At 41.8% G+C, this 144,179-nt stretch overlaps 1 protein-coding gene across 1 annotated transcript; it reads left to right on the forward strand.

Moving 5' to 3' along the window:
• Positions 1-2,211: 2,211 nt before the first annotated feature.
• Positions 2,212-81,050, forward strand: PRIM2 (DNA primase subunit 2). The gene is made up of 13 exons (XM_056856682.1): positions 2,212-2,368; positions 2,905-3,008; positions 3,417-3,496; positions 8,042-8,162; positions 16,690-16,785; positions 18,168-18,305; positions 50,391-50,458; positions 52,902-52,974; positions 54,047-54,232; positions 63,802-63,928; positions 66,338-66,420; positions 73,070-73,138; positions 80,838-81,050. Exons 1-13 carry the CDS (start codon positions 2,212-2,214, stop codon positions 81,048-81,050), a joined length of 1,515 nt encoding a protein of 504 aa, XP_056712660.1.
• Positions 81,051-144,179: the final 63,129 nt, after the last annotated feature.

Here is a 144,179-nt window from a genome sequence, read left to right on the forward strand (position 1 = left end):
TAAGCAACAGAAATGAATGCTGCGTGTGATTCTTCTTCTATCTCTATGGCGATAACTACCAAATAAGAGAACCTCGTCAAGCTCGTTCTCTTCTTCCTCCCGTCGCTTTCACCTCATTCTCCTGCTCCTTTGAAATACTATTTTAGGCCATTTATGCATGGGAGGTTTGACTTAGATTTGCTGCTCTAACTATGGATGTATATGAGGATGGCCAAATTAATGGAATTCCTATATGGAAAAGATACGGAAGAATTTAAAAACACTTGGGCAAAGGCCATCACCTATTGGGATAAACGGGCAAAAATGGATTTTACTATTTTAATTAGTGAGTTATAGAAACTAGTTTTAATACTTTTATTTTACTGTCACTAGATATCTTTAAAACTGTTTAGACACTTCTTCGGAAGTTGGGAGATGGGTCGCTTTTTAAGGTGGGTGGAGGGTCGAAGGGGTATCTTTTGAACTTTATAATTTTGTAACCGCGAATGTATTAATAAGTATATATAGATACTCTTTTGTATTTTTCTTTTTAAAATTTTCTTTATATTATTGTATTTGTTTGTTTTGTTGTATGTTATAAAAACCAATAAAAAATTATATATAAAAAAAGATTTGCTGCTCTTTGGATGCACGTTTTCCCCATCCAAAATTCTCAAAACCCAACGATAAGCCCCCATGCAGAGTTTTGAGAATTGGGATGGGGAAAACGTGCATCCAGAGAGCAGCAAACCCAAGGCCTAAATGGCCGCAGCTCGTTCCTTCTTCTTGGCAGCGGCTCCTCTTCCTCCCGCCCATAGATTAAAAACAAAACCAAAACGATCCTCGTGATTCGGAGGAGGGAAGCGAGGCATTCCCATGGCAACCGCGGAAGCCGGCAACGGAAGTCGGGAGTGAAGCCGCCGCGGAGAGTCAAGGCAAGGTTCGAAGGAGGGCAGAAGCGGAAATGACGAGATCCCGGTGGGAGGAGCGCGCGCTGTTTTTGCGCGCGAAACCGGGTTCGGAGGTGCAAGAGCTGTGCGGTGAGAGCTGCAATCCCCAGGTAGGAGAGCGCCTTTCACCTTTGGCAGAGGGGCCATCTTAACCGGGAAGGGGGGGGGAGTAGACCGTGCCAGTCACGCCTAGCATAAGGGATGGCATTTTTATCTGCTCGCTTTATGTTTAAAAAAATTAAATAAAAATCCGCCATAACCTTCCTCGCAACACAGCAGGGGTTGGCCCCGAGTTGCTAATTTTCCCTTTACACGGTGTTTTTGTTAAATATTTAAGGTGATAACGTGTGATTTTTACTAGTCTTGTTCTCATATTACAGTGAGTGCACGTACATCCTGTATGTATAGGCATGCGTTTTATTGAGTTGTTGATAGTCCACCTTTCTCACTTGGAGCCAAGGGGGATTGCATAGAGAGAGTCAAAGCAGTCAACGTGATGGGGCGTTCAGTAAAGAATGCAATTAAGATTGGTTCGACAACCCTAATCAGATATCTAAAAGTAGAGCTGAAGCAAAACCTAAGTGTTAACGTGACACATTAAATGTTGCAAAAATTACATAGCGGGATCCTACTTACAGCAATCTGTACATAGTAGTATACACTACAGGCCTTAATCGTACATAGTAGTATACACTACAGGCCTTAATCGTTTATCCACTGGGCAATGAATGGTCTTTCTGGTAGCTCACTTGGGGAAGGGCTTGACCCCTTCTGTAGTACTTGTTGCTGAATGTCACTCTAGACTCTTCACACTCACCAACAATGTTCCTAATGGGATGTGAATCTGAAACAGAGTATATGGGCCCTGAGCAAGACTTCTGCCTTCAGCAGGTGTAGGAAAAGAGGCTCAGCAGTATGTTGTGAAAGGAGAAGTAATGGATCTGAGCAGAATAAATGATTTTATAGTAGCAAGGCATGACAATTTTTGGGCCAAGCTTGACAGCAATACACGGCCAAATATGCTGGGAATAGTTGCAAGACATGGAATGGCTAGCCCCATACAGTGTTTTACTTGGGTGTGTGTTTGCAATGTTGGTAAAAACTCTTAAAATTGTAACCTAAAATCTGTATAACATTATTAGGAGATCTCAGCACTTAGAAAGAGACCCACATTTTGTTTTGCATCTGCCCTTGAATTTTAATGTAGAATCTGAATCATTAATATGTGCTAATCCTGTGCTGTGACCATCTAATGTATCTCTTATAGGCTTACTTGGGAAAAATGCAGTTTACTGGAAAAACTAGACGGAAGTTGTCAAGGCTGGCAGGTGATGGACGAGGAGATCTGTATCCTCACAGCCTTCAGTTCTACCTGCAGCCTCCTTCTGAAAATATCTCTCTAGCGGAATTTGAAAATTTTGCTGTTGATAGACTGAAATGTGAGTAACATGGCAGAGTGGAAATGAACACTACTTTGTGCTCTGACATTGAATAGTCTAGCTTATATTTTGGTGCAGCCCTGTTTTATGAAAAAAATTGATCTTCAGTTGTAAATCTTCAGTTGTATGCGGTAGCCATACTGAAGAGAATTTTAGATATATTGAACACATGAACTCATGAAGCTGCCTTCTACTGAATCAGACCCTTGGTCCATCAAAGTCACTATTGTCTACTCAGACTGGCAGTGGCTCTCCAGGGTCTCAGGTAAAGGTATTTCACATCACCTGCTTGTCCCTTTAACAGGAGATGCCAGGGATTGAACCTTGGACTTTCTGCGTGCCAAGCAGATGCTCTACAAACTGAGCCACAGCCCCTCCCCTAAATATTGACTCTATCATTTTTCATAAAAGTATCACTGTAACATGTTTTCTGGTATCTGGTTTCCATCCATTAAGTATAATTTCATATATGAGCTTGATAATTCACTAGCACATTTCAACATGGATGCCAACTTGTTTTTGTTCTTGTTTTGCAGTGCTTAAATCAGTTGAAAATCTGGGTGTGAGTTATGTAAAAAATTCTTCAGAGTACAAGACAAAGCTGGACGCAGAACTTCGAAGACTTAAATTTCCGTACAAAGTAAGTGCAACTAAAAAATGTTAACCCTCTGAATACAGATTTTGTGTTTTACAAGTAGCTGAAATACCAACTGGGTAAAAATGCTGTTCTGCTGAAGTCTGTGACACTCACAGAATTTTGCAGATAGAAAGCTGATTTTTTGAGGATAAACAGCCCCCCACACAATTCTGTGAACTTTAGCGTGGGTTGTAGATCAAGAAATGGGTGCTTGTTGATACCTGTTGTATGCTTCTCATGCTAGGCTGTAACAGTTGTGTTCAGAGACCTTGGTTTGTATTTTTGGTAATGCTGTTAGACCATACTGTGGCATGGTGGCTACCAAATCTCCTGTGGCTCCCCCCTTCTCCCCCCTTCTCCCCCCCCCCCATGTATTGGTACATCAGTAAATGTATGTATTTTTGTAATTAGATGTTGGTTGAAGATGATTATGATGCGAGAAGAAAAGATCACATTTCTCATTTCATACTGCGTCTTGCCTACTGCCAATCGTATGTATCCTTTCGATTTAGTGTGTAATGTGGCATGCATATTCAACGTTATGTGGGTTTTGATGTTTGTAAATGCATATATTTGGAACCATTTACTAGGTGGCAATCTGCAGCCTTTTAAGATAATCTTGCATGCTAGCAATTCTGGAGTGACAAGTTCAGTGGTTCTGTTCAGACATCCTTTCAAATCAAGATTAAGGAAGCTTGAATTATAATAAACCGAAGTTACTGCGGTCACTCTTCCTCCAGAAGCTGTTGTGTTATGTAGACAAGAGTCGCTTTTATGAACATGAGGGTTGCAAGAACAAGAGACAAGCTGACAAATAGCTGTAAATCATGGCTTTACCCATTGTACGTTAGGAAGCTCAAATCACTGTTTGGGTTCTAAAAGCTTTTTTTGTTATACTATTTAAACTATGTTGTTGTTGTGTCTATAGATACAGATCTCAACCTCAAAACGTTATTTATTTATTTACTAAAACATTCATATCCCACCTTTCTGCTTGGTTCAAGGTGGTTTACAATAATAAGCGCTAAAGCTCCAAACAGCTTCACTCAGTGGCCTCATATATATATATTAAGGAGCATGGCCCCCACAATTATTTCACCTAATTGGTTCTGTACCTTCAGTGGAGTCTCTTTGTGTCCGATCAGACAGAAAAGAGTGAAAGCACCGAAGGGGCTCACCCTTAACACCAACTCCATATTCAAGCCAGTAGATAAGAATGGAGGGGTCCACTGCATCAAAGGCTGCTGAGAGATCCATCAGTATCAACAGGGCAACCAAACTGAAATGGGTCAAGGACAAATTTGTCATTCAGAAAACTCTGGAGCTGCTCTGCCACCGCACACTCGAGCACCTTCTCTAGAAAAGGTAAATTGGAGACTGGCCTGTAATAGGCCACCTTATCCCTAGCCAATGAAGATTTTTTGAGCAGGGGGTCTAGTAACTGCCTCCTTCAAAGGCTTAGGGAGGGACCCCTTAATCAGGGAGGAGTTGATGATTTTCCCTAACAGGCCCAATACCTTTCCCCAACCAGATTTTAAAAGCCATGATGGGCCTGTAAATGAGCTTTATGACAAGTTCTATCTGTTTCATCCTGAAGCTTCCACCAATGTTGCTCTAATCAGCTTCCAGTACACTTCATGTTTCCTAGCTCCCTGATAAACCAAGGAGCTGGGAGCCTCACAGAACATGGAAGAGGGCTCCATGCAGCTACAGGGGCCTCCATGGTGTTACTAGGGAGGCTCCCCAAATCCCTTGAGCCACCTGGAAACCAGCAGGATCCATTAAACTCTGAGAGTGGAGTATCTGTATCTGTCAACTGCCCCGTAGAGAGGAGGCAGCAAGCTCAGCCATGCCTTCAGAAGACAGTGATCTGACCATGAAAAGGGTTAAACCTCCAGCCCCCTAATGGGAACACTGGCAAGCTGCTCAGTGCAGAAAAGAAGGTCCAGAGTATGTCCTTTTTCATGCATTGTTCTTATTATAATCTGAGACTCCATGGTTGTTGTGGCGGCCATGAAGTCCTGAGCATGTATGTTGAAATCCCCAAGGGCAGTCATCCTACTTACTTATAAAAAAACTTCATGTAATTAAGCCCCCCCAACCCGCACATTTGAGTGGAACCACAGTTGGAAACAATTAAATGTTATCATAAGAAGGTGGCAGTGGTGGCCAGGGGTGCCTTTTACCAGCTTTGGCTGGCGAGTCAGCTGCCACACTTTCTGGGCAGAAAAGGTCTTGTCACTGTGTTGCATGGCCTGGTAACATGTAGGTTAGACTACTGGAATGCACTGCATGTGTGGTTACCCTTGAAGAGTGTCCAGAAGCTACAGTTGGTACAGAATGCTGCCGCCAGAACGATGACTGGAGTGAATTGTAGGGACCCTGTCACTCCAGACTTGCTCCATCTACTAGCTTCTGGGCCCAATTCAAGGTGCTAATGATAACCTTTAAAGCCCCGTATGGCTTGGGGACAGCGTACCTCAAGTACCGCCTACTCCTGTTTGAACTAACCCGTTCACTCCTGTCATTCTGGGACCCTGAGCTGGGTGGAAAAGCAGCGTACAAATGCTTTAAATAACAAATCACTCTTAGGAAGGCTGGCCTTCCTGAAAACCACCGGTGCGCTTTTTAAAAAAAGAAATAGTTCTGACATCTGTGTTTTCTGATGGGGTGAGTTTGTAATATTTTAATTGATACTAGCTGACTATCATTGGGGATTTATTCCTAGGGACTATACAAATGTAGATATTTTAATTTAAAAAAAATAAATAGCTATAAATGTCCTGCTGTCTGCTTGAGGTAGCTTTCAAGTCTGAGACTGTGTCAGGAATAATTCTTGAGCTAATGTGGCAGTGTTAAATAAAATTAAAAACGGTTCCTCTATTTAGTGGTTCAATAGTGCCACCAAGAGGAAAAAGCTTGCATTGCTCTTACAAAAAATTTTGATTCAGGATTATTTTTACTGCAGCCAAACATCACCAGTTCACTGTGAAAAGACAGACTATTTTTCCAAGTATGAGTGATTAACCTGTTTATCTCATATTTACTGTGTATGCGTCTAGTTACCTTAAAACTATAGCTCCAATTCTGTTAATGTTCCCATTTGTTGTATTATACTTGCACAACTGAGGAAAATATTAAAAGCCTTCTTTAAAAGGATTGGCTGTGTTTGATACGTTCTGTAGGGGTGCTTTTAATAAGTAGAATTGGTGCACTTTGTGGGTTGGAACCTAAGAAACCTCAGAGTGAGTTAATGGAAGGGACATTCGGATTAGATCTAAAACATAATATAGGAGTAAATTATCAGGTGCTTCAATATGGGAAACTGGTGTTAATTATTTGAGTGAGCAGGATAAGTTATAAAAACTACTTCTGGTGCATATCATACATTGACTTTTGCATTGGCATCTCAGTGCAGCAAAACTTGTTTTGGTGTCATGATCTATTATCAGGAGTATTGAACTAAGGGAGACAGAATAGCTTCTACAGAGCAATCCCAAAGAAAGGGGCGAAAGGGGTTTGAAGCCAGTGTGATCCCTGCTCTGATGTTAGTGCTCCTTGCACCAGCTAAAATGGCACTAATGCCGGTGCGGGGCCACTTATGTCAGTGTTGGAGAGCTGTGCGGCAGCGCCATACATGGATGCCGGTGCAGCCACCACAGCGGCATTTCCCTGGTGCAAGGGCTCATGCTGGCACCAAAGGGGGCATTCCTGGGGGCGGGGCTAACTTTAGTCAGCTCCCTGAGCCCTTTGGCTCCGGGAATTCCTCCTTTTGCATGTGTGAACTTGTGCCTTCAAAAAGGGAGATGTAGCCCCATGAAACTAAGCGGAGCAGTTTCATGGGGCTTGGGTCTCTCCCCCCCCCCATTTTCAGCTTTCTGCGCCGAGGCAGCAGGCCTGTCAGGAGGTGGTGTGGCTGCGCTGTCCATGGGCCCACCCAAGCTACCCCCCCTTAGGATTGCCTTGCTAGTATCTCCATTTTGACAGAGAAGCTTGCTCAGCAGTCACATTTCTCTTCTGAACTTCAGTGCTTGTAGAGTTCTTGCTAAACTCTTCCTTGTTTTGTAAATTGTGTGGGTCTTTGGCTTCTTCAGTCAATCGTATGCCCATATATTGCGTGTTTGCTGCTTTAGTTCATTAGAGGCTTTTCAGTGTGCCCAGTTTTTGTTCTGACAAGCCTTAAATGGAATTTATTAGGTCCGCATTCTGAAGCAATTGGATCAGGGTTCCCCAACGCCTACCAGTACTTACTCTGGAGCTCACTGAGCTCTTCAGAAAGTGGGCAGGGCATTTGCAAGGCATGGCTTGTTATTGGCTGCTTGTGTTCCAATGGAAGGGTTTACCATGGATACAATGGCTGCCACAGGAAGTTCAGGAAGACTAGTAAGCATCCAGGTTTGTGGTTCCATTCCACTTTCAGGGTTATCTTCTTTTAATTCCCCCTTATCTCTCCCCAAACTTGGTCTTTCCTTTGTTTCTTTTTATTCCCTTCTGCAATTCTTTTGCAAAGCGAGGAAGATGGCATTGTGCTTGACTATACCTCCTGCGGCTGCTATACCTCCTGGTTCTCACCACCCCCTCAAAATTTGAAAGGTACCCGCGGGTTCTAAAAGTTTGGGAACCCCTGCCTTAGATAATCTCAGTAGCTGTAACAATCATTAATGTTGGAGTGTAGGAGACTCCTATTGTTCAACCGCATGAAGCATCAGAGAGGCAAATGCCTTGAGAAAGGAATACTGAAAATAACTGGTTTTAAAGCAGCAACAAATTGTGTAACATTGTTCCAAGAATAGAAACATGACATTAGGCTGTTAATTTACATTTAGCCTTTCAAAGGAATGATATCTAGATAACTATGCCGTAGGTTAGATCCGGAAGGGGCCCTTCTGTTGACTGAGGAATGAACGCAAGGACTCATTCAATGTACAGAAGACTCCTTTGTGAACTGAGGGTACTTTCTGGATCCAACCCCATGCATTTTAAATCACAATTGCTGAGTTAAATGTGTTTCAGTATGTGTTAATGTTCTACTCTAGGGAGGATCTCAGACGGTGGTTTATCCAACAAGAAATGGACCTCTTCCGCTACAGATTCAATCAATTAAGTGGCCAGTTGGTTGAAAAATTCCTTGAATATGTTAATTTGTCATATGATGCAGTAAGTACCTTGCATTTGAATGTTTCCATGCAATATTTTAAAAAGTAGGTCCTTTAATGAAAATATATGGCAACATGGAAATTCTCAGAATGAGGCTGCATAGTTGAATGAGGCTTGCTAATGTGCCCCCCATAACATAATTTCTGCTTCCTAATAAGTGGTTAAGCTACAGTGCAAAATACAAATCTATTTTGGTCTCCAGCAATACTGCTTAATGGATTTTAAATGTCTTCAAACTGGCTGTCCCTGGTACCAAAAACAGCCAAGATACAGATAATCCACATAGAGACAAATAAGTACATTGATATTAAAAAATGTGTTCCAACATGTAACCAAATCAAGCACCTGGCTTAGGTTCCCCAAAGAGTGTTCTCTCCGTGAGGGTTTTAGTTTTATGTTGCCTTGAGCAGGTCTCTAGAGAGGCGGAGAATAAATTTTCTAAATAAATGTGGCCTCTGGAGACCTGAATGCCAAATTGGATCAAAACGGGTGGAGCACTTCTTCTTTGAATTGAGTTCTTGCTGGCATGCTTTATACCTAAGGTTGTACCTTAGTTCAGGTTATAAAATACATGCTAACAACTCTTTGATTTGGTTGAAGATTTATGATTGATTAGATACCTTACCTCACATGTAAATTGGGGTTTAATATACTTGCTGAAACTTCAGCATTGAAATGAGTAGCTTCTGGTGTACAATGTGACTCACAGTCCTCTTGGTTTTACTAGTTTTCCACATTTGGTGGGCAGCTAACATTTAGAGAAGCTATTAGACTTTTCTAGAGGTAGTTAAGATGCATATCTTTAGGGCTTCTTTCAGCATTACCAGTTCATATATGGATGAATTAAAAACCTTTGTTTATGATAGTAAACATTTTTAACTTTGTTGCATTTTGTGCGAGCTGTGTGGGAACAGGTAATTCTGAATGGTATTATTTGGTTCTGCATCTGTTTCCTTGATTCAGGATAAATAGCTTCTGTTTGGACACTTCTCTAGCTATTCGCTTACATTTAGCTTTATGTACAAAACCTTGATCTACCTAGTTTTCTTGAATTTGGATACTAGACGTGGTTGAGAGTAAAGCTTACTTGGGGGTCTTGTGCAGTTTCTGATTTGAAAAAATACATTGGAAGTTTAGAGAATACTTACAGTGGCCATTTTGGCAATGGGAGACTGAACAAGAGAGCGTTAAGAGTACAGTGCTGATAGCCCTTGTGAGCTGCTTTAAGAAGAAGGAGCGTGACTAAATTTTCTGCTTTTGTATTGGTTCTGAAGGAAGAAATATATGAAGTGGCTGGGTTAAAATGAAGTTTGAAGGTCAGTGTGGCTGACAAAGTAGCCTGACCACTTATTTGGAAGGACAGTGTGGCTGACAAAGTTGTTATAGTATGATACGAGCGAATGGCAAAGGTTAACAAGATTTGTACGAAGGCTTCTCTTCAGTTACACTTTTGTTTCCAAAGAAAAAGGTCAAAGCTCCAATAGCGGATAACCTGATAAACAATACGTGAGAGGCTCCAGTTCAAAGCCGTTAACGATGGCATAATACAATTTCTATCATCCCAAAGGAATGGGGGAAAAAGCATTTCGGCTTTTCCCCTTGAACTTCACTATCTCTTTGTGTGAAGCTGGGAGACTCATCTTAACTATATCACGTAGAGTAGTAAAGTATGTTCTCATCCATACAGACCTTTAAAAAAACTTGCTATGGTGTCTCTCTTAGGCCATTTATGCAGGGCTGTTTCCCCGTGGTCACCACCCTGACTGCTTTGGGGCTTCCTTTTGATTATGCATGCCTTTCCTGACTGTCAGAGGTCGCCTCATGCTCCCTGCACATTTCCACGTGTTTTGCCCATGTTTTCTGGCTAAAACAGCATCTGGAAAATGTGTGGGGAGAGCGAGGTGACCTCTGACGGTCTGGAAAGGCATGCATAATCAAAAGGTAGCCCCGAAGCAATCGCTGGGGTGACCGCGAGGGAAACAGCCCTGCATAAATGGCCTTAATGTGCAGGGTTGGGGTAATGCTGCCACCTTCCCTTTTGCATTGCTTACCCTCCTCTACTCTTAATTTATTGATCATCCTGTTTCCAAATTTCAACTGAGAAAAACAAGACAAGGGAGCCAGCTGCTCTATTTAGATTTGAGGTTTGTAAAGTCCTGATGGTTACATTTTGTTAGTGGTTGTCATAAATCAGGCTTGGAACTACCACCAGAGTTCTGTGTAGAAGTTTTCATTAGATGCATGGACAAATTCTGCTTTGGCTATTTCTGTGGAAGAGAAGCTTCCATCCAGGCTCGTCTGCAGGATCAAGCATTTAAAATGCTTCTCTGTCTTAAAAAAATTACAAAAGCCGCCCGCAGAGATTGTTTCAAGCTCAGATATTACTTAGGAACCACTAAGGGAATAAATGCTGTGGGGGTGCAAAGGGCCGTTTAAACACAGGGGGTGCAATTTGATATACTTTTAGGATTAAAGCACTACAATCCTAGCAGAGGTAGGAATTGGTTCTGACTTTAGTGTCTCAAATTCTGACTGAAGAAAATGTAGTTATTTTAGTGACATACCTTTTTGAGCATAACAGATTTTTGAGTCTCAAATTTAGCATCTCAAAGATCTGAGATTCCTGTATTTTCTGTGAAAGTAAGATAAGGGTATCTGAGTTTTGCCAAACGTTACCCAAGTTAAAAGTTAAAAAAAACCCGGGATATTAAGCACAACTAATAAAATGGAGATTTTTCCTACACCTTCAGTAGTGTAACTGGAATGACTTTGATTTGGAAAATTTTGGTTTCAAAATACCAAAAAGTTTGCAAATTATCACTTTTCACGGCTGCCAGTATTCACCCATTTTAAATGTGGGAGCATGGACTAGAGAGCCTTTTTCTGATCATACCGTCTTAGTAGTCTGAAGCTTGTATCTATGAGGCACAGGCTTGAATTTTACTTTTTGTTACCTTTTACCAATGAAATAGCTACCTGTTGTAATATAAACCATCATGAAATGCAAAGTGTATACTTAATTTGCTGTAAGTAAGCTAGAGCTTTGTAGTTGATAACTCCTGGAAACATTGCCACCCTTTGAGGAAGGGAATTTATTGAATTGGGCAGGAAAACTTGTAAATTAATGTGCACATTGTTACAGTTTTAGATGAAAGAGTGCTTTTGAACATGTGAGCATTGCTTTGGTCTTCCCACTTCAGAAGCCCTCTCCATATATTAATTGTTAAGGGGGGGGCGTCTTCAGAGTGAAAAGGGCATGATTTCTGAGCAGGCTTGAACCTTAGTGCCTGATTTTAGAAAGGAAGCACTACTCTTACAATGAAATCCTAAGCGGAGTTTACCCCCTCCTGGGTCCGCTGAAGTCGATCTAGGCTGCGTTGGAAGAATGCCTTTTTTGCAACTGCATTAACACTTGCTTCTTCAGCAATAATGTTGGGTCCAGTATAACCCCGAGGCTCTTAACTGAGTCGGCAAGGGTCAGTTGAACCCCATAGAAAAGGAGGAGCATAATGTCCTTCAAGACCTCCGCTGCCTCCAGCCAGCATTACTTCTATCATTCCAGGATTTAGTTTCAATTTGGTCGCCATTTAAACACAGCAGCCAGACAGTGATTTAGCACCTCTGCCACAACACTAGGAGATTTAGATAAGGGTATATATAGCTTTGTATCATCTGCATGTTGATGACAGCCAACCCCAAAACTACAAATGATATGGCCCTACATGAAGATGGAAGAGCATGGCGATAGGATTGTGCCCTGTGGAATGCCTCATGATAGGTCCCACATTGATGATAACTGGTCTCCAATGGCAATTCTTTGGGTCTGGTCAGTGAGGAATGATTTGAACCAGTCCAGTGCGCAAGCCCTGATGCCAGCTTCTGCCTCCCGGCACCTAAAAAAATAAATTAAAAAATGGCATGGTCAACTGTGTCAAAGGCAACAGATAAATCCAGTATGAACAGCAAGCGGAGCCATCTCCATCCCATAGGCCAGTCTGAAACCAGATTGAAAGGGGTCCAGGGTGGATGCTATCCAAGTTTGTTTTCTTATCTGTGGCTTAGAAGCTTTCTGTGGGAGCAAGATCATGAGACTACCAAGGCTGGTAGTGTATCTGCTTTGCAAACCCATACCTCTTATGTGAAACTGGTTTTCTGATCATCTGTTTTGTCTGAGAGTTCTGCCTATCTTATTCACAGAACACTTTTGTGAAGTTTGTTTCAAGAGCTCCATGTTTGTGTGTAGTTTTGGGCACATATGGTGTGTTTGGTGTTGGTTTCCCCAAGTTTGTAAAAACAAAGTAATAAAAGTGATTGAAGAATAACTAGTTATCACTTCCATAAACATAATGGAAAGCAATTTGAGAGAGGATACACAATGCTAATGAAGGGTTTTAATTTGTTAATTGTCTCAGTTTCATTAGAGCCAGATGCTGATTATTAACGGAAGACTTAATGAACCCTTCCAAGATAGTTTTTGGTACTTAAAATAAACTCATCAAAACTAGATCAAGATTGCAGTGCAGCTTGTATGGCCAAGATTCAAGGACTTAAATTTTCTAATGAAATATACTCATGATTCAGAGCAGCATGCCCCAGCGTCTAAAAATGGTGAGAAGACTCCAGTACAAATCTCACAGGGGTTCTGTTAGTGACTTTACCCCCTATATTTGTTGTTTTGTTTTCTTTCCAAAATAATTATTCTAAAAGGGAAAGGGGGATGTTAAATAAAACCAAACCATGCATATTGCATCGTACCTGCACATCATATGCTTTTTTAAAGTTAGAGATTCATTTTTAAAATGGGAGGCAGCAGTGGATAGTTTTCTTCTTGGGTGGCCCAGATATCTACACTGTGATGCCTGCTGAGTAGCCATAGGTGATTATCCTGACTTGGTGGTCACTCCAGCATCATATGGTCATTGTAATGATAAAACCAGAAAAGTGTCATCCAGGGGTCCCCAAATTTTTAAGCCTGCAGGCACCTTTAGAATTTTGACACAGGGTGGTGGGCACAACTGTAAAATGGCTGCTGTAGGCAGAAACTCTGTTCAACAAGATGCCCTTTAAAATGCATTGTTTAAAAATATTTTCTTGCATGCCGACAGCTTACCTTCAGTCACACAGTAAAGATCCTTGTGCTGTGGTGGCAGCTATTGCCAAAGCCGCTTCCCTATGATCAGTGGGTGCCATCCTAAAATTTTACTGTACTCTAGGGGGGTTTCTGATAGATCCAGCAATAAAGCTATTCCAGAGCAAGGTGATTGCGCAACTTTTATATGGTGTCGAGGTTTGGGGATGGAATGATGCTCTCGTAGCTAATCTGGAGAAAATCCAAAATCTCTTTTTGAAAAAGATTTTAGCTCTACCCCCAGAACACCCCAGCTGCCTTGTTAATAGAGGAATTAGGTCTTCCTTCTTTGTGGGCACGTGTTCACAAAGCCCTGTTTAACTATTGGCATAAACTGAAGAGAGCCCCAGCAAGCCATATTTCAAGCGTTTATTACACTATAAGCCTAAAAGATCCTGCATGGTCAACCAGATATATTTAAATCCATCAATTATACAATCTACCAGATGCTGTTCGTGAGACTTCCCAGGCTGACTTCAACTGTAGGGCCCAGATATAGAGACATGATGCAAAACTTGATAGGCAAGTCATATTAGTCTCTACATTTTCATTTTGGTTCAAATTAATTAAAGTAGATCATTCTAGAGCACAATACTTGTCTAAGTTCACATTTTTAAATTTACGAACAGCCTTCGCATCTATTACTTTTCAAACCATGCAAATGGCTATGCTTGAAGGGCGCTATACTAAATACCAGTTGCTCAGCGTCTATGTATTTGCGGAGTATCAGAGGAGCATGCCTATTATTTTGGGTGCAGTGGAACATGGGCAGGATGGTGCTGCTGCAGTCGTCTTGTTTGTGGCTTCCTACAGGCACCTGGTTGGCCACTGTGTGAACAGACTGCTGGACTTGATGGGCCTTGGTCTGATCCAGCAGGGCCGTTCTTATGGAGGTTCACAGTCAGAAGATATTTGCCATTATTTGTTGGCTTGCCCACTATACTTTGCACCAAGGCAAAAGTTTTTAGAGACAATTCTGGCCAATCTGGTCCAATGTACTGTGATGGAGAAAGTCTTATTTCTCCTTACAGATATGGAGCCAGTTGTCTCTTACAAAGTTGCTCTCTTCGCTTTAGCCACAAAGAAAATCCGGGCCAAATTGGGCCAGAGTACTAAAACATAATACAACTGAACTGTAAATTCTATTCACAAGTGGTTGATGTGAAGTGGGATCTTCTATCCACAAATGTGAATCTTATGTAGGCAGTCGCTTAAAACTTGAGACCAAAATTGTAACAGGCTTGAGATTTCAGTATTAGGGTTTCTTTTATTTCACAGCTATGATACCAAGTTCTGAGTGGTTATAATTTTCATTTTATGTTATTTAAATTCTAGTTTCTTGAATGTCAATCTTTTAACAATGTTCTTTGTTCAGTTTTAAAATAAATTCCGATGGGTTAGAGCAGTGGTTTTCAAGCTTTTCAGCCCTCCCCGGTTCCTCAAACTCAACCCCAACCCTATCCAACAACATAGTTGAAGGGGCCCACCTCTAGCACCCTCCTACTGCCCCCTTGCCTCTTAGTGCCCCCCGAGGTAATCCCCCCCAGGGGGTGGTACTGTCCACTTTGGGAACCACTGGGTTAGAGTAACAAATCCTGTGAGTTTTAATTTGTTATTAAAGTCTAACTTTTATCAATGATTTATATATATATCTCAATAAAATGTTTCACTCTTGTTGATCCTGAACCCAAAACAATTTAAAAAAAAATCTGCATGGCCAATCAAATCTCCAATGGAAGTCAGTAGCCCTGCTAGACAAAAGCCTCACCTGGCCCTGCTCACATTCTAGGCACGCACCAGAAAAGTTGTTGGCAGATGCCCTGGTTCCCACGGGCATCATTTTGAGGTCCCCAATATAATATTTTTGGCAGTTTGGGGATAAATGGGGTGATATCTACCGCCTCTTTATGGTATCACTCAGCCTCAATACTTTCAATATCATTCTTAGCCAATGGACATCAGGGGTCCTGCACTTTGGGTGGCCCGTCAACCCATGGCCCCACTACCTTAAAGGAGGAGGAAGAAAAAAAAGAACAACAAGTTTCTGCTGCCGTGTTCATCTATCCCATTAGGGGCTTGGGCAGCTAGTTTCCGGTGGCAGTGGTGGCTCCCACCCATTTTGCACGTGGTGAGGGCAACCCCTTGCTTGGCCCCAGCAGGGGGATGGTAATGTGGTGGCAGTGATTCTCATGTGCCAATCTGGTTTTTGCCCAGGGTTCCAGTATTGCTAAGGCCAGCCCTGAATAACTTCCTGTTGAATTTTCTGAATCACATGCAGGCTTCGTTCAATTATACACCAAAAGCATAGTACATGTCCAGTTCTATTGCTGTGGGAAAGTTCTTGGCCTGCATGTGAAAGATCGCTGTATTCTAAGGAGTAGAGTAAAACTCAGGTTATTATGCTGTTACTGTAGAAAGCCTATTCCTTCACCTCTCCCAACCTAGTCCTTGCATTGATTGCTTGGAGGCAGCATGCTAATCTGTCTATTTGTACTTAATTCAATATCGGTGGGGTTTTTTCATGTATATGTATCAATTCTGTGAAGCTTTATACTTCCTAGTCTAAAGTTAGTTTACTGGATGCCTACAAATCAAACTACTACAAAACAGAAAAGGGTGCTAGAATAATGTTGTTTAGATTTTTTTTAAACAGGAAGAGCTGCTATTATTAGGGAGTAGAGCAGTGAAAGAACCATGATTTGAACAGCTAGATTACTTGAAAAGTAATTTGTATTTTTTAAAATTGTCCACTAGGAGGTGGTTGTGGGAAATGTACGGGGAATATGGAAAAGACTGATTTCTGTGTTGTTATACTTAAAAAATGTCCTTTCCTGTGACAAACACTACTGTTACAATTCAATCTTAAAAGTCTTTTGGCTGTTCATTCTGAAGGCTTGAGGAAAAACCTGTAAGAATAACCTCTTAAGCCCAAAGATGCTGGTCTCTTTTCCCAGTTCAGCTTTGTCACTCCGACGCTGCTTACCCTATGCATAAAGCTCTTTTAAAATGTTAATATTGCATTAAAATTAATGTGGAAGGTGGATTCAGCTTCTTGAGTACCCGAGAATCTGTGATCAGTGGGTCAGTGAAAAGAAAGCATCACTTCTAATGATGTTTCCATTATGGACATTCCTTCTTTCATTTGTAATTTTTAATTCTCATGTAATTTTACTTTGATAGCATGACTGTCTTCTGTCAGAGTTAGCTTGGATGTCTTGCTTATTTTCATATGGTCATCTTAAACACAGAAAATATTAGAAAAGAGCAAGAGTCCAGTAGCATCTTAAAAACTAACAAAAATATTTTCTGGCAGGGTATGAGCTTTCGTGAGCCACAGCTCACTTCTTCAGATACAGAAAATATTGCCAGTGATGAAAAATACAACTGCTTTTATTTCAGATTGATGCAGCTGACAAGGCCAGCATTGAAGACAAGTTAGTCAATTCGACTCCTGGCTTCAGTATTAAAAAAGTACAGGAAATGGCATTCTATAAGGTGAGTGAGCAGGTAAAGGTGAGCCAGGGTGGTACAGTTGTCAGCATGTTGGACTGAGACCAGGGAGTCCTGAGTTCAAATCCCTGCTTGCCATAAAACTTAACTGGGTGGCCCTGAGTCATTTATTTTCTCTTTCAGACTGACCTACCTCACATGGTTGTTGTGAGACTAAAATGGAGGAGGAGAGAATCACGTACTCTGCCATGAGGAAAAATCAGGGTTGAATAAAATAATTAAATTATCAATCTCTATAATTTGAAACTGCTAATATATGTACAGATGAAATACTTTCTGTACATGAAAGTAGATCATTCATGTCTTTAAAAAAGCTTATAGGAAAGTAGCTTGTGTGGAACAATTGTTCTCTGTAGGGAAAATAATCTCTCATCCCCCCCAACCTGTTCCTCAATCTTACCGGTACTATGATTTCACTTTAGACGTCTCAAAAATTAATGACTGTATTCAACAGTGTTCTGTAGCAGAAAATAGACCACATAGCTTTGAGCTTGGATTGGGCTTGATAAAACTTTGATTAAATAGTGGCTTTATGCAAAAATATCCAGTAGCATGTGAACATATTTCCCCACAAAAGAGTATCTGCTTCAGTCTTGTTCCTTGTGCATAAAGTGAAGGAGGTACTTAAGTTCTTTGTGATGCCACAGAGCTAAATGCCCTTGTTAAGACTCGTGTTTATTAGGTACATAGAATGGATCCGTAGAACAGCCAATAGAGCAAGTACATGGGAAGGATTTCTGCTGCTTCCCTCTTCCCACTATACCTCACCACCCAAAGCCATTCTTGAGGGCTGGTTGACTCTTGGGAACAGTAGTCAATATGGCATGGGATGGGATGCAACCAGAAGGGGGAACTGGCAGAAGTCTTCCCCCCCCCTATTTGTGCAGCCTTTTCTACAACTTGTGCAAGGAGCGGTGAAGTGTGATTTCTCCAGGTATCTCCATCTAATGCAACCCCTCCCCCATATCTCACATTGTTTCCAAGGTTCTCCCAACCTTCAAAAATGATTTTTGGAGGTCAAAGCTCAAGAGGGTTACAGTGGAAAGAGGGGACTTCAAAAATTGATTATGTCAGTTTGCTCTATTAACGATTCTGTAGGATCTGACCCATTTTCTTTATATGAGAATCCACAAATTGAAATGGTATCAAAACAATTCTGGTAGTCTGACCAATTACTCTTGATTCATTAAAAAATGAAAATTTCATGTTAATCTCCTTAAGTTAAAAACTTGTTCCTCCATTAGGTCTCCTAAAATGATTTTAATGTGTTCCACTGGTTTATTGGACTTGTTTACTTGGGTATAGTATAATTTATCATTCTGGCTTGGTCTTTATAGTTTAAATCAGTTTCTTTTTTTCAAATTCAGGTTTCTTTTTGTGATGCTGTGGATTTAGTTCGTGTAAGAAGAGTTTACTTCCATGATGGCTATGCTTATGTACCTCATCAAGATATTGATACTATAGTCCTGAACAATTACAGAACGAATCTGTCAAAAGCTCTGGCAGTAAGTCTCCCTGTCCCTTCTAATTTGTTATATGCTTTTATGGTCTTTTATTTTCAGTTTATAAATGGTAACCTTGCATCCAACCTGCCAAAACTGATCCGAGTTAGGGTATAGGTTCATAGGTTACAACAACGGAGAAGTATTTCAATACTTCTATGGGATCTGACCCGTTTTCTTTATATGAGAATCCACAAATTGAAATGGTATCAAAACAATTCTGGTAGTCTGAACAATTACTCTTGATTCATTAAAAAAAATGAAAATTTCATGTTAATCTCCTTAGCTGAGGGTGGAGAATTCAAAGAACAGTACTTAAATGTACATGTAGCAAAACCTTGGGGTGATTGTGCTTTTGGGGTGATTGTGCCTTCGCAGTCCTTGGGGAGAACATGGGAACACATTCGTTGCTTGTTGAATAGCTGAAACAGGGCCTGCCCGTTTATATTTGTGTAAATATAAGGGCTCAAGGCTTGTGTTTAAAATATTCTCAAAATGGCAGATGATGGCCACAGCTGCCCCTTGCTCTGCAGTGGCTGGGGTCCTGTGATGATCGCTAGTATATATTCAACTGTTTATGGAGTTTGTGCAGGTTTTCCTTGTTTCCCAGAGTGACTTTTTATTCAAAGCATTCATTTGCTAATCCAGATGCATTAAATTATCTGAACTTCTCTAGTGTTTCGTCTCCTGCTGCATTAGAATAACCATGAATTATTTTCACTCTACTAAATTTCATATCAGTAGAGGGACCGGGCAGAGATGCTCACTATTGTCTACTTCATTCAGAAGGGGGGCGAAGCTAGGCTTTACTCACAAATTCTCAGATGGTCTCCTGACACAGGAGGAATGGGAGTCCCAGACTTTCAACTCTACTACACAGTGTCCTGCCTTAAAAACATACTTTCATATGGTGAAGAAAACTCAACGTTATGGTGAATATATAGAAGAAGCATATCCAAATCAGTATAGCTTAGAAGTAGTTTGGATACAAAATAAGCACTATCCTAGAGGAAATGTTAAATAATCCCTTCCGAACTTCATCTTCTAAAATACAGAAAGCTAGTTCCTTGTGTTTCCACAGTGCAAATCTTTTGAGACAGGATTCTGTCCCTGTCCTCTCACCCCTGATAAAGCTAAGGGATCCTTTCCAGATTGGAAGATAAACAGTCTGAGAGGTCTGTGTGGTGTGACTAAAAATGGAACTATATTGTGAAGACAAATGATAAAACTGAAAGCCTCAAGTCAAATATAATTTCAGTATTGCCAGAGACCACATTTATTACCATTTCTGAAATTTAAGAAACAAATTACTGCAAAGTTTATTCAATTTCAGAAAATTATAGTAGATCACCCTTGGTGCTCGAATAGAAATCATTTCTCTTCTGTATGAATTCTAAGTTCATAATCTTGGAACACAGATCCTAACTATGAACATAACTGGGAAAGAGGTTTTCACTTGCCTTTTGTTTGGACCAATTTGCCTTTCACTTCTACCAATGGTATAAGAGAGTTATCCTTAAAACTTTTCACACGATGAAATTTAACTCCTGACAGACTGTGGCGCATCTATAAGTAATACTCAGCTTTATGTTGTAGGAAATGTGCAAGGATGAGTTCTGTTGTGCAAGTATCAAGACTCAAAGCCTTGGACTTTAATCAGATACTGTGTTCAAAAGTTAATAGGTTATTCCATTTCACTTTTGAGCCAGAACAATGTTGTTGGTATTTTTAGGTGATAAACCAGTACCTCCAATTAGGAGGTATAATAACTTTATTAATTGCAGCAAAATGACTTCAGATTTTTAAGTAATTAATATTACTTAAAAGTGGCAGAAACTTTTTTTTCTGCCATCTCAGCTTGGTACAATACAATTTGAGAAATAACAGTAATGGATAAAATATCTCAGCTGAAGGAAATGTAAAAAAAAACTTCTTCCAAGTTTCTGAAGAAACAAGTCCCTTTCCTATTGTGCATTGAAGCTAGTAACATCCTTTGAACAATATTAACATCCTTTTTTGCATTCTGAATAAAGACAGAGAATATTTACCATCTTGTGAGCCCATTCCTGAAGGGGGCGCCCACGCAGGGGCAAACACACCGGCCCCAAGTGGTGCTGGCCCCCTGCCACCAATGCAGCCACGCCAGCAGGACTTTCCTGGAAGGGCATTCCTGGGGGCAGAGCTGCTGTTAGGCTGCTTTTCAACCCTGGGAACGTCCCCTTGTGCTGCAGCCGTGCTACATCACCATTTTTGGTGCTGTAGCCCTGTTGGAGGCAATGGGGGATTTCCCCCCTTTAAAAGTGTTTTTCTGAACATTTTTTTTGCCTCTGTGGTGTCTGAGAAGCCTCTGAAGAAGTGGTGCAGCTGTGCCGCTCCTGGCCACTGCGGATATGCCCCCCCCCCCCGGTCAGGATGGGGCTGCCTGTCTCTAGTTTATTGAAAAAAAATATTTAACATTGTTACGCTGTGTTTACTGTGTCCAGTTGCTTTTCCCCATTTATTTCCAAAATGTCTCTTCAAACCATGCAGAATTGGCCTGTTCTCCTTGTAAGGTTTTTGGGCCCTGTACTGTGTATAACTATGTAAAATTAGAAATAGGTTTTTTTTAAAAAAAAGTCTTATTTTTCAGAAAAAGAATTTGAACATTTTCAAGTCTGGCATGTTATCCCAAAATAGCATCCATCATTGACTTCACTGTCAGTCTTTTTCTTTACAGTCTACAAGGAAAGATGTTACAAAGCCTCCCTAGAGCCTTACCTCTAATTTTACTGCTTTTAAATAGGAATTTTCAGTACGTGGGTTTTATAATGAAATGTGAGTTCTCTTAGAGAGCCATCTTCCATTGTATTTTAACAAATACCCTAACGTTGCATTTCATTCAGTATCTCATTAGCGTTCATGAACATCAAAGCGCTGCACTTATTAATTAAAATAATGACTTCAGATTTTTAAACTCAGTTCTACATTTACTTAAAATACTTTCATGATGTCATTTATAGATGGAAATTCTTTACTACACAGCACTTCTTTCCTCGACTCATGATTGGCCTGACACGCAACAGATTTTATACTAATGGCTGCCTTGTGATGAGACGACATCAGCACATTCTAGTTGCTAGGAAACCATGGAACACTTAAATAGCATTTTTGGCGCTTGCAAACTCGGGTGGTTTTATAAAGCAAAACAGTACTTGGGAGACTACAGAGATTCTTACAGATTTTGATTTTAGAATTCTGCATAGTGTATCCTGAAAATGGTGAGATGTTTAGGTGCGGTGGGCTGTGTGGAGGAACGCGTTATCTAACAAGAACAAATACTGTTTGTTATTTAACAATACGTTATTATTATCTTTGTTTATATACGAAGGCTCTGTAGCAGGAGGGTTTCAAAGGGTTGCAATGTATTTTCACTTTGGTGAAACAAGTGACTGTTGCTAAGGGAAGGTTAAAAGTTCACAGAAGAAGGGTTTTTAAGCTCACAACAGGTTTTTTGTTAGGAACGATACTTTGAGCCAGCTCCTAAAGTCCAGAATTCCAGAACCACTCTGAACATGGTGTGACAAAGTGCCAGCAGTTGATTGGATGGAACCTTCCTAAGAGAGTAGATAAGGAGCAAGGGGGAGAGGCAGCTGAGAAACAGCTGGAAAGTGGTTGGAAGGAGAAGATCTTGGTTGGAAGAATGAAGAAGTGAATAAAGCTACCAGCCAAGGCCTTCCAAGAGTGGGATGAGTGAGAGGCTGAAGGCAAGGAGGAGTCTCCACCAAACAGAAGGAAGGAGAAACAGCACAGATAGCCTAGGCAGAAGCTAGAAGGTTTGCGGCTGTCTGAAGGGATGGGAAGACTACAGAAGCAGTCTTTTGTGGTCTTCCACCAGCATCAACAGGAAGCTGCTGTGCCATCAGTAGGCCTATGACCATTCCATTCGTGGGCACTATAGCTAACATGAATGTGTAGTTAGAGATATTAAAACTTTCTTATTTTGTGCTATATGCTTTCACGAATATTTCCTTCCTGTAACGAGCACAATGGATTTAGGCCTGAGACCCCAAGAAGCTTACAAGATACGTCAATTAAGGGCTAATAAATTTAAATAAATTATTTAAATTTGTTAGCCTTTAATTGACGTATCTTGTAAGTATCTTGGGGTCTCAGGCCTAAATCCATAGTGCCCTTTTGGGGTTTTTGATAAACCATCTATCATTTGTATTTTTTGCGAAAGTAGCCCTCCCTTGACAGAATCTCCACTCTGCAAGGTCGGTGTCTTTCTGTTTGGTCTTTTTGGAAACTAGCTGGGGAAGAGGTGCTCTCAGCTCCTCCCTGGAAAGCTAGCCTTTTGGAATTGAGAGCTGGTGGCAGTCTACCTGTACTGCGCTCTAGGAGGAGTTCTGGAGTCCAGTAGGTGATTTAAGTTTTCTGAGGAAAACATTTGGCAACTCTTGGACCAAAGAGGAACTGGCCTGACGGTGGTCAGACTGGGTCTCCTCTACAGAAGGAACCTGAAAAAATGACCTATCAATTTATTGGCTTTAATTCCTGAGCTTCTTCTAGCATATGTACATTCTCTGGTGGCAAAACCAAGGGCTTTCTTTTTCTAATCTACATATTCTGTTAAACAAATTGGTAACAAAGGGTATACCTTTTAAGTGCAGTTTTGTTGGTATGTATTTCTGAAACTAGTTTTCTGTTGGTACTGTGGGTATGATGTTCAGTTTGGATATGCAATAGCAGAATTCAAGTCTCCATTCAGCTGGAATGGGTTGGCCTAGGATAAGATTGTTTTTTCTAGGCTACTTTATGTGTTAGATGGAATTGCTGCTCTAAGTTGCTTGGTGCCGGGTCCAAGCGTAAATAATAAGGCTGGAATAATATAAAAAAAGTGTATTGTGGTCTGGTAGCTAAGATGTGCATCATTCAATATGTGAGTATCTTGAAATTGGAAAGATTTCTGGTTGATGACACCACATCCTACAAGAATTGTAAATTGTGTACCAGGATAAAATAATGCATTATTTGTGTCTGCATTACAACTGAAATATAAGATCAATAGTTTCTTTTTGAGGTCCATTGTAAGCAACATACAATAGAAAGTGAACAACTAGTCAGGTTTCTTAAAATGTATTTTAATGTATATCATTGGGGTGTGGGTTTTAATTTTGTACATTTTTATCTCAGCATGTCTTAGGTCTGCAGTTATTTTAATTAAGCCTACTTTCACACAGGCCCTTTGATTTTAATTCACCATAGGTACATATGGAATAAATATTTTCTGTTTTTGTTGTCTTTAGCTCAACCTCTTAGACTTTTCAGTTGATTTTTGTTTGAGTTTGTCCTCCTTTTCATTTGTTGGAATCAATCCAGTAGAACTTCTGCCCCCCCCCCCCAAAAAAAACATGGACTGTCCACTTCAGACTGCAAAAGGCAGGGGGCTGTGTTATTTCATGACTTTTGACCCCTATATAGGTAATCTGTACCTCAGCTGGTAACTGTGTAACCCAACTGCTTTCAAGACACTCTACTGAATTTTAAGAAGTTTGTAACCCTTAGGTTTGTGGAAGCATTTTGCAAAAGTTTGGAAACAAAGCTTTAAATGGGGTGCCTCACTTTCCAGCTTCTCTTAACCTGTTGAGGTGAGAGAGATTCTGCTGTTTGTCTTGAGTTTTTGGGTGCATGAAGGGCGTAGTCTTGTCTCCACTGGGCTTCTCGATCTTTCTGTTTCTTCTTTTCTCCAGAAGCCAAAATCGAAGAAAGTGAAAGGCCATGCAAGTGGTAGTGAATTTGAGGTAGAGTGGATGAGGAGGAGATACCCTTTCCTCCAGTTCTTTTCAAGTTGTAGAGAACTCCAGCAGGGAAGAGGATTTTTTTGGTGCTGGCTCACTAGGATAAGAAAGGTGGAGGGAAGCTACCACTGGCTTGTGGACCTACAGAGAGCTAATAAGCCTGATGATAATGACTTGGATCCAGTCCTTGCTGCTGTCTCCTAGCAGATCATTCGGGAACATCACAAAATGTGGCATGAAGGGGGGCTACAGAAGGAAGGGGGAATTGGAAGAAAATTGGCTTCCTTTGTGTGAGTGGAAGTACTTTTCTTCTTGTGAAATGCCAGGTTTGGATCCAAGATTAATATTAATTTATAAAGTGCCTCCAAAGCTAGTCCTGGAACAATTGTTTTACTAAAAAGAACAAACCCTTCCTGCAGGCTTACAATTGAAAAAAAAAGACAAGACCATAAAGAAGGAGGAAGCAACATCAAAGGAAGATGGTTGATGTGTTTTATGCAGACTAACGTTACTGTGTTGTACGTACATGTGGGACATTGGTTCCAAATCTCAGAGTAGACATGGACTTGTATGGTCTCAGTTCAAATTTGTAACATGGAAGTGAAACTTGCTGCCTCAGAGCATGGTTGTTTAGGTGAGGAAGCCTTATGAAGCACATATTTTCTATGTACATCTTAAAGCAAAGCAGCAATTAAAGTCTTTAGTTGGTATTCATGATTAAAAGGGAAAATACTTTCCCCTCTCTTTTTATCAAGGTTTCACCCTTCCCCAGGTCTCAGATCTGTAAACACCATTTATCACTGTAGTCCTGCCAGTAAATTCTATTTGCAGTTGGAAGTGGGGGGGGGGATGCAATTTTGTGCAGGTGGTGTTCAATAATATTCGATCACCTAAAGTTTCAAACTGTGAACAAGGAGGCTTTGTGTTGTGGCATTAATGTATGAAAATTATGATTAATGAGGGTCTTGTCACTTGAGATTCGTTTCAGGTATTGAGTTCTGAGTGTTAACCCAAAGTAATTCACTGTAACATAAATGGATGATTTTTATAATATGCATATACAAGGTTAGTAAGGTAATAACTTTGACAGTGCAGTATAAAACACGATTAAAATGACTTTGTCCTCTAGATGCTTCATGCTGAAGTGCAGCAAGAAAGTGCTTTCATTTTAGTATAATTTCATTTAATGTCTTCCTATTATTTCTGTGCCATTTATTATGTTTTCAATTTCTGATATTGTGGAGCAGTTGCAATATGTTCGGCATTGCTTGTGAGTTCAAGGTACTCAAGAGTATTTTTATAAAATATTTTTAACAATTTCGGTCACTGTGCAATGGAGTGCATAAATATTATTATTTTTTTGCTAGGCCAGTGTCAGGTACATCTTTACAAGTGCTTATATCAATATAAAGTCAAACTAGGTGTTAAGGAGATGGAAGTACATGGTAATGTTTGCATAGAGAAGTCAGTCAAAATGGGCTGAAACAACACAGGTGTACTGCCAATCATTTCAGCTTCACCGAAGGCATCTATTTCTCCTGAATTCTTCAGGTATTCTTCCTCCTTTAGAGTAAGCAGAGAACCTAGAGGTTATAAGCAATTAAAGTTTCATGGGCAGGGACTGGATAGGAAGGCAGATCTAGGTTTCTTCCTCAATGGATTGTTAATATTGATATTTAGGTTCAGGTGTCAAACTTATTTCTTATTAGGCTGGATCTGGAAGTGTGAGTTGATCAGGCCCTGGTATCATAAATTATCAAAATGAAAAAGTGACCTTTATTAATACAAATCAAGATTATGAATATTATTTAACAAGTTTCCCCCACCCCCCAAAAATGATTTGCAAATCCCCCCGCCCCCCAGTCAGATAAATTCTGCAAAAGGGAATGGGGAAAATATTTGGGGAAATCATTGTTTGAAACCTCTGTAGTTACTGGCTTTGAGAGTTCTAGCTTCATGCCACCATAGGAGCTTTCTTTTTTTAAGTAACAACCATGTGTAGACATCTCCAGTCAGACACTGTTTGTTGTTTTTCATTGCTTGAATACATCCAGTGAGACAGGAGTAAGACAGAAGGTGACTGGAGAGGAGGGCTTTATGCAGCATCCAGGGATAATAAAAAGGAAGGGAATATGTGCTTTGGTGATTGGTGGAGATGTATCTTACACTTAGACTACTGAGGCTGTGAGGTGAAAGTGGGAAGGAACATGTCAGAAGAACGAAGCCAGTGGTGCCGCTCATCTCATCTCTGGACCCCCTCGTCTCTCTGAATGTGACTAAACTGGTAGTCAGCTGATTAGTCCTGTCTGTGGGCACTTTTCTCTTTCAAAATTGAGAGGTGATATGATAACCATCTTCAAGTGCTTGAAGGGCTGTCATATGGAGGATGGTGCCGAGCTATTTTCTGTTGCCCCAGAAGGTCGGACCAGAACCAATGGGTTGAAATTAAATCCAAAGAGTTTCCATCAATCATTAGGAAGAATTTTCTAACAGTTAGAGCAGTTTCTCAATGGAACAGGCTTCCTTGGGAGGTGGTAAACTCTCCTTCCCTGGAGGTTTTTAAGAAGAGCTTAGATGGCCATCTGTCACCAATGCTGATTCTATGACCTTAAGCAGATGATGAGAGGGAGGGCATCTTGGCCATCTTCTGGGCATGGAGTAGGGGCCATTGGGGGTGTGGGGGGGAGGTAGTTGTGAATTTCCTGCATTGTGCAGGGGGTTGGACTAGATGACCCTGGTGGTTTCTTCCAACTCTATGGTTCTGTGATAGGTTATGGTAACTTGATATGCAGAGTATGGTGGCTTGGCTTCCTAACTTTAAACATTCCCAGTGGGCTGTTAATAAACTTCTTTGGAATGAGGTTCACACTTTATTCTCACTTGACCAGCTGTACGTGGAATGCCAGCTCATATATTCTGCTCTTAACGGATGCAGATTAGTGAGTTTTCCCAGTGTCCTGAGAAACTCCGTTATCCCTCTGACACTACAGTGTAGGATGTGTCACTCTGTTGTTCAAGGTGTGGCAGGCAGTTCCAGTTCCCCAGAGATAGGATGCTAAAGAATATCCATTTGCTTAATGCTTGTTTTCAAGCCCTCAACAGACGAAACAGAACTCTGACCTTGAGTCAGAAGAGAGGGATGATAAGCTTCCGTACACTTCAGAATTTGCTCTTCACCCTTGTCCCAAGATGCTTTGGAAAAGAAAACCCATTGTTAATGCTGCATCTTTCTTCATTGTTGCGTTTTTCCTTATTACCCTCTCATATTTCACACTTAATTGTAAAATGAATCATAATGAAGCAGCATTTCTCCTTAGTTTTGTTACTAGATTTTTGCTGACTACAAAAATGAAGCCCATTTTAAAACTTGTGTCCCGCTATGCTATGGGAGGTTAGGCAGCATGGTATAGCCCAATATTGTCAGATCTCAGAAGCTAAGCAGGATCAGCCTGGTTAGTATTTGAATGGGAGACCACCAAGGAATACCAGGGTTGCTATGCAGAGGAAGGCCATGGCAAAACCACCTGTCTGTTGCCATGAAAACCCCATAAGGGGTTAGCTGCAACTTAATGGCACTTTAAACAAGCCATAGGTTAGCTGCAACTTGATGGCACGTTAAACAAACCCACATGCTATGCTATACAAATACCTTACATGGAACACTTCAGATGCACTCAGTTAGTGCTTGAGTAACTCTTTATGACATCCCAAAGGCTGCAGTGGCATCTTCTAGATTCTCATTGGCTTTGGTGGGTCCAGTCTTCAACTGATCCTTTTTTTCTGCAGTTAAGAGCAGAAATAATAGGGCATTTCAGACACCCCTTAGAAAACTTAAAAGAAGCTGTTATCAAATATATTCTCCTCTGAGGCTCAGGCGTCTTGAGCTGTGGGTTATTTCCTTGCATCATCAGGGTAGGCAGGACCAATTTTTGAGCTTCCTGTCTCCCCTTGGCGGGAAATAGCCTGCAAAGCCTCAGTTCCGTCCTGCCTCGGAAAGGGGAAGCAGGTCGCAGGAACAGCTCCATGCTTTTTCTGCCTAAGGCATTAGCTAACTAGCCCTTGTGATTGTCTTTTTGTTTTAGTTTATAGTCAGTAGTCTACTTACCTCTGTCGTTTAGTCCTCCATTCCTTTTGTACTTCTTTGTGTCTTCCCCCCCCGGGGGGGGTTGTTTTTCAGAGGAGCTAAAATGGCCGACGCCATTTTAGAAAGGGAAGACAATCTCCTGTCGGTCTCCGATTACCAACTAGGGCTGGTCCAATCCGCCCCAAAGGAGACCGACTCTCCCAATGGACGCTCTGGCGATCCCTTAGGGAGCACCGATCAAGGAGCGTCCGTGCAGCGCGGCTTTGCGACTGCAGCCGCTAAGGTGAAAAAGGTGCGAAAAGCCGTGCCGCTGCTACAAGCTGTGCCGCAGCTGCAGGGACGCAAAAAGAGAGCGCTGCTACAGGAGCGGAGCTTCGATGAGAGTCGGGAAAAGAACACCCAGCTTCTCATCGCGCATGCACACCGTGGCAATCATGACCCCCACGGTCTATTCTGGGGCAGCAGTACCATCCCTCCAGTCGGGAGACGGTAATTCCCCCCCCCTCCATTGGGGGCGGTACTTTTATTACCCGGGAGGAGGCAGATGCCTGGGTAAACCTGGCCCTGCAGAGGCAATGGCAAGCCTATCAGGCCTTTCAGTTGAGACTTTTTCCCTTCCCGGGTCCTTCTGAGTCACCTTCCTCATCGGCCACTTCCAATAATACTGGGACAGCTGAGAATTTATTATCTGTTCAGGTCCCCTCTACCAGCGGCCAATGGCCAACCAAGGCAGCTCTAAAAGCCATTACCAATGTGGAGAAGCAACAGTCCTCTTTGGCTGGTTCCCATTCTCCTTCCCTCGACTCTGGCGAGGAAAGAGAGGAGGGAGAGTTTGACTCTGACGAAGAGACACCTCCCCCCGAAGAGCAGCAGAACCATCTGTTTTCAGGGAGCTTTATCAGTTTACTGGTAAAAGCGATTCTGGCCCTGGATTTAAATGAGGAGGTGATCTCCTCGGTGGTGACCAAGCCCAAACTGAAACAAGGGGTTTTCCTAGGAAAAAAGGGGTTTCCCTAGGAAAAAGCCACATAACAATTTAGTGCCTTTTCCTGATTTTTTTCTCAGAGCGGTACAGGAAGAGTGGGATAACCCTGCCTCAAATAAACAGGTCCCCCCCACTGTTAAAAAACTGTATCATCTGGCACCTCACACTATGAATTTACTAGAAGTACCACTGGTGGACGCGCCAGTTGTGGACTTACAAACCCCGGGCCTTAGCCCCGAGGATGGTCTGGGATCCTTGAAGGATCAACTAGATAGAAAATCCGATTCCCTCATCAGAAAGGCGCATGAGAGTTCAGCCCTGGCCATTCAAGCAAGCGCAACCACCTCCATTTTTGCTCGCTCCTCCTATCTATGGGTTAAAAAGCTCATCCAATTGGTCCCTCCGGAAAACCACAGAATTATCGGAGGCCTGGAGAGAGTGCAAAGTGCTATCACCTTAATGGCCAATGCCTCGCTAGATACCATGTCTTTCGTGGCGCGCTCTATGGCCTCGGTTACCTCAGTAAGAATGCCTCTGTGGTTACGCGCTTGGCCCGCAGATTTTAAGGCCAAGACCACACTCATGTCTTACCCCATCCAAGAGGGCAGACTGTTTGGGGGAAAAACTAGACAAAATTCTAGTCGAAACAAAGATAAAAAAACAGGCACTCCCAAAGCAATTTAAAAAGGAGTCACGTCAGTCCTCATACCCGTCCTTTCGTTCTTCACGCGCCCCCAACAGATACAGATCTGATTATAGAAAGGGATTGTGGAATCCAAACCCCCGGCCCTTTTGGAAGGGGGAAAAATTCTCAAGACCTCAATCCCAACAAACACGTACTGACAAAGGAGACAAATTTCCAAAAAACAATCCCCAGTGACGCCATTCGGTGGCCTGTGGGAGGGAGACTTCAACATTTCAGCTCCAATTGGCTCCCTTCAAACCCGGACAAGTGGGTCTTCCAGATAATATCCAAGGGCTATCTATTGGAACTCAACTCCCTCCCAAGGGATCAGTTTTTACAGTCTCCCATTCCCTTCAAACCACAAAAACAACCCAGAACACGCAGGGCAATTCAGCATCTGCAATCCTTCAAAGCTATAGAGCCGGTCCCCTCCCTCAAGAGGTGCCTAGGGATTTATTCCATAGTTTTTACAGTCCCCAAAAAGAACGTGCGCTGGAGGGCCATCCTGGATCTGAAGTATCTAAACAGACGGATGGCATGCAAGCATTTTCGGATGGAGACCTTAAGATCCATTGTAGAATCCTTGCTCCCGGGCACCTTTATGACAGCGGTGGACCTAAGAGAGGCATACCTACATGTGCTTATCCATCCCTCACACAAACATTTTCTCCGCTTCACATTTGGCCACTCCCATTTTCAATTCAGGGCTCTTCCCTTCGGTCTGGCCTCCGCCCCGAGGGTCTTCACAAAAATACTAGTCACAGTCATAGCTGCGCTCAGACAGGAGGGTATCCAGGTACATATGTACCTGGACGACATTCTGATTTGTGCGCAGTCACAACAACAGTCCCTTCTACACACAGCAAGGGTAATTCAGACCCTTCAGAATCATGGCTACTTAATCAATTTCCTCAAAAGTTCCATTACACCATCCCAGTCCATGGTCCACTTGGGGGTCAGGATAGGCTCTATCCACAACACCCTGTCCCTTCCTTGGGATCGGATCCTAAAAATAACTCTGGCTTCCTCTATAGCAAAATCAAGAAAAGCCAAACTTATGTCCTTGGCAAGGCTGTTGGGTCTCATGGTGGCCTGCATAGCGGTGGTACCTTGGGCCTGCTTCCATTCCAGACCACTCCAGTGGCAGATCCGTCCCTTTCTGAGGGACATTGCCAAGAAAAGAGACAGGTTAATTCCCATCTCCTCAGAAACAAGGAGGAGTCTCCTCTGGTGGTCACAACACTCAAACCTCTGCCGCCCCACTCAATACATTCACGAGGAACCAGCTCAAATATTCAGACGCCAGTCTGGGGGGATGGGGAGCCACATTTTTTACTCATACAACACAGGGCAGATGGTCTTCATAGGAAACTACCCTACACATCAATGTTTTGGAACTGAGGGCAGTAAAACTAGCTCTGAGAGTCTTTGCCCCTCTCCTTCAGGGACTACTTGTCCTGGTGAGTACTGACAACATTGCAACCAAGGCCCATCTAAACAAACAGGAGGGTCCCGCTCCTCTTCCCTACATCGGGAAGCAGTGCAAATTCTTGCATGGGCGCAGAACAACCTCAAGTCTATTTGAGCAGAGCACATGAAGGGGGTACTAAATGTTCAAGCGGACCGGTTAAGCCGCCAGTTCGCAAATGAAGGGGAGTAGTCCTTGGACCAGGAGGTCTTCTGGCAAATTACCACCAAATTTAGCGTTCCCTTAGTACACGTATTCGCCTCCGTAGAAAACTCCAAGGTTCCAAGATTCTTTTCAAGATACCACCACCCGGCAGCAGAGGGTGTCGACGCTCTCCTCAGCCAGTGCCCCCCAGGATTGCTCTACGCCTTCCCGCCCCTGCCTATATTGCCAAATCTAAGAAAGATTAGGAAAGAGCGGGCCAACGTCATTCTAGTAGCACCATTCTGGCCCCGCCGACCCTGGTTTACAACCCAGCGACAGATGTCGTGCCAGGAACCTTGGAGTATTCCATCACAGTGGGGAACTCTCCACCAAGGTCACCTAGTCTATGCAGACCCCCAATGGTTTCGCTTGACTGCCTGGCGCTTCAGAGGAGATCCCTAATAGATAGAGGATACTCAGAGGCCGTCGTTGCTACTATACTAGAAGCATGACGTCCTGCCACTAGACGCATATATAATGCCTCATGGAAGACCTTTTCCGCTGGGCTAGAAGAAAAAAGGTCGACCCCATACAACCGGGGGTTCACAAGGTCCTCGAGTTTCTACAGGAGGGTCTGCAGCTCAAACTCTCCGCTTCCACATTGTGGAAACAGGTTGCTGCACTTTCCACTGTTATCCCACAATTAGATGGGGTCCCTATGTCCAGGCATCAACACATCGTTGCCTTTCTAAAAGGGGTGACTCAGACTCAGCCCCCAATCCCTCTTGGAGCCTTAATCTGGTGCTCAATGCACTCACCAAACCACCATTTGAGCCCCTCTGTTTCCCTAAAATACCTTCTTATGGAGGTATTATTTCTAATCTCCATTACTTCAGCAAGACGTGTTTCTGAAATCAGGGCCCTGTCCATACGTAAAGGTCTCTGCATCTTTCACAAGGACAAGGTGGTTCTGTTTCCTGACCCTACCTTCACCCCAAAGGTCAATTCTAGATTCCATAGATCACAAGAGATTAATTTACCATCCTTTTGCCCAAGACCATCCTGTCCCAAGGAAAGATCCTGGCATACGCTTGACCTGCGTAGGGCAATCCATATTTTTACTGACAGAACTTCTGACCTTAGGCTGTCTGTTTATCCCAATGAACATAAAATCAATCCTAACAAGGGGAAGAGGATGTCAGCCGCGGCAATTAGCCGCACCCTTAGGATCTGTATCCAAGATGCTTATAGGGCCTTCGGGGTTCCCACTCCTGAGGGCATCACTGCTCACTCCTTGCGCAGTGCAGCCACCACAGCGGCACTTGACAGGCTCGGCTAAAAGAAATTTGCCGGACCGCCACATGGGCGTCTGTCTCAACATTTATCAAACATTACAGAGTAAATATGTGGGCCTCTGCCCAAGCTGCCTTCGGATGAAGGGTATTACAGCAGGTGGCAGAGGAGGACTCGTAACCCACCCACATGGGAGTTCTTATAGGTCCCACAGCTCAAGACGCCTGAGCCTCAGAGGAGAATGGTGCCTTGATTACTTACCGTGAAGGCTCCTTCTCTCTTGAGGCGAAGGCGTCTTGCCCGCCTGAGATACGTATTACGCTCTGAACTGTACTTGTCCCTGAGCTGCCATTGCAGTCTCAAGGGTAGTTATCATATATCCTCTGGTTAATTGTTCCATAGTTGATGTTATCTGTGTTTCTTAATTGTTTCTATTGAGTGAGTGTCATCCTGTCGTAGTAGCTAAGCAAGACTGTAACTGAGGCTTTGCAGGCTATTTCTCGCTAAGGGGAGACAGGAAGCTCAAAAATTGGTCCTGCCTACCCTGATGATGCAAGGAAATAACCCACAGCTCAAGACGCCTTCGCCTCAAGAGAGAAGGAGCCTTCATGGTAAGTAATCAAGGCTCCATTCTAATGAACTGTTGTATAAACAAGACATCTCCTCTATACAACCCATTTACATTTGAATGGGTTTCTTTGTGTTAACCATCTATTAAACTGGTGAAAATGTTCACAGATGGCACTTACAAAAAAGTACTTCTGCTTGCCACAGAACTCTTTAGTGTTTTGTTTTGTTTTGTTTTGTTGTAGCATACCATTGCACTTGCTCAGTTTCCAAACCTGCAACTGGTATAAGTAGAAAACACTGAAATTGGAGGCAAGAATTGTGTAATTGCTAATTGAGGGAACAGCAGCCCTCATGAGAGTTAGTTAATGCCTCCTTGCAAGAGGGAATGGTTGTCCCAACCTTGAAACAGGCTGTGATGGGTCCACTCCTAAAGAAGCCTGCCCTGGACCCAGGAAATTTCAGTAACTATCAACTAGTCTCATATGTTCCATTCTTGAACAGGTAGTAGCTGGACAACTTCAGGCATTTGTGGATGAGGCAGGTTGTTTGGATCCTTTCCATTCTGGTTTTTTTTAAACACATGAAGCTGCCTTATAATGAATCAGACCCTTGGTCCATCAAAGTCAGTACTGTACTGTCTACTCAGACCGTCAGCGACTCTCCAGGGTCTCAGGACTACTTGCCTAGTCCCTTTAACTGGAGATGCCGGGGATTGAACTGGGGACCTTCTGCATGCCAAGCAGATGCTCTACCACTGAGCTACAGCTCCTCCCCTTTAGGGCCTGGTTATGGGACTGAAACAGCCTTGTAACCCTGGCAGATGACCTGCGCTGGGATAAATTTATAAAATTTATGGGATAATAAATGGGATAACATAGAGGTAGTGCGACTCTGTTGATTCTCGTGAACCTCTAAGTGGCTTTCAGTTCCATCAGTCATGGTATAGTTTTGGACTGCACCAAAACTCTGGAACTCTCTTCCAGGGAGATTCCTCTATCTCCTTCTTCTGTTGCCATCTTCTGCCAGCGGGTAAAGACTTTTGTTGGGTGTTTCCTTAGTGATCTCTCCCTCCTTCGTTTTGTTGTTTTTATGCTTTTGTATGAGTATTTTAACTGGTTTTAATTGAATGATGTGTGGGATTTTTTTTTTTTTAAATATGTCTTTACCTTGACCTGGATATCCCAGGCTAGCATGATCTTATCAGATCTCAGAAGCTAAGCAGGGTCGACCCTGGTAAGTATTTGGATGGGAGACCACCAAGGAATACCAGGGTCGTGATGCAGAGGCAGGCAATGGCAAATCACCTCTGAATGTCTCTTGTCTTGAAAACCCCACCAGGGGTTGCCATAAGTCAAATGTGACTTCACTGTTACATAATAAAATCACATCTTTTTTTAAAATGTTCTTAATTTGTTAGCCACCTTAGTGGTCCTGATGAGGGCAGAAAAGCAGAGTATAAATTTTATAAATAATAAAATTTCTCCTTAAATGTTCTCTTACTTGCTAGGTACAATAGTAATTCCACAGATTAGCATATTTTTAAAGAGATAAAGATAAATGTGCTCTTAGAATAACACAGTCTTGTCTTTGGGGATATATAATTAAATCCTAAATTACATCCTGGGAAGGGAGAGACAGATTTTGAGAGATCAATTAAGCTAGGAAAGAAAACTCTTTTTCCTTTGAACAGTCTCACTTTCTACCAATTGGGCTGAACTATTGGAGGGTGTCATTATTGGAGGGATCATTACTGGTTCAATTTTGGCACCTTAAAACTCCTTTAATCCAGCCTTTTAAAGTGATTGATTGGTTGAGACTCAGGTTTGGATGGAAATGTTGAATGGGCACGCTGCATTATGACTGGGTTATAGAAAGGGAACTTGCAGTCTGCTGAAAAATCTATAAAAGTTAGCTTAGATTGGCCTGTCAAGATGCTGTGCCAAGATGCTCTGTCTTGGACCCATTCCCAGGAAGGGTAATGTAGAGGCTCTTTGAAAGTATAGGATTAGATAGCAAAATACATTTTCTATTTCTTTCTAGTGTCCTGCCTAAAACTAGCTGTCTACTGATTGCTCATGAGAGTTGGTGTTTTCTAGTATTTATATTTAGTTATTCCAGTTTTTAATTTTAACTGGCTGCTGAGTGAAATTCTTCTGATGTTTTGCCACCTGCTCTATTATGCTAATCAGAGTTCATGAAATGGCCCTTAAGACAGATACCTGGGGTATGTGTGTCAAAAAGCCTTTGCATCATCCTTGCCCCACACATGCTCATATAGACTTCTGGTCTTCAAGGGAGCCAGAATCACAGATAAATAAATAAATATTTTGACAGTGCATCAAGAAGAGATTCCAAAATGGCTGCCGGGGGTGGGGGGAATTTCCCTGGGGTGCTGGAAAGATAACACCAGACCCGTTTGATTCTTGGTCACTTCAGAGGCACAGGGCTCAATAGGAGACTGGAGGAGGCTGATGGCCAAGGAGTGTTTTTGACAAAGACTACGTTAATTAAAGGAAACTGCAAACTATAATTAAAGAAGGTTTAAGCTAAAGTAGTTTCTGGAATGGGGAAGGCAAGGTTATAAATGACTTTTTTTAGACATTATAATTCATTTCAGTCTTTAGCAAACCTTACAGCTAGACAGCTGTTGCTTTTGGCATATGATAATATGCTATAAATATAACAGGTTAGTGCTCCATCATCAGCAGTGCCATCTATTACTACCCGTGAGATTAGGAGCCCTTGCTCTGACTGAGAGCTGGGGAGGGGGCAAGTTGTTCCCACTGGTTGTTCCTTTTTGAGAGAGAGAAAACAAACAACTGTTAAGATGGTTATATAATGGTACTTAATTGTGACCAGAAAACCTTCTATGTAAATTTAATGTTGGAATCTGATTATTAACCCTAAAGTAGTCCTACTGACATATATAAAAGGAACAGTACCAAAGAAGCAAGATACGCTCTTTTCTCATGACTACAGCCATCAGATTAGTTGTATTATAATCCCTGTAATGAGAGTGGTATGCAAAATGATGCTTTGAGGAATCTCAGTGGCTCAGCATTTCTGACTGAAAAGGGTATGCACGAAATTCATTCTGTGATAGCTGATTTCAGAAATTCCAGATTAGCCCATGTTTTAATCAAATGAATTCCAGCTTTCTCCCCCCCACCCCTGAAATCATTAAGTTGTCTTTTGAGTCAAAGCAGATACAGGATTGAAATGCATAGTTGTCCAACGTTTTTTCATGGTTATTCATTGAAGCAACTAGTGTTTTTGTAAACGATGGACACAGCTTCGATGTGTCAAGTTGGCATCTCGGTCAAGGTTAATAAAAAATCACCTGGCCTAAGTTGTTCTGCTGGAAGTGCCTAAATTCATCAAGCTAAATTCTGCAAATCACACCTGGCTTCCTCACTATATTGTTAATGGAGCTACTTTTTCATAGTATCTTTAACCGCAAGCTGTATTGTATGAGTACAGCAGTGAAATAATCACAGAATAACACTATTAACACCTGGTATACTGAATTCTGTCTCTTTCAGCACTTGATGCTACTAGTCTTATATTGTAGGATCTGAGGTCTCTTCATTCTTACTATCTTTGCCTCCTTAATTTGCTATTATTGCTGTATTATCAGTGGCAGTGCTGCAACTGTGTGTTGGAGGTATTCCATGACTACTTATAACTTCAAGAATCATCGCCTTCAAGTTTTCAGAACTGTGTGTTACTGCAATTTTTCCATCAGAAATGTAGTGCTTACTAACTCCTTATATGAATCTTTCAAGATAAGTAGCCTAGTCAACTTTCCAAGAAATTACCTCACTCATGACCACCTGTTTAATGTCATTGCATTCTGGCTGCAAGGAGAGAAGCTTTATCTCAAATATATCAGCATTTTTTGGCAGTTTATTGCCCAACCCTTCAAAATTATGATTAAAACTTTTTGAAAGCCTAAATTGTTTAGTGATTTAAAAGGTCTCTCATTCATTGTTGCTGAATCAAGGCAAGCTTCAAGCAGATTAGTCTTTTCTCATTTAGTTTTTATCTTGCTGTTGAACACAGAATCTAGGATAGATTGATTTAAGTGCAAGTTCAATGTTTTTGTGAAGAAGGCTTCAAGAGTTAACATCTGCACTATAAGAACCTTCAGCAAGTGTATCTAGGAAACTAGCTTTGTTATATTTATGTGCTTTGAACCCTCACTGGAACTGTATTGCTTTTTAAACACTTTTCTTCATTTCTTTATAATAAAGCCTATTTAGCTTTATAGTGTTCGGTTGCTGTGAGTTGACTGTTTCTGACCCAGAGTTATCTTGGTTACATTATCTAAGGAGGGTCTTAGATCTGAGACAGGAGAGTGATTCTCTCAAAACAAGGTGGGGCAGCCTTGGCAGAGAGTAACTAAAAATGCCTGGGTTTGGCACCACACCACAGGGAAATCATTTCAGAAAAGAAGAGAAATACACTAGACCAGAAGTATCCTAATAAAAATAATTTACAAGTGTGTAAACTTGTTTGAACACAACGCTTAAAAACCATATTAATTTGCTACAATTGTCTAGGATGAATTAATATCCTGGCAGCCCTTTCCCTCCCTTTGCCAGATTGTGTAGGGAAGTGAGTCAGGACATTGCTACCTGCACATTAGTAAACTGTGTTCCCAAAGTACAGCCACTTAACCGTTTTCTTTCTGTTAACAAAGAAGCCTCTGGGGTATTGAAGAACCCCACAAATCTATTGAGGCTTTTTTAAAAAACTTGAACTCTTAAATGGTATTTGGGAGGAAAAGCTCATAGGGTATTTTTTTCAGCCTTTCCCCGGATACCCTAGATACAAACAAAATTTGCAGTCATTTAAATTGTTTTCTGCTTTATGTGAAAGTGTGTTTCAAGGCTTTGACTGTTTGAGTTTTGTGAAACACTATGTCTTATATCATGGTAAACAATTTTTGTGGGATATTTTCTACCCAAAGGTGTGCTAGAATTTGGCTGGGGGTATGAATATATCCTAGAATGCCGTTTGTGAAAGGCGCCCCCCCCCCCAGTATGGTAGGGTTTTAAGAGACTTACTGATTCACTTCTGCATATCAGATATTTCATCTAATTTTAGACTTGGTAAAAATGAGGTATTTTTGTGGTATGTAAAACTAATATGGGGCAAATAACACAAACCACACTTTTTACCCTGTTCTTCTAGTGAGCTCGGGGTTGTGTACGTTACTGTCCCTTCTTCCATTTTATCCTCACAACAATTTTGTGATGCAGGTTAAGTTTAGAGTGATTGGTTCATAGTCACCCAGTGAAATTTACAGCTACAAGTGCCGGGAGTTCCATGTTTCAGCAGGTGGTTTTTAAAAAAAACTCACTGGATATGTGGGCACCTGATTCTGCATGGGGCTGCGTTGGAAGGGGAGAAAGCTTTTTAAGACCTTCCTCCCTGGTATAATTTCAAGAGTGCCCTGCAGGAGAGGACCAGTTGCTCTGTTGTGAAAATGCACATGCATCTGATACCAGTACCTGTGTATGTTTGCAATGGTATAAATAGCACTCCCCCACGGCCATGCTGCTTTGAGGAGGGGGTTGGAAAAGGGTGGGGCATGATGGTGCTGGGAAGCTCAACCCGAGAACAGAGTATGCACGCTCTGTGACTCCAGAATGAGCTAGGATGAACTGTTCAATTCGGGCCAGAAGAGGAATGGGAAAAGCTGGGTTCATTTTGTTCTGAAACAGCATTGAATTTCCAAGGAATGAGATATTGTGCATACTGAAAAATTTGATGCTGGCTGAAACAGGGAATGAAGGAGGTTAAAGCGACCATGCATAAAAAACCCTAGTCTGACATGCTAATCACAACCTCACTGGCATTTGTGGTTTGCAAAGCCACTTCAAAATGTAGTGTGGCATTTGGTACAACTTTTCTGTTATCTGTACATTACACTTTAAAGTCCCCCCAATACTATTACCTCTTCAACTTTGTTATGCTCACGTTCCTTAGGTTAACTTTGCAACCTTTAGCGTACAGACTTTATTGCAAGTGTTTAACATGCAATTGCCAGTCAAGTATCTCTTGGATGAGATTAAAGAAAGCAAGGAATTGTTTCATTAAATGGAGTCAGAATTCTTATCAAATATTTTGTTCATTGAGATTTCTTTAGCCAAGTCAATTTTGTTCTAAATCAAACTCCGCTTAAATTTTTTTGATGTTTGTACACTTTTATATCATCCTATTTCCATTCTAATGTCATGCAAATGAAAGTACTTCAGTTATATTTTACACTACATTGGTTCAGTGATTTACTAGTACATTGTGTACTTGATCTAACTGAATGCAAAAATATTAGAGCCGATATGGGAGGTGTGTGAGTGATTTTTCTCCTTTCATTTTCAAGGCTTTCCATTATTGAAAGAAGCTTTATAGGAGGCTTTGTATGCTTGAAAGCTACCTGCAGCATATCAACTTTAAATGGCAAAATTAATTTTAGTATTGCAATACATCATCCTTTGCACCCACCTCCTCCAACTTCAGTATGCAGAATACAAGGTGCAGTGCTTACGAATATTTTGTCATATTCTTAATATTACACGCAAAATATTAATGGGAAAACTTCTAATTTTTCTGTATCAGAATTCAGGCAGGCATTGGGCCTGTCCACTGAAGTGGTAATGCCTTTTCATGACATTGGTTCAGTAATGTAAATATCATCATTATATCTAATTCTGAACATGGCCCCAGCTGCAGATCCTTAAATCCAGTGACTGGGGCTATGTCTAGACAGCAGGCATTGGCTTGACCTCATCCACCCTTGTCAAGGAGGGTGTGTGTGGAAGATGGAGGAGGAAGGGGAGCTGTCATGTGAGGCAGGCAGATAATGGCTAGCAAGGAAGAGAAGTTCAGGAACTGCTGCTGCCCCCGCCACCTGAGCCACGCAGTCAGCACTGCAAGTAGAGGAGAGTGAGATCTGCTGCTCCCCAATGCATGAGCCAAGGAGGTGGTAGTGGTGCTGCAGGGGGATACAGGAGGGGAGGATCTACATCCTTTGCCTGTTGCGTGAGGGAGATGGTGGCACTGTAGATGGGAGCTGCATCTACTTGCTGCATAAGCGAGGAAGTTGGAGATGTCAGTGCTGTTGGTGGGCTGGCTGGTGAGTGGGCAGCCCAGAGATAGAGCAAGGGGCAAAAATGATGGGATTTCCCACAACAGCTCTCTTGGGTCTCCTGCTTGTAAGACACTGTCGTGCTCATCAGGATGGAGCAAAAGCCATAGGCAACCACAGAGTTGCACAGTAAAAATACCTGGCAGACAAGGTTCAGCCATCAGGTCCGAAGTCCAAGAACGACAAAGTTCAGAAGGCCTGGTCACAGGTGAGTCTATCCTGCGCTGGGTCCAGCCTCGCTGCAGGCTTATATAGTGAGTTTCCCTGCAGATGATGCTGGATCCAGCATTGCGCTCATCTAGCAAGCTGAGTCAGTTCCTATACTCATGAGGAGTAGCATGGCCCAGATCTTGTGGTGATGTACTGGTTTCTTGTGCTTCCTTAGTAGAGAGGAGGCTTTGGGCTGCCCGGCACGCTCTTCTGCACCTGGTCCAGCCCTCTGCCCTAGCTCTTTGCCTTCTCTGCTCCTGGGGGAGAACGTGGCAAGGGTCTGGCAGCAGGCTGGTCTGTGTTGGGGTCTCCTAGCTTGAGGGCCCTGCTGGCTCAGGGGACAGTGCTGATGCTGGCAAAGGTTACCTTTGGGGGGCACTGAGGCATCTGCCAGGATGGGGCTCAGAGGCCAGGTCCTCCTCCAAACAGTTCCCATTATGATTCCTGCATGGTCCATTATTGCATTCGCTAATAAACGGGTATCCTGAAATATCAAATATCATACTTAAACTTATCACTAAACCTTTCTTCTTACTAATAATTTGGTCATTGTATATTTTGGCAATTGAATTCTTTTAAGCACTCTGTAACCACCAAGTCAGGAATGTTACAGATTAAATGTATTATAAAGCTGGCTTGCAAGTGGTATCTTTTATTATCTGATATTTAATGGAAAGAAAATGTTAATTTAGGGTAATGAAATAGGCCTCCAAGTATGGTGGGCGAATAGACCATTAGGTTAATTAAAACGAGGATATGTATCACTGCTGTAGTGGAACTATCATTTTGAAGGACAGTTTCATTTAATGCTTGAATAGTGAAATTCCGAATGTCTCTCTCCCAAACTGGATTTACGACACACAAGACCAAGATAAATGGCCAGGGCAATTCACATTTCTATTCATTTACTTTTTACCTGCCTACCATCACTTGTCAGTCTTGCCTGCTTGTCACATAAAGGTGAAGATTTATCTAGCCTTATTTAATTCAATTAAATGTAAACCGTGTTCCTTCGCTGTCCATCACAGAAGCAGTAAGTTCAATACAAAAAGTGTTAAACTAGTGACAAATGATATATAGGAAAATTCTGATACCTGTTACAGTTGCTGTCTCAGTTTGTAGATTGTCATGCATATTTAGGTTTTTGGGGAAAAAATAAGTTTCAGGAAGAGAAAGTAGTTATTTGATTTACAGTTAATAGTACTCATTGTTTGGCTTTGGGGAGCTACTTATAGATGCTAAAATAGAAGAAGAAACGGAGGTGATGGGAATAACTATCCAAGAAAAGAGGGCACAGTAATATGAAGAGTTAGAAGACCAAGCAAGCTTTCTTAAATCCTGAGTTGCTGTGTTGCTTCACATGGGACCGTGGATGAGTCTTCATGTCTTTGGAACTCTCCTGCTGACTGTAGGAGCTATTGACTGTAACAGCTTCTACAGCTATAGAGCTCTATTCCTGTCTATTTTCACCACTGTTCTCTCTGCTTACTCTCTTGTCAGTACATGGATTTCCAGTAGCAGTTGTGTTCTAGCACTGACTAAAATTAGATTTGAGAAGAACTTTAATTTACTTGTTGTCATTTGAATATTTATAAAAAGATATTTAAAGCCTAAAATTGAGTTCATATGGTGGTAACAAGGCACAAGGCGTTATTTCATATCTTCTAGCCGTGCCAGACAATGCAAGATTGAAATACACTGTTGATATTTGAGGTACTTTGCCTTTTTTGTTAGGAACCTTAGGAACAGTACTGATGAGGTACATCAGCCATTGCGTAGAGTATTCTGGCCCATTTCTAGAATATCCTAGAACTGGTATGTTTGGACCACCTGATAAAAATGTTAAATTGCACAACAAAATGATATATATTAATGACCTTTTACTTAATTCCTTCAATAACAGCTTGTTCTCCTGATTTGGAAGAACAGATAATCCTCTAGGCAAACATTTCTTTCATTAAACTAAGTCCTTTCTTAAGCATTGGTATGCTCCTATTTCTCTGTCTCCAGAAATATATATTCTGCCAAAGAGAGACAAAACAGAAGATTAGTAGGGTGAAGCTAGGGGCCATAGATCTAACTGTGACCTAACCGCCGACCACTTTATGAAAAAAAAAAGTTGTCACTTCACTCAGTATGTTTTTCTTATTTTTTGCTGGGGGCACTTGTGACCTTGTATCTTTAGGTCACTTTGGAACTAAACCTACCCCCCCTTTGCAGCAGTGGTGCCAGGATTAACAGTTTAGTGGAGAAAAAGACAAATGAGTTTCGTTAACATCTCTATGCATTAATTTATCCACTCAGTAGAAACACTGATGACACTAATCCACAAGTAACATTACCAAGACATGAGGGTAGATGGGAAGGATCAGAGGGCTAGAGCTGCTGCCCTGTGAGGGTCAGTTAAAATGCTTAGGGCTGTTTAGCCTAGAAAAAAGGCGAATAAGAGGAGACATGATAGAGGTTTATAAAATTATGCGTGGAGAGGGTGGGCAGGGAGAAACTTTTCTTCCTCTCCCATAATAATAGAATCCGGGGTCATACACTGAAGCTGAAGGGTGGGAGATACAGGACAGGCAAAAGGAAGTATTTCTTCACATAGCATATAGTTAATTTGTGGAACTTGCAGCCACAGGATATGGTCATGGCTGCCAACTTGGAAGGGGAGTGGACAAACTCATGGATGACTGGGCTATCAATGGCTACTAATCATGATGGACATCTACACCCTTCAAATCCAAAGGTAGTATGGCTCTTTAAATCAGTTGCTGGAGAGCACAGGCAGGACGATGCTCTTGCAGTCTTCCTGTTTTGGACTCCCTAGAGGTAGCTGGTTGGCCGCTGTATGAATAGAATGCTGGACTAGATGGGCCCTTGGTCTGATTCAGTATGGCTGTTCTTATGTCTATCCAGATATTTTTATCCTGCTCTTTCTCCTAGGAGCTCAGGGTGCTATGCTCCCTCCTTTGCTGTCATAACATCTCCATGTGTTATGTTGGCTGAAAGAAAGTGACTGGCTCAAGAACAGCCAGTGAATTTTGTGGCAGAGCTGGGAATACGTTTCTTATTTTTAGTGACTTGGTTGCCTGTTTCATTTGCTGCTGTTTTAGTGCCAGTGGCCACTTGCCCTGCCTGTAAGATAAGAGTTCAAGGTAATAGTGCACTTTTGAATTTTACAAGTGTGCCCCAGTTTGTTAGCGCTGAAATATAATCACGTCTTTGCTAAGATTGTTTATTTTGAGTACTTCTTGAGTATTGTAATGCATTAAAGGTTAAAAATCAAAGTTTCCCTCACCCCCAAAATCGATCAGCATTGAAATGTCAGCTGTTTAGTTATGGCAACATACCAGCATGCAAACACTGGTCTAATATTGATTTCCCTGGCCTCACATTTGCATTGTGACATTTTGCTATAGCATTAGCAAAATGGTTGTTTCTTAATCAGCCATTTGAGCACTCAGCGTGACCTATTTGAAATTAGATGTTAACTAATGGTCAAAAGTATATTTTTTACGTATTACCATAGAGCCTGTGTGGGGTTGTTTTGGGGTGCAGGAACCTAGATAATAAGAATAGTTTTCTACAGCCTTAAATTGGTGTCATATTTAGCTTTTAGATGCTTAAACAATATTAAGCCACAAAAAGGGTCTTTACTTATTCCTGAGATTAGAAGATGAAACTGGAAGGTAATAGGCTTTGTAGACACAGAAGATAAAATCTAAACTTTACTGCAGTCTCTAAAAATGCCCCAAAAAACATATTTTAGAAAAGCCCAAAGTCTAAAGAATGAATGTAAAACAATATGACCAATTCTTCCCTTCTTAAGGGAGGAGCTGGACATTTTCAAAATCAGTAGCTGTTGTAGAAGTCAGTTTTTTAAAAAGTTGATGATTTAGCCACACATGGACTGGATTTCTATGTTTCTTCTCAGAAAACAAGTACTTCACTCTGTTTTGAACAGTTGTCCATGCTCTTGAGATTTTCTACACTTAGCTAACCATGTCACACTGCTTATTCTATCGTGTTGCTTCCCAGTTGATGGATTATAGGGAGTCTCATTTTATAAAAGGATTAAATCAGGCTTCTTTGTAAACATTTAATAGTCAAAGTGGTGATAGCTCATAACATTTCTGCAGGCTTTTGGGACCCTTGAGTGACTTCCTTCCTCTACATGGCTTAGGGATGTAGGAGCTTTAGCTAACAGGAACTCTGCACTTTCCTGGAGGCCCATTCTAGCACCTCAGCCCACCCCGGCCAGCTGGAGCCCACAAAGCAGCAGCACAAGCCCAGTGCTCAGAAGGAAGGAGAAAGCAGCTAGCTTGCCCTGCCCTAGAGAACAATGAACCGGTATGTTTAAAAGGCAGGGACTGGGAGAAACAAACAAAACATGAGGAAGAGGGCAAGAGAGTAAGGCAAAAGAGAGAGAAAGAAGTGATGAGAGCAGCAGTAAAGAAAGTGGCAGGGGAAGGAAGCTAAACCCTAAGAAAAGTATAAGAAGCAAGAAAGAAGGAAGAAAGAAGAAACGACGGCCATACACCAATCCCTGGAGGTCTGGATTCCCTTGTGGAAGCCAGCAAGGGTGACCTTGGGGCCTCGGGGTGCCTTAAATCACTTCCTTAATTAGGCAGTATGGAGGAGCTACACCAACTGAATAACGGTTATTTGTTGGTATCCATTGTGATGGAACAAGTGGCAATAAAAGGACTATAACTCACCAAGTGTGCCTTGTGTGGAGAGGGACCCACACCTGGTCTTCACAATGCATTAGACTGAGAAGTAGTGACTTGCTGATGGTTAACAATTTGTCTTCCCACTCCAAGTACCAAGCTATGTGTTATATTGACAGACTTGTGTCTGTAAATATGAATCTTCCCATATTATTTCAAAACCAGGAACTGTAAATGTGTGATCTCAGGGCACTAACAGGTCACGGAGTTATAGAATGGTGTGCCCTCCAGTCTTTCTGAAACGTTCTTCCTTATGACTGGATGCCAGAAGTAGGCATAGCAGGAAGAAAAGACCCTGGGGGATAGGTTGTACAGAGAAGGGATGAATGTGGGGCAGGGGAAGGTTCAGCATCCCTTGCATGTGTGGCCCTTTTGGCACTTGAAATCTTTTCCCCACTGTTTGCTTTGAATGTGATTAGGACAGACTGTTGTCTAAATATGCCAGTCTACTCTTCTTCTCTGTCGTTTTGGTACAGCACTCTGCTTACCACACTCTGTTATGAGGCTGGTATGACATTTCATTTCCCAGAGAGTCCCTGATTAGAATTCATTCTCCCTCCCCAGCGTCTCAGCAATTTTGTAAGCATTCTCATACCATGATGCAAGCTTAGACAGCATCCAAGGTCATAGTGGTTCACTGAAGCCAGACAGCAGTAAAGAGCAACATACTGCAAGACAGCTGTGGTACTTCACTAAATATGAGCCACATCTGAATTAGTTCATTGATGCTTTACTAATCTGGGCAGGATCTACATAAAACGTGCTAAATTGCTACACCCACCCCCCATATTACACAAAGCTCATGAGTGATGTGGATTCCTGGGAGAGCCAGCATGGTGTAGTGGTTAAGCGCAGTGGTTTGGTGTTAATCTAATCTGGTGAACCGGGTTGGTTTCCCCACTCCTACACATGAAGCCAGCTGGGTGACCTTGGGCTTGTCACAGCTCTCTCAGCCTCACCTACCTCACGTGGTGCCTGTTGTGGGGAGGAGAAGGGAAGGTGATTGTAAGGCGGTTTAATTCTTCCTTAAGTGGTAGAGAAAGTTGGCATATAAAAACCATATCTTCTTTTCAGTTGCCTCTTTTCCAGTCCATGTAACATGAGAATCCTCAAGCGCCGTCATAGATTCCCCATAGATTCTCTGCTTGTTGCTACCTAGAGATTTTCTCTGCATTACCTCCGGGATCAGCTTCTATTTATGAGCTAAAAGAAAGCAATAGCCAGGTAACTGAGAGGTGTAGACAAAGGGTATAAAATACATGAGAGATATAAGTTAAACTCCAGGTCATTGGGAACAGGGCAGCCATTCAGAATGACTCCAATCCACTGATAGCCTTCTATAGGATCCAATTACTGACAGGAGTGAGAGTCACTCTTTAAGTAAAAGCATGCATACTGATTGCCTAATGATTACAATTCTAAGGGAAAACAAAGAGCAAGGAAACACAGGAATCAAATACACAGAACGATAACTAAAGCTGTAATAGAAATTTAATTCTTCAGGGTATAGCACATCTACTAGCCACACTGAGAAATGAGGTCTGGTGTATACCTGCTGCTGCCTCTTGTGTGTTAAAATGTCTACAAAAAGAGGCATGAAACCACAAAGACACGTCAAAAAGCTCCCAATTACCCAACCCGCTGGTTATGTTTATAGGGGGAAATGCATCTTTTAATTCTAGGCCTCTAAATTCATATGGAAAGTGGAGAAAGTTTTCCCCTGAAAGTAAACTGTAGCCCTCAAAGCAAAGAGACAGAGGAATGATTTGGACACTACTAAGAAATCAAAACAGGGATATCAGTCTTCCCTGAACATCCTGGCACTTTTGATGGATTCTTATCACCAAGTTATGTACTCCCAAGATATGGGAAAAACAAAAGAACTTGATGATGGCGAAAGAAACTAAGTAATAAGCAGTGAATCTACATTCTGTAGCTGACTACCTGAAACAAGACTTCCTCTAGAAGCCAAATCAGAGGTGGTGATGAAAAATCACTTAAAAAAAGGAGGTTGTTTTGTTAACATAGCTGAAAGTAAATGGGACTCTGATGAAGATGAGCCCTTACAATTGCCATTTTTTCCCTTGGTTTATTCCTTGGTGCCTTTTCCATGCTGCAGAATTTACCAGACTTGGTTACAATTCTACTGGGGTGGTGAGGAATGATCAGAAATAACTGAATGTTCGTATATGGTGTAAGATCATCCATAGGTGTAACAAAAGCTCTTGGGGAGTGACAGAAATCCCCCCTCAATGGATTTTAAAGTAATGTGACCCAGTCTTTAATTTGATTGCTATATTAATTCGAATTTGTTATTGTAAGGAATGATGGATTCTTTGGAAATGGGGCTAAGGAACAGGAGGCAGCATTACAAAAGAACTGGATTTGTTTATATACTTTCTTAGTGAGGGTTTAACACTCATGCTTGAAACAGCTGCTACATAGCATTCGACTGAGGAAAACCTTTTCTTTGCCAGAGAATTACTGTCACAAGTGGGCTTAAATACAAGACAACCCAAATCCCTTCAGAGCTTAAATTCCCTTTCAACCTTGGCTGACAACTGTTTCAGTCAACCAGCGTCCTACCGCTCCAATTTTAGGCGTTCTTCAAATCAGCCAGATCCTACAATCACAGTAATACAGGGATCTCCAGTCTAGTTCCCTAAGAAGATAAGGCTCTGGATTAAGAGCTCTTTTCCTCAGTGACCATAATCAAATAACCAGTCTGCGCCACCTGAGACAGACTTCCAACATCCACTAATTTCCTCAGCGGTCAGACCCTTTCCGCCTTGAAGAACCCTTGGAGTTATCAGTTCACTCTCAATTCCCCCCTCAGCATCCTACTATTCTCTCCCTCCTTATTGGGAGTTGATGTGGCTCTGCACATTCAAAACTTGGTGACAGGGGGTTGGTACATGAATTGAAGGTGTGACAGCCAGATGGATTTCCCCTGAATATGGAAGATCCATTGACCGTAAGCAGTCTGATTTAATAAGTTTGTAATAACCTCTTTTCCTTTCTGTAAATGTATTGAAAATGTATTAGGACAGCAAGGGATTAGCTTGTTGCTGGGCAGGATAACTCTATGTGTGGGTGCTAAGTTAGTAGGGTAAATGTCAGGGGAAAGTTACTGTGAACAATAACAAGAACTGGAACTGGAAATAACTGCCTGAGCTCTAGAGGCTCCAGTCTTTGTAAACAGTTAGATAGGCGTGAAATGTTTACATGTCCTGTCAAAGCATGAAAATGGTATAAAAGTTCTTGCCCCAGTAAAATCGGGGCACAGTTATTTTGCTTGCTAGAGCGACTGGGTGACCAGCTGGAATAAACACTGTTTTTTTCTTGATAACGATCTCTGGGTCTCCTTCCCCCCCCCCCCACGAACCCTGGTTTCCGCTACAGCCAGCTGTTGGTCAGCAGGCCTCTTAGGTGTACACCAACAGCGACTGATTCAGTTACCATATGTCAAATCATTAATATAACTGATTTAGGGTTTTTTAAAATGAAATGTTACTGAGTAACAAAAATTTATTATAGAATAATAGACTTCCATGTAATTCTTCTTATCCCTTGATTGCCCTAAGCAATGTAATGTGCTTACAGTAGTGATATAATCAGTGCGAAATGCAGGTATATTGTACCAAAATGCTGCATTTTTGCCTTCTGTAAAAATACACAATAAAACATGGAAGCATGACTTGTAAAGGCAGCAGTCGCAGCTTAATCTTGTCCTTTGCTTTCCTGTTTATTAATCAAATGCTATACGTCTGCCAAAAAGCATGAAATGGTTACATTGAAAACCAATCAATCAAATGTGTGTCCCAAAGCTTTTTTCAGAGGGTTAGAACTAGTAGCAATTCCTAACAGAGATGCAGTTATGCATAAATCCATTTCCTAAGCATTAGTACCTCTTATATCATGTTCTAATGGCAGCCCATGGCATTTGTAAGAACTGAATGCTAAAACACTTGTGTTTAAATCTGTAAAGGCATTGGCTGGGGCAGTGTCTTGAGTGTTGTGTTCTTATGAGAACTGGAGATTCAGCTTATTGATGATTACCTTGAAATGATTGCCTAGATCTTTCCGCTTTTGTAAGCTGTTAGGGTTGAATCCAGAAGTATTTTCTGTCAGTGGGAAGGTGAGGCAATTTTCACCGATCCTTTCCTTATTCCCAGCATGTTCCTGAGGACTTTTGTCTTCCATGAGCAGTATTTCAGAAAGCTTAGCAAGAGGGGAAATTGGAGATAATTATATTCCCCTCCACCTTTGTGCACTTGCAAAAGTGCTGAACGCTATGGAAATCAACCTTTGGAGTCAGCCCCTTTTCTTCACCTAGTTCTCTAACTATATGGGTTGGGCTGAGATCTTTCATATCACCTACAACTTGTTCCTTACTGTAGATGCCAAGGATTGAACCTGGGACCTTCTGCACACCTTGCAGGTGCTCTGCTTACTGAACCATGCCCCCTCCCCTGCCTCACACTTACAAGAATTGTGGGTAGTAGGATTAAGAAAAAACTGTACCTCGAAACATTGTCAAGCCACTGCCAGAGAGTGAACAGGGCTGGTCTGACTTTGTATAAAGTAGCTTGATGTATTCTTGTGTTCAGATATCATGCATTGTTACTCTACTATTATAATTAGACAACTTGGCTTTTGCAGTGTGCTTGTTAGGTTAGCCCTTCTCATCAAGAGATGAGCTTCTTGAAGTCTGATCCAGACAGTGAGGTAGACAATATACTGTGGTGGGTGCAATGAATATGTTAAGGAGACATCTAGAAACAAGAATCCTGTGTTTTTATCAAAAGTAACTGTTGAATGAGCAGATGTATTGTTTGAATCAACAGTAACATTGCATTGGATTGTAAGAGTCTTCCATCCATTTAGCAGGAGAGTCTTTGGATTCAACCTTATGCAATTGTGTACCAAGCAATCAAAATCCTGGAAAAGATTTCATTAGATGTTAGCAAGTTCTATTTTTCTCCCCTTTAGCTAACAGCACGATCTTTGCCGGTTGTACAAGCTGATGAGAGACTCCAACCTCTACTCAGTCACCTCAGGTAACATAAATAATCCATGTTTTCCTGTAGTATTTCTCTATCCTAGATGAAACATGCAACAAATGAACTTTCAATGATGCACTTTTGAGTGGAAGCTAATATTCTGAAATCTGTCCTTCCTACTTCTTGATAACCATGTGTAACCCAGTAGAACCCTGGCTACATAGATCCCTCTCCTAAAAAAAAAAAAGGTAAAGGTCCCCTGTGCAAGCACCGGGTCATTCCTGACTCATGGGGTGATGTCACATCCCAGCGTTTACTAGGCAGACTTTGTTTACGGGGTGGTTTGCCAGTGCCTTCCCCAGTCATCTTCCCTTTACCCCCAGCAAGCTGGGTGCTCATTTTACCAACCTTGAAAGGATGGAAGGCTGAGTCAACCCTGAGTCGGCTACCTGAAACCAACTTCCATTGGGATCGAACCCAGGTCGTGAGCAGAGCTTGGACTGCAGTACTGCAGCTTAGTTTATTCAAGTCAATAAATGAACACCCTTGTGGCTTGTCAAGCAATAATAAATTGCTTCAAAAAGAAACCATTCAAGGTATTATGGTTTTCAAGTTAGTATAAGCTCAACAACTTTACAAATAATGTTATAATGGAATATCATGACCACCGATCAACTAATCGCTTAACAAGCCCTTCCTTTATAATATCTCCTAAAAGAGAAATTCTAATACACAATTTCTCCCTGGTTTGGCCCATCACATACCTGCAAAGAGGTAAGCAGTTCCCTCTGTCAAACTCTAGTCTTTTTCTCTCCTGCTGCAGGCCAGACTGACTGAGGGGGTGGGGCAGTTGGTAATACAGGAGCAACTTTACTAACTGCCTATGCTCTGTGACCTTTTGTTCCTTAAACCCTAAATTCTAAACCTTTTAAATAGAATTAAAATAATAAATTAAGGAGAAAACTATGTGAGTTAATCAAGCACAGTGCACTGTATTTTTGATGCTTAATTTCTATAAAAATAGTTTTTTTAAAAAAATATTCTTTATTATTTTTCTGAAAGTTAACATATAAAGATAAAGAGAAAGAAAAGAAAAAATATAACAGGACTTCCCCTACATCTTCCTCCATCCATTTATAAATCTGTATACTCTTTGGTATCTACGATTCTAATCCTAATATTTCTATTTACACTCATTAAACTAAATCTCATACAGTTTTAAAAATATAATATTGAATGTAATCATTAAAAGGTGGTTAATATTATCTCAGAAAAAAGTAAGGTTAATAAATCTCACTAATAATAAATGGATTAGATCAATAAGTAAAGATTATAATCTTCTTCATAAAACAATACCTCCGTAAACACTCCATGTCTCCCTACACCTATTCATTGTAAATTGTCTTTATAATGTATTAATATAGTAAATTCTACCATTATTGCCAAAATCAAGCCTTTTTACCAGTCCCTTGTTTATTTCCAGAAAACGAAACTAGACTCTTTTAGCCAGTCCCTTTGTCCGGAATTTCCAGCGTCTTCCTCTTTTCTTCATTGACTCCAAACACCGGAGAGCATCCTTGGATATGTTTGGTAAAATTCCCTCTGCAAGCATAGAGTTCTCATAGTACATCTGCATTGTAGTTTCTTCAATTCCAAGTTCATAAAAAGAAATCCCGGTAGCTCCAGCCTTACCACCCTTCAAGTCCTCCAGGCTAATATCAAAGAATTCTTCAGGCAGTCTGTAAAAATAAAAGTCAGGGTCTCTCATGTTCATATCCTTCGTAAGCAGCTGGTCTGTTGCAGTTTCCTGTTGAAAGGATGTGCCGTCTTGTTGTTTATCCTGGCTCTCCTTTTCCTTTGTGGGAATTTCCTGATCTTGAGCCATCTTCTCACTTGGAAAATCCGCTGCTATCACATCTAACTTCGTTGTATTAGCTTGGTCCTTTATGTCTTTAAGTACATCCAAAATAGAATCCAGTTTTTGGTTGATAGGTTGATATATGGTGTTTGTCATGGCAATTAGTTGATTAGTCGTCCTCTCTCAGAAAAAGGGGTCAAACCGCTCTTCAAGGCTGCAGGAGTTCCTGGCCCCCGGTCCACTATTTAGGATCCGGGTAGGGGTGCAGGATGCATCCCAGATTTGAACGTTTCTTGGGTTCTTCGGGAGCCCCCGAAGAACGTGGCTCTCAGTCCAGCGTCTCTAGAGGAAGTCTCTATAAAAATATAGTTTTACTGAGCAGAAAGAAGCACACATACTTGGAAATATCAAAGTATTACTGTGGGCTTTTTAAAAAAAGAGTGTGTGTTGAAGAATTTTTTTCTGGTTTTGGGTTGCTCATTTATATTTGCTGAATGGTCTTGTTGAATAGTATTACTATGGTATAGCTTTGTTTCTAATATTAACGTTACTTTCCAGGGTTAACAGCAAGATTGCCTTTCTGAATATGTAAAAGCTATATGTACTATAAATAACTTCCTTTCTTGTTTTACCACTCTATAGCCATGCGTATGTTGGTCCAGATTACAACATTCAAAAAAATACCGGGAAAATTTCATTAGAACAAATTGATGCTGTAAGTATTTATATCTCTTAACTGTACTCAGTTTCTGTGGCTGTGTGAAGAAAGAGGGTTCCATATAGCAGCAGCAAATATGTTATTTTATTAAGCACTATAGCTGTAACATTCAAATTGCATAGTAGAACTTTTTAAAAGGGAATATAGACGTGAGAGGGATTTGTATTAATATACTTTAATTCAGATCACCAACTAAATAAGTTGTGCTGATGTGAATGTATAGTGAAGGACGGGTGCATTTTAGAGCATTTTTCAAAGCACATCACAAGCTTTATAGCAGTAATTTTAGTAAACCAGGGAGTAGTAATGTTGGCCTATGTTATAACATAGATGTAATTATTAATAGATCATTGTTTATTATGTTATTGTCAACATGATTTATATTATTATCTTAACATAGGGGATAGGTTGAGTAGTATTTATTAAAGCTGGCAGCTTATATCTAAGAAATGCCAGCAAGTAATTAATGGGAAAATAAGCTCAGATACACAGCCAGATTCAAGAGATCGTCAATAATTAACATTTGTGCCATGAATAGAGAACACACTTTGTATTTTTAATACACCTTTCCCCCAGTGAAAATTAATACTTTAAACCCAGGACTAACCATACTGAGTCATGTTTATGGCTAATATTAATAAAGATAACCATGGTCTAGGTATTTTCTTTCCTGACGTTTCGCCAGCAGCTGTGGCAGGCATCTTCAGAGGAGTAACTGTGGCAGGCATCTTCAGAGGAGTAACACTGAAGGACCACGGTTACACAGCCTGGATAACCCACAAGAACCAATGAACTCTGACCGTGAAAGCCTTCGACAATATTAATAAAGATAATTTCTCGTTTATTGAAAGTATTCATGTGTTACAAGGATAAATGTATCTGATAAGAGTTATTAAACATAGCACATTGCAATTCTAAAGTAAATTTAGTCCGTCAGTCCTACAGGTTTTGCATACACTTTTTTTCTCCATTAGCTGTTCATCTTTCTTAATGGTTTTAATTAGTGATCACAATCAGCCTGTGAGTTACAGTAGTCACTACATCTTTAATACAAGTTTTCTTGTTACAGCTTTCGGTTAAATCATTTCCTGTCTGCATGCGTCAGCTGCACAAAAGTCTGCGTGATAATCATCATCTCCGTCATGGAGGCCGTATGCAATATGGTTTGTTTCTAAAGGGAATCGGTTTGACACTAGAACAAGCTCTGCAGTTTTGGAAATCGGAGTTCATCAAAGGAAAAGTGGATGCAGACAAGGTAAGTTAGCCAACTTAAAAATTAGGAATATAACTCAGTGTTCTATTTGGGGAACTTGTTTATTCCATTTATATTGTCTGTTTATAGTGTGGGCACCTACTGCAGATTAAAGCTGAAATAATAAAGACAAAGACAGACCTCTCAATAGAATCCCATGATTGTCCTTTTCCATTACAAGTTATATTGCTAATTTCATTCTAGTGAGATCTGGGAGTCAAAGGGAAACATTCTGGATATTCTGATTCTGTAGGGTTTCTGTGTGAATTAGATTGCACCTCCCTTATTCTTTCTATTACAAAGCTCAACCACAGAATAAAAATTCTACTACATTATGCTTCCAAACAATCTGGAATGTAGATTGTTGTTCTAAATAAGCATACAAATGTGGAAGGTCAGCACCCATCTGATGTCTATTTTTTGACAAATCTGGAAATACAATTGCATGCTCTTTGATAAATCTGAGGTTGACAGGAAAAAAGATAACTTGAGGTACAAGCATTTTTTTCTTCCGTGTCTGAGATATCAGAATGGCGCCTTGTGGTTGCTTGTAGGTTACCTGTTTTCTCTTGTTTTGACTTACCTTTCAGTAATCCAATAACAGTGATTTTAGCTCACTGTTTTTTTTTAAATACAGGAATCTTTAAAAATGATTGACCTAAATAACATAAATAAGGTTTTTCTCTAGACTATTAGCCCTGCTGTAAATATTAAATAACTCCCCCTGTCACAACTCAGGACAAATTAATCACTGAGAACTGTTAAAGGAGATGATAATCATGCTGAGAGAAAAAGCCTGTCAAAACTCTTCAAATTACGATTTTAATGATTCATTATTGTAATACCAGAGCTGAATGATAAATGTAAAAGGCAGCCCTGAAATAGTGGCAAGGAGGAGATTAAAAAAATTGTCAAAATAGGTTATTAACACAGATTTTTAAAGTAACATGACCTTTTTCTAGAGCTGTGATAATTGCTGTTTTAAATAATTTGGAAAAATATTGAACTACTGTATAAGAATAATTAGCAAACAGATGACTGGACTTTTGTTTGAGCATTTATTTTTGGTTGTAAGAGAGCAATATTTTTATAAGACTTGCTCCTTACAAAGCTTTGATTATATGAGGTATACCAGATTCCCATGACTGACTGTATTTTAGAAACAAAATAATACACTGTAAATTACTTGTTTGCACTGTGAAAGGTTTTTATTTCTGTGCATGCCAAGTATATTTATACTGAGACATGCCAACATCATTTCTCAGTTGAAGCTCTGTTATTTTGGATTGGTTTGTCCCTATGTTGCTTTATGAATATTTGCGCTATGTAGTATGCTCCAAACCCCTGAAACAGTAGTATTGTGTAGTGAGAAGAGCACAACAAAGAAATGACACAAGTTAGTTTAAACTATCTAGAATTTGCAAGAAAAAATTTAGGCTATCCAAAAGAATTACAAAACTGTTACTTGTTTCATTATTCATCTTGGGCCTAGTTCTTCCTGTAACTTTTACGCTAAAACTAAAAACTGGCTTCAACTTAAAGCTGTGTGTCTTTTGTTGAGTCACAGTGCTACTAAATTGCTGTCATAAAACTGTTGTAAAACATACTGCAATACATGTTCCTGCTAGTTGGCCCCCAGTGGGCAAGTGGCAGATACTTTTGTTGAGCAGTCAAACTAGGCATGCTCCTGGGGAAAGTGGAGTTCATATGGGCTTTTCCACAGATGGCTGTGTCTTTGTGTGATGTGGTCTTGCTGATGTGAGCTGCAAACATTACACATGCTGCTGAAAAATGCAGTAAGACACTGATGGGCTTATATTTTTGATTAAAACAGTATGGATATATACACTCCTAAGATGTTGATTTGGCATGCAAAAATGCATGGAGGGGAAACTTATTGGTGGAACTATAGGGTAGCCAAGGTTGTGCAAGGTTAGCAATACCTCTTTCTTTTCCAATGGAATTACCAAATGGAATTGAAAGGAAAGTGACTCTGATAATCAGAAAATTCAAATAGTGGCTGGTGTGAAGAACAAGGTTAGTTTCTCAGGTATGAGAAAAGGGTATCACAGGAAGGTTAGTATATTTTGAATAAACTAATGGCTTTCACACCAACAATGTGAGGAGAACAGGAAGCAGAGAGTGGGATTAAACATAGGATCAACAGTAGTCAAGTGAGGAGCCCCTCGTCGTGCTGTAAATCTGTTATGTTTGGGTACTAATCCTTAATGCTCATTCCAGCAGCTGTGTGACCTGTTGTTGCTTTGTACTGTGGGAGCTCTATGTAATCTCTTCACTCATACGTAGGTCAGAAGATGGAGAGGGAGAGAGACAAGTATCTTGGCAGTTTTGTTACGGTAGCTGCTCATCTGCCCTAACCTGGATAGCCCAGGCTAGCCTGATCTCATCAGATCTCAGAAGCTAAGCAGGGTCAGCCCTGGTTAGTATTTGGATGGGAGACCACCAAGGAATACCAGTGTTGCTGTGCAGAGGAAGGCACTGGCAAACCACCTCTGTTAGTCTCTTGCCATTAAAACCCCCAAAAGGGGTCGCCATAAGTCGGCTGCGACTTGAAGGCACTTTACACACACACAGCTGCTCATCTAGCTTTAAATGATCTGGGTGGATTCCTGAGACCTTAGATCAGGGGTGTCAAACATAAGGCCCGGGGGCCGGATGCGGCCCCTTGAGAGCTCTTATCCGGCCCGCGAGCCAACCGAGGCAGCCACCCACCCCTCTCCTGAGGTGTCAATGATCAAAGACTATTAAATGAAAGAAAATACTGTAAGAGTGTTTTTGTTTTAAGAATGTTTGTATTTTAAGTAAAACTAATATCATTAATTGGCTTTGCCAGTGTCTTCTATCAAGTTTGTATCTCAGGTACCTAGCATTAAATTTTATGGTACACCTGGCCCGGCCCGACCAAGTGACATTTATATCATATCCGGCCTTCATAACAAATGAGTTTGACACCCCTGCCTTAGATGGAATTTGGGCCGCTCTGTAATTCTTTAAGGAGCTTTCTCGGCCAATATGTTCTAGGTAATTAAATAAAGTTTTAGCCAACTGGAATTGCCCCTAATATCTCTTCATCTAAAAATCTAATTTAGTTAATGTGATTTGATCTCTTGATGCTTAATCTCAAAAACAGTTGCTGAAAACTTCAATTTCTGTACAAGGCTGTGTTTTTAATTGGTATTGTAGCAGAGAAGTAAGGATGCAAGTTGAACGTTGCCCTACTCCGGTACCAGGGCCCCAATCTAACCCCCCCCCCCCGGAATTAAAAAAATTAAGGATGTTATCATATGTCTACCATATCAAATGTAGCTTGTAAAACAAATTTTTCTTATTCACTGTGTCTGTTTTAGTTGCGAGCATTAATAATAACAAAAGTTTCTTTAAAACATTTATTTACCTCCTGTATAGGCCGCTTTTCTCACTGAGACTTAAGGCAGAGCTGGGTGGGGAACAAAGCCCTGCCCTACCACAGGGTTAATGCCCTAGAGAACCTATAGTTTCATTTATTTAAATGCCACTACCCTTGTCCTGCTATCACAAACTTGTCCTCAGAACTACACTCACATCCAGACTATTATTGTGACAGATTGTTATGTGGTGTTGCAGCTAGGTACGTGCATCTTTTAAATGAATTAAGAACTAAATAGCTAGTTGAAGAACACTTGTAAATAAGTATGACAATCCTATTGCCATAAATCAATGCATGAATTAATAAAACCACTTATTCCACGTTAATTAGTGTATAATAAATCTTTTTAAAGGCCGTTTTTGGCTCTTTGATCATTTGTAATGGATGTTCAGGTTTGGGAATTTTGGATTTTCACAATAAATCACATTCTAGAACCATCCTTGTCATTTCAGATTAGCTGCTTTACTTTCAGAGTTACAGTATTATGTTTTTAAGAAGTCTGACCTTGTAGACCTGAGGCCTCTTTTGGTTTAGCTGCAAAGTAAAAGATACTAATGAGAATGTCTTTGGGATATAATTATGTAGATTTAAAGGAGTGATGTAGTTTTAATTATGCCCTGTGGCCACTGCAGATGCATATTAAACTAAATCACGCCTGTGTGTTTCCCTCTGAAACCTCACTCTTCTCAGGCCGTAAATTACTAATCAGCACACTGGTGCACACTAAGGTTAAGTAAATTAGTGGAACAGTGGCAGATTACATTTTATATTGTATTTCTAAAGCACATCAGCTGAGTTTAACTGTCTTGCCACCGCGTCTTGTATCCCTTGAGGCATTCCTGTAGTATCAGCACCTGTGTAGGATATGGAAATGTTAGTTTGGGATACTTTACTGTAGTATCTGCTTTGAATAACTGAAATCCAGAATGTTTATATCAGGGATTCCCAACCTTTTTGAGGCCCAACCTCTAGAATTTTGACACAACGTGGTGGGCGCAGCCACAAAATGGCTGCCACGGAATGGCTGCTGAGGAGGGGGAGCCAGCCACAAATGGCTGTCGTGACTGCTAAATGGAGAGTCTTCCATCAAAATCTCCAGTGGCCAAAGAGAAGGCTTGCTGGGCAAAAGCCTCACCTGGTCCCACCCACTTTCTAGAAGGGCTTGGTGGCCAACAGGAAAGGTGTTGGTAGGTTCCATGGATCCCATGGGCATCGCATTGGGAATCCTTGGTTTACAGAGTGAACTTCCTTACTATTTCTTGAAGTTCAGTCATATACTGTAATGCTGGACCCACAACACTTGGGAGGTCAGGCATTGTTCATGTACTCCGGTCATCTTTGGGTGCCCCAGCTGTCTGAGGCAAGACAGGTGGCAAGCTGAGAAAGGGCTTTCTCAGTCATAGCGCCAAAACTTTGAAACTCCCCCTTCAGGGAGATTTGTCTGTCTCCCTCTGTCATCGTCTTCTACCAGGGGTGAAGATTGTTTTGTTTGGCATACCCCAAGTAACTCTCATTAGCTCACTTCTCTGGTTGTGTTGTGTTTGTATGTCTGTGTACGCTCTAGTCCCGTGATAATCCCATAAACAGACTTCAGCAGACAGACAGTCCAAAGAAAGCTGATTTATTAGAAAATCCACAGGTAACAGAAGCCAGGAGTCAAAATGGACACTAGTAAAAGCTATGGGTACAGTACAGGGCATATATAGAAGAGCAAAGGGCAAATCTGGGTAGATCTGGATACCATGGCAACCCCCCTTCCTGGAGCTGTCAGGAGGCTAGGAGAGTTCCCACGTAAAGAAGTCTAAACACACTGTTTACAGGGCACGAGGCTGGCCTTGGCCGGCACCTGGAGAAACCACAACATTCCTTTCTCAGATCCATACCTGACAGTCTGTATGTTGTTGTTGAATTGTTTAAATATTTGTATATATACCTTATTTTAAATACTGTTTTAATGTTTGTTGCCTTGGGGACCTTATTTGGATGGAAAGGCGGCATAGAAATGCTTTAAATAAATAAAATAATGCCAAACCATGTTTTTTAATTAGTATCTTACATTCTCTAAAACGTTTAAGTGTACAAAATGCTAGACATTAAATGGCCAAAGATAAATGTTTCTGAATGACTGGAATATTATATATGCTCCACTGTAGTTTTTATTAATGCATATTTTATGAACTTACAGTCATATCACGGTATTCCCTGTCCAGTTACTGTAAAGAAGTTTATAATGGAAGTTCATGCATATCATTTTTGTCATCTTATATAATGAATCACTGGAGGGAAGGCAGCATAGTATAGTCTGATCTCGGAAGCTAAGCAGGGTCAGCTTAGTATTTGGATAAGAGACCATCAAGGAATACCTCTGTCAGTCTCTTGAAAACCCCATAAGGAGTTGACATAGGCCGGCTGTAACTTGACGGCACTTTACACACACACGCGCATGCACACACATGCACACACACAGAAGCACACAACATATATTTATTCTATACTGAACATTTGATAACATATATTATATTGGAGTCGTTTCTAGTGCACATTATAGAAACTACAATTTAAAATCGGAAAGCATTTCCCACCATCAGAAGCAATTTGAATTTCTGCCATGTGTATCTGAAATTAATCTTATTTTTAGGAACTGTGAGAGCCAGCTGACTTACAAACTTGTTAAGTATATTTTGCGTTTCAGAAGGACTAGTCTGTTAAAGATTTCAAACCAGTCCGGTGATTTTTAGAAAATTCTATTTCTGACAAAGGTTCAATTTGCTTAGAAAAAGTATTCAGGTGGTATAAAATAGGCAGCTTTTTTTTTTTTAAAAAAAACACCTTACTATCATCATCTTGCCCTGACCTGGATGGCTCAGGCTAGCCTGATCTTGTCAGATCTCAAAAGCTAAGCAGGGTCAGCCCTGGTTAGTATTTGGATGGGAGACCACCAAGGAATACCAGGATTGTTGTGCAGAGGAAGGCACTGGCAAACCACCTCTGTTAGTTTCTTGCCATGAAAACCCCAAAAAGGGGTCGCTGTAAGTCGGCTGCGACTTGACGGCACTTTACACACATCATCATCTTACCCCTTTCCTCATTAAACTATGCAGAACTAAAGCAACACCATTTCCCCCCAAGATATAGTATTTTCTGCCACATGTTAAAACCATATTTTGGGAAAGTTCAGGGAGGTCTCCCAGCAGCTGATTCGTGTCATGGATTGTTAGTGTTCTGAGTTCTTCTTGTCATTTTGATAGACAGGTCCATTAACTTTGTGTGATTGTCACAGGGACAAATCTGATTCCTGAAAAGCCTGCTTCTTCCTTGGATTGAACAGTTGAGTAGATGTTGCTTGAGATTTGAAGAAAGGTGGGGGAATATTTTTTCTTTCACCATTTCAGTATTGGAATGTGGAATGGTATAGTATAGCCCTGTCTCTTCAGACCTCAGAAGCTATGCTGGGTCAGTACTTGGAAGGGAGACCTCCAAGGAAGACTGTGGAGGCAAATGCAAAAACCACCTCTGCTTAAACATTTGCCTTGGAAACTGCACCAGCTATACATCAGCTGTGACTTGACGGCACTTTACACACACATTTGGCTATTAATAGACTATTTCTCATAACCATGTTAAAAGTGAGTGGCAGTCTTCAGATATGTAGGCATGTCTTGCGTATACAAAAGATTAACTATGCAATCCTTAACAGAGCTTCACCCTTCAAAGCCCACTGGCTTCAGTGAATATAGAAGAGTCTAACTCTGGATGTTTAGGATTGTGCTGTAAATTCCCTAAATTTAAATTGTGCTGTGAATTCCCTAATTCCCATGCAGATGATACATGGGGAGGGGTGTCCTCTCATCTCAAGGTAGTTTGGGCACCTAAATAATTTGGCCAATTTAAGAGCCAGTGTGGAGTGGTGGTTAGAGAAGCATTTTTTCACACATCTGTCTGGAGGTATAGTAAAATAATAATCTCTGTGAGGCTCATATCAGAAAGAGGTGGTGTTAAAGGTGTAAAAATTCTTTGTAATATATGATTGATTCCCCCACCAGCCATATGTTAGTGCTTTCTGAGATGATGAAACCATCCAAGGTAAATTAATCTTGTACATTTGATGTTCTGAATGATTAAAACAAACTTTCCTTAAAAGTCAATCTCTAAGGTTTTTTTTAAAGTCCATCTATATCAATTTTAGTGCTGCTAGTGATGTTGCAGTTATGTAAAACTTAATCACAGATTCATCTTCCTGTTGATGCACTCTCCTCCGTCTTTATTTCTGTGGGCTACTGAATAACAGTGACTGCTTAAGCTGTTTGATTTGCACTTGCCCTTTGGAGGAGAGACAAAAGGGTAAACACATAAGGAGGAGAAGCACCCACCTTCTGCCAGTGCAAAAAAGTCACCTGGCCAAACAAACTCCTATGACCAGCCTTTAGGCCCTTTAACCACCAATTCATGTGGCTGGCTTTCTTATGTAGTCTGTTCATGTGGCCATAGGTAGGATGTAGTGTCTCCTTTGCTTCCGATCTTGTGGTGTGTGATGGTGGTACAGCCTTTGAGTTGTAGTAAGGTTGCCCAGCAACTATATAGTTTGGTTTGTGTGCTTCTGGTTGCCATATTTGTGCTCTTACAGATATGAAATGCCAACTGTCTTGCAATGTCATGTTAAATACTCTAGAAAGTCTCTCTAGAGTGGCTAACGCAGAAAGTGCTGGCTAATCCCTGATTGAACAGTAAAGCATAGTTGCCTCTCTTCTGTTTTTTTGACTTGTTTTTAGTTTTCCAAACGATGCACAGCATCTTCGCTGAGTACATTGTCTGAGAGTTCTGGGCTCAAGAAGGGCAGGGAGAGAATGGATGAAAAGCAGGTTACAGTCCATAATAAATCAGTTAAAAAGGTTGTGGTGCCGGAGTCTTACAAAGTTTGGAAAGAACTACAGAAGGGAAAGATGTTTTCCAGTTTAGAGTATGTACTGCTACAATACATTGTTTGAGATAAATATAATGCATAGGAACTTGCAGAACCACTCTGTTAATGGTGACACAGAGCCCTTTGCGTTGAGGAAACCTTGTGCCAAATGAAAATGCTGCCGTTTGCTAAACAGATCTACAAGGTCCAACCTAATATTAGGGGTTTTGCTTGCTTAACTATGCGTGAGCTTCCCCCAACCCCAAAACATCAACCTTCAATCTAAACTGTTTACATGTAATCCTGAGAATGACACGCAAAATTGGTGTTTTTAGTGTTCAAGAACCTCATAATAAATTGACTGGCTGTTTTTAACTTTAATATCAGCCCATTCCTGAGGATTGAGCTGGAAGTGTAGTGGAGGCGGTGTGACCCCATGACCAGCGTAAGTGCTCTCTTATCACGGAATAAGAGACAGTTATTCTGGCAGTGGGGGCAGTTCCATAGGCGCCTGGGCGCTGCTGAACTGCATGGTGCTCCTCCGATGCTGCAGCCTCTCCAGGACCTAAATCCCGGAAGACAAATGCGGTGCCGGCATGGAGGGGGGCGTTCCCAGGGACAGAGCTGACTCGGCTGAGCTTAAGCCCCTCCAGCCCGGGAACGCCCCCTCCAGCAGCAGCATTGCTGTGCCAGGTTTTTCTTAGCACAGCATAGCTGTTTTCAATGGGGCTATTTCCCCATTTTTGAGTTTCTGTTTTGTTAAAGGCCTTTTTTAACCTTGCAGCGGCTGGGAAACCTCTTTGGAGGCGCGGCCACACCGTCCCCACCCGCTGCAAGGCTCAGGAATGAGCTGTTTGGTCAGTAAAAGAAGTAATATAGGAAAACAAGGAACAATATCAACTTTCTGTCCCAGAAACTATTATTCCTTTACTCTGCTTTTCAAAATCCTATAGTAGCTAGGTAACAGTGCAGTCCAAAGCAGCATTATAGCGTTCTGAACCCATTGACTTCAATGGACTTAGAAAGGTGTGACTCTGCTTAGGATTCTACTGTAAGCCTAGAGGAACATTTGCTGCCAAATGCATTTTAATTTTCACTTCTAAATGTGTTCTAACAGGAGGACTTGATCAAATACGACCTCTTGAAGTCCCAGTAGTTTACTCTACATAAGTGATGAAATTGCAGGCCTCAGGTACAATTAAAAGGCAAACTCTCTCTCTCTTTTTAAATGTGTTTACTGTTCAGTTTGACAAAGGATATGCGTACAGCATCCGGCATAGCTATGGAAAAGAAGGAAAACGAACTGATTATACTCCATACAGCTGCATGAAAATTATCCTGTCCAATCCACCAGGCCAAGGGGATTATCATGGTGAGTGCTTACACCTGACATGTTCACACTGCTTGGGAACCCAGCAGCTTTGGAAACCAACTGATTGGCTGCCTGCATTACAAGCAGGAGTTAGTTTTGCAGCTTATGCCAGTCATCACTGTCAAACTGGTGTGCTGTTTCTCTTTTGGTGATTTGTCTTATTACAGAACTAGGTCAAGCAAGAGAGATTCGTTCAACAGTGCTTCAATGTACACTTGACTGAGCTGTTCACTGTTTCTCTTCTCTTCTTCCTCCAGCTTTTCTGTTCCCCCCCCCATTATGTCTCAAGACAAACACTAAAGTTCCTTAATGGTTTTGCTTGAAAACTCTCACATAGTAATAAATCATTTGAATATTTTTAAATAGCTATACATTGTGGCCTATTATTAAAGCTTATGATTCTCTCTAGAAATAAGAACTATGGTATGCTAACAGCACAATGATTTGTTTAAAAACAACCTCTCGGAAATCATTTCCCCCCCCAAGGTGAAAATCTATCTCTGAATTTGGAATCTGTTTTTTAAAATAATGCTTTAGTATTGGAGCTGCACGGGTTTATTTATTTAGGAAAATGCTAGGAAATCTGAAGGCAGTAGGAAAAGAGGAAGACCCCAGCATGAGATGGGTTGACTCAATAAAGGAAGCCACAGCCTTCAGTTTGTAAGACCTGAGCAAAGCTGTTACTGAGAGGACGTTTCGGAGGTCATTCATGCATAGGGTTACCATAGGTCAGAAATTACTTGACGGCACATAATGCACCCCATTTTTGTTTCCAAACGGGGTCCCAATGTGAGTCTCCTCTTCTCCATTTTATCCTCACAGTAGCCTTTGAGGTAGGTTAGGCATGGCCCAAAGTCACCCCAGTGAGCACCATGGCAGGATGGGGATTGGAACACGGGTCTCTGAGGTCCTAATCTAACACTCTAGCCTCTACACCGCACTGGCTCTTAAATTACCGTAAGCAAAATACCTTTCTCTCTGCAGAAAGCACTGTGCAGGTTAGGAGGGGCTGTGGCTCAGTGGTGGAGCATATCCTTGGTATGCAGAAGGTCCCAGGTTCAGTCCCTGGCATCTCCAGTTAAAGGGACGAGGCAAGTAGGTGATGTGACCCCTGCCCAAGACCCTGGAGAGATGCTGCCGGTCTGAGTAGACCATACTGACTTTGATGGACCAAGGGTCTGATTCAGTATAAGGCAGTTTCATGTGTTCATGTGTCTCTGAAAAATAAGACCTTTGGTTTGCTAAACTGGGTCAGATTAGGAACCTGGGTAGCCCAGTGTTTGCCCAACAGTAGCCCGTGGAAGATCAGCTGCAAAGGAGGCCATCAGCCAATTCAAGTGGTTTGTTTACTCTGGTTTCCAGTCCCTCCCAGTTGATTAAGCCGGTATCCAAAGGGATAGATATGCTGCCTGGAAAATTCCTTGTTACTTGTATTGAAAAAAAGCGGGTACGTTTTGAAGGGCTAAAAGAAAGTAAATACCAATTCCCTCACCTCGTCCTTATCACCTTTTATGTTCTCCAGTGTCATTCATGATGGAGAGTGCAGTCTACATGTCTGTAGCCAACTCTGTGGGAGACTTTTACAAGTATCAAAGGTTTATCTTAAGAGTTGTGGATCTAATTTTTCAATGGTTTTTTTAAAATATTTAACATTTATTTTAAATACATAATAATTCACATAGCTGATATCTGGTGATAAACTGCTTATCATATACTGGCTAAGCTGTGACACTTCGATTTTAAACTAATGCTCTCTGGATGAAATCAATAGAATGAAATAGTTTCAGATCTCCAATGTAAGCATTTTGTATACAGTTGTGTGCAGCATTTTTCCTTCTTCCCCCGTGATCCTGTAAAATAATTGTATTTATTTATGCCCTGCATTTCTTCACAATGAGCACCCAAAGTAACTTACAACATCATTCTCTCCTCCTCCATTTTATCCTCACTACAACACTGTGAGGTAGGTTAGCCTGAGAGTGGGTGACTGGTTCTAGGTCACCCACTGAACTTCCACAGTAGAGTGGGGATTCAAATCAGGGTCTCCCAGATCCTAGTTCAATGCTACCCATAACATTTTATTTTTATCTGCCATTGCTACAATATTGCCCAATTGTAGCCTTTCTCTGTAGTATGTTATAGATTTTTGTGTATTTTCATAGCTGCTGCTGAGGACTTGAATTGAATTTTCTGTCAGATTAATGCGAATCTTGGTCTGCTTGTTGTAATGTATGGTATAACTCATTTAGAAGAAGAGTAAAGCAATTGTACACATGGGCAATTAACCTTTGTATTAATAAGCTGTTAGACAATTAGGAACTGTTTAGCCAGTCTCTCAAGTGTGTTATTGTACTAACTTCTGGGTAAATAGCCTTGTTTTGTGTGCTTTGCTTTCTTCTTTGCTTGTAGGGTGCCCATTTCGCCACAGTGATCCTGAGCTACTGAAGCAGAAGCTGCAGGCGTATAAAATTCCTCCCACTGGGATCAGTCAGGTAGGGAATTTTTTCCTCTGATACTTTAGTAATGTGGCATCAGGCATTTCCTTTTGGTTGAGTTCAATAGTGATGTATAATGCTACGTACCGCATGTCACAATGCATGCAAAATACCCTGTAAATCAGATTTTAGTATTTGCTTAAGCGCTTTTCTCCCAAAAAGCCTTCTCTTCACAATACTGACAAATGGATTGATAGTTTTGTTTCCTAGGACTATAATGCTCTTTTTGTATTTCATCAAGGACAATGAGGGGTTCTGGTTTATTGCTGCTCATTATAACTTCAGGGTTTCAATAAAAATGGGAGTTAATGACAACATTTTTCTTGGGATTTTTTAATCTTTTTGGCATTGAAAAATGGTGTTTTGCAGGGAATGGGTGCTGTGATATGTATTTGTAATTGTCTTATGTAATATACAGTTCTAATAACCCATTAATTTCGTGTTCATGATTGCTTTGAAGTGCTTTATGGTACTGGACTGCCATAAACAGAACTCAATATAAGAAATTGCCTTGCAATGTGTTATAAGTTTTAGTCCCATCCTTAGAACTACAGCAACAATTTTTTTCCAGGAAAAATAGCTTCACAAATCTCTGTTTGCTCTGTCTGTTCGTAGCTGGGCATGCACACCACCATTTTCCATCCCCCTTGGAGCTAACAGAATCTTCTTTCATGTAGTTCCTGTCCTGTGGCCTCCATGACCTGGTGTGTGCCCCCTTTCCATTGTGATGGATGGACTCTCTTCTCAGGGAGACATGGGGTTGTTAGTCCTGCATTAGGAGTGTATGGAGAGAGCAAGGATAACTTATCAAGTATCTTTGGCCCACTCTTCTTCCTCTTCTGCTCTCTCTCTCATTCTTTTGCACTTGCTCCCAGCTTTCAGCTTGGCTGAACATTGCTGGCAATCCCAGCCACTCCCCTTACAGCTGCTAGGACTTACTGAAAGCCTCAGTCTCAGCACTGGTAGTGTAAGCTGCTTAGAACCACAAAGAAAACCACAAAATAAATAGAGCTGCTGAAGCTCTTCAGAGCTTGGCCTTCCTCACCCCAGAGCTGCCTCAGGTCCTTTCTCGTTCAGTTGTTATGTGCTTTGTTGATTTTATTTCCTTTCTTACATGCAAATTCACAAGCGATCACAGGCAGTGCACGTTGCCAGTTTTCTCCCCATTTTCTTTGTGTGTACAGATATATGGACTGCACATTTTATGACTATGAAGGCAGGGCTAGATTATTTCCCTGTAGCCTCTTTGTGGACTAAAATTTTGTAAACATTTGAGTAGTTTCATTAGGGTATAAAAATGTTGTTCCTGTACATCATTTAATGTTAAAAATAAAAACACAAAGTTAGAGAAAAGTTGCTTCTTCCATGCCAACAAATAAATGAAGGTATTTTACAAAGTCCTAAGCAAATAACTTGAATGATGAGAAAATACCCTGGAACTAGGGAAATGTCTTTAAATACGTTCAGATAGTTGCATCTCAATCACATTTTAAGTCCCCTTTACTAGCCCTCCTTCTGGTGTTGTTTGGTTATGTGTTTTTAATTGAATTATTTTATAATTTATAACTGTATTATTGTTTAAATGTTTTTATGTTCGCATCCTTGTGGACCCTGATTGGGTGGGAAGGCAGCATAAAAAGGTTTTAAACAAAATAAATAAATGAAATGAGAAATATATAAAATATAATTAATCTTTAATAGAAGGAATGAACTTTTAAGAATAAAAGTATTATTTTATTTGGAAAGGGCTTCAAAATGAGCTTGAATAGATAAAAAGGTCAATGATTACTAAAGTAGAGGTAGCTAAGCATCATCTTAGTATTGTGACCTTAGAATGGGGAGTAGCAACTAGTACTGGAAAGATGAGCGCTTGTTCACTTTGCTAATCTTACAGAGCAATCCTCAAGGGGAGGAAATGGCCTTAGGAGCCATTGTGACCTCTGCACTGGTGTTAGTGTCACTTGGCTGGCTAAATGGGCACTAATACCAGCGCAGGGCCACTTATGCTGGAGGTGGGGACCCATGCAGCAGTGCCATGCATGGCTTCTTGCACAGCAGTGTTTCTTTGGTGCAAGAACATGCGCCAGCGCCAAAGGGGGTGTTCTCGGGGACTTTAGTCAGCTCCTTGAGCCCTTTTGCCGACGCTAACTTGCACCTGCAAAAACGGTGGCACCGCCCCATGGAACTGAATGGAGAAGTTTCATGGGGTTTGGAGAAAAATACATTTTCAGCTTGCTGTGCCAGGCCAGCAAGCTGCTTAGGAGGTGGTGCAGTTGCGCCATCCCTGGGCCTGCCACAACTAACCTCCCTTTAGGATTGGGCTGTTAACAGAAAAGGTCAGTTTAGCAAGCTCTGCCATTGCTCGTTCTTTGAGTTGAGTCCTCCCACTCAGCTACCAAAAGAGCACTGACTGCCTTCACACGTGTTGCCTTCAGTGACTATGCATGTGGGCTATCCTCCTAGGAGCAGTAAAAAAAAAGAATCAGAGAAGCAAAGGAGGTAAAACAAAATTAGGTTGTTAGATTCTTTGGTTGTCCGCAAATAAGTAGCTTTGCATTTGCGAACCTGGAGACAGTTGCTCAAGTTTTTGAATAAAAGATGTGATCCTTAGTAATACTACTGGGAAAGCTCTGTCTTGCAGGCCAGTAGTCAAATCTGTCACAAGACTGAGGGTCAGTTTATTCTATTGTCTGCTCTGCAGCATGAATATCATCATGGTACGTGGGTCTGAGGATTCACTTGGTTACAGCTGCTCTTAGCAAAAACCGGGACTCTGCTGCTTATATTAATCAGTGTACATGCATAAGCATATACCCCCCCACTGCAGATTAAAGGAACCCGGAGAGGCAAGGGTTGTACAAGCAGGTGGCAGGTCTCTCAAACGTCTCAGAATCCTGCCCGCATCCTCAGACTGCACAAATGGAAAGCTATCCCACACAGCTGGACAAATCAGCACCCTGGGACCATCGGATCCTGTTGCTGCGGCTCATGCTCAGCAAATGCTTAGCAAAATGATCACAGTGGGCTGTGGAGCAGTCCACCTCCTTCTGTCAGCCAGATAGAAGTAGGTCCCTGACCACCTGGAAGAGTTCTGCAGGTCTCCACTGTGCAGATGCAGTGGTTGCAGAAAAGTATTGCTTCTTTGCTGCCATCACCACCACAGAGTAGGCTTTCAAATGAGTTCTAGCCTGTGGCTTGTCAAATGTGTCCCGAGTTTTTCTGCACCATCGCTCTATTTGTCTCCCCTGTCTTTATCATCTGCAGCTCTTCACATGAACACATGACGCTGCCTTCTACTGAATCAGACCCTTGGTCCATCAAAGTCAGTATTGTCTACTCAGACCAGCAGTGGCTCTCCAGGGTCTCAGGCAGAGGTCTTTCACATCACCTACTTGCCTAGTCCCTTTAACTGGAGATTCCGGGGATTGAACCTGGGACCTTCTGCATGCCAAACAGATGCTCTACAAACTGAGCCACAACCCTTCCCCTAACTGGAGGGTGCCTTGGTGCAATTGTGTCTGTTGCCTGGGTCATTTCCCCATTCCAGGGATTAACCAGGGCAACGACAGGAGCACCGACCATATTAGCAGGAAAATCCCCCAATGCTGTCTAATAATTTATTGGATCCATCAGGCTACGGGAGTGGATCATCATAATCTCCCCCCACCCCTGCAGAGTCTTGGTACCCCTGTAAGTCTAATCCCCAGCAAATAATGATCTGTCCTTATATAAATTATGTTAGCAAAAATTAAACAATGTTTGCAAAAGAAGGCAAATACACAATGTACAAGGCTTGACTGTGTACAAACACTGGGTTTCCCCCCAAACTTCATATCCCATATTTAGACAATCTGACATGGTTGATTTGCAGCACAACAGCCCTGACAAGTATAGATAATAAGACTATATTTGCATATGTGGGGCAGAAGGTTTTCTGTGGAAAAATGTTGCATGGGAACATTTTCTGACCCACATCACTGGCCACAGGTCTCTCTGGACTGAGGCTTAATGGAGCTATTCTGCTAGCTTTGGCTTTACATTAGGCCATTAAACATGCAACAAGTCAACAGATGCAAGGCACAAACTCCTTATGAAACTGCAGTCTTATAAAGTTTGTTTCTGACTTAGTTTAAATCTGCACTAACAATCTTAACCTGTGCTAAAGCAAAATTTAAAGTTTTTAAAAATTCTCAAGCAAATAGACAAATTCCTAGACTCTACCGTGCTCTTCACATGCTGTTTAACAGAAAGTGACAGGAAAGGCTGACATTTAATCAGTGGCACTTGTAACAGCAAAGGAGACCCAGTAAGTGCTTCTTCGGCAGCATTGTGGTTTGATATATTCAGCAAATACTATTTGTACATCTGTCAGTAACTATAAAGCAGCCTTCAGTAATGAGGACAGCGGGGATTTGTGCTGAGTTTATTGCCTGCACTTGGCACAGAGAGGTCAGCTTTTGGGAAAGGGTCTGGAAATCTGCATTACTCAAGAATTTTCTTTCCACTGTGAGGTTATCTCTCAGTTCCAGCAATTTTTTTTGTGTTTGATAAGCAGAGAATATACAATTTAATTATATAATGGTGGAGAGTAAATGACATACAACTTGAATTTTCAAATGGCATTGCATTTTGCTGATAAGAATGTTTATTCAGGACAGACAAGATTACATGAGGTAAAATTGGAAAGCAAACTGCATTTACCAGAGATAGGAACATGCTTCTAATAGTAGCTAAAACAAGAGGTTGCCTTTCTCGTTCTGAGGAGCACTGGTAGGAACAATTTACTTTGAATACAGCTTGTACAGAAAGTGGAAATGGTTCTTTTTGCAGGTCCCCTAATTTACTGTGCTTTAGATTGTAGCGCAATCTGTACGCGTAAAAAAATAGTGACATCATACTCGACTAGGTCATATTTACATTTTTTAAGTTTTAGATTTATGCTTGAAGCCACAGATGAAATTTTATGCTAAGTGCTGTTAATCTCTGACCTGGATGGTCCAGGCTAGCCTGATCTCATCAGATCTCAGAAGCAAAACAGAGTTGACCCTGGATAGTATTGGATGGGAGACCACCAAGGAAATGCTGGGTCACTACACAGGCAATGGCAAACAACCTCTGAACATCTCTTGCCTTGAAAACCCTACAGGGTCACCATAAGTCAGCTGTGACTTGACAGCACTTTCTACCACCAACTGCTGTTTAAAAAAAAAAAACAGCTTCTAATTTTCTGTTCATTTGTAAGGCAATAAGTAGTTTCAGTGTCAGGGCCTTTTTCTAAGTAGATTGAAGCTTGGTCAGGATTATGAATCCTACTAGGGCAGGGGAGTCTGCAAACTCTTCTTTCCTGCTGCAGCCCTGTGTGTGTGTATGTTAAGTGCCGTCAAGTCACTTCTGACTCATGGCGACCCCATGAATCAGTGTCCTTTAAAACGTCCTATCATTAACAGGCTTGCTCAGGTCTTGCACACTGAGGGCCGTGACTTCCTTTATAGAGTCAATTCATCTCATGTTGGGTCGTCCTCTTTTCCTGCTGCCTTCAACTTTTCCTAGCATTATTGTCTTTTGTAGTAGATCTTGTCTTCTCATAATGTGACCAAAATACGATAGCTTCAGTTTACTCATTTTAGCTTCTAGGGACAGTTCAGACTCGGTTTGATCTGGAACCCACTTATTTGTATTTTTGGCAGTCCACGGTATCCGTAAAACTCTCCTCCAACACTTCATTTCAAAGGAATCTACTTTCTTCCTGTCAGCTTTCTTAATTGTCCAGCTTTCACACCCATACATAGTAACAGGGAATACTGTGGCATGAATTAACTTGATCTTGGTGGCCAGTGACACATCCTTACACTTCAGATTTTTTTCTAGCTCCTCCATGGCTGCCCTTCCCAGTCTCAGTCTCCTTCTGAATTTTTTGGTTGATGATTGAGCCAAGGAATAGAAAGTCTTGAACAATTTCAATTTCCTCATTGTCAACTTTACAGTTGAGTAATTCCGCAGTAGTCATTACTTTTGTCGTTTGGTGTTCAGTTGTAATCCTACTTTGGCGCTTTCTGCTTTAACTTTCACCAGTAGTCGTTTTAAGTTTTCACTATTTTCTGCCAGTAATGGGGTATCATCGACATATCTCAAATTGTTAATGTTTTTCCCCCCAATTTTCACCCCACCTTCATCTAAATCTAATCCAGCTTTCCTTATGATATGTTTTGCATATAGATTGAAGAGATAGGGAGATAAAATACATCCTTGGGTAACACCTTTGCCAATTGGAAACCATTCTGTTTCTCCATATTCTGTCCTAACTGTGGCCTCTTGTCCAAAGTACAGGTTGCGCATCAAAACAATCAGATGCTGTGACACACCAATTTCCTTTTAAAATCAGCACCTTACACTATATTAAATTCTTGGGAGTATCTTGTTGAACATAAGATCTGTCACAGAGAGGAGAAAAGAAGGACCCCCATTTGAGGACCAAAGCTCCACTTGTTTTGATATAACTCATTTTATCCTACCACTTTTAGGAATATTATGGTATATAAATTCTTGTACCTGACAGTTGTGACAAAACTTGGAAAGGTTATGTGTTGTGGAATATTTTAGTTGTTATAAATATTTTAAATTGTTTGCTTCCCTTTTCCTTTTCTAGGTTTTGGACCTGGTAAAGGGTATGCATTACCAGCTGGCCTGTCAGAAATACTTTCAACTGACGCACAATGTGAGTGCATGTTTTCTTATTCTTTTAGCAGACATTTTTTAAATCACCAGTTGACGTTTCACAGGTGTTTAAAATATTATGCATAATTGACAACTGGGATTCTGAGGCTGTGCAATGTTAGGTTGTAGCAAATTGTTATGAAGTTGTGGTCCTAAAGTAATAATTCCTTAAAGTGAGAATTCACACTTTTTTTTTTTTTTTTTACTTCACCAAATTCTTTCAAGTTAAACGAAGATATAGCTCCAAATTGCCTTTGGATAACAAATCACAGAATTTAACTTAATATGTTCTTTCTTTTGCTTTCAAACTGTTCTGTTGAGGATGGTTGGATTTTGTAGACTTGAGCAATTTATTTTACAATTTCGCTTACAGTTTGAATAGGTTGACGTCTCCCCCTTGTGGAAAAAGAATGCATCTGCTCAAATTGGATATGTAATCAGCCACGTTCTGCCCGTGCATTTAACACATGGTAATTCTGATGTGACTGTTGATGTTCCTCGTTGCTTGCAGGGCTTATTAGGCAGGACGGTGTTGGAGTGCAACTTAGCTATGCTGCAACCATGTCATCTCCAGCAGCATTCAAGTTGGGTCACAAGAGAGAGACACAGGTCACGAGCACCTCCAACAACTGTTTGCAGTGCTAGAATGTAGGGAGTTCTTTATCCTGGTCATCTGTTTGAATGCTGTGGCGCTTACTAGTGCATACTGAACTTTCTCTTTTAATTTGTGGAGAGTCATCACATTTTAACAGCCCCTGGACTGCATGCTGAATGGCAGCACACCAGCCCCTTTATTCTCAGCACGGCCGCTCTCTTGCTTCACCCCCAATGCAGAATGTAGCTGAGCCAGGCTGCAGCACAGTTCTGAGACTTCCTTTGCTCTGGAGTGGAGTGGTACTATCATCCACTGGCGCTTCTTTTGATACTTTCCCCGGCAAGTACTCCCTCTTCAGTGCTGTAGTGTGCAGGTGTGCACCGTGGCTGCTCAGTGTTCAGATTTGGAGGCTGGCAGCTGCATGTGCCGTGCTGCTGCCTCTGTGAAGATCTACTAGCTTTAGTTGTAATCCTTCATCTGAGTGTGGATAAAGGCCGGGCCTCCTTGTTGCACTTATTGGACTTAACCTGCAGCCTTTGATACAGTAGATCATACCATCTTGTTGAGGCACTTGGAGGCAGAAGTCGGTATCAGGGTGTGTGCATTGAACTAGTTCAAATTGTTCCTCACAGATTGGACTCAGAGGGTCGCTGTGGGAGACCAGTTGTCATCAGTGTGGAACCTATCTTGTTGAGTTCTACAGAGTGCAATTCTACCCCCCCCCCATGCTTTTCAATGTCTACATAAAGCCATTAGGACAAAGCATTCATAGCTTTGGGGTTGGATGTCATCAATATGCAGATAATGCCCAGCTCTATATATCCGTATCCAAATCCCCTGGTGATGTAGTAGAGGTCCCGAATAACTGCCTGGCTGCTGTGGTAAACTGGAACTCGAATTGAAACTAAACCCTAAAAAGACAGAGGTAATTCTGGTTGGGAAGGTAATCAACGTGGTGTAGTGGTTAAGAGTGATGGTTTGGAGCAGTGGAGTCTGATCTGGAGAACCGGGTTTGATTCCCCAATCCTCCACATGAGCGGCGGAGGCTAATCTGGTGAACTGGATTTGTTTCCCCACTCCTACACACGAAGCCAGCTGGGTGACCTTGGGCTAGACACACTCTCTCAGCCTCACCTACCTCACAGGGTGCCTGCTGTGGGGAGGGGACGGGAAAGGTGATTGTAAGCCGGTTTGAGTCTTCCTTAAGTGGTAGAGAAAGTCGGCATATAAAAACCAACTCTTCTCCTCCTCCTCCTCCTTCTCTTCCTCCTCCTCCTTGCTGACTCAATTAAGAGCCTTGGGTTTGTACTGCAGCCAACTTTATTACTGGAGAAGCAAGTTAATGCAGTTGCAAAAAAAGCTATCTTCAAACACAGCCTAGCCCAAAAGATGGTTCCTTGCCTTGATACAGCTGATCTGGCCACATGGATCCACACCACAATAACATCGAGACTAGACTACTGTAATGGTCTCCCCTCAAACTCTCCAGAAATTAGTTGTTGCAGAATGCCATGGCTCAGTTATACATACATATATGTATGTATACATATATGGTTGTGGTGGAGCATACATATAACTCTCATCCTGCAGGCACTTCATTGGCTGCATACCAGTTACTGGGCTCAATTTAAGGTATTAGCTATCACATGCAAAGCCGTTCATGGCCTTGGACCCTCATACCTGCAAGCCTGTCTGTCCCCTTATGCTCCACCACAACAGCTTCAGTCATTGGAGCAGGGTCTTCTCCAGATGCCAGCTTGCAAATGGGCAATATCAACACCTGCCCGTATATGTGGCTTCTCTGTTGTGGCCCCTACCTTATGGAGGGGCCTGCCCGAGTAGGTCAGGAAGGCTTTCAACAAACTATGCAAAACTGAATTTTTCAAAAGGGCTTTTCTACACAGGCATTAAGAGTTGCACTGTGTACTAAATGATTCACAAAGTTACTTGGAAAGATTCTTAGGGACTGTCATCTATACTACTGTATATAGCTTGCTGAAACTCGGATCCTGCTATGGAATTTTGCATCATTTAATGTGTCATGTTAGTACTTCCACTTTGCTTTAGTTCTGTTTTTAGACTTCTGGTTGGTTCTACAGCCCTAATCCTATTGCATTGTTAATTGAATGTCTCATCTGTGGATTGCATTGACTCGCTTATGGCGACCCCTCATGGGGTTTTCATGGCAAGAGACTAACAGAGGTGATTTGCCAGTGCCTTCCTCTGCATAGCAACCCTGGTATTCCTTGGTGGTTTCCCATCCAAAGACTAACCAGGGCTGACCCTGCTTAGCTTCCGAGATCTGACGAGATCAGGCTGTACCATGCTGCCGTCCCTCCTGTCTTCTCATAATGTGACCAAAATACGATAGCTTCAGTTTACTCATTTTAGCTTCTAGGGACAGTTCAGACTCGGTTTAATCTAGAACCCACTTATTTGTATTTTTGGCAGTCCACGATATCCGTAAAATTAGCCTCCAACACTTCATTTCAAAGGAATCTACTTTCTTCCTGTCAGCTTTTTTAATTGTCCAGCTTTCACACCCATACATAGTAACAGGGAATACTGTGGCATGAATTAACTTGATCTTGGTGGCCAGTGACACATCCTTACACTTCAGATTTTTTTCTAGCTCCTCCATGGCTGCCCTTCCCATTGACTCACTCTACATAATCCACCTTGAGTCCAAATGAGAAAGGCAGACTATAAATAATGTTAATAAATAAAAACAAATAGAATATTTAAGTGTTATGCATTACTTCAGTCCTTCCACTACTGCTTGCGGAAGCAAAACTGTGCTTAATACACTTTCATTTCTGCTCGTGGACAGTAGAGAGCTTTTTGTGGGTGCCCAGAGTTGAACTTAAGTCTATTTTGAATAAGTTGCATATCTGAAGTAGTATAAAAGCCCTATTTTTCAGACAATAATTGGGAATGTAATTTTGATGCGAATCTTTCCACAGTAGGTAATATCCTTCTACAGGATCTCCAAAATCTTAATATATGTGATTCAGATCATTAATTTAGCCTGCCTCATTCAAAATACCTACTTCATGTGCTGATAAACGTGAACCCTTAATAGCAGGAAGGTGTACCTGGTTAATGTTAAGTTAATTAAGATGCTTTGTATACAAGGCTTGAGTTTTCTCTTAATTAACGCTCTTGTAATAATATTTGCTCAGTGCAGCTACTAATCAACGCATCCCAATTTGTGTATGGGATAATGTCACCCTTTCATCAACATAAAGCAATATACGTAGTTCCTTTTTGCCAACAGAACCATAGGAGGCAAAACACATACAGTCTTCTGACTTTTATGTTAATGTCATAATGGAAGAATTTAAACAGAATATAATGTTCATCTGTGAACTTTCAGTGATCTGGTGGAGGGGTGGGGAAGATGCGCTGTCTGCTACGAGCTACTCCAACCAGTTTGCTGCTAGTAATCTTGCAATGTAGTTTTGCAAAGCTTTATTTGATGTTTTAAAATTTGAATTGGGATGTCTGTGCTTGCTTCACTGTGGGTTTTTATGAGGTGTTTTAGGTAAAGGTAGTCCCCTGTGCAGGCACTGGGTCATTCCTGACCCATGGGGTGACGTCACATCCCGACGTTTACTAGGCAGACTTAGTTTACGGGGTGGTTTGCCAGTGCAAACTGGTTCCCCAGCCATCTTCCCTTTACCGCCAGCAAGCTGGGTACTCATTTGACCGACCTCGGAAGGATGGAAGGCTGAGTCAATCTTGAGCCAGCTACCTGAAACCGACCTCCGTTGGGATCAAACTCAGGTCGTGAACAGAGCTTGGACTGCAGTACTGCAGCTTAGCACTCTGCTCCACGGGGCTCCTATGAGGTGTTTTACCCCCCCCCTTTAATTCTGAGATTTTTCTGCCGACTTGCCATTAGAGCATGTTGACAAGATTTGCAGTACGGTTACAGCAGTATCCCCCTCCCTATTATCTGAGACATGATTTAAATAAAAGAAAGCACCATCATTTTGCTTTGTGTTTAAACTGGAGTTTCTCAACAAATGTGCATTTGAGTTCCTCTTCTGAACTCAGTCTAGCTTCTGATTTCCAAAATCTAACATCAGCCACCAATTTTGTGGGTAAGCACCATAATCACAAGTATGTTGCCTGCTACTGTGGGTGGGGATCTGTGGAATGGAATACTAAAACAATACTGGCAACTACACCAGGCAATTCTAATCCTCTTCTAAAGCCTCACACAGAGAAACTTCATTAGAATAAAACAGTCGCTCATTTTGACCTGCTTTCTTTTGAGGTCTGTGGAGGGATGCATTCGTCCTTCAAGCTGTATCTTTCTTCCACTGTGTTCATGAGGGTTTCTCCAAGTATACAACACGGATCTTTTGTCTGAATGCGTCGATATTCTGTTTTGAAATAAGTTGTGGCACATCATGGTCTCACTGGTGCTTATAGGACTTTCCCTCCCTGCAAGTATTTTACTCAACTAGCTTCAACAGGTAGACTGGATTACTTCCTCTCAGGATTTACTTTGTGTCACCCTACAGGTGTTCCATATTCTCTCTTTTCCCCCTTCCCCCCCACTTTGGAGGACCACTTTGCAGACTGAAACTGAAGTCTTAAAGTAATTTGCTGTATGTGGATAATATACCTCCACTCAGCAATCAACCAAAACATTTTTTTAAAAACAGGCAGCATGTAGTGGGTTCCCAGGCAAATTCATTTTGGAAGCTAGCTATTTAGACCAGTTTTTAGCTATGTTCTAAAAACCTGGGTATACATGTGTACACATATGTACGGTGCTCATCTTCCTTCAGAATGATAGGACAGAGGAAGTTGACCTTATCGTGCAAACCTCCTCAAATTGTCATTCTTTAAATTCAATAATTTGTTCCCTGAAAGAAACAATGGCCTATTATTTCCAAATAAATGTATGTTATGTGCTTGAATAGCTATAAATGTTTACTACCATTAATGATTTGGTTTAGCCAATATTTGTAACAAATACAATAAAATAGATGCGATGCAGTAAGCAATTGAGACCATGAGGTTGCGAGCAGTGTAATTGGAGTGGTTGCCATTAAAATGGGCAGTGTTGAGTATCCTTTGTCAAAAGAAAAATTGCCACTTTAACATAGTTGTGCAAAGGCCAATATTTTTGGTACTATAGTTCGTGTTTCAAACGTTTTTCCTTTATTGAGGAATACACATCTTGATTGTGAAGGAACAATCTAGGTTGGCTTTTCAATTTCTTCCTGATCAAACCTCAGTTAAGAGCAAGTTTTTGAAAGAGCAAACAGCACTGTAGTATTTCTTTTAAAAATCCATGTGGCTTTTTTTGGTTTGAAAACCAGTTTGCCTCATTATCACTTGTCATTTGAGAACTTCTTGATTAGACTTCTAAGATCACATAGGTTCAATGTTATTACTTCAACTCCTTTTTAAAAACCACACAATATATAGCTCAAAGTCGATACCAGGCTTTGCAAAGTAAGTAGTGTTCAAAATGCACTGAAGAAAGCTTTGAGGTGTAGCATCTGAAATACAAAGGAGATGAAATGAAGAGACCTGCTTTTTAAATCCAGTGGCCTTTGCCCTGTGTCTGGCAAGATTACAAGCTTAGCTGGTTTTACAGTTCACCTGGTTTTTTGTTTTTCTTGCATGTTAAATAATAAAGTTTTTACTTGTAACTGCTCTAGTTGGGAAAAATCAGTTTCAGTGTAAGTGCCGAGATAATGTACTTTTCCCTTCAAAATTTACAAAACTAGCAATATTTTTTTAAAAAATATTGATCTGAGGGAATATTGATAAAACATTTTTAAAATCCTGATCCAAGGAGTCCTTCTCTCTTTAATGTGTAGTCTTACCAGTTTAGTGTTTGCCAACAGAACATTAATGTTTTAGAAGAGTTGGTTTTTATATGCTGACTTTCTCTGCCACTTATGGGAGAATCAAACTGGCTTACAATCACCTTCCCTTCCCCTCCCCACAACAGACACCCTGTGAGGTAGGTGGGGCTGAGAGAGCTTAAGAGAGCTGTGACTAGTCCAAGGTCACCCAGCTGGCTTCATGTGGAGGAGTGGGGAATCAAACCTGGTTCTCCAGATTAGAGCCCACTGCTCCAAACCACCACTCTTAAACACTACACCGTGCTGGTTTTATGTAAATATTAACAAAAAAAAATTGGAACTTTACAGAAGCAGTAATGTACAGAAGCAGTAATGATTCTTTAGTCTAAAATAACTGGAGCTGGGTTCCAAATAGGACTGATGCATGGCTGCGTGACCTGATTATTAAAATAAATTGCAAATTTTGGCCCAGGTGCAGTGGGCAAGGGTTTGATAGTGGTATCGTTTGAAGATTGGGATGGCTTTCCGCTGTCTAAGAGAGAGATTGATAAGGCCACCAGTGTGTCTTCCTATGTATAAATGTTTAGATTTGCAGTCTGTCTAAAGCTGAGTGGAAAGGAGGGAAGGCAACCCAGCACTGTAAAAACAACCTTAAGTTAAACTCCAAAGATGCCATTTATGCACGTGTAAAGGAGTTGAACACACAATCGGGGATTTCTTTTCAGGGTTGCTGCTACTACTGATGAAGCAAGGTATTTTAAAAATGGAACAATTGTTTGCAGTTCTCAACAGCAAAGTTCTTGTCTTGAGTCATGGCCTCCATGGGCTAGATTTGAAGGGTACTTTCTGTTTGCACAATAGAGGACGCCTGCCATTTTTACTGCCCCCCCCCCATCATATCAAAAGCTATTCCCAAGGTTCCCCTGTCTCTAGAAATGGCTTTGGGGCAGTGGAGGACTACCGCAGGAAAGGGTGAGGGGGGGGGGAGATCTGTGTTTTGAATCCAGGCCAAGTTATTTGTCACTTCTGAAAGTTGTTGGAATTTATTACACTGTGGTAGGGGACTGCAAGCATTGTAACGTGTTTTGACTTTGAGGGGCTTTAATTGAAGAAGCTTGCAAGGACCTGCAATAGCATGCAGCTAGATTACCCTCCGAAAGGTGACTGTTAAAAATTGGATGCAATAAAAGTTTAGTAGGTATTTCAACTGCAGAGGTTGTAAAATATAGTAACCCGACAAGCTTTTACTTTGTTTTTCTTTCCCTGCACAGGTCAGTGATATTGGGTGGTCTCTGAACCACCCAAATCAGTATTTTATAGAGAGTCAGCAGCTACTCAGTGACGTCAAGGAAGAACCAAAGCCTCCTGGAAACTCTCAGCAAAAGCAGGGCAGCCAGAAAAGTCTCAGCACAGCCGCTTCCTCTTTAAACCCCATAGAAGAAATTGAGCTGGAAGGACTGGACGACTGCTTCACTGAAGATTAAGGAGCCTATTTTCCCCATTTGCAAACCTGTCTTTGGTGGCCTTTTCCTGTCCTTTGAAGTTGCCCTCTCATAAGAATGAAGAGTCAGCATCGTGGGGAACAGTTAGGGGTCTGTTGCATTAAAGGAAAGTCTGTTAAACATAATAAAGAAACGTGCCTTATGACTGCACCCAGCCAAATAACTTGCTTCTTTTCTGAAAAGTAACCACCCTTTATGGCATGTGAACTGCAAGGCTGGTTTTTGTGGCAGTCTGTCACATTTTTATTTTTTGGGCAAACATTAGTTGCTAGCATTCCTATCCTGTGCTTCTTATGTTACTCAGCTTTTTCGCTTGACTGTGTTTTTTAAAAATAAATTAGATGTAAAGAGAGTACCCGCTAAATATGTTCATAATTTATCTATTCCTCTTGGAACCATGGAGACACTTCTTGCTATGATTCAAATTGCAAAGGTAGATTTTAAAAAGGTGGATTTTTTTTTTTTTGCTTTGATTGAAATAGTGAAGCTGATTGTTCAAAAAACAAGCTCTAACATCATGAAACAGGTTGCCAGACTAGCGGCTTGGAGACTCAGATTCAGATCCCCAGTCTGCCATGGAAGCTTGCTAAGTGACCTTGGGCCAGTCGCTCTCAGCCTAACCTACCTCACAGGAGTGATAGTTCAGTGCAGCGGTTCCCAAACTGTGCTCCATGGAGCACTTGGTGCTCCTCAAAACATCTAGTGCTCCGTGAAGCGATTGGAAAGAAAAATACTACTGTCGTCCGGTTTAGTATATAGGAGCTAGATGACGAATTTCTCTCCTGAAAAGTGCTCCATGACTCAAAAAGTTTGGGAAATAAGTAAAATAAATTGATGTTTAATTGTATGCTCTGGTCGGAACGAGGAGTTTGTTGATCCTCCATCAATTATTCTTAAAATACAGTAAGAAAGCTTTGTACCCAAAAACATCAAACAGAACCAAGAACTTTGACAGAATTCTTGAAAAAGAATGGAGTTTCCCACTGTTGGAGGTAAGAACACTTAGGAGGATGTTGCATAATTATAGAAAAGTACATCTCTTTTAGAGATGTATTTTCTAGCGCCAAGGACTGCCTTCGCCGTGCATTCTTATTTCAAGAGTCATCTGCTTTGTTCCTATTACATTAGATTGCCACATCAACCAAATGAAATTAGGCTGAGGAAACCAAGAACAGAATTCAAATAACAGTTATTTGGAAGGAAGTATTAAGAGCGAGCTAGTGCCAGAGTTAATGAGAACATCTTTTATGGTTGGAAATTCTTGTCTCTGACAGCATTAAAAATCTTCCCCCCTTCTCTGCCATTGGTATATGGTTCCAATAGCCTTGCATCCTTTAATAACATGCTGCAGCAATTAATTATATTACAAGCTCAACTGCTTTGTAATATACCTTGTTTTCTCTCATTACCTCTTCAGTGGACCAACTCAGGTAATGCTTCAATGAATCAGAATACCTATTAAGACTGCACATTCCACCTAGACACTGAAATGGCTATCTTGTTGCTTTTCCTGGTGCTACAGAAAACCATTTATTTGCTGTTCATAATTCATGTCATCTTACGTATTTCTTCGTGAGCAGTGGATTTTCAGCGGGGTGATCTGTAAAGCTTTTAATAGCAACAAGCCTTTTATCAATTACCGGGAAATCACAGAAGTACATCATCTTTCTGATCTTGGTCTTCCCTTGAGTCTCAGCTTCATAAATGAAGTGTTTTGTGTTTGTGTCCATGTTGTTTGATGGAACAAATTCAAAGGCGTAGGATGAACAAGAGCCCCAGAAGCTAATTGCTGCCATCGCTACAATGGAATATCGTATGCACATATTCTATGCATGCCTGATCCTGCATACAACCCTTTCTTGCATACAGCCTTTCCCTGGTTGTGTGCAGTCCTTTGTTGCTGCCACAATTAAATTCTCCTTTTCATGTTGTACACTTCTTACAGAACCGTGTCGTTATTGAAGGCAGGCCGCTTCTACTAGGAAATGCTGAAGGTTAGGATGTAGTTCTGTCTAATAGGAAAATTTCATTTAGACCATTGGGTTTGATCCAAACGGCCAAAAAAGCGAATTCACAGAAGCTGATCTTTTTTGTTTTTTCTCTCCCCCCCCCCCCACATATAAAGCCACTGCCAGAAACTGGAGGACCTTTCACAATGATATACCATGGAGCACAAGGGAGCTGTTTTACAGAGAGAAAATCTAGACAAAATCATAAAGGGTAAAGGTCCCCTATGCAAGCACCGGGTCATTCCTGACCCATGGGGTGACATCACATTTCGACGTTTACTAGGCAGACTTTGTTTGCGGTGTGGTTTGCCAGTGCCTTCCCCAGTCATCTTCCCTTTACCCCCAGCAAGCTGGGGTAATCATTTTACCGACCTCGGAAGGATGGAAGGCTGAGTCAATCTTGAGCCAGCTATCTGAACCTGACTTCCGTTGAGATCGAACTCAGGTCGTGAGCAGAGCTTGGAATGCAGTACTGCAGCTTACCACTCTGCGCCACGGGGCTCTTAGACAAAATCATACACACCCCTTAATCTTGCCCAAGCAGAGTTCTGCTTATGAAAGATGAGGGTTTATAGGTGTGATGCTGCTCAATGGATAGAGATAGGTTTATAGTTCTTTGGATTGGATTGTAGCCTAAAGTTGTTGAAGAGTGAATTGTTTGCACAACAACTGAAACTGCTTTTAATTTTATTTATGAACGATGCTCTCATTACACAATTGTCTTTTTAAATTTTGCAGCCACCAATTTTTTCTAGAAACCCATGTCTTAGGTTTGAAGAGTAGGTCGTTTAGAGCTTCAATTCAGTTAGTTATTGCAGATGTAAATTGGGTATTTCAATGGATGATACTTGACATCTAAGAGGCTGTCAAAATGAGATTTTGATAACAGCTTTTAATTTTTGTACATTCATCAGCCCAGTAAATAGTTCTTCTAGGTGGAACCCTTAGTGCAGGGATGGGGTACCTTTTTTCTGCCAAGGGCCATTTGGATATTTATAACATCATTGTGAAGTAGTTATCAAGACATTTCTTATTTTCACATAGTGTGAATCCTGTTGTGAAAACTACTATACATAGCCAGGGGTACCACAGAATAATTTAAGTACCTTTTGAGAAATAAGGTCCTGTGAATAAACCCTGTGTATATCACTTGTGTGCTTTGTTTTGTACTTTGATAACTTCAAAATGACAAATGTAGAATAGGGCTTGCACAGATTTTAAAATTCTGTTAACAAATGAACTTGTACATAATAGCATTTCTGAATTGGTTATATGTATTCTGTATTACCTTTGCATTTGTCTGCTTCATGCAGTCTTACCTTCATACTCTTTATTTCCACGGCCTGTTCCCTCCTGCTCAAAGTCCAAACCTGCTCTTCTCCAAAGACTCCAGAGGATCCCAGTTATGTATTTGTTTTGTTTTTAAAGAAAACTTTTTGGCACATGGCTGTCTTTCAGCAGCCTTTTACTGTCCTCAGTGAATTTGTAGTGAGAACTGCATAACGTGACTGTCACATTTTTAGCTTCGCTGTTGCCAAGGTGCTTTAGAAGGCATGTCTCTGTATACTTCAACTTAGGCAAGTAAAAGAAGAAAGGATATGCCACTACAAATACAATAAGCACACATACAAAACAAAACAATTAGCCAGTATCCTAAGCCATTTAAATATTGATTTCAGCTATTGTTATCTACAGTTATAAACTTATAGCATACCTTCACACAGAAAGATAAATGAGAATGCCTAAGAAATCTTTTCTTTGAAGGTTGTGGGGTGAGGCTGTTACTTGAAAAAAACCCTTCATCTATATGAACGACAGCCTCAATTCAGTGGGGAGGGAGGTTTCTCTCAACATCAAAACCACAACTCTCACATGACCTCCTAAGAGTAGTCTGGCTCACACTGAGTAAAGTCCACTATTGCAAAACCTTTGGCTTGTACATAGGTTTAACTGGGGTTATGCCATATAATAATACCAAAGCCAGATCTGTAATTGTATGGCATAACCCCCGTTAAACCTATGTACAAGGTCCTTTGCTTGCTTTTCTATCCAAAGAGACTTTGGAAATGAGATGCTAAAGAAAAATAGTTTTGCTTACAGCTTAATTCTATGAGTTTCAGTTGATTTACCTATAATAGCTTTCCTCAGCATGGTATAGCCCAATCTCATCAGATCTCGGATTAGTATTTGGAGGGAGACCACTGATGACGGCTCTGTAGAGGAAGGCAATGGCAAACCACCTCTGTTTCTCACCTGCTTTGAAAGCCCCTTGCTGGGGTCACCATACACACACATACACAAAGCTTTCCTCAAAGAACCTTGAGAATTCTGCTAGAAAGCTCATTCACAGAGCTTCAGAGATTCTTAGACGAAGAGGAAGAAGAGCAGGGAGAACTGTTCTAAGCTGCCCGGCTGGATCAATCCTCTTTCAACACTGTTGGTGGCAGGAAGGTGAGCATTAAATATAGGCATTCACAAAAAGTATGCCCCCAATTCTTCACGGCAATTAGGGGTGTATTAGGGGTGCTATTTGACTCTTCAAGGGACATAATGGAGGTAACTATATTCCCCCCCTGCAGGGCAAGTTAGTAAGATAGTGCATTACGCTATTGATGGAACATGGCCTGCATAATTGATAATTCCATTGGGAAACGCATCTGCTGCTCACATTCCGTTCGACCCAGGATTAGTAATTTTTTTATTTCTTGAACACATTTTACTAAAAGTGACTCCTAAATTAGATGAATTTATGGAATAGAACTCTCATCTGATTATGCTCTTCTAAGTGCTAACAATAAGAAATCCAGAACCAGTTTTGAGCTATGTATGTTTCTTCTGATAGAAGCAAAACTCAAAAGTATAATTTAAAACTGAAAGGTATAGTTGTGCTTTCTTGCGTTGGAGGGCGGGGTGGGGGAGAGTGATTAATGTTTTCTGTAATGGCTATAATCCCACAGGTGGCATCACCATCATCAGTCATCATAATCTAAAACAGTTTTGTTACTATCTTCAGCTTTGCATCTTGAATAGTTATGTTTGCATCTTGAAAATGTTTGACCCCTAGTCTTGGTTATCAGGAGCGCTGCCTGCATTTGTTTTAAAACCATGTATGCATTTACACTTGACCTTCCCCAAAAGATGTTTGTGAACATCTAAAACAGTTATAAAGCAGCACAAGGGGTTGGAGAAGGGAGGTGTATTGATGATGTAATGGACACTAGCTAATAGGTGGCCTTCACTGCTACATTTTACTCAATCAAGCTGGCAGAAATATGCATAACCCATGTATTTCCTTCATGTGTGTGTGTAAAGTGCCGTCAAGTCGCAGCCGATTTGTGGCGACCCCTTTGGGGGTTTTCATGGCAAGAGACTAACAGGTGGTTTGCCAGTGCCTTCCTCTGCACAGCAACCCTGGTATTCCTTGGTGGTCTCCCATCCAAATACTAACCAGGGCTGACCCTGCTTAGCTTCTGAGATCTGACGAGATCAGGCTAGCCTGGGCCATCCAGGTCAGGGGATTTCCTTCATAGCTTCCCCCAAAAGCAAAATGTGTTTCTTGAGCTGCCTGTCCGTACTTTCAGAGGAGGTCCCTGGTCAGTCTCAGACAGGTTTACTGCTTACTTTCAACAGTATAACTGATAGGTCATTAGATTATTCTCTGGGTCATAATTGCTGGGTATTAATAGGTGAAAATGGTGGATGTATATCTATTGGATGTATGACCAAGAAATGTACCTTTTTGAAGCATTTTACATTGTGCTGTCCTTCATTAAGTCATCTGTCCCCTGCTGAAAAATAAAATTGGAATCTCAATTCCCAGAGCCCATAATCAACCACCTGCTCTAGGAATCCCACAAGATGATGCTATGCGTGCTGAAGAGGAAAATCAACCCAGCTGAAGAATAGCAGGTACTGTCCTTCATAGAGAGCAGTCCCCTGCACTCCTGAAGAGCTATTATTCCTAATGGTGATTTCCCACCCCCATTTGATAAGCAAACATTTTATGTCAAAGGCAGAAGGTCACAATGCTATAATGCATACACATGCAATGTCTTAGCTTGCTAAAAAGTCTGTCTGCATATATTTTTTTAAAAAGAGTTTATCACATTGCCATTTTAAAAAGTCTAACTTGATCATTTGGAATTGAGTCTCTTAATGTGAGACAAATGATTCCATTCGACATTGCCTTTGAAAGGAGAAAATATGGGATTAGCTTGAAACACTTTTTCTAGGGCTACTTGCGGTTTGATAGGCTGCAGGGAAACATGCACTGTTATGAAATGTCCTGCTTCCAAATGGCCATGCAGTTCTTTTTTGTATGTTGAAATTACAGTATTCTGTGAGGGATAAAGGCAGGGTAATTTCTTGCCCATAATGTTTCCTATTTATTGAGGTTTGGCAAGCTTCAAGTGTAAGTGAGATGCAAGAAGTAATGTTTGCAAATTGTTCCACAATGAAAGTGAGTCCATTGGCCTCTGATCTCTGGATTAGATCTGTATGACTGTCATTAAGTCTCATAAGCCTTTGGTGCTTTGAAAAGTGGTGGTCAGGTGTTAACCTCCAAGTCTGTAATGCACAAAAGACTTGGAGGAAGTTCTTATATCTTGTATTCAGTTATACTTAATGCTATATAATGGAAAACGGAAGAAACAGTGAGCTGTGATTCTTTCTGTAGATGTTGTTTTTCATTTAATATTTTATGCTCAGCATATTGCTGGAGTGCAAGACTAATGACACATCACACTGCTAATGAAATTCTAGGGTCAAATCAGTGTGTGGTTTACAATATCTTGAGCTCTGTCCAGAGCTTTCCTTGGAAGCTATGTACCCCCAAAATCAATAGTGTGGAGACTGTATGTGATGTTAACTTAGCAAAGAAGGCACTCTGCACTGTTCCAGAAGCATTGTTTTTATTATTGTTTCAAAGCAAGTTCTGAAAACGGCCTGCAGCAGTGGAGATAATTCTTCTGAAACCACTGGCCTGATAAGACAAGGGAAACCCCTATAGATGCATCCTATTCTAATTACCTCATAAGCAAATGTGAAATACTTGGCACAAGCTATTCTATAATAGAGGACTGTAGCAAGAGTCCAGTTGCACCTTAAAGACTAACAAAACTTCTGGCAGGGTATGAGCTTCTGTGAGCCGCAGCTCACTTCTTCAGATAATAGACTTTTACGCTTAAAATTCCTCCCAGTCAAACATGACCTGTATGAGAAGAGGCAATGGAACTCCCCTGGCCAACATTTTGTTCCATGAATGGCCTGGCATGGTGAAGTGCTCATTTCTTTGATGAAGCTGGCTTCATGCCCCGAGTTTTAATTTTGCAAAAGCTCCATTTAGGATTTTCACAGTAAACAGAATGTTTAGGGTTTGGGGGGGGGGGGCGGCATCAAGTCACAGTGGACTTATGGTGACTCCATAGGGTTTTCAAGGGATGTTTCGTAGGGATGTTTTGTAGGTGGCTTGCCATTACCTGCCTCCATGTCACGACCCTGTTATTCTTTGGAGGTTTCCCATCCAAATACTAGTCAGGGTTTAGTTTACAGATGTACTAAACAGCATTTTTCTAACTAGTGGGAAATGGCTTCAAACAATTTGAGGTACATCTCCCATCCCTGGCTTTTTGGGAGGGTTGTAGAAATGTTCCCATTTCAGAGTTCCCTAATACTTAAACTCTGGACTGCATGAGTACTGAAGTTCCAGTTTTCGTGAATACAGAAGTACTTTAATATGAACACCACTGTGATGAATTAATCCCAAGTGTGTATGTGTTCATATATCTGTATCCTATACAGACACAATATGCGTACGTCAAGGGTGTTTGCAGATGATTGCAGTGTTGTAGAGATATATGATTCTGCCCAATGGTTGCTTGGAAACCTGCAGATCTAGGAGAAAGACAGAAAGTGGTCATGCTTGCAAACGAATCAAATGCCTGGTTGGCTTCCAAACAACAGTAGAATTTAATGTTGGATGCTTTCATAAAAGTCTGGGAACTACCAGTTTGAGAGCAGGAGCTCTGTTATCATACCGCTTTTACCTCTCGCTTGCGTGCATCAAATAGCATATGCAATGTTTCTGCTTTTCTATTTTGTGCATCACCTGACAAGGGAGGGTGGAGAAAACCATTCAAGCTTCTTTGGCAAGAATTTCTACGAATCGATCTAACCAATAATAAATTATCCTCAGGTATTGTGTACAACTCTTTGTTGGGTACTCCAGGGACAGATATGGTTGACTGCCCTCCTATCAGTGCTCTGCACGTGTACCTTATATCTTCAGGGAAAATAATCAAATTCAATAAACTATAATTACGCAGCAAGTGGCACTGTTTGGGAGATAATGCAGCATGCCTGTCCCTCACAGCAGCTCTGCTTGCTTTTAGTCCAAAGCAAACAAGAGCTAAGCTTTATATGTTACACCCTTAGGTGAATTTCCAACAACTTTGACAAAAATGTACAATTTTCAAATCTCCATGTAGTCATTTGCTAGCCAGCACTTTCCAACTGTTCTGAAAGAGGATCAAGAAGTGTGAACAATTAATTAGCCTTTGCAGAAAAAGCACTTTGATCCAATTAATTTCCTTGCCATGGCTGTTTTAGCTTGAAAGTGGTCATACCCTTTTCAGCTGTTGTCCCCAGGTTATGCAGCTTCCGCACCCAGAAGCTGAGGCTGGTGCTGTTTCTTCAGGCCTTCCTATGTAATTTTTTAGGAGGTACATTTATCACAGGTGCCTGTATCATAAGCCCAGTCACTTGAAAATACAAGTGTGTGGACTATGGATTGAACAAGTGGTGTAGTAAAATGTGACAGTGAACTCAGGGGTTGTCTGCTGAAGGGAAAATGCCAAATTGCATTAATTTAGCCTACATGTTACCACTTAAAACTGATAATGTGACTTGACGGTCTTAGAGAAAGGGAAAAGTATTCTCTGTAGTCATCGTGCACACAGACTACATCCAGATACACAACCTTGCAGGTGAGCTATTTTAATATCTCTGCCCTATATTTTCCAGGAGGATGTAATTCTGCCTCAGCAGGAGAGCAATTCCTGTGCACTGGTAACTTTTGTGTGAACATCAATGCTTCACTTTGACAGAGTATTCTTCAGTTGCAAAGCAGGTTCCCAGCTGGAGAAGATGAAGGTAAAAAGATGAGTTTTTATTCTCTTAGACTCAAGAATTTTAGATCAAAAGTCCTTGCATGGAATTAAATTTCCTGTCTTGAATAAAATCACAGCACTCTGTTCAGTCCAGAGAGGTATCACAACTCTGAATCTAGGTCACTTGCTCAGGGCAAAATGTTTAGTAATGTACTGAACCCAATCAGTTACATTTTTCTGCTGTGTATGAGGGGATTTTAGTTGGTGCTAAAGTTTGCAGGCATGTGTTATTGGGCCATGACAAGACAAATATCTGTCAGGCTTTTTTTTATATACATCTGCAGTTTTTCTGGTAACAGTTCAGCACAACGAAGATACTGTGGGGTTTTCTCAGCATGTCAGAGACTTGATGGCTGAAACATCAGAACTGGTGAAGCAAAATATCATCACAAGATCTTAGCTGCCATCTTGGGTGTTTCCTGGTAACCCCCAACACACCCTGGAATGGGTGGAGGGAAGACAGCCAGGGGTGAAAGGAGACAGTGGCATAGGGCTTCCTCCTCCTTAGGCTCAAAGCCTGTCTCCAGCACTATCTCAAGCAAGACAAAAGCGATGGCAATTGACAGCAAAAAGTGCTGCTGAAGCCAACCAATAGGTCTTGGAGCTGCCCGAGGCCATCCTGGGGGAAAGTCCTATGTGGCCACTGCCTGCCGTTCCTTATTCTGTACTCCTTCGCACACCCGTTCATTTCGGTTGTCACCTCAGAACTTTGCTTTCCCGGCCCAAACAAGTAACGGGGCAGGAAATGAGTGCCATAGTCTCCTCCGTTTCCTGCCCACGGTGCCTCAGCAGCCAGCTGCAGCCAGAACTGGGCTATGGGGAGGGAACTGGAAGGGTGTGGGACTGCACAGAACAGCTGTCTTCTCCAGGAGGGAAGAAAGCCTGCTGGGGAAAGAAGATGCTTAGGTGCTGAGTGCCTGTGATGTTTGGGCTGGGTCGGCAGGTGGCTGAGGGCTCCCTCCCAGCTCAAACACCGCCAGAACTCAGCATCTGCTTTCCTCCGCAGGCGTCTTTTTTGCCCTTGAGGCCCTGGCGGCAGAGTTGGTGCGGCAGACAGGATAGGTTCCACCTCCACCTAAGAGCAACCAGTGGGAGCTGATGGAAAGTTAGGGAGAGACAGATGGAAAACAGCATTTGAGAGAGCAGTTGGGGCAGAGCTGAGAAAGGGATTGAAGCTGTGGCAAAGAGCAGCTTAAAGGTGAATTATTAAAAAGTCGATTTGTAACAAAAGATCCCAACGCTGGAATAGGGAAACCGTTGAAGAGCTTAGTGGAAAAGAAGCTTTGTAACCTCTACCTATCTTGCTTCAATGTTACGTTCAAACCATAAATAAAAGTTAACTTCTTGTTTGTTCATCCCTGTGGGGTGAGATTATCTATCTATCTATCTATCTATCTATCTATCTATCTATCTATCTATCTATCTATCTATCTATCTATCTATCTATCTATCCATCATCTATCCATCATCCTATCTATCTAGATACAAATACATGGTGGCACATGTAAATGGAACACTATTTGAACCCCCAACCCCAATAACTTTGTGCAGTGTCTGAGTGAGGGGAAAATTATTAAGGGGGGGCTAGGCTACCCTATCTGCTGATGTCTCTGTGAGTGAGAGAGAGAGAGAGAGGACCTGAGAACTGAAATGATCATGGCTCTCTGTATATCTTAAAAGAGGCAAGAAGGGTAGCAACATGTGATGGCCTGACCTACTTATACCCTGAATCTGAGAAAGAGAGGTTATGGAAGGTGGTAGGCACACTGTGCGAGTGAGAAATTTGCATCACAGTTGGTAATATGGAGGAGGAGCAGGAAGGGAGGTTGAGGAGGAGGACAAGGAGGATGCATAGGGAAATGAAAGAGAATAAATTTCCCCATGACTTTTAATGGGTCCGCAGTTGTTATATATCGAATTCTCCACAGGGTCTGGGATTTGAATCCTTAAATTCAGAGACTGGGCACATGAACAGACAAGAGAGCTTTTCCTACAAACCTGAGGAAAGCCCTAGGTTTGCAGAAAAATCTGTAATCTAAATTTTTTTTAAAAAAATGCACTTGGAGATTAACCTGCCCCAAATAATAGAAGCAGCAGCGCAAGTTTTAAGGAATGAATGGCCTCTGAGATCTCAGGGGCCGTTGTGAGGGTTGCTAGGCAACCACAACAAAAGGCTTCAAGCCTTAGTTTTTGTCAGTAGAAAGCAGGAGGAAGGGGCAGGGCTCTTTTCAGAACTGTTCTGGTCTCAGTCCACCTCTGCTTCCCTCCCCCCTGCCCTGGAAAGAGGACTCATTGGTTCAGGCATGGCAGCAACCGCCAAGTGACTTGCTAGCACAGAACATTTGTGACTCACCCAGGTCCAGAAGCAACCACCTGGTGACTTGCTACTATATGACAACAGCCACTGCGTGGTTTTCCTAGGTGATTCACTACTGTGCAATTTGCATGACTCACCCAGATTTGGAAGTGTAGTAGACAACTGAATACCACACAACTGACCTGGGCCCAGGGACAGCCATAGCCCAACTTTTGTGACTTTGCTGTGCCCGACAGTGGCCAGCATACAACTCACCTCTTCAACTTGTAAGTGGAGGCAGAGGTAGTGCAGGTAGGCTGGCTAGTGGGTGAGGGAAAAGATGGGACTCCCACATTTTTTGGAGGTCCCTTGCTTGTCAGGGTTAATTGCAAGCAATGTTTATCTTTCACTCAATATGCAGGATACCTTGTAAAGTTTTGGTTTGCTTCACAGAAACATTTGGTTTCCTGAGGTTGGTGCTGTTTCTCCAGGCTTTCCAGATAAAATTGAAAACTCTTCTATTCTGGAATGCCTTTGAATTAATTGACTGACTGCCATCTATTGCATGCTTATTGTGTCTTTGTGAACTCCGGGGCCATCCAATGAAGCTGATGCGTGATACATTCTGCACCCACAAAAGAAAATACTTCTTAATGAGTAATTAAATTGTGGGATTCACTGCCAGTGGATGTTGTGACAGTGAATACCAGTGCAAGACAGCACCATCATAGGAAGGCCTTGGCTTCCGTGTCCTGCCTGCAAGCCCTCCAGAATAACTGATTGGCCGCTGTGTGAAACAGTATGCTGGACTAGATGTACCTTTGGTCTGCTACAGCAGGGCTGCTCTGATTTTATTATGTCCTATTGTGTGGATGTGTTAAATATTTTAAATCATTTTAAAACTGCTGTGAGGTGCCTTTGAGGCCCCAGATGGAGCTGAGAGGTGGCATTTTAATAACCTAATATACTTCAGTTGCTTCAGTAAATTCCAGTGAAATAGCAATTCTAGAGAGATGTTTGCTTCTAATAATAGCACTTAATCTTTCTTCAGCTTAACTGATCCATTTTGCTATGGGTCTAGTTGAACATGGAGTTAATTGTCAGAAGTCATCAGGATAACAGTAATTTGAGTGGGAGAAGGTAAAATAAGGCACTGTGATTTGTGCTCTAGAATTAACTTAGCCACATTTCTGAACCATGTTACAATGCAACTTGTAAGGGGTCAACTCTGTGGATGTTTAATTTTTTATGGTGCACTTTAGTTGGTGATCTCTTGCAGCTAGTAGATTTCTCTATAATATAAATTAAAACATTGAGTTTATCTAATAAGTCATTCTACGCTCTTTCTCAAACCTTGGGAGCTGCTCAGCTGGGTCTTAAATATTATATACATTCTATGCCTCATAAAGAAGTTTGTTCATAGTTTTTTTTTAAATCAAAACTAAAACTCAACATTCTGTCAGTGTAGGTATGGTTTCTTAGCAACAGAACCTTCTCAAAGTGACCAGAAGACCTGCAGGGGACAATTCTTAATGTGCTTTTCTCAGTCATAATCAGTAGAATTCCAGCATCTTACATGAAATATTTTAGTTGTATAATGTCACCAAGCTGGCTGGCCAGCTAAAGTATGCAACTCTGTCATGAGATCGAAAAATAAAAGGAAGAGTTAATTAGATTGATATTGACAGATTTGCCACTGACCATTTCTTCCTGAAATGTTATCTTCTTTGTAAAGTGGGAAAATTATCTTTGATTGCTATCCTATAAGTGAAAGCCCATAAAAAAAAATCAGAGCTCTCCATTCCTTTCCACAAAGAACACATGTTGATTTATTGAGGCACTCTTTTAAATGGAGCTCTGTTCAGTTTTCCTTTCATGAGGAAGCCACAAAGAAGGGATGCAACGGCTGCTGGGAAATCAGAAACACTCGGGCAATTTGGTTACCTTTATCGCTCCTCATTTCTATTGACGGCATTATCACCTTCCATACTTAAAATCTTTGTGCTTACAGTCCCTGCACAATTAGAATACTTATGAACATTCTGTAACATCATAGTAACTCAGATAACTGCTGGGGAACCTTCCTTCAACAAACTGAAACCAGAGCTCTAGTCTTTGTCCTACTGTGTCTTTACAGCAGCTCAATAGCTAGGAATGTTGCCAGAAGCAGGGTATACATCAGTTGTAGAAATGCTTGTTATATATTGTTTTCTTTAATTTGCCATATGAAGTTTGGTCAGGATATTTCAAAACCCCATTTGGAGGATAGGTCCCTGCCTTGTTTGTCAACATTTTTGTTTATTGGTATGTGAAATATGCAGGGCTGCCATATTCAACTTCCATAGAGCTGTTAACCTAATTGGCATATTATGCAAATCATTGGCTAATTATGCAAATTAAACACTTTAACTGTCACCAACCAGTTACTTTGTATCTTCTCCTGTTACCACAAAAAGCTGAGGAAGGATCATACCACAAAAAGCTGAGGAAGGATCATAAAAAACATCTCTGTGCCTGACCCTTTGCTCAGACTGAGAAAACTGCAAAGCTTGTCTGGAAGAGAGAAAGATGAAGCAAGGCCATGTACCCTATGGTCTGTGGTTTTATTGCTCCAGCAGTATATGTCTCTGCATTTGTTAAATTAATGTGGAAGTAGAAGTTCCCATGTGGGATGATCTTGTTTGCTTTCCCCCCAGGTCTTGAACCCTTAACAGTTATATACTAAAACATGCACATCTTAGTTTATAAAGGTTTGCCCTAGTTAGTAGAAATGAGGCATCCGTGTAGTCAGCTGAAATAAGACCTGGACCGCTGGTGTCTGAACACCTACCTCCTCCTGATTTCAGTGGGGTTTCAATGAAGCTTAATGAATATGAGGACTGCAATTGTAATCTAATCCCAACTTACTCAAAAGTAATTCTATGCAACCAAATGGGACTAGCTCTCAAACAAGTGTGCATAGTATTGCAGTCTTAAACATCTCAAATGTTTCCCAACAACTGAGTGTGTTTCAGTGCTTAAGCCATAAATAAACTGCTTACAGAAGTCGATAAACATACTGGTCCATAACCTCAGCTGCTTAACTTGAAGCACAAGAACGGCTATCACAAACTACTTGCCAACAGCAGCTTATACTGGTATCCCACTCCCATTCCAATTTTGCCGAACTTGAATATGGGACAGTGTCTATGAAACTTGAGTTGGTAGAATGCAGCTACTGGCGCACTGATGGGGCCAACTCTAGTATTGTACTATCTTCACTGGCTCCTGATTTTTGTTAAAGCCCAATTCAAAATGCTACTCTAACTTTTACAGCCCTAAATGCTTAGGGACTAAGATAATTAAGGACCACCTCTACATATTTGAATCAGTCTGCACATTCAAGTCTTGAAGAGAGTTCCTGCCATCCTCCCTAGCATGTAAGGCATGGTGGATGTTTATTTAAGGGTCTATTTGCACTTAGGCAAACAGTGGTGGCAAGGGAGAAAGTTATAGTATTTATAGACAAATTGCAAACTGACAAGTCACCAGGACCAGATGATACCCATCCTAGAATTGTTGAAGAACTCAATTGTGAAATTGCTGATCTTTTAACTAAGATATGTAACATGTCCCTAAGATCAGTCTCTGCATTGGAAGCCTGGAGAATGGCAAATGTAACACCCACTTAAAAAAAAAGAATCCAGGGACAATCTAGGATATTACAGAGTGGTTAGCTTAACACCTATTCCAGGTAAATTGATGAAAAGCATTCTTAAAGATAAAATTGTCAAGCAAATGCAAGTCCTGTCTCGCTAACCTTTTATAGAATCATAGAGCTGGAAGGGGATATACAGTCCATCTAGTCCAACTTACTGCTCAATGCAGGATCAGCCTAAAGCTTATAAAACAAATAGTGGCTACCCCTGAAGGCAGAACTGGACATTATGTTTTTTTACATTAATCTTACTACGTCATAAGGTTTAATGAAAATTATAGAGGAATTCAACTATTGCAGACCAATGAGGCTATTCCTCAATTTCCGCAATCACTATTTCCTTTAAAGATGGAAAGGAGTGTCCTTCCTATTGTGTGTAAAGTGCCATCAAATCACAACTGACTTACGGCAACCCAGTAGGGTTTTCAAGGCAAGAGACTAACAGAGTTGGTTTGCCATTGCATTCTGACCCTGGTACTTCTTGGTGGTCTCCCCTCCAAGTACTAACCAGGGCTGATCCTGCTTAGCTTCTGAGATCTGATAAGATCATAGAATAATAGAATCATAGAATTGGAAGGGACCGTACAGGCCATCTAGTCCAACCTCCTGCTTAATGCAGGAACAGCCTAGAGAATCTCTGACAAGTTTTGTCCAGCCTCTGCTTAAAGACTGCCAGTGAGGGGGACTCACCACCTCCCTAGGAAGTTGATTCCACTGTTGAACAACTCTTACTGTAAAATTTCCCCCCTGAATATCCAGCTGGTACATTTCTGCCCACAATTTAAACCCATTATTGCGAGTCCTATCCTCTGCTGCCAACAGGAACACCTCCCTGCCCTCCTCTAAGTGACATCCCTTCAAATACTTAAAGAGAGCTATCATGACCTCCTCAACCTCTTTTCCAGACTGAACATTCCCAAGTCCCTTAGCTTTTCCTTGTAGCGCTTGGTCTCCAGGCCCCTGATCATCCTTGTCGCTCTCCTCTGCACCTGCTCCATTCTGTCCACATCTTTTTTGAAGTGAGGCCTCCAAATTGCACACAGTACTTCAAGTGCAGTCTGACCAATGCGGTATGCAGCAGGACAATGATGTCTTGCAATTTGGACATTATGCCTCTGTTGATATACCCCAAGACCCCATTAGCCTTTTTGGCCACTGCATCACACTGACTGCTCATCATTAGCTTACAATCCACCTGTACAAGATCTTGTTCACACACACTGATATACAGAAGTGTATTCCCCCATTCAATTGTGTACTTTTCATTTTTGTTACCCAGATGTAGAACTCTGCACTTGTCCTTGTTGAATTGCATCTTGTTCACATCTGCCCACTTTTCCATTGTGTCCAGATCTTGTTGAATTCTGTATCTTCCAGGGTGCTTGCTATTCCTCCCAATTTGGTGTCATCTGCACATTTAATGAACAGGTCCTCCACCCCCTCATCCGATCTTTCATAAAAATATTAAAAAGTACTGGGCCCAGAACTGAGCCCTGTGGCACCCCACTGGACACCTCCCTCCAATCAGATTAAATGCCATTGACAACTACTCTTTGGGTAAGGTTCTCCAACCATTTCCCTGTCATTCTAACTATGCTACAGTCCAGTACACAGTTCTCCAATTTACCCATTAGAACATGAGGAAACCAGTCAGAAGCTTTACTGAAATCCATGTAAACAATGTTGACAGTGTTCTCATTATCCAGTAAGCCCATCACTTCATCAAAGAAGGAAATGAGGTTGGTCTGACAAGATCTGTTGGAGACGAATCTGTGCTGCCTTCCTTGGATCACCAAGTTGTCCTTCTGATGCTCGCTGAATGTCCCTTTTAAAATCTGCTCCAATATCTTCCCTGGGACAGAGGTCAGACTGACTGGCTTGTAGTTTCCTGGGCCACCCTTCCTCCCTTTTTTGAAAATTGGGATAACATTTGCCTTCCTCCAGTTTTGTGGCACATCTCCCATCCTCCATGAGATCTTCCTGAAGATGATGGACAAAGGCTCTGCAAGCTCTCTAGAGAGTTATTTGAACACTCTTGGGTGCACACCATCTGACCCAGGGGATTTGTACTCATCAAATGCAGCCAGATGCCTTTCAACAACTTTTCTGTCCATGTGAACCAGCAGCCTGGACATTGTGCCTTGCCTAATACCATTTCTTGATGGGCCTGTTCTCTTCTTCAGGGAAAAAATACCTGAGGGGAAATAGACGCCCTTTTTCCTGACATCTTTTCATTGTGTAAGGAATTTTTTTTATTTGGAAGAGCATTGTCACATGAACCCCCAGATGCCATCCAAAGTAGTACAGCCCAGTTGCAGATTTACTGTTTTGGTGAGAACCATTCTTGTGTGCAGGGAGTTGTTTTTGTGGGAGAACATTAAGTACCATCCCTGTCTTCAGGCTGAAATGGTACAGTCCAGAAAAAAACTTTACCACTTGATTCTGCTTGTTGCCTGAAAAAGATATAGAGAAGGTATTGTGACTTATTGGACTTATTGACCCTTTGGCTTTGTTTTGCTCGTTCACCTTTTTAACATGGCATTTGATGTTACAGGAGGGCATAGTATTATAGACTGCAATGGAATAAATGCAGATATTTGCCCATGAATGTCTGCTTTTCCTTGATTCAGAAAATGCAGGACCAAAGATTAGGAACTAATTAGCAAAGTTAAGTGATTTCAAAAAGTGTTACTTAAAATGTATTAAACTGATTCTTGACCATGAAAACAGATATGCCATTAACACATAGTATATTATCGATGATGCAGAAAAAAATTAGGAATTGTATTTACTTGCTATTTGTTTATAGACTGTATCGTATGTGCACTTCTCCTTAAACTAATGTATAGCGTTTAGACTTTGTGTGTATTTGTTAAAAAATGCTCCAAATCTTGGACAGGGAAGGTGCTACTAGCAATTCAATCAAGGGCAAGCCTGAAATATATAGTTATAATAACTGTGCTTTCATTGGGCTTCTGGGATTGCTCAGTGACAAATCAATGAAAATATGCTGTACTTGTGTTAGTGCGAGTCAGTGTGCACTGAGGATAACAATGGAGTAGCTTTGTACTATATCAGTGCTTTCCTTTTCATTTGAATTTTTGTACTGATGCATTTTGAGCCTAACATGAGATTAATTCCTCTCTTCCCCTGTGAATGAAAACCACGACAGTTTAACTTAAAATGCACAGAGAGAAGTCAAAAGCAGTCTTGATATCCACTTACAAATCAGAGAACAGAATGTATCATAAATCTGTCAGATTAATATCTCCCTAAGCTGTTTTCCATTGTCTGTCTATGAACGATATTGGATGATTGAGAAAAAAAATATGCCAGACACGAAAGGGCAATTATGGTGTGATCTATCAATTGCTCCCAGGGTATGGCTGCACCAGCATGCCTTGTTAAAAATTTTAATGCTTTACTTTGTCCCTTCTTGACCTTTTTTATGTGTGTGTCTCGCAGTGTTAAGGTTGGTATATGTCTCATACTTGTGTGTTTTTTCTCTCAAGGTGTCATGGAAAGGAACGGGGCCATGTAGGGTTTGCCATGGAAGGGGCTTCCTGTCCAATAATCTCTCCCTTTCCCCCTACGCTCTGCTTTCCTCCTGCCCCCTTCTGCCTTGCAGCGGGCAAGGGCCTTAAATGTCTACCACCACTTTGGTTGTAGGGCTTTACTAGAGAGGGCCCAGAGCATCCTCCCTGCTCCCCACCCAGCAACTCCCTTTTCAGTCAGGGCATGCCCTGATGAATTAGATGCGTGAAATACCCAGGCAGAGTAAACGAAACACAGTTTTTTAAACAAATATTATAATGATCAAGTAGATAGGAGAACAATTATAAAAACGGGGCAGAATTAGTTCAGTGTCCCTACAACTACAAAGGGCAAAACACACAGAAAACAATCTGGCTGGAAAACAACAAAGCTCCCTACCACAACTGGCTCACTGAGTTCCTATTCCTATGTTAATACCTGATCCCTGTAGACCAGACTTACTCTCGCCATGGGATGAAAGATCAATTCACCCCTAAAGCAACCTCACTGTTACTCAGCTTCAAGAAGTGAACACCCTCTCTGCAGGGTCGGATTGCCAACCTCCAGGTTGGGCCTGGAGCTCTCCTGGAATCACAACTGATCTCCAGATGAAAGAAATCAGTTCCCCTGGAGAAAATGACTGTTTTGGAGTGTGCTTTTTATAGCATTATACCCCACTGAGGGCCCTGCCCTCCCTCCCCAGGCTCCACTCCCAAAGTTGTTTCCCAATTCAGAGTTGGCAACACTAGTGCAGGGTTTTATATGTTTTCTGACTAAGCTTTACTTCCTCAGTTTTAACTGTAGGCCTATTTGAAAATTTACACGAATGTCTCAGGCCTTTGTTGAGGAGAGGCTTCCCTGAAATCTCTTCCAAAGTAAAGGAGCTTCCCATGGTTTCCATTATGCCCAAGGCTTCATGGGCTCCAGAAACTCCAAGAGAACACCACCTCTCTCCTCTCCAGCAACAGGCTTCTATTCAAGTTCTCTAGGAACCAGCAGATCAGGTACCTGTCCACTTTCTGTACCGAGAATCTCCTCAATGATCCTAGGAACAGAGAAAGCCTGAGCTGAACCTGGGCCAGGCAGACAACCGCATTCTGGGCACCTTGGGGCCTCCTGTACTCTAGTCTGTCTCAGGAAGAAGATGCAACTCTACATCTTGGTGGGATCAAGGACCTAACTCTAGATCTTTGCAGGATCATGGACTAGCCCTAGCTGCAGGAAAGGATGGGGCTCAAAGTTCCTGATATAAACTCCCAGACTTGGTTGATTCAACATCTCCTATCAACCAACTTGTGCTTTACCTTGGATAGTAGTTTAGTGCTCGGCTCCAGCTCTGCAGGCCCTGCCTGCCTCTTGTAGAGCCCACTAGCTTCTAGTTCCTGCCTTGACCATGTTTCCAATATTATACAAAGTGAAGTCATGTCTGTTGGTTGCCTACAAAGCTAGCCCCCCCCCTCAAGAGGAAGGTGCGTACATGTGGGATCTACTTCTTTGTAATTCCATGTTTCTCAGGAGCGTGTGAATATTATAAACTCACATGGGCAGGGCTGATAATGTTGGTCTTTTCCACCCAATAACTGATCTTTCTGTTAGTGGGGTTGTGATAAAGGTGGAAAAGGTCCCACCAGTGTTGCCAACTCACATATTTATGCTATTCATGCACATATATTCTCCAGAAGAAAGGGACCGTACCACAGGGAAGCAGCTGCCATGGAACTGCACAAGAGTGTTTATTTTATTTAAACATTTTACCCCGCTTTTCACGTCAAAAGGGACCCACAGTTATCTACAACAGAAAGAATACAATATACACAAACAATAACAAACTATGCTTTGGGCCAGTACTGGATACAGTGGCTGACTCATCTGAAGGCGCAGACTATGAGCCAAGAGACCCTTTGCATCTTGCTCACTGGCTTGCAACTCTGGCTGTGCCCAAGTTTTATAACTAACAGGAAGGGGAAAGCAGGACCTTGGAGAGTTCAGCAGGGCCTGCAAGACAGAGTGACTCAACCAGGCTTATGGTTGAGGCCAGCTACGATTCCTTTTTCTATAAATGCTGGCATCCCCAACCCTTCACTTTCCACCTTTCACCACTTATGGGGGTCTATCCATCTGTTTGCTTCGCTATAGCTCTACGTTACAATGTGGGGGGAGCCACTGGATATTTTTATGTTATTTAGAATTTTATAGGGCTGTTTTAATTGTGTTTTAAATGTTTTATGTTATTTTAACATATGTTGGAATGTTATGTGAGCTGCTCGGAGCCCGGGCTTTGGCTGGGGAGGGCGGGGTATAAATAAATAAATATATGACAAGATGTTACTATTGGCAAAGATGTTCCTCCCAATCTTTCCCTCCCTGCACATAAATATGTGGTTCATAAGGATGCCCTTTGTCTTGGATGCCCTTTGTCTTGGATGAAAAGTGTGTGTGGGAGGGCACAGTTGTCAGAATTAGGGTGTTTCTGGGATGCATTCTGATAGACCTTATAAGGACCTGATAGACAGTAATAAGGTTCTGACTTGCATATGAAGAAGCCCAGAAATATTGCCAAGGAATCAGATTTCAATTGAAACCCAGATCATACTGGCTTTCTATTTGTGGTGTGCTCTAGGCCATATCATGAGGAAAGCCCTTGGTGCAGATACACTCCAAGATGTGAGGTAACAGTAGCCCTATTCACTCAATCTATTTGGGTTTGGAACAATGCCTGCAGAGTGGTAATGAATATCCTGCCCTCATCCCCAGTCTTCATGGAGCATGACTACAGCATCTATGCATCTCCAAAGTCCTTTCACATACGCTCTTTCCCCATGTATTTTAGGCGTGTAGATGCTATGCTTGTGTTCTGGCAGTACTGCACAGATGGAAGGCAGGGCTGGAACGCCTGTTCTCACCCTGGATGTGTTGAGTGAAGTCCATGTACCTCTGTTGTTTAAAGAAAGCCATCAATGCAGCCTCTGTTTTGGTACACATTCAAGACGAATTAAGGTTTGAAGAGAGTGAGCAACCAAAATCTAGTGGGGTCTGCTCAGCTCTTTTTTCATCTTATGAAAAGTGTTGATGGTTGTAATTATCAGTGTAATTAACGTTTTAAATTATGCATGGTGGAAAAAGACAGACTTCAAGAGCAGTGACTTAAGATAACCAAGACAGCTTGGAGTGTGTGGCTGAAACACCATAGAGTTCCTCCTCCTTGGAAGCAGGAGTGGCTGCCTCTGGTAAAAATCCTTCCAGAATAATCTTTTATCCTCTCTGTTTTGTGGCCACAGAATTCATGAAGTCTGTCATTCCTCTACGAAACCGGTTTATAGTTGTGATCTAGGAAACCATATTTTGTTTTTTAATATCTGCAAAAGTTTTCTTTTTCATATTCTGTTGGTGAAATAGAAGATGCTCCTGAGTCCTGCCTGTGTCCAACTCCATCTTAAGCACTTTTTCAGCTACCTTGGGTGTGCTCATAGCATATATTTTCCAGGCTTATTAGACCACTCCCACAGTCCAAGTTACTACTGTCTGTGTCAAGGGCATGGATTTTGGTCTTTTTCTGCTTATGCCATGGTGTGAACCTTTCTGTGTTCTTTCTAATGCCACATATTCTTTCAATATGTTTGTTTTTATTGCATTTTCTGCAGTATACATCTTTGAACCTACACTCAGTAGGTAAGTGGAATCTTTTCCCATATCAATAACAGGTGCGTGTGCAGGGTTGCCAGGTCTCCCACCATGGCAGTCTCTTATTTTCGTGGCTGATTCTGTATTCAGTCCTGGGAGTGTTTGCATTGGATTGTAAATACTTTGTGCCTGTACTTTCTCACACTTCTTTCCCTATAGCGATGTCCCCCTCCCCAATTTGTCTGTGCTACACAACTGATAGGAAAAAAAAGCCTTCACAAAAGAGGAGCTTTTGATGGTTGTCTTGATCACGAAGGCGGGGGAAAGTTTCATGGTTTGTCTCTTGTTTTTAAGCTTTACCATTTTGCCTGCCAAAGACATATGTAAATTAGGTTACATTTATGCAGTCTTGCGCTGCTGCATGGAAATTGTAGCTTGGGGCTTTCCTGCATTCTCATATTCTTCACTTCTAACTACCTGTTTCTCCAGTGTGTGTGTTTTTCAGTTCCGCATGTGTTTTGCTCCCTCTAGTGGTCGATTCGAGATCACACAGCTTTAAATTAAGCATATTTCCCTGCTGATTTAAACAGCAGGTTTTTCTGCTTCATGCGTAATGTTAAATCGACCACTAGAGGGAACAAAACACATATGGATCTGAACCTCCCCCACCCCCAAGAAATAAGAAGTTAGAAGCAAAGAACATGAGAATGCTTAAAAGCCCTTCATCAGTCAGGGCATGAACCAACATGCCACTGACTGATGAATGCCACCAACTTCACCAAGGCAGCACATACATTCTAACAACTAAATATTGTAAATGCAGCCTGATCTGTCCAGTGATGATCCTGGGACATATGTAATCAAGTATGATAGCCAGTGTGGTGTAGTGGTTAGGATCTGGGATACCCAGGTTTGAATCTCCACTCTGCCATGGAAGTTTGCTGGGTGACCTTAGGCCAGTCACAAACTCTTAGCTTAACCTACCTCACAGGGCGGTTGTGAAGATAAAATAGAGAAGAGGAGAATGATGTATGCTGCTTTGGGTCCCCAGTGGGGACAAAGGAAGTGTAGCAGTAGCTAATTATTTCATCGCCTTTTCTTGTTGATTATGCATGTTAACAGAGTTCACTCACTCTTCAACTGTTGGTGAACTCTGCTTAAAGTTATTTTAATCTTTGACAGTTAGTTGAAACAATTATAAAAAGAGATTTACTGCTTTTTAATAGAGGTTAAGAGTTATGATTGGCCTTCTTATCTTGCTTTATCAGATGTAACTCATATGTACCTGCTGCTCGCTCATTTTGCACTTGCATTCGTTATCTCATATTTAGTTAATAACCAATCACTTATCCAGTTAGTAATTACAATATTATGATAGAAGAGATTTAGAAAAAAAACAAGACCGATAATTTTCTATAAATAAGCACTTATGTGACAAGAAAATGAGATTTCTCTGGATGGAAGTCTCAAAAGAATATTAGGTTAGATTTCTGGGTGCGTATGACTTGGGCTTGATAATCCCTAAGAGCAGTGAGACAAGACCCTGAACCTGGTTTGCTTTTAAAAATATTATTCACTATAATATGATTAAGCAATGTTTGGAACTTGGATAACTTCAGCTCTTATTTTTATGGTAATTGTAGGGTTAATTTTCACATGCCGTCATTTCTTAATGTCTTGCATAATAAAGAGAGCTATTTGGGTTTTTTAAAATAAAATATAAAAAGTCTCTGAAGGTTTTCAGTCTGGTTTGCTGGTTATAGTGCAAAGAACAGAACTCACCTTCCTTGTTTGTATTATCAGTTTTAAAGATTGCTAAGTAATGGGATCCGCGACTTACCTGGATCCCAATTTGCTGAAACGGGCGTGGAGGAAAGCGGAGGAAGCTGCGGTCGTGCGAGCAAAGTGCAGCCGGGAGTGGAGGAGTTGCAGTGCAGCTGCGCACGAAGAAAGGCCGGTTAGAAGGAGGAGCAAGCTCCTCCAATGGTGAGGCTCCTGTAAGTTTAAAAGGAGCCAATCAGCTGGAGCCGGAAATGGGGGGCGTGCCTGCCATTGGGACGGAGCAGAGTGAAGTTTTCACTCTGGTCCGTCCCCGCAGCATAAAAAGTGGCAGTCTTCCCAGGGGGCCTCAGATCGCCATGGGACATCTTCCCACCCTCCCTATGGAAATTTGTAGCATGTGTAGTTCTGTCACAACTTAAGCGGGGTGGGCATTGGGCTGGATTTTTGGGAGGAAAGTGGTCTGCGTACCCCTTTCCTCTGTGGTGGGGATCCCAATAAGGGATTTGGGAAGCGCCACGGTGGGGGGACATGCCTAGCTCAGAGGCAGTCCCAGTTGACGCTTCCCAGGTGGCAGGGAAAACACCAAGTGGCCTACGCCCTGGTGATTTCAGGTACTGCCATTCCTATAGATATCCCAGCGGGATCTCTGGGAACAGATTTTCATACATCAAGCCGCATTGGGGACAGTTGATGTGGCAGATCCAGCCCAGATGCCACGCCAATGTTTTCTTATAGCTGTTGAATGTTAAAATAAGTTGTGGCCAAATTTATTCCACTTATAAAGTTATAGTTCAATTCCAAAACAATGTGTGTACAGTTATTTGTCAAAGGGGATGGGGGAGGATGAACGGAGCTTACCGTACAGTTAGCACTGGATCAGCAAACAGCCTTTAATAAATAAATCCTAGAGAACTCTGCCAATAATCATTTGAATAGGCAAAGTCTTTTGAAAAAACTGTTTAGTCCAGATTCTATAATTGCATGTGGGAGTGATAGTGTCCAGTTAAAGAAGGATATATATGAAAAATAAAAATAATTCACACCAGCCAGTAAATTGTGAACATGCATCAACAGTGGCTGTTCAGTCAGCTGGCAAAACTTCTCAAATTGCTAGAGACGCTGAGGTGATAATAAAATGTCCATAGCAAACAGGCATTGCCAACAAGGTACGTTTGATTTGGAATGCCTGTTTTGTGAACATTGTGTGAAGACAGAAAGACCATTTTGTATTAGCTTTAGCTTAGCATCACTTATTCTCCATTTTGTGTGTCTAGACGTTTGCTTTGTAGTTCACAAAGGCCTAGCAGAGCTCATGACTAACACGATACACCTGCAGCCTGTTACCAAGCAGATCAGGGCCTGTTCAAGGATGAGACAGCACACCAGCCTAATTGGACAACTGGACTCATCTGTGGGAAGTTGGGAGGGGGAAATGATTTCACTCTTCACTCCTGAGAACCCAATACCGGCCTAAACTGGTTTGAACCATCTAGAGACTTCTCCTTTGTAACAATGCTGATTGGGAGTCTTGGGTCATCTGACTTAGGTTCACTTTGCCATAAGTTCAGCCATGCTCATAGTGAGATTCCTTCCTTTACTATCTATACTGCTTTTACACGTTACTCTGCTTGTCTACAAGGACCATTGCAATGCCTCAATGCCAGCAGCAACAAAGATCTGAACCAGCTTAGCTGGACAGCAACAACATCTGCTATGTATTCGCGTAGTACGTATATTTAGAAAGAATTTCTTATTTTCTTGCCAGTGTGCCTTAAGAATTCTGTAACTTGTGTTTTAATCAATTTGAACTTTTATTCCTTTAGTAAACCTTTTATACTAAAGGTGGTTTGAGGTAATTGGCATGACTCAATTAAGTTACAACAAGGCTTCAGCTCAGATGAAGGCAGCCTGTCTTGACACACTGAATCATTCCAGTTCCTTAATTCGGTGGGGGAGAGGCTTAGCACCCTGGAGGCTGGTTTGGCTTGAGCATTTTCCAAAACCTTCTTGTGTAGGCCAGGTTGTGTTGACTTGGTACAGGTGATATTTTGGTAATTTTAATTTGATGTAATAAACTGTATCTATCGGGTCTTCTTTTTTCTTTTGCTCTTCATTTGCACAGCATTGCTACTTACACATTAGCCCTTGGGATGATAAATTTGAAACCTATATAAGTAAGAGATATGGGGGGAAGGGACAACATTGAGACACAGACTTACTCCTTAACTCTCTTCACCGTGGGCGGATTCATATCTATATGTTCATTACTTGATGACAACAGAATGAGGGGCCCACTACATGTTGCATTTTACCACCATAGAGACTTTTAGTCAGTCACCAGCTGTGAATTCCCTACTGCACATGTACACATTAGCCTCGCAATGCTGACAAGAGTTGTCACTCCACCTCCAGCTATGAAGTTTGTGTAAATTTGTAAGAGTTACAAAGTGATGCAGTATGAAGAATGTCCCTGTGTGAATCATTCTTTTGATTCTAGTAGAAATATGTCTTTCTAGATATTTCACACTTCCTTCACACTGGTTAGAAATCCTCTGACTTCCGACTAACAGTCTGCACAGACAGGAGGAGTTTAATTTTCTTTTGTGTGTGTGAGATTGATTAGACACTTGTTTTTGAAGTATTCATTTTGAAACTCAGCTGTGCTAATTAGAACTAGAGCATTCTGTTACTGCAGAAGGGTAAAGCTTGGGTTAAGCATGTGGGGATACATACTTAAAATAACTGGAAATGGGTTTATAAACATGGGGTTATGGATACAGTAAATATGTAGGGCTAATCTGTTCAGTTGTGTGTGTGTGTGTGTGTTACGTGCTGTCAAGTCGGCTCCAACTCACAGTGACCCTATGAATCATTGTAAATTATTCTTGGCACTGTGTGTGTGTTTAAAGTGCTGTCAAGGTGAAGCCAACTTATGGTGACCTCTTATGGGGTTTTCAAGGCAAGAGACTAACAGAGGTGGTTTGCCATTGCCTTCTTCTGCAGAGCAACCCTGGTATTCCTTGAACCCCCCTCCCAGAATTTTCAATGGCAAAAAGTGAATATTCTGTGAAACAGTGGGAGAAAAAACTCCTATGAAATGTTTTCTTTTTGGAATATGAGATACTTTAAAGAAAATGTTTTACTCACTCAAAATGTGGAGATGAAGATTTTTATGTAAAGTAATAATTCCTGTGTGTACTATAGATATATGCAACATATTAGTTTAAATATAATTTATTTTGTTCACAATTAAAATGCTATCATATGTTTAATAATACACTGTTCAGTGTTTTCAGTGTTATAAATTTAACTCTGTCTAAACATGTTGTTCGCCACATTAATAACTGTATTTCTGTCCAGGTAACACGCTTCATATTTTTCTTTACTACAAGAATTGTTATATTTGCAATGCTTATTTTTTCCTACTTCTTGGATGGAGAAGACTAAGGTACATGTGCTAAGGTAGCACAAGATGCCACTGTTTTTACCTCTCTCTGTCTTTCTCACTTTCTAGTATTTGTTATATTTGCAGCTTTTCCTGCAGAAAGCTGGGACATTTCTACTTTTAAATTTGATAAATATGGCAAATAGTATAATTGTATATGCTAGCTAAAGAAAAATGATGCATTTTATATTAAAGTAGTAAAATATGTTTAGGATTGATATGGAAGTATTGCATATATTTCAGTCCCTCCTAAATGTGTCTTTCTCATGAAAAGACATTAGATTTTTATTCCCAATGGTCCCAAAAATTTCCAGAAATGTTTCATTTCTAGGAAATTTTGATCTATATTTTAGTTCATAAGTAATATTATGTGGAATATCTGGCTTGGATCCTCATGATTGTGTGCAGTGGAACAAGCCTTTTCCGCTGACTTCTTGCTAAAGCCTCTTTAATCCACTAAGATCGTCTCCTGAGGGTCAGAGAGCCCTCTGGAAAAGTATGGGTGCAGCATGGGGAAGAAAATAGAGGGCCCCTCTTGTAGAAGCAGCAGGGCCTTTGAGTCATTCAATAGCAGTTTTTGATCCCAGCTGCCCCCCCTCCCCCGGTGTAAATATTTTTCATTAGTCTATTTCCAACACAGTACAGGGTCAATTCAGACTTAACACAAAAACCATGTTTGTTTTAACTGTGGTTTATAAGTGAAACCAGAGTTTGGCTCTCAGACAATCATTCATATTCTGGGTTTCCTTGAAGAATGCTTCTTTCATTGCCTTCACTTTCCCCCTGCCTCCTGTGCAAAGACCCCTCTGGTTTTACGGATAGTATTGCAGACGGCATGGTGCTAGAGAACAAGGTGTCACGTAAAACCATATTTAAGGCTGACCTGGTTTCAAACCTGGCTTGATGACCCAACTCACCTTAGTTAGTGATGTAGCCACATTCAGAAGATCACACTAACCACAGTTAGGTTAATTAAATCACAGATTCATGTGATGATGTCTCATCTGAACTTTTGACTTTCTTTTTATTTTCCATAAATCAAAATTCAGTTAGACCTCTTTATAAAGATCAAACCATTTATGACAAGTTGCCAGTGACAACAACGGGAATTACTTTAACGACTGGCTTTTGTACTATAAGAGTTTTTTTTACAAACTTCCACAAATAGATTTTTGACTTCTTTTAAAAAACAAACAAAAATAAATTCTGCCTTGGGTTTTTGCAGTCTTTTAAGATTTTTTTTTTTTTTACTATGCCAGGAAAGAGAGTTTGTTTTTTAAAAAATCTCCTCATAGTCACTGATGTGAAAACATACACATTCTACTAGACTTCAGAATATTCTTCTATAAAAGCCTCTCTGTTGATTCAAAGAGCCCCTTATTAAGTTTTTCACGATTGTTTTTTCTAAAGTCTGAAGCTTCCTTCTGAGACAGGAAAGTTAAGCTTTGAAAAAGAAACTCAGTCTCAATTAATGTGATGAAGTTTCATTTTCCTACTATTTGAAGGTTCTAGTATTTTCTGCAGCAATAGCTTTTTCTTGCCAAATTCCCTTCCTCTTTGGTGGGCAAAGATCCTTTATAAACGTCTGATAGGCAACATGACCAAAACAGGAGTTTCTCACTCTTATCCTTCCCACTGATCATCCTCCTCGTGGACCGTCAGAGGTCGTCTCGCTCTCCCAGTGCGTTTCCGCACATTTTGCCCATGTTTTCTGGATGCTGTTTTAGCCAGAATCTGGAAAAAGTGGACAAAATGCATGGAAACTTGTGGGGAGAGCAAGGCGACCTCTGAAGGCTGGGATAGGCTTGCATAATCAAAAGGAGGCCCTGAAGCAGTCGGTGGGGGTGACCGCAGGGAAAGAGCACTGCATAAATGGCCTTGGAGTGTTTTCTGAGCCATGCACAGCTTTTTTGAAAGTATGATATCTGCCCCACTGAAATAATCCCAATGTCAGGAACTTATAATCAAACATCACCAGTTTATTGATAAAGGAAGAAAATCCAGAAACGTAGTGGCACTTACCTTACCCCGATCCTCTAGTTCAGGGTTGACAAAAATCTGCATATGTGGCTGAGGCAGTTTGGGACAGAATAATGTAGTCAGCTTTCTCCATGAAGGTTTCAGTCAACTAAGCACAGTCAATATCATAATCCATGACTAAAGCATGCGACACAGAGATCTTATTCTATACAGACCTGGCATCACAGAATACCATAGTCACATCATGGGACATAGTGAGCGTCCTTTCATCCACAGCCCTAAGCAAAGGATATAGTTAAATTGTGCTCAGTGTGTGTAGCAATTATATTTTAATCTGTGACTCTGCTGTTACTCACAATATGTCTCTTTTTGCCCTAGCGGCCAGGAAAATTCGAGCCGACCTTGCAGTTAAACCGGACAATATTTGAATTTGATTTAAATTTATTTTTGTACTTGATTTTAACTGCTTTCTTGTTGAATCTGATTTTATTTTGTCTACTTGATTGTAATGGCCTTTGGCTAGATACAGTAAATCTGTACCTGTGCCTGTATTTTAATCTGTTATTACCTGCCTTTAGGGAGAAAAGAGGGATTTATAAATACATGCACATCCTTACTCCAAAATAAGTAACCTACCATAAAAGGTAAAGGTCCCCTGTGCAAGGCAGACTTTGTTTATGGGGTGGTTTGCCAGTGCCTTCCCCAGTCATCTACACTTTACCCCAGGGCAAACCGGGTACACATTTTACCGACCTCGGAAGGATGGAAGGCTGAGTCACCCTTGAGCCGGCTACCTGAAACCAGCTTCCATTGGGATTAAACTCAGGTCGTGAGCAGCGCTTGGACTGTAGTACTGCAGCTTACCACTATGCGCAAGAATGGGCAATCTCCATATTTACCATTTTGGATCTTTCCCAAACATTTACTAATAGAATTTTACTAATAGAATTTCACTAATAGAATTGATTCCCAGTTCTGAGTTGGGTATGAAGGATGAGGACTTGTTAGCCAGTTATGGATCTGGAATCACAAACTGGCTACAATGCGTTATTGGATGAATCAAGGATGATGGAACTTCTTGAGTCAAATGCAATCAGTTTGGTATTCTGGCCACTAGATCCCCATAATAGAAGCCCTGTGCTTTTCATTCATGCTTTATCGGGCTACTCATCACTGTATGCCAATGTGGAAGTAGCATTATTCTCTTATTTACTGTTCTCCCTTTCTGTTTAGCAGTGAGGATGAATAGGAAATCAATGCTATTAGAGGGAAGAATGACGAGCTCATCTCCAGGAAGTTCGGTGCTCATATATTTCGTTTCCCCCCCTCTAATATCTGCATCTTTTAGCTCACTGCAAACGTAGTATGTAGGATGGACCTGTAAGGAAATAAATAAATAAGAAAAGTCTATTACATTCACTAAATACTGATGACAATTCAATGTCCTGTCCCTCCTTCGTTCTTGTCATTCGAATACTTTGATCTAGGCTGAAAAATGGGTGGAAATAATTAAAACTGGATTGATTGATAAATCTTTTTTGCAATGTAAGTTTTCAGCTGTGAAATGCCTTCAAATAATAGTGGCTGTCTTTTATTTTAGTCAGATTTTAGTCAGATCATCATGCTGTGTAACTGTCCACAAATAAGCTGTTGGAATTCTATATTTTTCATGCATTGCTGTTGACTGCACATGTTTGCTGTGATCTTTGACCCTGACACAGAAGTGTAGGGCTAAACGAGACAAGATATGTGAAAGGATGTGCTCCCAAATCAGACTGGAGATGCTTCATGACAGGAGAGAAGGTATAAGCCCCACCCCTTGTGCTGTTTCATCCTCTGAGAATGACACACCTGTTTAGAAAATGTATAGTCCATCTCTCCAGAGACCTGCTTGAGGGGGCTCACAAAATGAAATTCAGTAAAATAATAGAAACAGTATCAATATTATCCATCCTAAACAGCCATTAAAACAAGCTAGGATATAAAACAGCAACCTAAAAAGACAACACCTACCCTGCAATGTGGTTAGCCTTGGAAGAAAAAAGACATGATGCACACCTTTTTTCAGGGGTGATAACAATGGGGATAGGAGGGTTGGCTTCAGTTGCAAAAACCATGCAGAGGAAAGGGTCAAATCCTACCTCACCCCAGTTCCAGTTTCCCTCCTCATGGCAGTGGTTTAACTTTACAAATGTCGAGCAGATTTATGAATGCACCTCCCAGTGTTTGTCAACATTGGCCCTAAGGGTTAGCTCTCGTGCACATTCCTCACTCCATGTCTGCCACGTCAAGTGATCACTTGCCTGTGACAAAAAGGACCACTGCAGATCAAATGCCACAGGCAGAGGTTTTTGGGCCCTCAGATACCACCTGACTGATGGAGGCAGTTCACCTGTTCAAGTGCTGGTCATCAAGTGAGAAGCCGTTGGGCCAGTTTTCCCATGCACATTCGGTATTTGGTGAGTACAACGTCAAGTGATGACTTTTTACCTCAGACTGCTGTACATTCAAGTGTCGTATCATCAGTCAATTATTGAGAAACCAAAGTGATGCATTTGTGGACTGGCACCTATTCCTTTTTTTATTCAATTCTTTGCAATCGTTGTGATAGCTGAAATAAGAAATTTGGCACATGACCTGAAAGACTGAGCTCATACATATACATTCATAGCGAGTGGTCTTTTAGCCTTCATAAAAGTTATGCAAAGCACTGTGATGTTCTGATATATGTAATACATTGTTGTGAGCTTGTTCTTGCCACATTTGATTTTTCTGTTGAATCGCTGCTTCTATAACATTCGATGTTGTGATTGGAGGGTGTAATTATCATTTTGCTGAGCTGGATTGAAGAATGGTATGAAAAAAAATTAAAAACTGTAAAAAGAAAGCGAAAAGGTAAATACTTTGCTCTCAATGAAAAGGGGAAAGCTGGCTCTGTATATGTCAGAGTACTTGCTGGTCCACAGTTGCCCTTGTCTTCCATGTGGAAATCCATGGAACAAGCATGTGCTTGAGGAGGAGGGAGAATGGATGCATGTTTTATGAGCACATTCCATCATAATAAGCAGCATGCAGATATGCTCTGAAATCTGGAAGCATTCATCCTCTCTGAGACTCCCAATGGGTTAACTTGGACGGTCAGAAATGTAAAAACAATTATATGCAGATCGGGGCTACACGAAATGCAATACATTGTACAACCATGGTGATAGGTGCGCATTGTGAAGCCTGCACCACAGAATGTATGTGATGTTTCTGACTGTCTGAACTATTCTTTGGTGCACTAAACACATGACAGTTATGATGCTTTTACCAAGGGGTCCCCAACCCTTTTCAACCTGTGAATACTTTTGGGATTTTTGCAAAGGGTGGTGGGCACAGTCACAAAATGGCTTCCGCAGGAGGGGGTGCCAACCACAAAATGTCAGGGAGTGAGATCTTACATAACTCTAATAGTAACTCTTCAACATTTCAGGCAAAAACTCTGTTCAAATGGAGAATGATGTATCTGCATGTACCAAATTCTGATGTTTTTGAAAAGATCACAGCAAAGTGAGGGTGGAAAGGTTTGGAAACCTGCCATGTGGAATCCTTGTTGCTGCTGTATTAGAAGCTGTAGCAGCAGTGGGGAAATTACCCAAGGCAGTCCCCATGTGGAAAATACATGAGAAATGTACAAAAAAAAAACCCCAAACAAAAAGGTTGCACTTTGGCAGTGAAACTGAATCAAAAGCTGTTTGAAAGTACCCTTAATCTTTAAGTCAGATATTGCATTAAAATATATTTTGCATTTTCTTCCCCACTTTGGGTCTTGGTGGAATTGGGTTCCAGCATGAAATGTAGGATTGCATCCAGAATGTGTATACCAAATATCATTCTGATATTACTGTATTCAAGGAGGGATATGTCATGTTGCAAGTAAGCAACTGGAATAACGAACAGGAGGGTTAAGGGCATAAATTCACCAAGGGAACCATTAAAACCTGGAAGGGTGGTAGGCAGGGGATGAGTGCAGGAATTTTCAGTAAAACTACCTACAAATAAAATGTGCGAAATGTACCTGGCAAAGTTGACCTATATTTTTTTCCCCTCTCATGGCAAGGAGCAGCTTTGGGGGCAATTTAGATCGAATAAACAGCGTGGGAAGAAGTGTTAAATAATCCACACACTGCCAATGCCAGTGCCCTCATCTTATGAGTCCCCCCTCCAGCTGTATTTAAATAGAATAAGCGTGCTGAGATCCGAGCAGAGATTTTCCGTGTAACATGTAGCTTAACCCCAGACTGGGACTGGGTGATGCCACATTGTTATGGTTGGTGCCAGTATGCATCATCCCTAAACTTTCAGTACTTGGTACTGCATAGAAAAACTAACAGAAGAATTTCCAGTCTCTTGGAATGCCAAAAGAATTTAAAATGATCATTGATATTGGAAATTGTTAAGCCTTTCCATATTTGGGCACTAGATGGCAATGCAGTGGAAAATAAAATACTGTTCCCTTTTACTTTCTTGAATATGCTGGGAAGTGTTTTGTGGTTTCTTTATTACTGTAGTGGAAGGATTAAGTGTCTCGCTTCACAAAACTGGGCAGTGTAATTGGCATTAGAGCAGGAGGGCCAGATATATTTGCAGGGATGGAATTTGAGGGCAAACAGGCCACTTTGCAGGACAGAGTAGCTAAGATAGGTGACTCATTTGCTGTAGCACAATTCCTTTGGGAACAAGACAACTCTGTAATGTGCTTAATAGTCATTCCTTGCTTTCTGGTGCCTCTTCTTTAAATGTACACATTACTGACTTAGGCTAAACTCATTGGCAAGCAAGACAAGGACTGCTGCATCACACGGTTGTTGAATGGGGCAGTTCTAGCCAGGGCATTTTGATTCCCATTCTGGACTGATCTAATACCCACTCAGGATCTGTGTACTTGGGATTTTATTGCTGATACACATGACTGGCAGTCTTGTCTGACAACTGCTAGATGGTGCTGTTTTGGAGCACAGGTAAGAGCACTGTATGTTTGAATGCTCTCATGGTGCAAGCAAACTGAAACTCAGCACCAAGGCTAGCTTAGAGCCCTTTTACGTGACCTAAGGACTTGTTATATACAGAGAAGTTTTTAAACATGGAAGAAATGTTCAGCCCTTGTCTTGCAGTCTGACATACACAATCCAGCAACAGCTATATTGGATGAGTGTGGCTGATCATACAGTTCAGTTTTTAATGACCTCCCCCGCTGGAGTTTGCCAGCAGGAGGATAGCCATACCTATATATAGAGGTTTAATATCAATACATCAGAGCCATGCAGTGCTGGACAATCGTAAATGAGGCCGATTGTCTAGACCCAGTTCAATCTCTCTTTCGGTCTAGTTTTGGGACTGAAACGTCATGGGTTGTGCCTTTGCCAGAAATTCTGACCTGAAATTAAACTGGTAACCAGTACTGTTCTTCTTACCTGGGTATAATGTGCTCCATGTGGCCAGTTATTGCGCAGTTACTTTCTGCCATCAGCTAAAGCTTCTGAGCTACATTCAGGACAGTCTCATGAAAAACATATTATGGTAGTCAAGCCAAGGAGTGGAGCATTCAGAATTGTTAGCAGAGTGCTTATCTTCCAGGAAGGGGGTGTAGCCTTGAACCAATACTGGAAAAACAAATCACTGCTGCCTAAAGCTGTTAACCTGGTAACCTGGAGAAAACAGATCCTAGGAGGGACATATGAAGCTGCCTTATACTGAATCAGACCCTTGGTCCATCAAAATCAGTACTACTCAGTCTACTCAGACCAGCAGCGGCTCTCCATTGAGCCACGCGCAGTTTGTGAACCTAATCCTTTGGTGAGAGTGTGTCCGCTCCTTACCTGCATTCACAAGTCTTCTCTGCACTCTTACAGACATCTCTGTCTTGCCTGAGGTTTTGCTTATTAATCCAGTCCATTATTGACCAGAAAGACATTCAGGCAAATTTATCCCCTTATCTGATGCAATAAAAAAGAAATAAAAAAAGGTGCTGATAAAAAAAAGAAGAAATAGAGCTTTTGTCATCAGCATGCTGATGATGCCTCACCCCAAATACTTGGATTAACCGTCCCATCAATTTCATGTAGATGTTAAAAGAATGAAAGACGGCACCTCAGAAGCAGCAGCCTCTTATCATTGTCATGTTCTGGGTCCACGGGGGTGGCCTTCCCAGTATCTAGTCTGCACAGTCAGTTCAGGAAACCATAGTTAATAATATCAAAAAGTTCAGGTGATCAATGGGGCTACACTTCCTGCATCTCTCCTGGAGAAAGCTGTCAACCAAGGAAATGACCCAAGGCAGTTTCAATCCTGAACTCTGCCTGGAAGGCAGAAATTAATCCAGATGATCATTTTCATCCCAGGAGGGTTTGGAGCACCTCTGCTATAGCCTGCTCCATCACAGGGCAAACAGGAGGGGAGTAGATATGGACCAATAATTTCCCAGTTCATGAGAATCAATGGAAGGCTGATCTGTCAGATCAAAGTGCTAAGAAGAAGAAGAGTTGGTTTTTATATGCCAACTTTCTTTATCTTTTAAGGAATCTCAAAGCGGTTTACAATCTCCTTCTCTTCCTCTCCTCCCATAGACACCTTGTGAGATAGGTGAGGCTGAGAGAGCTCTAAGAGAACTGTGACTAGCCCAAGGTCACCCAGCAGGCTTCCTTCAAACCTGGTTCTCTAGATTAGAGTCCACTCTTAACCACCATACCTCGCTGGCTGGTCATTGTGCCATCCTTCATAGACAATGGTACTGTAGCTTAATAGAAATAAGCATAGGAGGCTAAGGGCTTGGTATATAATCAGAATTGCATGAAGATTTTACTAATCGAGTTTCAGGTACTAAGATTTTTTTTTTAAAAAAACACCTGGATTCTTCAAGGCAGTTCTCCTAGCATATTCTAAGGAAAGGGGATTACACATAAAACAGCTCCTCTGGCAGTCTAACTGTTAGAAGAAATACTTTGAGAAACCGTTTTGATTCAATTTAGTAGATTTCTGGAAGTGACTTTGACCGACACATAATAAACCTGGGAGAGCCATCTGCTTTGTAAGGGCAGCTGTTACTAGCAGAATGATGGTGTGCTCTCATCTGGTGACAATGCAGTCAATATTATTATTTAAAATAGATTTTACTGATTTTGAAACAGCTCTTAAAAATACAAAATTAAAAATGAGGCGCTCTAAGGTCTGAAAGAGAAATATAGAGGGCGGGGGGAAATGCAAAAATGCCAGCTAAAAGTTATTGATTGCTATAGTCAATTTGATTACATTGCCTTGGCTAGAATGAGAAATGGGCTCACGCTGATCTGAAGATGACAATGACCAGTAACAAAAATCAAATATTGGAGCGGTTAGAATTAATTTCCTCTCCTGTGCCAACAGATAGGCAGAATGCCCCACTATTAACAGTTCTCCAGAGGAACTGCTATTTGTAGAACATGAAAGGCAGAGTCAAAATAATCAGCCCTGTGTCCCAGTGTAACCAAGAACTTTTAGGTTTTCTTCCATTGTGGATCACACTGAAAGACAACTTACTTGTTAACTCTGGATATAAAGTAGGAGGAAAGGTCATCTTCTGAGTCACCAGTTCGATGGATGTAGATTTTCATAGATGTAGAAAAATGCAGTGAAGTGTTGGAAGCTGAAGTCTGGCATTATTAGTGTTGGAGTAAAGATTATTCAGGATGCTCAGACAATGGGGTAGGACGCTATGCTGCTTTTTACACTAGAAACAGATGTATTTATGTGCTATCATCTTAATGAATGGGATGCCTCTCCTTGTCTAAGCTGTGAGTTTCTCTCTGATTCATCTTCCTGCACCCTTTGTTCTATTTTCTCTCTCCTTGTGCACCTGCAAGAAACACATCTACTGCCACCATAGTTTCAAGCATGTGCAGCTGGATCAGTTGGCTACTAGTGATAGGGAATAGTATTCCCTAGATTAGGCTTCTCTTCTACAAAATAGATGTGAATTCGAATCTACCTCAATAAAAGTAAGCTTCCTCTTTTTACAGCATACTTGCTTGAAGTGTGATTATTGCTCATGATTCTGTGCGCTCCTGACTGTGCGACCTTGCTATACTAACTAATACATACACCCGATAACTATAATTATGGTACAAAAACTATGTTGGGTACAGTCTATTCTGACTGGCTAACCAGCTTGACCAGAGAGTCTAAACTGACATGCAAAGTCTGCTCTATCAGAAAATAATAGAATGGACTTCCAAACACTGCTGGAGACCCCACTCCTATCATCTGCATGGCCTGCACTGGGATGGCTCCATGCCTGATCATTTGCTTGTTGTCAGCTTCACTGATTAACTGAATAACAAATTGGAGCGTGTAATAAATGTTGCATTGATGAATGAATCAAAACTTTTAGTAGCCCTTGATGTTTTCAAAGAGAAACTGAAAATCAAGGTGATAATAAAGGAGTTGTTTAGAAATGTCCAGCAATCTTTGCAAGGCATCATGTGATGCTATACTTATGGATATATTTTCTATTTTTTATAAAGTGAACCTGTGAAGAATTTAAATACCCCAATTTTATATATCCTGTCTTCTTTGTCACTACATAACTCAGTGTGTTTTATGTGTTGTCTTCGCACTGTGTTTTGTCCCATGGGATAAAAATATTTCTCTTCCAGCTACATTACTCAAGAAATACAACTGTTTCTTTTAGGTAATCAGTACCTTCCCTAGAGAAGAGTAAATAGCTGCACATATACCTGATGCTGCAGAAGTGGAATGTGCTTGTAAAAAATGGCAACATGAAGCTGGAGAATAAGTCCCCCCCCCTTCAAAATCCCCTCAGTTCCAGCTACAATAATTGCTGTGTGTCTTAGCCTGTGCTTAAGTCATGGGATCATTCGTATGGATAGTGCTTTCCTTACCTTCTTCTGATTCATAAATGTAAACATTATGCATGCACAAATGTGTATCATCTATCGCTTACTGTGGTTTTAATGCTGATGATTTTAACTTCGTGTACCGAGTCTGGGTTATTTCATATTCCTTTTAAAAATAAGCTTTAGTTTTCAGTCCGTATTCCTTTTATGATTTTATTCTGTTAGATATTGCTGGGAACCACCTCAAGCAGCCTTGTCCCAGAGTGGTGTAAAAGTATATTCAATAAATAACTAATACGTGAACCCTATACTCAATAAATAACTAATACGTAACTAATACGTGAACCCTAATCAGTGATGGGTGAGCCCTCCTCCCACTTGACAAAATTCTACCCCTAACTGGTCTTGGTCTTTACAAGCTGTCTTGAAAAAAATATTACTAAAACATTAAAAAAGTGTCTAAATACAGTGAAAAATACCAAACAAAGCCAAAAGATATGGATAATATCCATAACTACTTCTTATTGTAGGAGCCCTGTGGCGCAGAGTGTTAAGCTGCAGTACTGCAGTCAAAAGCTCTGCTCACGACCTGAGTTCGATCCCAACGGAAGTTGGTTTCAGGTAGCCGGCTCAAGGTTGACTCAGCCTTCCATCCTTCCGAGGTCGGTCAAATGAGTACCCAGCTTGCTGGGGGTAAAGGGAAGATGACTGGGGAAGGCACTGACAAACCACCCCACAAACAAAGTCTGCCTTGAAAACATCGGGATGTGACGTCTCCCCATGGGTCAGGAATGACCTGGTGCTTGCACAGGGGATGTTTACCTTTTTACTTCTTATTGAACACATGAAGCTGCCTTATACTGAATCAGACCCTCGATCAATCAAAGTCAGTATTGTCTACTCAGACTGGCAGCAGCTCTCCAGGGTCTCAGGCAAAGGTCTTTCACATCACCTACCTGCCTAGTTCCCTTAACTGGAGATGCTGGGGATTGAACCTGGGACCTTCTGCATATCAAGCAGATGCTCTACCACTGAGCCACAGCCCCCCCTCATTTCCCCTCTCCCAGTTTCCAGTGAAAAGTTCCTTTTCCAAGCTTTCTTGGACAATTTTTTGGAGAAAGCGCATATCCCCCCTCTCCAGAGACAGTGGGGGAAAAACAAATATCACAGGGGAGCTCCCTACCAGCTCTTTTCTGTCACTTTTGTCCTCTCCCTAAACATACTTACTGTGATGGGGATGGAACTCATGGCAAGGAAGGCTAATGTAGCTTCCTGGCAGCAGTGGAATACTCCTGAAGCATGTTCAGAAGCTTGGGAGTTATAGCAACTCCTTTTTTATTGTGTACTAGGGTTGCCAATCTCCAGGTGGTGACTGGCGATCTCCCACTATTACAACTGATCTCCCGCTCTTGCAACTGATAAAAATAAGTTTCCCTAGAGAAAATGGCTGCTTTGGCAATTGGAATCTATGGTATTGAAGTCCCTCCCCTCTCCACACCCTGCCTTCCCCAGACTCCACCTCCAAAATCTCCAGGTATTTCCCAACCTGGAGCTGGCAACCCTATTGTGTACAGTCAGGAGCCTTTGAGTACTTAGATGTACACACTTATGTCCCTGTGCAAACAGGATCTTAGGCACACAGAGGTCAGGGATGGTGTTGGCAGACATGATTGTGAGTCCAGGTATTGATTTGTACAGTTGATAACTATCAGCATAATATGAATGTGATACATTTTGAATAACCCCCCCTACATTCCATTGTGTAAACCTAACTATTGAATCACAACATTTCAGACCACTCTCTTTATGTACCACCTTACCAGCCTTTCATTTCATGAGAACTACTTCTGAGTAATGAAAAATGTCTTGAGCTACACCCCCCCCCCACACACACACTTTACCAAGTTTTGCTCCGTCCTAGAAACAGAACACGGACTAGAGCGCTAGAAATGAAGCTATCAGCTAAGCAACACAGAGCAAAACCCTATGAACCCCCTTTTTTAAAGAGCCCAGAGCAGATCTTTTTGATCCTTTCCTGGGTCTTCTAGGTAGGGTTGCCAGGTCCCACTTTGCCACCGGCGGGGAGGTTTTTTGGGGTGGAACCTGAGGAGGGCGGGGTTTGGAGAGGGGAGGGACTTCAATGTCATAGAGTCCAATTGCCAAAGCGGCCATTTTCTTCAGGTGAACTGATCTCTATTGGCTGGAGATCAGTTATAATAGCAGGAGATCCCCTGCTAGTACCTGGAGGTTGGCAACGATCTGTTGAAGATCCCAGCCTTACAGTCGCTTTTGTGTTTTTCCTCCGCTTCTTGAAAATGGATGTAGTGGATAAGTGGCCATAGCAACTTTCGTTCAGCTGCTTTAGTTTTCTAGAGAGTTAATGCGTTAACAGCAAATAAATAGAATGATGAACAAGTTAGTTCCATCAAAGGGCCAAAGATTCACTTTGCTCAGTTGAAGAGGCATCCAGCTTTTAAAAAGTAATCTATTGAAAATCCTCTTTTAGTAGGTTAGGTTCAGGGGAGGGGAGGACTCAGCCACAACAATTTCAATGTTTGTAGTGTTACAGAAAGGCAATCTAGTATATCTGATGGTGAGTTTTCAATAGTTCATCTGCTACACAAAGTATCTATGATGTTTTGTGAAAAGATAACTCTGTGTGTGAGACAGAGAGCTGCCTATGTTAAAGGCCTTCAAAAGGATGCTTTGGCAGCTGGGCTATCAATGTGGAAGTTTGGCATTTCCCTTGCTGTTTCTTTAAATGCAGTAGATTGTGATTCAATAGAATCAAATCTTTTGCGGCCTCCAGAAGCCAGGCACCTGGCCCAGAGATCCTTTCAATTCAGAGGGTTTAAAGTTTTATAAAATAATAATGATAATAATAATGATTAATAACCCCACTGGAGATGGTTAGCATTCTCCTGCCTTACAAAGAGAAAAAGGGAAATCCCACAGAAGTGCTGGATTTGGGTAGCATGTGTTGTGAGAGTAGCATGTTTGGTAGGATAGACTGCCGATAAATGAAGTCAGGCTGGACTTTTTTGCATTCTAGCTGGCGGTAGATAATGATGGGTGATTGGCTCAATTTGGAATTGGCTAGGTATTTACACGCTTTCTCAAAGAATTCTCAGGTGAAAACAAAATGCGCCTAACTAAGAGTTCTCTTCAAGATCATAATGTCCATTTATATGCTATATATGTTAGCATACAGACCCATGAATACTGAAGTGTCAGCTATCTTCTCCGAGATCTCTCCCAGGAACAAGCAAGGGTTTTATATCTCAGTGTTAAACAAGTTAGTATAAGAGAACTAACCAAAACGTGGAGGACATTTGCCCACCTCCAAAGGCTGGTGAGGTAGTCTGTTTACATTATTTCTCAGTGATGAACAAGAGTGTTACAGAGAGAATGTCTGTGTATTCACCTTCAAAGCAGCTGGCTTTATAGTTTGTATGATTTTATATCAATCAGTGATAGGGTTGCCAACCTCCAAGTATTAGCTGGTGATCTCCTACTATTACAACTGATGGGTCTCAGATGGGTTACGAACAGGCTAAAAGTCTAATTAAACAAAGAATCTGGGACATAGAAAGACAGGAGGATGTGGGGAGGTGTCCGGCCTTCATATCAACAGAGAATAATAGGTACAAAGTAGCCCCAGCATCCTATCTGTTTCAGTTGGAAGGAGGAAGCCATAGGAGAGCATTTACTTTAGCTCGTGTCCAGGCTCTCCCTTCGGCTATGCTGGAGGGCCGTTTTAAGAAGATACCAATATCAGAGAGACTCTGCCCCTGTGGGTCAGGGGAGCTGGAATCAGTGGCACGTGTTTTATTTGGTTGTCCCTGGTATAATGAGGCTCATGTCCAGCTCATTTCCCCCCTAATAAAAGGTGTCACAGGGGTACCGCAATCAGATTTATTGCAGATGTTGTTATTGGGGGAAAACAAGCAGGCTACATCCTCCACTACCAGGTTCTGTGCAGTAGCGATTAAAATCCGTCTATCTAAGAGTATTCCTAAGGAGTGAAGGATCAACCTCAAAAGGGCGTCCATTGGCTATGTAGTTACGTTGTAACAGCATTTAGTATGTATATGAGTATATTTGCCCGTTGAACTAACTATACGTATTTTTCTGGCAAGGCCGTAATAAAGTGTTTGTTTGTTTCTTTACTATTACAACTGATCTCCAGCAGATAGAGATCAGTTCACGAGGAGAAAATGGCCGCTTCGGCAATTAGACACTATGGCATTGAAGTCCCCTCCCCAAAACCTCCTGCCAGTGGCAAAGAGGGATCTGGCAACCCTAATCAGTGAATGTTTAAATAGGTACTTTATTGAGTGTAGTAGGATAACATTTGCACATGCACTTACAAAGCTTCAATCTGGAATGCACATGTATTTTATTCATTTATTTATTTATAAATGGCAAAAGATGGGGAGGGGCTGTGGCTCAGTAGTAGAGCATCTGCTTGGCATGCAGAAGGTCCCAGGTTCAATCCCCGGCATCTCCAGTTAAAGGGACTAGGCAAGTAGGTGATGTGAAAGACCTTTGCCTGAGACCCTGGAGAGCCGCTGCTGGTCTTAGACAATATTGACTTTGATGGACCAAGGGTCTGATTCAGTATAAGGCAGCTTCATGTGTTCATGTGATTTGTATGATCTGAAGAGAAACCAGAGTATTTATTCGTAGTCTGCCTTTCTCACAGGAACTCAAGGCAGATTACACATAGTGAGTCGGTACAGTACAACTCTATTACCTGTACAGAAAAGCCCTCTTGAATAGTGGAGTTTTACATAGTTTGTGGAAAGCAAGGAGAGTGGGAATTTCCTGACCTCCTTGGGGAGGCCATTCCACAAGGTGGGAGCCAGAACAGAGAAAGCATTTGTATGGCCGTTGGTTGATTTTGCCCATTTGCAAGTTGGCACCTACAGACACGAGCAAAGTTGCCATGGCGGAGCATAGGGAGAAAGGCAGTCCCACAAATAAAAGGGGCCAAGGCCGTGAAGGGCTTTGTATGTGATAGCTAATGCCTTAAACTGAGCTCAGTAACCAATGGGCAGCCAATGGAGCATCTGCAGAATGTGATTAATATGCATGTTCCTTCTGTGCGTGTGCTAAGTGCCGTCAAGTCGTTTCTGATTCATGGCGACCCTATGAATCAATGTCCTCCAAAATGTCCTATCCTTAACAGCCTTGCTCAGATCTTGTAAATTGAGGGCTGTGGCTACCTTTCAGAGTCAATCCATCTCTTGTTAGGTCTTCCTCTTTTCCTGCTGCCCTCAACTTTTCCTAGCAATGCTCCATCCTCATCGTCATCATCATCTTCCTCCTCCATCATCATCATCCTTCTCCTTCTCCTTCCATTTCTACCCCTCTCTCCCCAACCTAAAGGTTGGGCTCAGAGCTGCCTTCTAGCTCCAGTTAATAGTTGAGACGCAGCATTCTGGATCAGTTGGAGATTCCAGGTTGATTTGGAGGGGAGAACAATGTACAGTACATTACAGTAGTCTAATCTCGATGTTACTGTGCTGTGGATCCAGGTGGCCAGGTCAGGCATATCAAGGTACGAGGCCATTTTATGGGCTAGACTGAGTTGATAGAACGCCATTTTTGCAGCTGCAGTAACTTCTGGTCTACTGACCAAGGTAGTACACCTTTACAATAATAATCAAAAGAATACTGAAACTCAATCTCAGTAAACTAATATTGGGAGGAAAAATGTTTCCACCTGGTGTCTGAAGATAATGAAATTTAGTGCCAAGCTACATAGCTGGAATTCTAAAAAACAAGGCACAACAACTGGAAAGGTATTGTTTCTGATAGCTATCCTCCTCTGTTCTGAAGGTAGTTCACACAGAGTATCACCTCTGAAGAGGTTCTAAGCTGTCAGGCAGGTTCATATGGTAGGGGACGGTTGTTCTTATAGCCTGGTCTCAAGCTTTAGAGATAACAACCAATTGTCACGAAACAAACTGATAATTAGTGTCATTTTTTTAAAACAAAGTACTGGCAAGATAGGTTCCCTCTAATCTGGCCTGCCAGGAATCTTGTGACTGCATGTTGAATCAACTGAAGTTTCTCATTAATCATAATAGGCTGCCCCTTGTTGACTACATTACCGTAGTAATCTAGCTTGGATGCTATCAGATCATGGATATCTATGGCCAAATCTAACTATACTTTAGGAAATGTTTTGTAGGAGAGCATTTGTGTGTGTGTGTGTAGATTTTGGAAGAGGAAAAGAGGTAGTGACAATGTATAGAGTGGCAGAGTCTGTTTTGGTAATAGGCAGCAGCTGGAGAGTATAGAAGAAACAGAGACAGGCAGCAGCCAATCAATCTGAAGAATACAACTGCAGAACATGTGGTAGCTACCTACAAGGTGCATTTTATCCCTGTAAAGCCAAATAACTAAAATCCAAGCCACATTATGCTTGCTGCCTTCATAATTCATGTGAGTTGGGCTGGTAAGATATGCTTATGCTTTCAAAGGTTACAGGAACTTGAGATGTTAATGTATGTGGATGCAATAGGCATGAACTTAGGGCAAGAAACTTGCATGGGAACGGCAGGAGCCAAGCTGAAGTCTAAACTAATGTTTTAAGATTATGACAGAATTATTTTCACTGCCTTGTACCCATGTTCTCACCTGAAAGCTAGTGGTACAATCAACTTTGCGTCTTTTTCTGTGTGGCTTTATTCAGGGCTGGTTTGCTTTGCCTTCTCCTTCTCCTGTGGTTGTGGATAATATGTGAATATTTACAGTAAGCTTATTAATTCTACTGTGTACATTCTCAGTAATCTGATTTGTCTCTACACAAGGATTTTAGAGATACACTTCAAGTCATTTATACTGCTGGATGACAGCAGGGCTAAGTTCTGGGAGGATTTAGGAATGTAGATGTCGCGCTGTGCTGGCAGTTGGTTTGCTCGCTGTTTCCCCTGATCCGTCTTTGCTTCAGTGCATTTTCTGTATGTTGCTTAAGGTTTTCTTTCCCTCATGTATTAGTTTGAGTCGGAACTAACAAAAATCGGGTTTCACACTAGAGAAACACACACACTGAATTACTTCCTTTCTTGTTCAGCCCTACGAATATTTATGAATAGATGTGTTGGTTAAAAAAATGCTTCTCAAGTAAGCAGATTCTGAATCACAGCTATTCCTTCAAAGACCCTAGAAGGTAAAGTGACTAAACTGAGGCTGTCGTATTTTGGTCACGTCATGAGACGACAAGAGTCACTGGAAAAGACAGTCATGCTAGGAAAAGTTGAGGGCAGCAGGAAAAGAGGAAGACCTAACAAGAGATGGATTGACTCAATAAAGGAAGCCACAGCCTTCAATTTGCAAGATCTGAGCAAGGCTGTCAAAGATAGGACATTTTGGAGGACTTTCATTCATAGGGTCGCCATGAGTCGGAAGTGACTTGACGGCACTTAACACACACACATCTGGTCACCAGTGTAATCTTCTTGTTCTATGTCTTGTTCGGTTTGTGATCTTAAGAAAGAGTTTCTGCATATTGGGCTGATTCAGAACAGTGCATCTTGTTCTGAATTGATTAGTGCAAAAGAGAGCAATGGTTGTGTGAATGAGCATTGGTACCATTTAATTGCTTTTAAAACAACTAACACCTCTCATTTGCTTAATTACTTTTGTTAGGGCATACTCCGTCAACCAGTTTATTAGCTTAGGGGTGCTACTGAATCCTGGCCTACGATTGTGGCCCAAAGCACCTTTAATCAGCTTTGGCTGATATGCTAGCTACAGCCGTTCTTTGAAAAACATAATCTGATCACAGTGATTCATGTTCTGATCAGATTACAATAGTGTGCTCTATGTGGAACTGGCTTTGAATCTGGTCCAAAATGTAGCGTTGGGGGTTGGTTACAGGGAGCATATCATGCCTGTGCTGAAAAAAAATCTGCACTGGCTGTTTTTGGACCCATTTAAAAGAGCTGGTTCTTACTTTTTAAGGCACTGAACAGCTTGGAGCCAGGACACCTGAAGGACTGTCTCCTCCTGTGCTATTAGGGTTGCCAGGTTCCGTTTTGCCACCGGTGGTAGATTTTGGGGGCAGGAGGGGTTTGGGGAGGAAGGAGGGGTTTGGGGAGGGGAGGGACTTCAATGCATTATCCAATTGCCAAAACGGCCATTTTCTCCAGGTAAACGGATCTCTATCGGCTGGAGATCAGTTGTAATAGCAGGAGATTGCCAGCTAGTACCTGGAGGTTGGAAACCCTACATGCTAACCAGCCCACCAGTTAAGCTCTCCCTCTAAGGTGAGGTGGGTGACAACTAGAGACAGGGCATTTTCTGTGGTGGCACCTTCTCTTTGGAATGTGCTCCCCATTAAGCTTGTTTGGTGCCTACTTTACTCTCTTATAGGTGCCAGGTCAAAACATTTCTTTTTGTCCTGGCTTTTAATTAAAGGTTTTATTTTTCCAGCTGCATTATGGTCTACTTCTGGCCTGAAGTCTGTTTTATGCATAGAAGAAGAAGAGTTGGTTTTTATACCCCGCTTTTCTCTACCTTTAAGGAGTCTCAAAGCGGCTTACAATTGCCTTCCCTCTCCTCCCCTCACAACAGGCACCTTGTGAGGTAGGTGGGGCTGAGAGAGTTCTGAGAAAACTGTGACTAGTCCAAGGTCATCCTGCAGGCTGCATGTGGAGGAGTGGGGGATCAAGCCCGGTTCTCCAGATTAGAGTCCACCACTCTTAACCACTACACCATGCTGGTTCTTCAGTAACAACTATTAAACATGGTTTAATGCTGTTTTTAATGTCCCATGGCATGTTGCTTTTTTCTATTGATAATTTATTATTATTACCTTAATTGTAAGCAGACTCTAGAGAGGAGGCATAGAAATCTTCTAAATAAACAAATAAAGAAAGCAAGAGCAGTGCAATTACCTTCACAAAGAGGAACACAGGAGAGGGGGCTCCCACACCCTATTATTATACAGTACATGTAAATGGGAATGGGGGAAAGGGTGGGGTATTGAGAAGTAGGGGCTAGAGACTGAGTTTTATCTGCTCATGGTTTTATTGGTGAAATGACCTTAAAGCCTTCTACATTTGCTTCCTTTATAGGTAAGTTCTCACAGGAGTCTGTCAGCAGATCCTTAGCTGCACAGAATACACCTCCCATTTACCCACCTAGGGCAGGGAAATACCCACCCCTGAACAACTGAGGAGAAAATGCCCCCCCCATTGTGACACTCTAGTAATTTTCCCTAGTCTCTGTGGTAAAGATCATAGAGACTAGGGGAGGCAGCCTAGAGTATCACCCAGAAGTGACATCAGATCCTCCCCAAACTCTGTCCTCCCCAGACACTGTCCCCACAAATATCTTGGGAACCCTAGCACAGAAGCCTATGGTTGGTCATAGCAGCAAGTAGTTCTTAGCCACTGAATGTACAACTTTTGGTGGCAGGGGATTACATGACTGAATATATATTAATATATTATGTAATAGAGTTCTAGGTTAGTATTCTCCCTTACATGCTAGTTTTCTATTGGTTGGGGGAAGAGATGAGAGCATTCAATCATACAATCCTCCACTTGCAAGCTAAAGTCGTACAATCTAGGAACACTTTTACCATGTGATAAGCACTCAAATTCCTCTTGTCAGTGTGCACCTCTGTTACCCAAATTAGAGTGTCTCTGCTTTGGCTGGGGGAATTAGTACAGAGAAAGAGCTTTGCAAGAGGTTGGGTAACCCGGCTCTTTGCAGCCTTTGTATCCAGGGATAAGCCCTTATGGAAAACTTGCAATAAAGAAGCAGTTTTGTTCCAAATGAAATTGAGTTTATTAAAGAATGATTTCAAGCACACAAAATAGCACACAATTCATACCAGAGTTCAGAAGTAAAAGGGTAGAGGGGTAGGATTCTAGAGTTAGGGTTTGGGTGATAATTACCAATCTTGAAGAGCGATGTCCGAGTGAAAGAAAGCAGTCCTGTAGAGGGGAGGAAACAAACCAGCATCTCCTGTAAAAAAAGCGAGAGACCTTACATGCAAGTAAGGGGTGAGTGTTCGGATCCAAAACACACACACAGTATGAATGCCACAAGGGCTCTATTTATACCCCAAATGGGCCCTGGAGCAGTATGAGGTAGTTGGCAAAGAAAGTCTTTACCAGGGACAAAGAACTTGATTGCTCCTCCAGTAGGCTGAACAAAGAGAAAGATAGAATATTGATGTATGCCACTCAAGTGAACATCTGAGTGATCACATTGATTAATTGCTGGTGATTGCCCTGTATAGATATTAGAATGTGGAGAAATGTCAGAGGGAGAGGAGTGAGTCAGACAGGAGATGTTTTGCTCAATCTCATCTGAATGCTTGATGAGGCTTGATGGACATCAGGTATGTAGAAGACTGGCTAAGCTTTTGCTGAATTGCCCTCATTACCTGTGAAAGGATTAAAAGTTCCCAATACTTTCCAGGAGTGCTTGACTTAATATGTGAGGGGAAGTTTAGTCATCCCCATTGTTAGTCAGTTTACACCCTGGGCCAGGGGAAAGTGCAAAGTGACCAACTCACTTCCAAGCTCCCAAGTGTAGCACACACACCTAAATGGATTCCAAGTCCCTGGAAGATTGGTTCACCTCAGTGTAGCTGTGCCCTGCTCTTGTGCCAGCCTTTGGTCCCATATGCCCGTTATGGCACTCCAGGTAGCTGGAACTGTCCAGACTCTAACACCCCAACCACAAAGCAGGAGATGGAGATGATCTTATTTTTTTACAGCAAAAGGGGTGCATAGGTGGTAGGACATGAACCTATCTTGGGTTTACTGCTTAGCTCCTTGAAGTCTCTCCCCTGATATGCTTGGGCTCACCCTTGATATCAGAGTCCAGCCAGGAAGCAAAATTGTCTTTTGAAAGTCAGACAATGCCACACATCCACCAGATATAATTGCCTATGTTTAGAAGACAAAAATATAGGTTATCAGGGAGAAAAATGAGCAGAAACTATGAAGGTTTAAATAGAGCCAAAAACAACAATTCTCCAAGTTCACATTTAATATAGATAAGTTACTCAATCTACAGTAGTGCAGTGTGTTGAGGCTATTTATGCATAAATCACTTAGTTCAGCCTGGATCCAACATTGATAGGACATAATTGATCTTTAAAAATTTCATGAAGGAATCACAGACTGTGAAATTAAAGGAGGCTTCTGTTGTTTAACTTTGCATTTCTATCAGCTGACAGGAATAGAACAGGCAATGGAAAGATACTTCTTTTCTTTGCAGAAAGAATATTGTACAGGTAGCATTGATGCGTTAATTCAGAAGTGCTCGCATCCACAAAATCTGAAGTATTTTTCATATGAACATCCCTGCTGAATCAGGCCAAGGGCTGATGTAGACCCACATTCTTGTGGCTCACAATGGCCAGTCAGATATCCCCAAGAAAGCCTGGCTGTAAGGCATGAAGACAACACCCCTGCCATGTTATCCGTTTCCATTATCAAACATTCAGAGGTAGGGGCAGTGTTGCCTCCATATTCCTCAAAAGGAAATTTTCAGCTTTATATAGAATTGCCTGAACAACCATCCCTCAGATGAGATAATTCCTAACCGTAGTTTCCCATAATGTAATATGGTGGTTATTACTTTATCTCTGCAGAATTATGCTGTTCAGCATGACATTGCTACTTGCTGGACTGAAGGACTAGAAAGAGAATATGGCTGGAGGTACCTATAAGGATGTAAGAGGCCCTCTTATTTAATATGGGATACAAAAGGGTTATATTCCTTTTTAGTGTCTGAACTGGCTACTCTAAAATTATCAGGCTCTAGCCAAAAGTACAACATTATAGGTACTTGCCAAAAATATGATGACATGAAAATGGGCGGCTACCAAGAACAAATGGCTTTTGACTGACCTGTAATAATTTCTGCAAGGGTATCAAACTGTTCAGGGCCATGGTTAAAAGCAGGACCCACTTCAAATTTTACTGTAGTTTTCAAGACTTAGGGGGTTACCGCATTATGTATTCCCAGCAATGTATTAAGAGTTTGAAAATGTTATAAAAAAACATCGCTTTAAAAGGGTTTTTGGATGCCAAAACAGCTAAAGAGGCCAAACAAAGTGCGAACAGTGTTTTTTATAACAGTTTTAAACTCTTAATACATCGGTGGGAATACACAGAAAGTGCGAACAGTATTTTTTATAACATTTTCAAACTCTTAATACATCGCTGGGAATACATAATGCGGTAACCCCCTTACTTACAAAATAACTCCATACTACTTTCCTCCTTCCCAACATATAATGTAGAAATCTCACATCAATTAATATTGTAGAAGTTTAAATTTAACTTTTCATGTTTAGCTTCAGCTGTTTTTCATGGCCATTTCACATATCATGCAGCATCATGCAGGTCACCCAATGATATCTTCAACTCTTCCTTCCCTCCAGAGAGCCCTAGCTTTTTTTTTTTTTTAGAAAATGTATTTACACATGAAGCTGCTTTCTACTGAATCAGACCCTTGGTCCATCAAAGTCAGTATTGTCTACTCAGACCGGCAGCGGCTCTCCAGGGTCTCAGGCAGAGGTCTTTCACATCACCTGCCTGCCTAGTCCCTTTAACTGGAGATGCCAGGTATTGAACCTGGGACCTTCTAGATGCCAAGCAGATGTTCTACAAACTGAGCCACAGCCCCTCCCCATTTTAATCAGTAAGACATTTAAGATTAAAACACATACAAAGATATGAACAGCCCATTCTTGAGAGCTGCAGTGGCTGGGGACGTTGTGGCTGTGGCGATGCCTCCAAGAGGTTTTGCTGCTGCAGCAGAGGAGGAAAGGGAATTTTTTAAAAGAAAAAGTTGGAAAAGGGGAAAAAAGCCCCACTGAAAACCGCAATGTTGCACCAACAAAATGGTGACACAGCACCACTGTTGCTTAGGGGGTGTTCCAGGGCTAAAAGGGGTTAGGAAGCTGCCTACCGGCAGCTCCGTTCCCCCTCCCCCCAGATCACTCCAGGAATGCCTCCTGGGATGCCAGTGGGAGGTTGAGCCAGCGTCTGAGGGCCATGCTGCTGTGGCAGTCCGGGGTGGTAGTGGTGTTTGCCATAAGTGCTCCAACACCGGCGTCCGTGCCAGTTTAGACAGTGCAAGTGGCACGGATGCCGGCATAGGGGTCATGGCGACTCCTAAGCCCATTCAGCCCCCAAGCTCAGGAATGGGCAGTAAGACTTAATGTTTTTTTAAAAAATATGCAGTTCTAATAATTCAAAGACTGTATGACCTTGTTATTTAGTTTAATGGCATCAAGTACCAGTTGGTTGACCATGGCAGAATAGCCAGATGTCGTTGTCATAATAATGTTCATGCTGCATAATAATATTGTTCTCCTTCTAAGAGCAGCTTCTTTATTCTTTTAAACTGGAGTCAGCTGCATGATACTTCTGGGTTTTGTTTGTTCTAGAATAATTTCTCAGCAAGGACAGGTGGTATTTAAGGAAGCTAAGCAGAAGAACGACTTGGAAGGCGCATCACAGCTGGGCTTGTTTCAAAAGAGACTTGGAATAAGACAGGCATTTTCAATTACTGCCCAGGGTTGTTGTGGTCCTTGTAACGCCACATGCTCCGAGCAGGAATCACATACACCTTTCATCTGGGTGTTTTATTTTGTAAATATGTCTGGTCCTCGTTGCTGGCACTGGCACATTTTCTGGTTTCTGTTGCATCTGTTGAAAGTTGGCTAGCATAGGATAGGGTTTGAAGGAGAGGTTTGATCGCTGCTTGTTTTTCTTCTTGATAATCACCAGCACATTTTGCACCACTCTCTAAAAAGGAACAACGATTGTGCATAGGAAGTGGGTGGTGGGGGTTGAAGTAAGTAGGGCACATGAGTTGCATAGGCAGAACGTTGCTATTGTGCACGGAGTTGGGAATACTTAAACTTCTGTAACACAAACCTCTTCCTTGACTTTATAAAGTGCAGACACAACTCAAATCACTCAGGAACGTTTCAAATTCTCGCCTCAGGCAACTTATTTATATAATGGAATTAATCAAAACTTTCCCAGTAATGAACGAGAGGTGTTATTTTTTCAATAACCTCTTTATAACATTTATAATTTTATGAAGAATTCTTAAACACAAAACAATTCCAATTAAATTGAAATAAAAGCAGAGATGACATAGTTAAATAAAACTAATTCTTACAAAAGAAACCTTCTTAATTTAAACAAATATGTCCAAGCAATTAATAAACCACATTGTAAACAGAAAGTAATGAGGTACAGAGCGGCAAGCAGAGTTAGTTACAAGACGAAACACTGGAAATAGTCAAGGGATTGTTATCACATATTTCAATATGCGAACATCATTTTAAATACATCAAGTTGTGAAGCAGAGCTGTCAACATCTCTGGCTGAAGAAGTAGATGGGCCCCAGGTAAGTAAAAAGCCTCTATCTTTAATTTGTTGTGTAATTTTTCTCAGCAATAAAACCCATATGAATGAAGGTGTGTTGCATTCTACTTCTTTGCCATCTCAAGTTTGCCGCTAACAATAAATTAGAAGAGTGGACATAGATTTCAGTCCAACATTACAAGATCAAAATACAAACAGGATCCAGGGTATGATGGAATGGCAGGAAGGCAGGAGTCAATGATTTGGCAATTTCAAGTGTTTCAGTGGTGCAACCCACTAAGAGCCAGTACAGGTTTCTCAAGAACAAGTAATGTCAGAATAACCTTATCTCTTTCTTTGAGAAAGTTACTACCTTATTGGATCAGGGGAAGACTGTAGACATAGTTCATCTTGATTTCAGTAAGGCTTTTGATAAGATTCCACATAATGTTCTTGTTGATAAGTGATAAAATATCGCTTGGATCTTATTACTGCTAGGTGGATCTGTAACTAGTTGACAGATCGCACCAAAGAGTGCTTGTTAATGGTTCCTCATCCTCTTGGAGAGGAGTGACAAATACCTCAGGGTTCTGTCCCAGGCCCTGTGTTGTTCAACATCTTTGTAAATGATTTGGATGAAGGAATAGAGGGGATGCTTATTAAATTTGCAGATGATACTAAATTGGGAAGGGTAGCAAATACAGTAGAAGACAGAGTCAGGATATAGGATGATCTTGACAGGCTGGAAAGCTGGGCTAAAACGAATAAAAGAAATTTCAACAGGGATAAATATAAAATTCTGCATTTAGATAGGAAAAATCAAATGCATAATTATAGGGTGGGGGAGACTTGTCTCAGCAGTAGTGTGTGCGAAATGGATTTAGGGGTCTTAGTAGACCATTCACTGAACATGAGTCAGCAGTGTGATGTGGTAGCTAAGAATGCAAATGCGATTTTTGGGCTGTATTGACAGAAACATCGATCACACAAACTGATGGTATTGCTTTACTCTGCTCTGGTTAGACCTCACCTAGAGTATCGTGTTCAGTTTTGGGCACTGCAATTTAAGAAGGATGTAGACAAGCTGGAACGTGTCCAGAGGAGGGCAATGAAGATGGTGAGGGGTCTGGAGACCAAGTCCTATAGGAAAGGTTGAAGGAGGCTGGTATGTTTAGCCTAGGGAGGAGACAACTGAGAGGTGATATGATAACCATCTTCAAGTACTTGAAGGGTTGTCTTATAGAGGATGGTGCTGAGTTGTTTTCTGTTGCCCCAAAAGGTCAGACCAGATCCAATGTGTTGAAATTAAATCAAAAGGGTTTTTGGCTAAACAGAAAGAGGAGTAGGAGTGGCTAGTCTTGCCCCAGAAGGTGACAGAGATCACGACAATGCTTTTTAGGGATCTTGGACAATAGTAGACCTCTTTCTGTATATCTGGGGTAGATTGTGAAAGTCATTCATTTTTTTGGGGGGGAGAGGCAGAAAACATTCCATCATTCTGTTTCTTGCTAAAATCTTTTGGTGAGAAACCTAATGGTTCTGCTTTTCAAGCTTTCCCCTTTTAAAGATGTACCGTAGATCTTATAAATATGCTCTTGTTTTTTTGTTTTTGTTTCCAGAAGCCCCCTGCCCATTACTTTTGAAACTGCCAGCAGACATTGTAAGCTGGTTTGATTCTCCTTAAAAGGTAGAGAAAGTCAGCATATAGAAATCAACTTCTTTTTCATTTCCAGATATAATTAATCGACTGGATCATTTATTTTAATTTTATTTTTACTTCGTTTACCTCTCTCCTCAGTGCAGACCAAAAGTGGCTTACATCATTCTCCTTTCCTCTATTTTATCCTTACAACAACCCTGTGAGGTAGGTTAGGCTGACAGTATGTGACTGGCCCAAGGTCACCCAGCAAGCTTCCATGGCAGAATGGGTATTCGAACCTGGGTCTAACCACTTTACCACGTTATGTCATTTCCTGGATGTGCTGAGTTTCTAATGTAACTAAGCTTTCTCGGTGAAAAGGTCCTAAGTTAGGACCAGAGTTTAATACTCTAGAACAAACAAGCCTTCCAAATTTTCAGTATGGTAATTGCTAATACCATACAGAATAATCTTTTTTTTTAATGTAACTTGTCTTCATAATTAACCAGACCTTATGTAAATCCAATTGTTTTCAACTGTATATGTTAATTCTGTGTTAGCTGTTTTGCTCTCTGGAAAAGAATGCCTACTGTTGCCACTGTACTTTATCAAATTAACGCACGTACTACCGTTTCATGTAGCATATTGCATTATTTGCTACACTTCACTTCCTGGCATTCTTTCATTCCAAGGAAATGTTGAACACGGTATTGCATCAGTTAAAATATGCTATACATTTTCTGGAATTTGTTTATCTTTTGCATTTTTTATTCCTGACCTTGTGGCTTGTGAACTGTTACGTGCTCAATTAACTCTGGTTTATGTGCTCTGTGCACTTTCAGGCCATAATGCTCTTTCTCTGGAAAAAAAAAAGTTTAGCACAAAACTCTTTTTTGAGAGCAGCAATCTGATGGTGCATTATTTTAACATGGGTCAAAGGAGAACAGATGTAGCTACAGAAAATAGGGTTGAAAGGGGACAAGCACAGTTGCTTGATTTATATTTGTACTGCATCCATGATCCATGCTGACTCATCTTCTAGAATGTTGCAGTGGGACTTTTAACATAATAAAATAATCCATATTATTTTGGCCTAACCACCTGTAATAATTGTAGCATTATGTTAAAGGCTCTCATGAAATTCATAACATTGAACACCATTACTTTCTTCTGGCCAGGACTTCTATTCTAAGTTCAGAATAATGGATAATAAATAGAACTGTATATGAAAACATCTAGTTGGGTCCATATTCTCCTGATCAATACAACACGTCTCTCAGCTGGTATGTATCATGTAATAATGTACTAGGGCCTGGGGAAGAATATAAATTTAATAAATAATACATTTCTGAGGAGTTCAAAAATTCTGCTCTTGTACTCATAGAATAACTATTGCAGGTGGAGCCTTTTTATCTCAATACCCACGGATGAGAACCAAGTTGGCATATCTCACATGGCTTTTAGTATTAATTCAGTCAGCATGAGCTTATTGAGCATCTTTAGTTGCTGCACTTTATGATCCTAAAGTTAAAGCCCATCATATACTTGGCAAGTAGGGCGTAATGTTCTGCTTTGCCCCACTTAAATCAAAGTGTCCCAGCTCTTGGCCAATGAACAGTAGCCAAGTCACCAAAGTAGGCTGTGTTTCTGACCATAACTCCTATCCCACCATTGAAAAATCACAACCAGAGCCTCTTCCCAGCATGGTTGGTGCCTCCCTATGACCCACATGGCTACAGTACACACGTGAAATCCCAGAAATACAGAGGAGAAGCCAATGGTATGAATTGACATCAATCTTCTTCCCAGCTGGCTAATGAGCAGCTGGGGAAAATCCATGCAATTGGTCCCATCTATGTATTTCATGTATTCACACACCTATCACAGCAACATAAAAGTGTCTCCCATAGTGGTGTGCATATGAATGGAGAAAATATTATATCAGGAGAAATGGAAGAGTGCTCATTCAGGAGCGCTGATGGTCTACCATTCTATCAGCTTTGGGGCTGGGTTTGACTTATTGCCGAGAGGTGGAACTAGTTGAGGTAGGGACAAGTTGCCCCTTTGGAATCTGCTTCCTACAGTAATTGTTTCATACCACTTAATGGTAAGGTTGAGCCTGGTAGAGATTTTAGGTCTAGTTTTTCGGGGGTTTTTGCCATGAAGACGCAGCCAACTTATGACAATTCTGTAGGGTTTTCAAGAGATGTTGAAATGTGGTTTGCCACTGTCTGTGTAGTAATCCTAGACTTCCTCAGTAGTCTCCCATCCAGGTACTAACCAGGGCTCACCCTGCATACTTTCTGAAATCTGATGAGATTGGGCTAGCCTATACTATCCAGGAAAGAAATTGCTGATTCCCATTGACTACATATGCAACATCTTCCTACTGACTACATGTGACTGGTTGGGAGATCTCCTGGGAACTTTATGTACACCACCTTGAGTTCTGTGACCTAAGAAAGTCTGGATACACAGTAAGATACACCGCTTTTCATCGGGAAAAGCCTGCTAGCTGATCCTTTTAGTTATGCAATGAGATGCTCCCCACAAGTCCTTGTGGGTCCCCTGCCTGAACTTAATAATAGTGATCAACTTTCCCTGAAGGACAGCTTGCCCACCCCTATAAATGTTCTCCTGAAATACACAGTCACAGGGGGTTTAATAACTTGCAACTCATCAGGCTCATTAGCCATGTATTTTGGCCTAATGGGTGATTGATAACCCACCTGTCTGCATTATTCCAGACAGGTAGCCAAAAGAGGATGTTTCATCAATAGAGTTGCCAACCTCCAGGTGGTGGCTGAAAATCTCCTGGGATTACAAATGATCTCCAGGTGACAGAGGTCAGTTCACCTGGAGAAAATGACCACTTTTTTTTTTTAATGTATAGGGATACAGAAAAAAGAAAAAAGGAGGGAAAAAAGTTTGGGAAAAATACATCAGTAACAGTATGTCTGTGCCCATGCTGCAGATTCGCCATCCACCTTTACAAGTGAGCTAAGAGCTTTCTCAGCCAGAACATGTTCTGTGGATAATGTTACAGTGAACTGCCAATGATGAAAAAGCGTTCATGCGATATAGGACTTTTACCGGAAACCTATTTTGGAGTTCACCTACACAGCTGCAAGGACTCCTTTACAAGGACCTTAAACTACATGGGCTGTTGTATTTTCTTCTTTGGAATTAATTTGTGTATATCACTGTTTTGCATTTTGCGGTTTGTATGCACAATATAACGATTGTCTTATCAGCATATTTTTGTCTGTTTCGCCATAAGTGCTTGAGAATTCCAGTAACCTCCAGGTGGTGGCTGAAAATCTCCTGGGATTACAAATGATCTCCAGGTGACAGAGGTCAGTTCACCTGGAGAAAATGACCACTTTTTTTTTTTAATATATAGGGATACAGAAAAAAGAAAAAAGGAGGGGAAAAAGTTTGGGAAAAATACATCAGTAACAGTATGTCTGTGCCCATGCTGCTATTAGGAAGACTCGCGCAGGAGTCCTATTTCGAGTTATTGGAGGTGGTCAGTCTCCCATGGCTCGTCCACTGTTTTTGAAGACCAATCGTCAATTTGTGAACAGCATCATGAGTCATGTGCACGACAGATGGTATTGCGTAACACATGATGTTGTAATCATTACGAGATCCCACCGTGATGTTATCTAGGTGTTGGTTGTCATGTCAGGTAGTCGCAATCAAGGTAGTCATGTCAAGGTGAAAGTTTGTCCTGTTCAGTGATTAGTCCAGTCCGGTAATGTTTCACTCAGTTCCCGAAGGACAAAGAGTGCGGATCCCCAGGTAGGGGAGTCCGGGAGTATGCAACGCAATGCGACTCCACCTCCAATAGAATTGGAGGGTGGGCAGCAGGGAAGACACTTGGCCAGGGTACAAACCCTGTTACCGGCGGGGCCACGGGGAGGCGGTCGTCCCATTATTGTGCTGCCACACAGTAACTAATTAAGGGAGTATTGGATACTCCCACGAGTCATAGTTAGAAGGGTCTCTTAAGAAAGTTAGCTTAAGAGAGTCATAGTTACTCCTGCATCTTACTCCCCTAAAATTTCAGCACCTGCCCCTGTTTAATTACTAAATGCTATGACTACTAAAAAAAATATGTCTGTTATTATTTTGTATAATAGTATTGTCTGAGTAAGTCATATATATATGGCCACTTTGGAAGGTAAGACTCTATGGCATTCTACCCCATTGAAGCTCCTCCTCAAACTCCACCCTCCTTAGGCTCCACTTCCAAAATATCCAGGTATTTCCCAACCCAGAGCTGGCAACCCTACTCATCAAGCCCCTAACAGCCTCTTATGCATGGCTAGTTTGCCATTCTCAGCTTGAGAAGTCACAAATTGTCAGGGCTGTTCTAAACATGATCCAGTTTTGTGTATCAACAGGTTTGATGCACAATCAAGTGAATTAAAGTAGGCACTTTTCTAAATCGAGGTAAAGCCTAAGCCTTTGTACTGTACTTGGATGGCAGATTACAATGTGATTCCCTTTGTCAGGCTGCTATCTCGGTTTCGTTATTGCCTCTGTCTCTGTGCTGTATTGTCTGCCCCCCAAGGTCGCATACCTAGGCCTGGGAACTCAGCTCCTGGGAAACTGTATTCATGCGTGTAATCTCCCGCCTTTCCTGCCTTATAATATCTCCCAGCTAGTGAGCCTCTCATAGCTGTCATTTTATTCGTTTGCACTGTATGCCTATTTGATCAGTAAAAGCCATCTGTTTGGACTCTATATGACTTTGTGGTGATTTCTGGTTCTGTGGGCCAAGGGCTGACATTATGACAGCTATCTCTCATCTTCACCGTTCTCCTAGCCAGGCTGGAGCCCAGGGGGGTTCGCCTGCCACTTGGATGGGAGCTGTGCAGCTCTCCAGGTGATCTACTACCCTGGAGCCCTTCTCAGAGGACCCTACTCTGTTACAAGACTTAATCGTTGAACTTTTCCGGACGACCCGAGAGGTTTGCCGCTTGAGGGGACTGGTACAGGCGCAGTGGCAATCTCTTACAGGACGTCTCTGGATGTTAACATCGGAGGATACTGATGCTCGTTTAGATCTTCAGGACTTGGATCAATTACTGGACGATGCCCGATTGGCGACTGAGGATTTACAAATATTAACTGGACTTTTGGATAATCTTATTTCTCGACAAACTCTTTCTACCATGGCGGGAGCCCCGCCGGAGGGTTTTTCCCTGATCCCGGATGCGGCCAGCTGCCAGGCTGAGGCCAAGCGAGTCGCTATTAGCACCGCTTTTCTCCTTGTGGAATGTACAAAGGACACCCCGGTAGCCACCTTGGCTCAAGTTTTGACCCCGACGTTTGGAGCCGAGGCATCCGCACTGGCGGTTCGAGTACAACCTCTGCTGGGCGGGGAACCTGACCCCATACTCTTGCTCCTCGAGACAGAACTTTTGCCGCGCATTACGGCAGAGACTGCCCTAAGACTTGAGAACGCCAAAGTTCTTGCGGATCAGCAAGCCGCCGAAGCGGCTAGGGTCGCAAGAGAGAGAGAGGCGGCGGAAGCAGCCAGGGCGGCTGCAGCAAGGATTAGGAATCAGGCGAACGTGGACACGCGCCCCAAGGACTATGTACTGGGACTATCAGGTCTAACTTTTTCCCCGGCGTTTGTCCCGTCGCGTGCGACCCAACGCGCACGCCGTTTGGCTGACCGACGTCGAGACTCAGATGAGTCTGAAGACGAGGATTTATATGGGGATAGCTCTCAATGGGCCACGAGCTTCCGAACCAGTAAGCCTCATCTTACTGGTGGCCCAAGTGAGGAGGTTCATCTTTTACGAGCCCAGAATCGGGAGCTCTCCGACCGTGTTGATCAACTCCAGGAAGTAATGGAACTTATGCTTCAAGAGAACAGGCAATTACAACAAACCCTGATAGCTCAGAGACAGCCCGTTCCGATACCGGGTCAGGGGGTACCCGTACAACCACCCGCTAATGTGCCTGCTCCACCCTTACCTCCTGGAGCTCCTGTTGCTCCTCCGCCCGGACCACCCGTGCAACCACCTGCTAATGTGCCTGCTCCACCCTTGCCTCCTGGAGCTCCTGTTGCTCCTCCGCCCGGACCACCCGTGCAACCGGGTCAACCCGCGCCCGGCCCTTGGAAGCAACTCAAATTGAGGACTACGTATGACGGATCTCTTGAGACTTTGCCTTGTTTCTTGCATCAAGTGGACAGTTATATGCGAGAACAAGGTCAACTTTTCCCCACGGAAGATAGCCGGGTGCGGTACGTAGCTTCCCTCCTGACAGGCAAAGCGGCTGACTGGATGGTCCTCCAGTTTGACACCCGCTCTCGTGCGATTCGTTCCCTCAACAACTTCATGACTGCCCTGAGAAGGAGGTTTGAGGACCCCTTCCTGGGGGAAAGAGCCAAAACGGAACTCTTACAATTAAAACAAGGCTCTGCTACAGTTCGGGAATTTGCCGATGAATTTCAGCGACTGGCAAGTAAAATTGTAGGTTGGCCCGAGACCACCCTAATCCATCATTTCAGGGAAGCCTTGCATCCTGACATTCTGAACTGGTCTTACATGCGGGGCGATCCCGATACCCTCGAAGGCTGGATCCTATTAGCCGAGGAAGTGGAAAGCCGCCGCCGCTTTATTTCTCTCGTCCGTCAAAAGCACAAGGAGAAGGGCACCCAAAAGCCTCAACCCAAGGCACCACTGCTCGTCCCACGAAATCCCCCACGTCCGCTCCAGGAACGTGAAGCCCGATTTCAGAGGGGTGCCTGTCTTACATGCGGAGAAATGGGCCACTTTGCAGCCGTTTGCCCACGCCGCCAGGAATTATTTCGTCCCAGCACGACAACCCGCGCCCGAGGTCGTCCACCACGCAGAGGCACCGCGGCCACCCGCAGCGCAGCTCCGGGAAGGCCCACACCCTCTGCACTCCATGCCGGGGACCCAGCCTCCCTGCCTGCTTCCAACGACCCCGCCGGGTCTCGGATTACAAGTGCCCCATTGGGGGACAGCTTTCCCTCTTCGGATGAGGAAAACCCTTGGATTTCTCCAGCCTTAAACCTGGAATCTCCCCTCGACTTGTCAAAAAACGGCTCCGGTCTGTGGTGAATGGAGCATCTCCACAGACCTCTCAGGATCTTCCTATCAAACCGAATGCTCCTACCAAAATCAAAGAAGTGGACTCCACCGTCTACATGGATGCAGTTTTACAACAACTTAACGGAGGTCCACAAATCCCCGTCAAAGCACTAATTGACTCCGGTTGCTGTCGCACTCTCATAAGCGAAGCCACGTTTGCTGCACTCAGAGCCGACTCAGAGGCTTTACCCGCCCCCGTCCAATTTGCTCAAATGGACGGGAGCCAATTCCAGGGGGGTCCAGTTGATCACCGCACCATAGGGGTGGCAATGGGAATTGGTTCCCACTGGGAACAAATAGACTTCACTATAGCCCCTATCCGATTTGAAGTGGTCTTGGGAATTAACTGGATTAAAGGACATAGTCCCAGTATTGATTGGGAAACAAACACTATCTCTTTCGCTAGTCCCACCTGCGACCAGCATCGGCAAAACTTTGCTCTGCCATTTCCGCCCGTTCCAGCATTAACCTCTACTGCCCCAGTACCACCGGCTCTACCCGCTGTATACCGAGACTTTGAAGATGTCTTCGACCTTAGGGAATGTGATGCCTTACCCCCCCACCGGGCCTCAGACTGTGCGATTGAAGTAGTAAAGGACTGCACATTAACCAAAAGTAAGATTTACCCTATGAGCGCTTCCGAGCGCACTGTCCTCCGGGACTTTTTGGACAAAAACCTCGCCAGAGGGTTCATTCGCCCTTCGAATGCCCCAAACTCGGCCCCCGCGTTTTTCGTCCGGAAAAAAGAGGGCGACCTTCGCCTGTGCATTGACTTCAGAAAGCTCAATGCGGTTACCCAGACCAACGCCTATCCTATCCCATTAATATCGGATATTTTGGGACAATTACAGGAAGGCCGTGTGTTCTCTAAATTAGACTTGGTGGAAGCCTACTACCGAGTCCGTATCCGCGAAGGAGATGAACACCTCACTGCCTTCTCTAGCTGTTTCGGAATGTATGAATTCCTTGTAATGCCATTCGGATTAAAAGGGGCCCCGGGGGTCTTCATGCAACTCATCAATGAAATCCTACATGACCTTCTATATCGTGGGGTGGTGGTCTACTTAGATGACATTCTCATTTATTCGAAAACTGTGGACGAGCATGTGACTCTGGTCAGGGAAGTTCTACAACGCCTGCGTAACCATCAACTGTTCGCTAAACTAGCTAAGTGTGAATTTCACCAAAGCAAACTCACGTTTTTGGGATACATCATCTCCCACCAAGGTCTTCGCATGGACCCCGCCAAAGTCCAAGCCGTCCTCGATTGGACTCCCCCCACCAACCGTAAGCAAGTACAGCAATTTCTGGGATTTGCAAACTTCTATCGGGGATTCATCCCTAACTTCGCCCAAGTGGCTCTACCCATTACGGACCTGCTGAAAACTAAGGGAAAAGTAAGCTCGGCTGCCTTGCCCTCCGCAAAAATCCTATGGACTGAGCAATGCCAAGCCGCCTTTCTGGCCCTCAAACGCCTCTTCACTTCGGAGCCGGTGCTACGGCACCCAGACCCAAATCAAATGTTCATTGTGCAAGTCGATGCTTCCGATGTAGCCATGGGAGG

Source organism: Euleptes europaea, chromosome 10, assembly GCF_029931775.1.
Source record: "Euleptes europaea isolate rEulEur1 chromosome 10, rEulEur1.hap1, whole genome shotgun sequence".
In the NCBI taxonomy this organism is placed as follows: domain Eukaryota; kingdom Metazoa; phylum Chordata; class Lepidosauria; order Squamata; family Sphaerodactylidae; genus Euleptes; species Euleptes europaea.

Coding starts and splice junctions, on each gene's coding strand:
- PRIM2 (XM_056856682.1), top strand. CDS start 2,212: ATGCAGTTTACTGGAAAAACTAGACGGAAGTTGTCAAGGCTGGCAGGT. Junction 52,975..54,046: donor CATTAGAACAAATTGATGCT/GTAAGTATTTAT, acceptor TTCTTGTTACAG/CTTTCGGTTAAATCATTTCC. Junction 63,929..66,337: donor AGGCCAAGGGGATTATCATG/GTGAGTGCTTAC, acceptor CTTTGCTTGTAG/GGTGCCCATTTCGCCACAGT.